This window comes from Leishmania infantum, chromosome 10, assembly GCF_000002875.2.
Source record: "Leishmania infantum JPCM5 genome chromosome 10".
Lineage (NCBI taxonomy): Eukaryota > Euglenozoa > Kinetoplastea > Trypanosomatida > Trypanosomatidae > Leishmania > Leishmania infantum.
Genome location: NC_009394.2, coordinates 88,280 through 206,208, shown reverse-complemented (window position 1 = coordinate 206,208; position 117,929 = coordinate 88,280). Strand labels below are relative to the sequence as shown.

At 60.1% G+C, this 117,929-nt stretch overlaps 24 protein-coding genes across 24 annotated transcripts; all 24 read right to left on the bottom strand.

Annotated features, from left to right (window-relative positions):
• Positions 1-2,668: 2,668 nt before the first annotated feature.
• Positions 2,669-2,920, bottom strand: LINJ_10_0480 (hypothetical protein, unknown function; the record flags this gene model as incomplete). The annotated part of the gene is made up of 1 exon (XM_001463657.1): positions 2,669-2,920. One exon carries the CDS (start codon positions 2,918-2,920, stop codon positions 2,669-2,671), a length of 252 nt encoding a protein of 83 aa, XP_001463694.1.
• Positions 2,921-9,932: 7,012 nt separating this feature from the next.
• On the bottom strand, positions 9,933-10,430 carry LINJ_10_0460 (hypothetical protein, unknown function; the record flags this gene model as incomplete). The annotated part of the gene is made up of 1 exon (XM_001463656.1): positions 9,933-10,430. The coding sequence occupies one exon, from the start codon at positions 10,428-10,430 to the stop codon at positions 9,933-9,935; it is 498 nt and encodes a 165-aa protein (XP_001463693.1).
• Positions 10,431-13,709: 3,279 nt separating this feature from the next.
• Positions 13,710-14,195, bottom strand: LINJ_10_0450 (hypothetical protein, unknown function; the record flags this gene model as incomplete). The annotated part of the gene is made up of 1 exon (XM_001463655.1): positions 13,710-14,195. The coding sequence occupies one exon, from the start codon at positions 14,193-14,195 to the stop codon at positions 13,710-13,712; it is 486 nt and encodes a 161-aa protein (XP_001463692.1).
• Positions 14,196-15,446: 1,251 nt separating this feature from the next.
• Positions 15,447-17,354, bottom strand: LINJ_10_0440 (hypothetical protein; the record flags this gene model as incomplete). Its single annotated transcript, XM_001463654.1, has 1 exon — positions 15,447-17,354. The coding sequence occupies one exon, from the start codon at positions 17,352-17,354 to the stop codon at positions 15,447-15,449; it is 1,908 nt and encodes a 635-aa protein (XP_001463691.1).
• Positions 17,355-19,351: 1,997 nt separating this feature from the next.
• Positions 19,352-21,121, bottom strand: LINJ_10_0430 (dihydroxyacetone kinase 1-like protein; the record flags this gene model as incomplete). The annotated part of the gene is made up of 1 exon (XM_001463653.1): positions 19,352-21,121. One exon carries the CDS (start codon positions 21,119-21,121, stop codon positions 19,352-19,354), a length of 1,770 nt encoding a protein of 589 aa, XP_001463690.1.
• A 2,048-nt stretch (positions 21,122-23,169) lies between these two features.
• Positions 23,170-25,146, bottom strand: FT5 (putative folate/biopterin transporter; the record flags this gene model as incomplete). Its single annotated transcript, XM_001463659.1, has 1 exon — positions 23,170-25,146. One exon carries the CDS (start codon positions 25,144-25,146, stop codon positions 23,170-23,172), a length of 1,977 nt encoding a protein of 658 aa, XP_001463696.1.
• Positions 25,147-27,262: 2,116 nt separating this feature from the next.
• Positions 27,263-29,359, bottom strand: LINJ_10_0410 (putative folate/biopterin transporter; the record flags this gene model as incomplete). The annotated part of the gene is made up of 1 exon (XM_001463658.1): positions 27,263-29,359. The coding sequence occupies one exon, from the start codon at positions 29,357-29,359 to the stop codon at positions 27,263-27,265; it is 2,097 nt and encodes a 698-aa protein (XP_001463695.1).
• Positions 29,360-33,336: 3,977 nt separating this feature from the next.
• FT1 (putative folate/biopterin transporter) lies at positions 33,337-35,451 on the bottom strand (the record flags this gene model as incomplete). The annotated part of the gene is made up of 1 exon (XM_001463652.1): positions 33,337-35,451. The coding sequence occupies one exon, from the start codon at positions 35,449-35,451 to the stop codon at positions 33,337-33,339; it is 2,115 nt and encodes a 704-aa protein (XP_001463689.1).
• Positions 35,452-41,375: 5,924 nt separating this feature from the next.
• LINJ_10_0390 (putative folate/biopterin transporter) lies at positions 41,376-43,478 on the bottom strand (the record flags this gene model as incomplete). Its single annotated transcript, XM_001463651.2, has 1 exon — positions 41,376-43,478. The coding sequence occupies one exon, from the start codon at positions 43,476-43,478 to the stop codon at positions 41,376-41,378; it is 2,103 nt and encodes a 700-aa protein (XP_001463688.2).
• Positions 43,479-47,560: 4,082 nt separating this feature from the next.
• On the bottom strand, positions 47,561-49,621 carry LINJ_10_0380 (putative folate/biopterin transporter; the record flags this gene model as incomplete). The annotated part of the gene is made up of 1 exon (XM_001463650.1): positions 47,561-49,621. One exon carries the CDS (start codon positions 49,619-49,621, stop codon positions 47,561-47,563), a length of 2,061 nt encoding a protein of 686 aa, XP_001463687.1.
• A 4,198-nt stretch (positions 49,622-53,819) lies between these two features.
• ADOMET1 (folate/biopterin transporter, putative) lies at positions 53,820-55,895 on the bottom strand (the record flags this gene model as incomplete). The annotated part of the gene is made up of 1 exon (XM_001463649.1): positions 53,820-55,895. The coding sequence occupies one exon, from the start codon at positions 55,893-55,895 to the stop codon at positions 53,820-53,822; it is 2,076 nt and encodes a 691-aa protein (XP_001463686.1).
• Positions 55,896-60,559: 4,664 nt separating this feature from the next.
• LINJ_10_0360 (putative folate/biopterin transporter) lies at positions 60,560-62,797 on the bottom strand (the record flags this gene model as incomplete). Its single annotated transcript, XM_001463648.1, has 1 exon — positions 60,560-62,797. One exon carries the CDS (start codon positions 62,795-62,797, stop codon positions 60,560-60,562), a length of 2,238 nt encoding a protein of 745 aa, XP_001463685.1.
• A 1,408-nt stretch (positions 62,798-64,205) lies between these two features.
• LINJ_10_0350 (conserved hypothetical protein) lies at positions 64,206-65,513 on the bottom strand (the record flags this gene model as incomplete). Its single annotated transcript, XM_001463647.1, has 1 exon — positions 64,206-65,513. The coding sequence occupies one exon, from the start codon at positions 65,511-65,513 to the stop codon at positions 64,206-64,208; it is 1,308 nt and encodes a 435-aa protein (XP_001463684.1).
• Positions 65,514-67,720: 2,207 nt separating this feature from the next.
• Positions 67,721-73,594, bottom strand: LINJ_10_0340 (conserved hypothetical protein; the record flags this gene model as incomplete). Its single annotated transcript, XM_001463646.2, has 1 exon — positions 67,721-73,594. One exon carries the CDS (start codon positions 73,592-73,594, stop codon positions 67,721-67,723), a length of 5,874 nt encoding a protein of 1,957 aa, XP_001463683.2.
• Positions 73,595-75,275: 1,681 nt separating this feature from the next.
• On the bottom strand, positions 75,276-77,687 carry LINJ_10_0330 (putative protein transport protein Sec23; the record flags this gene model as incomplete). Its single annotated transcript, XM_001463645.1, has 1 exon — positions 75,276-77,687. The coding sequence occupies one exon, from the start codon at positions 77,685-77,687 to the stop codon at positions 75,276-75,278; it is 2,412 nt and encodes an 803-aa protein (XP_001463682.1).
• A 2,720-nt stretch (positions 77,688-80,407) lies between these two features.
• On the bottom strand, positions 80,408-82,705 carry LINJ_10_0320 (conserved hypothetical protein; the record flags this gene model as incomplete). The annotated part of the gene is made up of 1 exon (XM_001463644.1): positions 80,408-82,705. One exon carries the CDS (start codon positions 82,703-82,705, stop codon positions 80,408-80,410), a length of 2,298 nt encoding a protein of 765 aa, XP_001463681.1.
• Positions 82,706-85,960: 3,255 nt separating this feature from the next.
• LINJ_10_0310 (putative isocitrate dehydrogenase [NADP], mitochondrial precursor) lies at positions 85,961-87,268 on the bottom strand (the record flags this gene model as incomplete). Its single annotated transcript, XM_001463643.1, has 1 exon — positions 85,961-87,268. One exon carries the CDS (start codon positions 87,266-87,268, stop codon positions 85,961-85,963), a length of 1,308 nt encoding a protein of 435 aa, XP_001463680.1.
• Positions 87,269-88,395: 1,127 nt separating this feature from the next.
• On the bottom strand, positions 88,396-94,332 carry LINJ_10_0300 (conserved hypothetical protein; the record flags this gene model as incomplete). Its single annotated transcript, XM_001463642.2, has 1 exon — positions 88,396-94,332. The coding sequence occupies one exon, from the start codon at positions 94,330-94,332 to the stop codon at positions 88,396-88,398; it is 5,937 nt and encodes a 1,978-aa protein (XP_001463679.2).
• Positions 94,333-96,433: 2,101 nt separating this feature from the next.
• On the bottom strand, positions 96,434-99,223 carry LINJ_10_0290 (conserved hypothetical protein; the record flags this gene model as incomplete). Its single annotated transcript, XM_001463641.1, has 1 exon — positions 96,434-99,223. One exon carries the CDS (start codon positions 99,221-99,223, stop codon positions 96,434-96,436), a length of 2,790 nt encoding a protein of 929 aa, XP_001463678.1.
• Positions 99,224-101,179: 1,956 nt separating this feature from the next.
• Positions 101,180-101,569, bottom strand: LINJ_10_0280 (conserved hypothetical protein; the record flags this gene model as incomplete). The annotated part of the gene is made up of 1 exon (XM_001463640.1): positions 101,180-101,569. The coding sequence occupies one exon, from the start codon at positions 101,567-101,569 to the stop codon at positions 101,180-101,182; it is 390 nt and encodes a 129-aa protein (XP_001463677.1).
• Positions 101,570-102,347: 778 nt separating this feature from the next.
• On the bottom strand, positions 102,348-103,127 carry LINJ_10_0270 (conserved hypothetical protein; the record flags this gene model as incomplete). The annotated part of the gene is made up of 1 exon (XM_001463639.1): positions 102,348-103,127. One exon carries the CDS (start codon positions 103,125-103,127, stop codon positions 102,348-102,350), a length of 780 nt encoding a protein of 259 aa, XP_001463676.1.
• A 1,134-nt stretch (positions 103,128-104,261) lies between these two features.
• Positions 104,262-106,472, bottom strand: LINJ_10_0260 (conserved hypothetical protein; the record flags this gene model as incomplete). Its single annotated transcript, XM_001463638.1, has 1 exon — positions 104,262-106,472. The coding sequence occupies one exon, from the start codon at positions 106,470-106,472 to the stop codon at positions 104,262-104,264; it is 2,211 nt and encodes a 736-aa protein (XP_001463675.1).
• A 1,937-nt stretch (positions 106,473-108,409) lies between these two features.
• LINJ_10_0250 (conserved hypothetical protein) lies at positions 108,410-109,666 on the bottom strand (the record flags this gene model as incomplete). Its single annotated transcript, XM_001463637.1, has 1 exon — positions 108,410-109,666. The coding sequence occupies one exon, from the start codon at positions 109,664-109,666 to the stop codon at positions 108,410-108,412; it is 1,257 nt and encodes a 418-aa protein (XP_001463674.1).
• A 3,881-nt stretch (positions 109,667-113,547) lies between these two features.
• LINJ_10_0240 (hypothetical protein, unknown function) lies at positions 113,548-115,020 on the bottom strand (the record flags this gene model as incomplete). The annotated part of the gene is made up of 1 exon (XM_001463636.1): positions 113,548-115,020. One exon carries the CDS (start codon positions 115,018-115,020, stop codon positions 113,548-113,550), a length of 1,473 nt encoding a protein of 490 aa, XP_001463673.1.
• Positions 115,021-117,929: the final 2,909 nt, after the last annotated feature.

Sequence of the window (117,929 nt, the reverse complement as noted above, 5' to 3'; positions counted from 1 at the left end):
GAAGCTGCAATGGGCATCCTAGTTCGGTGCATTTAAGTTGCCGTGCATGGGGCTTATAGATTTGTCCGTTGCCTTCGGCCAAGATGCCGACTCACGAGGATAAAAAAAGATGTTTATGCGTGTGTGTGTGGGCGCTCTCTCGGTAACGCTCTCCATATGTGGCGTTCCGCTCCTTATCTCTCCTCCCCCAATGGAGAGCGGCGTAGAAAGGGAGCTCGTGCCTCGCCTCCGTTGCTCACATCTCCAGTGTTGCATAGGGAAACAAGCAGAGGCTCAGTGGATGCGCGCGTGTGGCGGAAGTGGCGGTGAAACGACCGGAGAGACGGTGTAAGGGGGAGGGCCCCGAAGGCATGCATGGCTCACCGCCGCCTCATCGAAACAGGCTGCTGCCCCTCCCTTGAGACCGAAGCTGCGGTATCGATGGGAGAAAGACGATATGCTGCCGGGACGACGAGTCGAAGACTTCAGACGGGGCAGAGAGAAACGCTGGCGCAGCGCCGCCCCTCTGTGGAACGAAAGTTGAGGCGCCGAAGGGGAGATACATAAAGGTACAGGCCAACAAAAACAGAAACGGAGGAAAGAGCGAAGCGAAAACCACACAGGCACCCACGTATACACGCTCACATATACAGATACATGTAAATGCACACAAACATACGCGTATACATCGATGTGCACATACACACCCCCTCCTTCACACACACACACACACACACACACGACCCCGTCATCGAGTAGTGGCTCCGCGCAACCTCAGGCACACTGTGGCGCCATCGCGTGCATGGGTATTTGCGCCGACGTTTTGCGACGTCCTTGACAGAGAAACGCAAAACAGAGGAGAACTAAAACGAGCAGCATCAGAGCGAACGTGCAGTACGCAAGGACGCAGAGACACGTCCTTGTTTCGTGTGTGTGTGTGTGTGTGTGTGCGTAACAGAGAGACGACTCCCGCCCGCCGCGCTCCGCTGCTTCATACATATCTATAGTCTTTCTATTTCCACCAGTGGCCGTGCCAGTCCCTTCCGTGCGTGGCATCACACAGGGGCCCAGCATTCCTTCTTTTTTTGTGGGGAGACCAAGTAGCCTGCAGCCCGCCCTCCGGCACGGTTGCCGACATTTGGTGTCCGCAGACAGGGCGGGGCCTGGCGGTGTGCCGAATAGGCTCGCGGGCATGGTGGCGCTTGGAGCGGGTCACTACAGATCATGCCAGTTATTCGGCGGCAGCATTCCAACACAAGGGCAACGATGCTGCGCTTACGAGACTGCAGGAGATCATCCTCGCCCAGCCCCACAGGGGCACCTATCCGTACTTTGAACTTCCGCAGCAACAGGTAACTGGCAGCGACCGCATGTAGTGCAGATGGTGAGCTGCCTACTAGGGCGCTGGCACTGTGGTGTGCTCCCACGCGCCCGCCAGAGCCGCCGCCCCTGCCTGTGCTTGTTGTGAGGGCGTTCAAGCTTGCGCTGTGTCCGGTATGCTACACGAGGTTCTCGGGCCCTTCGAAGCTCAAGGCACACCTCGCTCTACACTGTGGCGTTGCATTAAGTAACCTGAATACGCCCATCCCGCCCGCGCTGCGTAGGATTCCCTGTCGGGTCTCTTTGGCTGCCCCTCTATGCCCCCATCAGATCGATAAGCTGTGAGTTCTCTGTGCGCAGGCACATGCCTCCGCACGGCCCCCTTCCGCTTGCCAACCCCCCCCCCCTCTGCTAGAGGCGTGCGGATGTAGGAGAGAGTGGAGTGCCCCGTGCCGCCACAGGCTCATGGCAGCGTCCCACTTGTCGAGGCACATGTGGGCAACCCATTCAAACACACACACACACACACACACACAACACACAACACAGGCAACAGGAGCGTCCTGGAACACGCCCCTGGACCGAAAACTGCGAGCACTGCACGCAGACGCTGCCAAGCATGGCTGGTACGGTGTGTCGAATTTCAGACAAATATGCAGAGATGAGAAGAGCCCGAGTGGTGGACAACATGGCGCAAAGACATGCATGCAAATGAGCCCCCAGCTGCACGTGTGCAACATGAGCCGCATCTCCTCCATCCAGCCAGGTGTGGGCTGGTGAGGCACGGATGCCGGAAGCATGACGAGAGCAGCCTCGGGTTGCACTATTCAGTACACCAGACTCCCATGTGGAGAGGCACCACAACATATTATGGGATGCCGTGGCTTGAGGCGACTGAGGCCGAAGCATGGCACAGAGGCAGGGTGTGCAAGGTCTCAGAGGGCCCTGACCTGTAGCTGGCCATGATCCTCCTTGAGCTCATGCGACATGCATCGAGAGACCACCACCCTCTGCTATCCCGCACGACAGACGCCACGGCTTGCTGCCCTCGAATGAAACCCTGGACGCTGCCCGCTGGAATCAAGGTATGCAGTCCACCCAAGCCCGTCTGGCGCGGGCCGTTCAGCACGTATCCGAGGAAGGGACGAGGAAAGGGCGGAAAGAGCCCATTGGACGCATGGCCCCGATGCCACGGCTGGACGCTTCGTCCCACACAACCAGATGACGCAGCTGTGGCGCAGCAGCGGTAGATGCGCTCCGGTGGCGCATGCGTCTTCTTTCTTTCGTTGCTGACTTGGTCGTCGTTGTTTTTTGTGGGAAGGCGTACACTTTTACAGACTACCTTCGTTTTTGTTTGCTTCTTTCCATTTTACTCCGTAAAGTCGGGAAACACCTCCTCGAAGCACTTGCCTATTTTTGCGTGCTTCTCGAAGTGCTGCTCCAGCTCCGGGCGGCGCACCGTGCGGGGGAAGCCCTGAAGGCAAACCTTGCACTGAATGGCGTTCTTGCTCTGCTCGTGCTTCTTCATGTCCTCGGAAGTGTGCTTGACGCCGGCGCTCTGCGCCTTCTTCATCTCGCGCTCACGGCGCTGATTGGCACGACATCCATTTCCAGACGGCATTTTGTTTCGTTCGTTGCAGAGTACGCGCGGAGGAAGAGCTGACAAGATCCTTGCTTGACCGCTTATCGGTTCGCTTTTTGAGAGAAGTGCGTGTGGCAGGCGCTTAGGATGTGAACAGGGTGTGCTGATGTGGCAGTGGCGAAGGCGCGTGCGGCAGAATGAGAAGATGGAGCGAGAGTCGTGCTTGTAAAAGCGAAGCACACTGCAAACAGAAGGTTGATGTGGGGGCCGCAAAAAAAGGAGAAGACTAAGAAACACGGCTTCGGCCGTCTGCCCCAACACGCCCCGAAGAGATGGGAGACGGATGCATTCAGAGAGGCCGTCCGTCCCACAGAGGCACAGACATACATGTGTATGTGTGTGTGTGTGTACGGCGGGAAGAACAGAAACGAGGCGGACGAGGGGGAGGGGGCGAACATGGGATCAACAACAAAAAAAATCGAACAGGCGTGGAACGATCAGCAAAGTAGCCGAAGAGGAGCAGAGGGGGGGGAGTGACGGCGGCGGACGGGACGGGGAGTTCTCGTCTCGCGCTCTGCTGACGCGTCCGCCCCCCCTCAACAGGCACGCAGCGTGCAGCTGACAAGGGAGGTGCCGTCGTGCCCCAACCCCTCTGCCTCCTTCCCCTGACCCGACTTCACAAGCGTATACCTCTGACGCCACCATTCCACTTTCCTTTCCATTTCTCTCTCTTTCTCGAAGTCTTCGAGGTGTGGCAGCAGCCGCCGCAGCGTATCTCTGCGTGTGCGCGTGCGTGCCTGTGTGCCACCAGATACGGGTCTTTACCTGCCCGTTCGTACCACCGCACACACACCTCCTCTCCACCCCCAAGAGAAAGAAATCACACGCGACCACGGTAGATCGCGGTTGCACTCTCAGCACCGACGTAGACTTTCGCCGCTGCACCCTGCCGTACGCTTTCCTAAGAGCAGCTCGGTGACAACTCATCCACTGGTCTGCTGCTCAGGAGCTCCAGCTCCGGCAAGCACTGCTGCAGCTCCTCCTCCAGAGTCGCCTTGACCGCCCCGTACACAGCACGGTGAGTTAGCTAGATCCAGCACCTTCAGCAAGTGGCATCTGCGTATCCACTGCACGCCGCGCATGCTGGTGAAAGGGGCGTGCGGGTGCTCTAGATGCTCAAGACTGCCAATGGCGGAGCCGTCCACCAGCGCCTTACCGCCCAACGCATTCAAGTAGCGGAGTGTCGAATGCAGCCGCGCGAGACTGCAAGGGGTGTCCGACATGCGTGACTGTTGCATCGAGGTTGCGTCACCGCACGCAGCCTCGATGCAACAAGCCAGATGCGCGTCAGACGAGGCTCCTGACGGCGACCGCAGTGGAGAGGGAGACGGAGAGGCGCGCGCCAACCACCCAACCACAGCGGCTGTCGCAGAGCGCACAGCGGTCATCAGCTTCGAGAACGGCGCGTGCCACCGCCGGCTTAGGCCGCCGTGCAGCGCGCTTGTATCACCACAGCGTCGACAACCATTCGATGACCATGGCGATGGTGGGCATAAAGCGTGGTGCTAACCTGCTGCAGTGACGCTTCCCAGCGTGTGGACGGACACGCAGTCATTCAGGTATAACTGCTGCAGCCTCGGCAGGGCACCTAGCGCACGTATGTCCTTGAGAAGGCGTGAGTCGCTCAGTGTGAGCGCTTCTGACCAGGCAGCACGCGCACTTCCGCTGGCGCCGTTTTCGGCGTCACTGTCCGACCCCGGCCCAGCTTCCACCTCTGCCCCCGTTTCTGCGAGGTCGTGTGCAGGACGCGCACGTTCTTCATCGACGCCGCGCTTTCCAGCTCGGTGATGCCTCGCAAATGCCATGTCTGGGGCACCAACCAGGTGAAGAATTGTATTCGCCGCTGACGTCCCTCGCGTCGGCAGTGGTGGTCACAGTGCCACGCAAGACGCGTCGGCGCAGTCCATGACGAGGACGACGATACCGCGAGGGGACTTCTTCGGCGAGCGGGTGGGCTACCCAGCGCACATCTCACGCACTGCTGTGAGTATAATGTACAGAGCGCGAAGCTGGCGCAACGAGCGCAGGGCGGAGATGCCACTGAGATTCGTGTAGTGGATCAGGGAAGGCTCTTCCAGAGCCGTGCAGGTGGCAAGATGCTCGAGATTCTTCACCTGATGGTGATCCGAAGCAAAGAGGTGGCGACACGAGGTCAAGTTGGAGAGAGGAGTCGAGTCGCGTGCGAAGGGACAGTCGATGAGGACAGCCTCGGTCAGGCTACTGAGCTCGGCGACGGCGGCGGCGGCGGCGCGGCTGCGGTTGCAGTGCACCGGCACGTGTGGTGTCCGCGCGGGCCGACTGCTCCTCTTGCGGAGCGGCAACAGAGAGCCGCAGCAGCCAGGCGAGCAGTCCGATGCAGGTAAAGTCTGCGATAGGGCGTGTGCGTCGCTGCATACACGAGAGGTTCAGCTCCTCCAGACATACTGGCCAGTCACGGACGGAGTCGCCGCCGGCGGCCCGCCCCGTCAAGGACGTATCCACGTTAGCAGCGTTGCCCCACCAACCCAGACGTCCCAGCTGATGCAGCCGTGCTGTCTTCAGCTGCCGCAGCGACGAGAGCCGCCGCACGGGGCGCAGATGAAGCAGCGCATAGCAGCCTGAAATGTTCAGTACCTCCAGCGAATCGGCTGGCATGTCTGAGAGCCATCGAAGGTGCTGCAGCTGCCGGCATCCCATCATACTCAGTCGGCGAAGGCACCGCAGTAGTAAAATGCGGCGGCCCACTGTGATAGACCGTCCTCCAAAGAACCCAGATCTGTGCGAAGGCTGAGGTCTAACGTGTGGAGAGGTAGGAGGGGCACCGGAAGCGAGGCGAGTAGCCGCGTTGCCGGGGACGAGGCATCGCCTCGTCGTCGTCTCAGGGGCTCATCTTCGTCGCGCTGCATATCCGCGTCATTTGCATCGTGCCTGCAGCCTGTTGGCACGTGCGCGACGGAGTTAGTCGGTGCGGTGCGGGCCCCAACGTCCTCCAGGCTGCACAGCTCGAGGAGCCAGCGATCACGCCGCTGCTGTGCAAGGCCCCACAGCGGCTGCCCACGGGAAATCAAAGGGTTTTGCAACGAGGCGAAGGCGCTGCCGCCGGTACGGCGGTGACCCAGTGAGCTCAAAACGCTTGGGAGGAAAACGGGAGCGGCGATCCGTTGCTGAGGCCGCAGAGCCCGACCTCCACGACAGCGTGCGGACACCACTGCACGGATGCTGCACTTTTGAGAAGATTCAGCGGTGTTCGTTGTTTTGCAGCGGCCTCACGCCGGCGACGCTGCCGCGGCATCGCGGTGGGGGGGACACGGAGAGGCGAAGCGCGCACGACAGGCACGGCGGCCACGCCAGCGCAGAGGCGCGCTTGCCATCTGAGAGGCCACGCCTCCCAACTGCGGCGTCACTGGCGCCGTCAACCATACGGCATTCTGCGCATTCGCGGTGAAGACGCGACTGCGCTGGTCGCACGCAACTCTCTAGCCACCACAGCAGCGGTCGCAATACCTGCCAGATCGCCGATGTGGGTTCGGTCGTAGCAGCTCCGCGCCTTCCCTGCTCGGCGTTCGCCTGCTTTGTCTCCTCTTCGAGCTCCCTCGCAGCCTCCCTGTAGGCGTGCAGCAGCACTACTATGCTGGATTCAGTGGGCAATACCAACGGTCGCTGCGGCGGACATGTCGTGCCGTCAACCGCCAAGTTGCCGCTTCGCCCTTGGCGAGACGGGATGCACGTTGGCACCCTTGACGACTGGACGCAAAGGGGGCTGAGCAGCATCAGCTCTTCGTTCATTTCCCAACGGCTGCTGTTCTCTCCGTGGAGGTCTTGCGCCTGCGCCACCTGCGAGGAGAAGACGGCGTCCCTGCGAACGCACAGGCCCGGTGGTGGGCCTACAGTCCCGGGGCCTGCCCGCAACGACTACGAGGACGCCGACGATGAGCGAGAGCTGTTTCTTTGGCCGCCGCTGCGGCTACAGGCGCTGCGTGCGTTGCGTCTGCTACTCCGCCCCGCTGGTGCGCCATTCGTGGATAGAGGCCTCAACAACGGGCGGCGCCACACCAGCACACCGCATGCACGGTATCCGGCCGCGCTCTTCTCCGTTGCGAGTCTGGCGAGCGGGTGGGCGGCCGCGAACGCCAGCGGAATCGGGCAAGTCAGCCCTGTGGGTAGCGACGGCTCCGCTGCCGTCCAGGGTGTTGCAGCAGCAGCTGCTACTCCAGTCACTGACCGTGACTCGCCCTCCTGGCGGTACACCGCATGGGAACTGTGTCGCGGGGGTCGAGGCAGGTTGGGGTCCAGGCTGGGGTAGTAGCTGAGAATGAACGTCATGTACGACGCCCTCATGCTTTCTTCAATGCTGGCCTCGTAGTTTTGCTAGCGAGCGACTCTCACAGGAGATTCCCCCACGGCTAGCGGGCCAAAGGAGGCGACGGGGTAGACACCGTGATACGCGCAGACGCCTTCACGGAGACGCCTGCATCGACTGAGGGGCATTCGCCGGCAGTAATGGCCGAGGAAGAAAGGGAGCACGAGCATAAAGTGGCGCACGCGTAGAACACAAAACGCCAAGGTGGCAGCTGATGTACAAGAGGTACGTAAGGATGCACCCCTACACAGAGACACACATGCATGCATGTACTTCCTTTCCGTGCCCGGGGCAAGAGGAGAAGCGGGTGAGAAAGAGAGCTACACCGAGTCCGTTGAGCGAGGCGGCATATTCGTCTCCGTCGATCCGACTTCTAGGAGGGTGGCGCGTGCGGTCGCGCCGCTCACGCCGCTCACGCCAAGGGTCACACCGGCAGGAGCGGAGTGCGTCTTCTTGCAGAGCAGCGATAAGCGGATACGATGTATGTGTGTACTGGCGAGTGTGTGGAGCCGCCTGTGCCTCCACCTTCTGGTCTCACTGGGGGGTGAGCGGGGCCTTCCTCTGGAGGCTAGGACAATGAACATCACGGGAGAGGGAGAGAGAGAAGGGGCCGCCCATGAGGTCCACTACGGTGGCAGGGGCACTTTCGCACAGTGGATGGAAACTGCAAGTGACACTGACAGGTCGAATACACACTGCGCCTCGATTGAACATAGAACTCTCGGTCCTTTCCCCTGATATCGTGGCAGGGTTATGCCTCGAGTGAGGGGCACCACGATCGGCACACAAAGAATAAGAAGATTTCGCGACAAGCAAAGACTCGCGCAGGGACTGTCGCGCACGCACGTGCTCGCTTCAGGAGGAGAGGAGAGGAGACGGCAATGAGGAGAGCGCGCAAGTGGGCGAGAGTTCGGCATCCGGCATCCCATGCCCAGTACGCGCCCTTCCCTCCTCCCTCGTTTCACCATCGAATACACACATACATCTGTAACTGGCGGAGAGGCACCGAGCCGGTTGAAAGTCGCTTATGTGGATGGCAGTTGAAGAAGGCACACGGAAAGGTGTGGGAGGCTTGGAAGGGCGGGGAGGCGAAGAGGAGGAGAGAGAGAGAGCCGGTGAAAGTTTGGTTCGCGGGGCTCAACAAACCAAAGAAAACGTGCACAAAGACGATGCAAGCAGCGGCCGGAGGCCGAGGAGGGGGGAGGGGGCGGCTTGATTCAGTGCAGTGCGTGCACGGATGCAGGAGAAAGCAGGCAGGCAACACCACGCCAAAAGCGGCGTCTGCGCCGCTTCGAAGAGCCGCGAAGTGGAGGTCGAGGCGATCGGCATAATGGGATCCGCTGATGAGGGAAGGCGAGACGGGATAGGGAGTGAGGGGGAGGAGGAGCGGAGGGCGGTGGGGGGGGGGCAAGAAAAGGAATGGACGACCTGCACACATGTAGCCTTGCACATTATCGCAGCGAGGAGGAATCTGGCGGGCTGGTACCACCAAGTAATCATGGAGGCCGCACTCGCTGCATGCTGGCTTTCCTGTTCGTACACACGCCGCTTGCCTGCACATCTCGGAGGGGTGGAGGGGACAACAGACATGACTGCGCCCGCCGTGCCACTTCGTGTTACGGCCCGCTCGGGTCACACGGACACGGGATGTACATGCATATGTGCCCAGACATATCCGGAGCGGAAACTTTGAAGTATGCGTCTGCGGCGTACATTCCTCCGTTGTTTCGCATCCTCCCCATCGCTGCGGAGCCCCACCAAGGGTCCAGGTGCAGGCACGACAGAGAAGAGCATGGAAAGCACGAGGCGTCGCGTCAAGTAAAGCGGCACCAGCTTCGTCATATACATATACACATATATGCATGTATATATGTATATGCATATATGTGTATATGTATATATATATTCATGTGTTCTGCCACGCTCACCCCCAGCTGCTGCCCTCCGCCAAGGTATGACCACCCACGCCTTCCATGACAAGGCATGGTCGAGGCCTCATAGAGGAGCCAAGCGTCATGGCGCACAAGAAGCAGACTAGCAAGACAACACACACACACACACAAATACGGGGCCGGAGGAGGGCGGGGGAGCAAGAGCACCAAAGACGCCAAAGAAAATGAAGAGAAGGACACTGACGAACGAGGGCAAAAGAAAACGCACCCCCTACACACAAGGAAATAGCACAGAGCATGCGTGTGCTGAGGGAATGGCACTAGGGTGCGTGGAGTCGCGAGAAGGGTGGCGTGGTGTGCGTCCCAGTGACAGTGACCCCGAATGAAAGCCAAAGAAAGAAGGGGAAATACACAGGAGGCGACCGCGCGGACAAGGGCACCACACAGCGGCAGCAGCAGCAGCAACGAAGAACCACACAAAAAATGCAGTGCAGAAAAGCGCATGGAGAACCAACAAGGCAACGCGGCCACCGCCACCACCACTCGCCATAACAAAGAAAATGTCGTAAAGACACACGGAGAGAGAAGGAAGAGCAAGACACCGAGTGACTGACAAGCAACGCGAGCATCACCGCAACATACAACATCAACAAAAAAAAAAACGTATCAGGCAGTGACCATGTGCCCGCGTGTGCCGCATCGTGCCATTTCGTTTTTTTTTTCTGGGGGGGGCACAAACACCTCACGCACGCGCGGGAAACTACGAAGCATATGTCTTCACAATGTAACCGACGGTCCGACAAACAGGGCACGGCATTCGCACTGGCCCGTCGAAGTGGGCACGCAGCTTGTTGTCCTCGTAGGCCCGGCCAAGCTGGATAAGACACGGTTCACAGAGGCAGATGTGGCGGCATTGCACAAACATGAAGGACTGGTGGCGCTCGAGGCAGCAGACACATGGGTGACCGCCGTCCGCCTCGCCGGAGAGTGCCACACCGCATCCCTCAGAGAGTGCGTCTGGGCTGTGCGACGGCGCATCCTTTGCCGCTGTTTCCCTCGCCCCGTCAGCGGCGGCAGAGGCAGCAAGGAAAGACGACTTGAACGCCACTGCCGCTCCCGTTTCGACTGCGATGTCGCCGTCTCGCGGTGGGAGGCAGTAGTAGCCCTGGTCACGCTGGGCCTTTTCTTGGGTGTACCAAGAGTAGAGTGCACTAGCGCCTGCGAACACCAAGGCGCCGGCACTGAAGGCCAAGGCCATAGCAGCGCCTATGCTTCTATCACTGCCTCGCTTTCTGCGCGGGTCTTCATTTTCAGCGTTGTTGACATGCCTCCGCCGGCGGTGATCGCTGCTGTCCTCTCGCAGTCGCTGCATAGGCGGTTGTGATAGTTGGCCGAAATAGAGACAACAGGCCCAGAGCCGGAGCGGCGGTATTATGTGGGTCAGCAGGTGGGTTGGGCGTGATGGACAGATCGCGTTTGGGTACTCGAGAATAGCGAAAAAGTCACTGTGTGTGTGTGTGTGCATGCAGTAAACACTTCCGCCGCGCCGCATCGAAGGAGAGAGAGAGAGTACCAAAATCAGAATACATGGGAGACATGGAGGGTGAAGTCGCGCTTTTCAAGTCCGTCAACGCGCACCCGTGGCGTGGCGTTGGTGGCGTTCAAGTTCGAGTGCACAAACACGAGAGGGCCAGGACGCAAGCTCATCGTCCACCGTCGCAGTGAAGCAGACGCCGCACCGATCGCCAATCTACTTCGCACGGCTTCTTCTCTTTCCCCCCTCTTCCCCGTCGCGACAGGGGGCACAGAACACAACCGCCAACAACAGCGAGGCACGAGAGAGGAGGCACCGCCGACGCGTAACGCTTCGCACGGTGAGACTCGATGCACGCTCTCCCCCTCCCCCTGCCATCTCTCTGCCTGTTTGTGTGTGCGTGATGTCTGTCGTGATTGGCTCGGTGTGCTGGTTGCACGAGCGTGTGCGGACGGCAAACACCGGTGACAGGAGGAGAGGTGGAGGGCAGAGAGAGAGAGAGGTCGAAGGCAAGCGGAAGAAAGAGAGAAGAAAGGCACTGACCATGACGATGAAATCAACAGCCACGACTAACGTCCTTTCTGGTGAGCACAGGGATACGAGTTGGCGAGCGTATAACGGGGAGGGGGTCAAAGGAAGGAGGGAGGAGATGCAGCAGCAGCAGCAGCAGTTGCTGCGCCGGCAACAAACGCACATACACACGCACACACGCCAATACGCAGAAGAAGTGTGCACGCCACACCACAACAAAAATGTGCGAGCGAAGGGATGGCGACAACACCAACGACAGCAGGAGACCGGCACAATGCAAGTCCGAGGGAGACAGCAGGGCAGAAGCCTTAAGCGAGGCTTTTCCCCACTGCGTGTGTGCGCAGCGAGCTGATGGAGGTTGCGAGACAGAGGTGAAGAGCGGAGAAATGGCCGTGTGTGTGCATGATTGAGACAGCGTCCAATGATGAGACGTACAAAAACCGCCACGGGAAACACAAAATGGAGTAATAAAGGAAGGACGGCACATCCGCCACCGACGGCAGCAGCTGCGCTTGGGCGCGGGCTGTTTTGCCGACTGCGCCGACCTCGCTGCACAGCGGACGCGACAACCGCATCGGTCCGGCAAACTTACTGCGCAACCTCGTGCCCACGTAGGGCACACAATCCGATGTAAGTCCGGCCTGCATTGTACAGGCACAGATGCAGTCATTCGAAAAGCATGAGTTTGGGGGTACGCTCATAGCAGTACACGCATCGCCCCGCCAATCGCGGTGCACTTCATAGCCAACACGTCGCTGCCCGCGTTTATGAGCTCTTCCTCATCGATTACGAGGACGCCGCGTGGAGGATGGGGGGGGGGGAGGCGGTCGGTTCCAATACCACTGCTCCTCTTTTTTTCGCGGCGGCCTTGTCATCTTTATCCTCGCTTTTTCTCACCGGACGTGCAAGACGACGACGGGCCGTCGTTAGGTTCTGCTCATGGCGGCACGCGGGCTGTCGCCGCCGGAGACAAACTACTCCAAACATCAGCAACGCAGCAGCACCCGTCAAGAAAGCCTTGCGAGCTGCGGCGCCTCCACCGACCGAACGTGATCCTTCTCTTGGTCACCAGATTCAGTACAGCCTGTGCGTGTGTCTCTCTGAGTCTGCGTCCAACACGGTGGGCAGATACATACACACACAGGGACAGGACGGGACAGCGAATGTGTGTAGCCAATGACGAAAAGGAGAAACCTGCGAACCACTGATGCATGTGTGACCCCCGCACCGCAACGAGGAGGGCCCGTAGCGCTCGGCCCGGAAGCCTGCAAGACAGCGCCAACCGAAACAAACAACAAAGAGAGCAAAAAACGTTGAAGCAGCCACACGTCTTCTCAGTTCCGACGTTGTGAAGGATGGACCTCTGTGCGGCGCCCCACCCGATGTGTCGCGTGCTCCCTCCCCTTGTCAAGCCTGTTGAGGTGATATATAGGAGAGGGGCGCGGCCATGAGCCCCGAAAGGAGGCGGCAAGACGTTTAATGAGACGAAGGTCTGCTTTTTTTTTGAAGAGAGAAAGAGCAAGAGGAGGTGCACGGCCCTTCGCGCGGCTGCAGACCGGAGAGCTCGCACTGCACGAGGCTGCACAAATTTTCGACTGCAGTGATGCTCTGACAGCTCACTGCGGTGTGTCCGTATGGGTTTGGTGGGCTGGCCCGTGCCATGCATTCCATGTGGCAGCAGTAGTCGCTACAACATTGGCAGCCGATCTACATGTGCGCGTGCATGAGAAAGTGAACAGCAACTGCAAAACAACAAAAAAAAGGCCGAGAGGCGTGCGAGGAGTGAGATCACACCGAGCCTCCCAGACGGCATCCTGGGCGTCTCGCACCCACCGTCTCCCTCCCGGCAAAGGCGTTCCCCTCTTGGTTCGGGTGCAAAGAAAAAGAACAACAAAATGACGAGCCGCCGGCGAACAGTATCGCATCTTCACGCTAGCCGTTCGGCCCTTCCCTCCCTCTCCCTTTCCTTCTATCCCGTCCGTCCGTCGCTGTGCGCGGGGTCGAACGGCAGGCCGAGGCAGCATACGCGCGCGCGAGGAGAACACTCACACCCGATAAAGAGACGCACGCACGCTCGCCTGCGAAGAGATAAAGAGGGCTCGCGCTGCGTGAGCCGATCATGGCCGACATGAACGCATCGTGTAGTCGCATGTGCGGTGACACATGGGTCGATCCACAGGACGCACGTGCACACAGAGAGAGAGGGAAAGAAGCGCGAGAGTGAGCAGATCATTTGAAGCAACAAAAAAAAGAGGATCATGGAAAACAGTGGCACGGATAAGAGAGAGGAGGAGGAGGAGGAGGAGGATTGACGGGTGCGTTCGCGTCCGGTGTAGTGATGCATGAGCACTGGCAACACACACTACAGAATACGCTCCCCACCCTACCCCCACCGCCGACACGCCGCACCCTGCATCTGTACCTCCCAACTCACCCACGCACGAAGACGCACACTCGCATTGGGATGCCCTTCTATGACGCAAATATCTTCACAATGTAGCTGACCTTGCGACACACAAGGCACGGCATCTTCACCGGGCCATCAAACGCTCCGAACAACACCGTTTCCTCGTAGGTGCGGGCAGCCTGCATGAGACAGGGCTCGCAGAGGCAGATGTGGCGGCACAGCACAAACATGAACCGCTGCCGCCGCTCAAAGCAGCACACGCACATCCCACGGCGACTGCGGCGACCGCTGCTGTACTCATCCTGCCGCCTGAGACCGCCCCCAAACTCCAGGCGTTGCTCCAGCAGATCCTCCTCGATCGCGTTCGCACACGCCGCGGCGCAGTCTTTGGGCGGTGGCAGGCGGTAGTAGCCCGTCTCAGCCTCCTTCGCTTGCCCCCCCTCGCTGCGCTGCGTGTACCACTCGTACAGGAAGCTGCCGCCGAGGAAGACGATGGTGCCGAAGCTGATTGCCAGCGCAACAGCCAGACCACTTCCAGGTGGACACGGCATTCCGGTTCTATGCGCGAGTGGTTCGTTTCCCTTGGCGAGTTCGGTGCGCTGAGATATGAGTGGGTTGGGCAAAGACGATAAGTCGCCAACCCGCGCGAGCGGATCAGATGCGCAGCTGCGCCACGAGTGGTTGCCTGCGCACAAACGACAACAACGAAAAGAAACAAGAAAACATAAAGTGAAGCGCAGACTGACACGATTATAGATGAGTCGTCCGTGTGTATGGGCTGTGTATGGATGCGATGGCGCGCAGGTGAGTCGTGCGTCGGTGATACAGAGACTGCCTGTTAGTCGATGTGCGGCGCGACAAGGACCAGAGGCAGGCAGGGGCGGTATTCTGCGATACGCGTTGTATCACTCGCAGCTGTCAACGTTGGAGCTCGAGAAGGGTCAGAGGACAGGAAGGATGAGATAAAGAGTTGGGAGGGAAGGGGCGAATCGGCGGAAGAGGAAGGACAACACAGGCAATGCCGCTTATTGCGCTGGGGCGTGGGCAGGTCTCCCACTACGCGCCTCGACGTGAGCAGGGCTTACACCGCCTCTGGGTTCTGTTTCGTCAGTAGCCCGTCTCATACATGTGCCGACGTCTTCAGCGTCTGCGAGAACGCCGCTGTGGTGCCCTTATGAAAACGCATCGGGAGGAACACACACACACACACACACACACGCATCCACAGACAGAGAGAGAGAGACGGGTGGGGAGGGGCTTGTGCGACACCTTCTCCACGGTACACCTCGAGCGCTCCAGAAGTGAGAGTCGGCGAAACAACGTCCCTTTCCCTGCCAGCCACCCCAACCCCTCATCCCCGGCAAAAAAAAAGACAAGAAAGAAGAACAGAGAGTGGAGAGGCAAGCGGGACAGAAAAGCAGCAGTAGCCACAACAAGTAGCCCCCTCTTTCAAAAAAAAAAAGAAGACAACGGGCAAGGCAGGAACGCATCGTGACGTTCACGGACGCCTCTGCTCCCCCAAACCGCAACAAGAACAAAGAAAACGGCGGTGCCGCACAGCCACATTTCCGACTTCGGCGAATGCTGCTGCGCTACATGCGGCGTGCTCGTGATCTGTCCAAGAGGGGGAGGAAGCAGTCATAGGAACTAGCGGACGTGCGCCCCACCTTCTCGCACACCGGGTCGTTCGCCGCAAACGTGCTAACAGCAGGCTGCGCGGCCGCCTGGCTGACAGACCACAACCCCGCGCCCAGCAGGCGCGGTTGTCAGCGCCTGCGACACGACGGACACCGGCTGTGCCATCAACTAGCACATCCCGGTGTCATGGCGTCTGTGCTTCCCCTCTCTCGGGTGTAAGACGGAAGATGCACCACCGCGCGAGGGTGTGATGAGCCGGGCACAGCGGGTGCCAGAGCTGCTTCGACCAGAGACGCCGGCTCAGGCTTCAGCGGCGGCACAGAAGCAGCGCCACATAGACCACGAGCTCTATGCCCACTGACCAGAGGGGGCGGTGACTCTGCGATGGTGAGGGCCGGCAGCGACGGCGCCAGCGCGCCTTGGCGTGCGCGTTTCGCTGCGGTGGCATGACGGCGAGACAGGCGCACTGGAGACGGCGCCGACGAGGGCCTAGGAGAAGGGGAACGGCCCGATAGCCACCCGGCCGCCGACAGTCGAGGCGGTAAGAGCGCCAACGGTGATGGCTCGCCCCGCTGTGCCCGGAGGAGCACAATAAACACGTCGGAAGATTGAAACGCCGGGAGGTCACAGAGTCGCATGTTCGCCGTCGCAGAAGAGGTCTCGACACCGCTGATGTCCGATGTCCCCGCGTCGAATACAAGGCCAGTCCGGGCGTACTTCAGCTGCACCTGTGCTCCTCGCAATTTCAGGTACTGAACCACGCGCTGCGCCAGCACGGCCACGCTCGACCGCCGGTCTGCCGTTACCCGCAGCGTGCGGCCGGAGAGCGTGCACACCCGCAGAGCGATAGGGTCTTCACCGTCGCCGTGACTGCTGGTGGCGCGCGGTGCGGAGGCGGCCGTGACAGCTTCCTGGACGGAGAGAGCCAGCGGCGGCTCCCGCCGTGCTTCTCGATTCCTTGCATCGCGTAAGGCCCCTGACAGAGCTGGGGATGGGGCGAAGCAGTCCTTCGTCGATTCGCATACAACGGACAGCCGCCGCGGTGTCGGAGAAGTCAGGAAAGGCAACAGCACCGAGGCCAGAGGCGTTGGTGTATGCCTCGGCGAGTCTCGAGCGATGGAAACTGTCGGCCAGTCTGACGCAGTTACCGGTGCCCCCTGTGCGTCGCACGTGTGTAGCGCCGACGGACTCCACGGGTGTGGTGACGAGCGAGGGGGCGTGCAGCACGCGCCGCTGCAACTGCGGCTGCTCTCCAGCAACCTTGTCTGTCGCAGAGGCGCGCTTCGTGCAGCTGATGATGTCTTGTCGTCGCCCTCCTCGACTCTCTCGGCGGCAGAGTAGCATGCCTGCGCTCGGGTGTCGTGCGCGCACCACACCGGCACCACAGCCGAATGCGAGGATCGCTCGATGCAAGTCGGAGAGCGGAGGACCACGCCAGCAGAGCCTGCATAAGAGGGCAAGAGGGGCTCCGCAGAGGCGACATCAGGAGCGAGAACGGATGCGGCCACCAGCCGGGGAGGTGTGTGTGACCCGTCAGGTACTCCCGAGCCGCGAAGTGCTGCGTCGATGGCGCCATCGTCCGCATTGTCTAGCGGGGGGTTAGGGGCTGTAGACGAACCGGCTAACCACGACATCACCCGCTCCTGGCGCTGTCTGATGACCTGATCGGTGTCGCCACCGAGATGAGTGGCACCCAACACCGTAGTGCCCGTACGTCGTTCGCTGGTGTTCAGTGCCGTCGTAGTCGCAGGTGCCAATGCTACGAGATTGCGGTCCGACGCAGATTGCTGCAGCGCCAGGAGTCGCTCCGGCGTCAAGGGCGGTTGCGATGGTGGCGATGTGGGGGCTGCATCTCCATTGAGGTGAGGAAAGCAGAACAAGTCTGCGTCGTTGCTGCTGCAGGAGAGCATCACTGACGACGGTGATGAGTGCTCTTGACCTTCTGCCTGCGCCGGTGGCGGCGATGTCACTACATCGAGGGGAACAACGGCGCTTCTATTCGCTTTCTTGTGGGGTACCGGTTCCTGAATACCCTCGCCGAGACCGTGAGGTGGAGTGCAGACACGACGCATGACAACACCCCGTCAGACACATTCACACACACAGAGACAAAACAGTGCCGCTGCTGCTGAAATTGTGAAGGCTGCGCGAAAGCAAAGGACTCTATGCACAGACGTTTCGTTTAGTGTGTGTCAAGTCTCTTCTCTAATTCTTGGTGCTGAGTGTGCGCCGCTCTCCGTGCTTGCGCGGGTGTGCGCGTGCCACACATTGTCCAGTGGGACACGCTGGATGAGAGGAAAACAGAAGACAGAAGGAGGGCACGCAGCCAGAGAAAGAGAGAGATGAGGCAGGGAGGGGAGGGGGGAGGGAAGCCCCTGCGGTGTGCTTCCCTTTTCCGCGAACCCCTATCACCGGAAGAACGCATGTTCAAGTGGCAGCTCACAACACAGGTGTCCGGGCGACACAACAGGGAACGGAAGAAACATCGGAGCGTGAGCCTTTGGAGAATGGGGCGAGTGCTGACCCGGACTGCAGTGCAACGTGCAACGCCTCTTCCCTTGAGAGGCGTGACGCCACAGAAGGCATCCTTCGCGCTCTTCTCTTTTCTCTTTTTGTGCCATTCGTTTTTTCTTCCGACGAACCCAATGATAACAGCAGGGGGTGGGGTGACGCGCGCCACGTCCGACTGCAGAGGAGCGGGCTGGGGACGTGGGAGGCACCCACAACCAATGAACACATCTACTGGCGCACGGGAAGCGCCATACCCTTCTTCTTTGGGTGCGCTGTGCCGGCAACCCGCCAAACCCCTCAAGAGGAGGAAGGGTGGATGGGGCCGTCTTTCTCCGTCCCTCCATCTCTCCCTGTGCTCCCGCGCAGGTCCGCACACACTTCGCTTTTGTGCCGCGGAAGCGCCGTCCCTTCATCGTCTTCTGCACCCCGCCCTCTCTGTCTCTGGCATGCGCAGGCCCCAAGACGACCTCATCCCCACCACTACCCTCCCCCCGCAAGCGATGAGGAACGAGGACAGTCTCGAGTACATGAAAGACGCACCCCTCCACACAAAACTCCCTAAACAAAACACAAGGAGCAAGAGGGAGAGGGAGACGAAGCGATGACGTTGCGCAGGCTGCGGCGGCCGCCTACCTTCCTCTCTGAGCAGGGATGTGGGGGGGGTGTGTGCGCGCGAGAAGAGGAACACGTCTTTTAGGAAGCGGGCACGCACGCACACACGCACACACGCACACACACGCACACGCACACACACGCACACGCACACGCACACGCACACACGCACACGCACACACGCACACAGAGTCCCAAAGAGAGAGCGCGCGTTTTCGTTCTCTCTCTATACTCTGTTTATATTGTACCGCGTGCTGGGGGTTGCACACGCCAGCACGCGGGTGGTGATTGGCTGCGGGAGAGGACGGGGGGAGGGTTTAGGGGGAAGGTGTTTCGCAGATATTCGAACGAAGAAAGGACAGGAGTGTGCGTGAAGCGGGGAGATGATCCGGCCGCCCTGAAAGCGTAACCATCAACCACCGACATGTAAACAGGTACACAGACACACAATATGAACAACGGCGAAAACAAAAACGCCAAGAGACAGGACAAGAGCAACGCGACTGTGTACTACGGAGCAGGAGAGGGCCGCATGGCGCAGGAAGATTGAGTAGACACGCAATAACGAAGCTGATGCACGCGAGATAGAAGGGGAGGGGGCCGGCGGTGGACGCGTATTTGGCTCGTCTCCTCGCCGCCCCACCGCCACCCCCACTGTGAGGCCGACAAGGCAGCATAGACGGTGTGGAGGCAGCCGCCACGCCACAAAACAAGAAATCAGAAGACGAGAATGCAAGAGGCGAGGGGAGGAGCGAGACGCGGTGGCGCCGGCGATATACCCAAGTAGAAGTGCCATACACTCCTCCGCGTAACCGATCAGAAGCGAGGGTATGTGAAGGAGAGCAAACATCCCCAAAGACATCTCTACCTCTACATGACGGCAGACTAACAGTCACATAACACTTACAGCATGCGGATCGTACATATACATTGACAGGCTTCCCGATCAGCTGCTCTCCCAGGCAAGCGCCTCGACCCAGGCCACCACGAGCTCCGCGCCCGGGTCCTTCTTGCCGACCTCCTTTCCTTCCATGTAGCGACTGCGGCCGAGCTGGGCGGGAAGCAGCGCCGTCGCGTCGGCGGCCGCCCGCGCCGCTTCGTGGCACGCCTTGAGCAGCTCCGGCATCGTCGCCGCCGCTGCGACGGCCGGGCACACGCGCATGCCTTCCAGCACGTCCACCATCGTGCGATCGCCCTGGCGCGCGCCGCTGAGCTCCTGCACATCGTGGCTTCCGTGCGCAAGTGCCGCGCGCACCGCCTCAACTGCGCCGCCGCTCTTCAGCGCCTGCGCCGCGGCGTTCCCGCCGCCGATGAGCAGCGCACCGTAGAGCGGGCCAGAGGTGCCGGCGAAGGCGTCGGCGACGGCTTTGGAGATGAGCGTGAAGGTCCGCCGCACGTCGGCCTCCCACGGCAGGTAAGGCAGCATTTCCAGCACCGCCATTGCCGAGCGATGCACGCCGCTGCCGAGGTCGCCGTCGCCTACCTCCGCGTCCAGGCCGTTAAAGTAGGTCTCCATCGTCATGAGCTTCTCGAAGACGCGCTGCACGGCGGCGCAGAGGGGGCTGCCGGTCGGCGTGGCTGCCGCGCGCCCTGCTGCCTCCGCCTCTTGCCGTGCCAGCTGCAGCGCAGTGAGCGGCCCCGGAACCGTCGCACCGCTTAACTGCGGCGCGTGGAAGTTCATGAGCGGCTTCTGCAACGCGTTCGTGTTGAGCATAAACTCCAGGTCCCTCTCGTCCTCGACTACGAGCAGCGTCAGCGAGAAGCCGTGCATGTCTAACGATGTCATGTGGCGTCCGCTGTGCACTCCAACAACAGTGAGCTGCGCGGCGGCAAGTTCGCGCAAGGAGTGGTGCGCAAGAGTAGACATCTCCAGGTCCGTTGTCCCACCCAGGTTGTTCACCAGCAAGAGCGCCTTGACACCGGCGTGGATGGCGGTGGTCTTGCCGGGAGCACCTACTTCTCCCTTGCCCATCAGAATCCTGATGAGGAAGTGGACGAGGGACGCCGCGCCTTGGAAGGGGATCTGGAAGAGTCCCTTCTCTCCATGGATACCCAGCCCCACCTCAACCGTTCCGGAGGGCATCACAGACGAGGCCGGGTTGCCCGGCAGCGAGCAGGACGAGAGCGAGGCACCGATGGATCGCATGTTGCGTGAGACGCGGTCAGCGAGCGCCTTCAGCTGCGTCAGCGACAAACCACGCTCCGCAGCAGCGCCGAGAATTTTGTAGAGGAGGCAGCATCCCGCCACACCGCGACGCTTCTGTACATCTTTAGTGCCGAACACCGCATCATCGGCTGCCAGCACCGTTTCGACTTGAATCCCCTCTGCACGGGCTTGGCGGACGGCGTACTCGAAGTTGAGAATGTCGCCAGCGTAGTTTTTGATGATGACGAGGATACCTGGACCATCAGGTCCCTGGAGCTTGGCCAGGTACTCTATGCCGGCGCTCACGTGCGCCGTGGGCGGGGAGGCGAAGACGCTGCCGCATACCGCCGCGCTCAGCCAGCCCTTAGCGACGAACCCAGAGTGAGCCGGTTCGTGGCCGGAGCCGCCGCCACAGAGCAGCAGGACCTTGGTCGGATCTAGGCAACAGGAGACGACAACGTTGGTGTTCTCTATCTTCTTCACACGGTTGTTCAGCTCACAGAGGCCGTCCACAGCAACCGCCACGACGCTGCTGGGCTCATCGATAAACTTCGGCACCACGGCGGACATCTTGCAGGACGGGCTCGCCTGTAAAGACGGGGCTGAGTTCCGTTTCGAAGGTGAGGTGGGGGAGAGGATGACGGGAATCGTGGCGTGAGAGGGACTACCACATATCCTTTCACGAGAGAGACGAGACGAGAGGAGAGGAGAGGAACGCAAGGCCTTTTCCTAGCTTGCAGACACAAAATCGAGGGAACCTGCGAGGGACACAAGGGGAGAACGCCATCTTGGCAACGTGTGTCCGCTTCTCCGTCATACAACGCGAGTTCACTCGTGCCCTCTCCCGCCCCCTCACCACAACGCACCGCCCTGCCACAGACGCAATCACGTGCTGCGAGGCAGCCGTGAACACACGGGTTACAGCACATGCGCCGCCCCCGCTACCTGCGCACGGCTTCTGCTTCACGCGTTGCCCGCACACCGCCTCACAGTGCGCTGCCCTTGTGCCGGTCGCAGCCTCGTGCACCCCTCGGGGTGGCTCACGCCCCCCTCCCCCACACACACCACCAGTAAGCAGTGAGGGCAGGGTGGGGTGCGTTCGAGTTGCTTTAAGGTTTTGATCATAATATGGATGGCGCAAGCGTGCTCAGTAGTGCAGGTCGCTCCGACGCCACGCCACCCAGGACCTCACCGCCGACATCAGCAGCGATGGGCTGCTCTGGCTCTCCCCCCCCAAACACTCAGAGTGGGGGCACTGGACGCTGAGCTACCGCGCGTTTGGGTGGCCGGCTTCATCGGGGCACACACGCACTTAGAGAAAACAAAACAACACCCAAAGGAGAGATGCGTGAGCGGCACTGCCCGTCCCGTTCGCACTCTCACCCGACAAGACAAAAGCCAGCACACACCCACACATGCTCGCAGAGGCCGACGTTTTACGACGCCCATCTCAGTGCGACAGCGAGGGAGCGCAGCGTCGGAGGAGAACACACAGGCACACACACACACACACACACACACCCTTCCCGCCCGAGGGCGATGGACCACTGCGGATCCCTTGGTAGAAGAAAGGAGGGTCAAAACTAAAGACATGTAAGAGAAAAGCTCACGATGCGAGAGACATGCGCCAACGGCACCGCACGAAAATAAAGGCACTCGTCGGAGGGAAGACGAGGTGGGGCGCGCACCAAGAGGAGGGAGAGCAGACAGAGGGCTTTGTCACAGGAAAGTGGAAGTTCGGGGAGAAACAGTGCCGCAGGGACGGACAACACGCAGGCAGCACGCACGTCCACGTCGACCTTAGTTCCTCTCAGCTGCCAAAACACCCGTACACACACACACACATATATATATATATGTATAAAGGCATCCACAGGGAAAAATAAGATGTTAAAGCAGGTTAGGAGCGCCTGGCCATTGCACTCCACCCGTCAGCACATTACAATGCAGGCAGGCAGAGGCCACGTTTTGTGTGCGTGCGTATGCTTGTGCGTGCGTGTTTACGCCATGACGCGCACGATGGGCTCCACGCTGGCATCTCACTGAGTCGAACACACACACACACACACACACACACCTCCCACGCTCCACAGTGGCGTGTGCTCCATAAACATTCACGCGCATTACTGACGTTGGAATGGCAGGGGGTGGAGAAACAAGGAAAGAAAACAGGAGACGAAACGGCAAGGATCGTCTAGAGATGATGCTAAGGAGGGAGGGGGCGCGGTCGGTGTCGAAGGAGGTGATACCGGAATACAGCACAGAAGGAAGCGACTCGACCGGAGCAAGCACAAGCCAAAGAAAAGGGAAGACAGGAGGACAGCGATGCATCCACTTTTTGGCATTGTCGGAGGAGATTGTAGGGGGCGGGGGAGGAGGGAGGGAGAGACGAAGGCAAAGACGGCGATCTGCAAGGCTCACTTTCGCGCACACACAAAATAAGACGCTGTGGTACACCCGCCATCGCTCCTCGCCCTCCTCTCCCTCCCCCGGACACCGTGAACTGCTTCTGCCTTTCAGTTGCTTGCTTTGTTCTTTTTTTTTCTGCTCTTGCCTGCCCACCGGCCCGGCTCCTTCGCACACTCGCTCGCCGTTCGGAAACCGGCGTACCCCACGCCTCACGCGCGCTTCCTCTCTGCTTGCAGGTCTTTCGTTGCTACGTCAGCAGCCTCCACCGACGAGGTGTTCTCTTCGAAGCCGTCCTCAGCCTGCGCCGCGTCCAGAGCGACTTGGTGGCTGACGGCGCTCTTGACCGCTTTACCATCAACGTCGAGGTCATCGCAAATGCGCGCGTTCGGGATCAGCAGAGTAAGCGGAACCACCAGCAGCGGCAGCATGATGTGACCGACGAGCAGAAGCCATGGTACGTTACTGAAGTTGCACGGGGGTGTGGTGGTGATGCTCCAGCCATACTCCATGATGATCGCACCGAGAGACGACGAGGTGGTCTGGCCAAGGTTGGAGAAGCCCGCCATCAGCGCATACACGACACTCTCCGAGCCACGAGGGCACAGGCGAGACAGCAGCACGATCATCGGCATCCAGGCCAGCATGTAGCACACTTGATACACAACAGCATCACCGCAAATGTACATGGCGTGGTCAGGGATGCCGATGTACACGTTCCAGCGCTTCACCATGATGATGTCGAAGACGGAGGCAATGATCTGCACGACAGTCGTGATGCAGAACGTGAGGCGGTAGCTGTGCTTCGAAAAGATGTAGTTGAAGGCTGTCACACCAATAAGACCGCCAATGTTGCCAATGACGGCCGCCACCGTGTTGTAGAAGGTGTAGGTGAAGTGCGGCCCATCAGGCAAGCACTCCGCGTTGGCCAAGTAGAAGCTGTCGAGCGCACCGGGAAGCTGCAGGTACACTGTCATCTGCAGGTATCCAAAGACGTTGGCCTTCGCAATCACCAGCGGCATGGCCCAGAAGGACGTAGCGCAGCAGATGGTCGAGATGACCACACATATGATGAGCAAACCCAGTGTATCCGCGAGTATGGAGCCGCACGTCATGGCCACAACCGAGCACGTCATGACGATGCTGTACACGAAGATCTTCCAGTTGCGGATAATTACCTCCTTGTTCATCTCAAAGAGGCCGAAGAGACAGGGGACGGGATGCGGGACTTCATAGGGCAGGTACTCGTCATCCGCAAGCTCTTCGTCCTCTTCCTCCCCTACGACGAGGGCGTCGCTGCACATCTCCTCCTCGAGAGCCTCACGCTGACGCTGCTCTAACTCCGGCACGCCCTCCTCGTCCGACAAGTGGTTCTCCGGGTGCAAGTTTTTCTTTGTCCCCACAGCTGCACCACTCGGCGCGCCGTTCACTAGGGCGACCACATCGTCTTTCCCGCTTCTGACGTGTCTGCTGTCCTGTGCCGGCAGCAGACCAAGTGCCACGCGCTCCTTCCGCAAATCCTCGTAGAGCAGCGCTGCATCGGCCGCCCGTTCAACGCGGTTCTTGCGCTCCCCGTACCAGTTGAACAGGAAGAAGACGCCGGTGACACATTGCAGAACGGCGGAGATGAAAACGCCCACCTGCTGCTTTCCTTGGTCGGACAGGGGGCCCTGAATCGCGGCCGCAACGATGGCGCCCACCATGATGAACAACCAAATCCAGCTCACCAGCGCCGGTCCGGGCCGTGGGTTGAAGCGCATCAGGCGACTGTAGTGGCCCTCCGACAAGATATCCACGTTGGCCTTGCCGTAGGAGCACAGGAACACAAAGGCGGCGGCAATGTCGGCGGAGGCAGGTCTCGCGGGCAGCAGGCCGTAGAGGAGGGCGAAAACGGCACCACCCAGGCAGGAGACAAACATGTACCAGCGCTTCGTGTAGCCGAGGAAGGCGAAGCCGTCGCAGAGCATCGCGGTGAGGGCCTTGATGGACCACCCCATCGTAGAGATACCCGCCAACCGCTGATACCGCTGACCGTCAATGCCGTAGCGGGACATGAACATGGGCTGCCGCGAGTAGCTGATGAGCTGATCCGCGATGCCCTTGCAGAGGAAGTAGCACATACCGAGGGAGACGACCACCTTGGGACCATAGCCTTCCGCTGCCTCACTGAAGATGGGGACGTGCCGCATCCATGGGCACTTGACGAAGAGTGAGGTCGCCTCAGGGTGGGCTAAGTGCGCCTTCCCGTCGACCGGGCTCTGGAGACCGCCAGTCGTTGCCGGCTTTTGTTGCCGTGCCGCTGCTGCTGCGTCCTGGTCCGGGGCGCGAGGGCTGCCAGGCGTGAAGTCGTCGTGCACGCGTCCATCGCTGGGGGAGTCCATCGCTACAGCACCCGTGCTTGATGGTGGCGGTGATCGGTGATGCCTGCGGTGGTTAGTTAGAAAGTCTTTTAAAAGGCTAACGCGAGGGCTGGAGAGGGAGAGGGAGAGTGAGAGAGACACGTCAACGCACGAGACTCACGACAGGAAGAGAAGCGTGCCTTGCGTTGCGGAGAGAATGAAGATGAACAAAGTCGAATGTGAGGGCAAAAAATAAAACCAAGAAACCAACGAAGGAGCAGCGCGACGAACAGACTAACGGGACGGGCCTGCGGATGCCAACGCGTCAGTGCGGGTATGGGTATGGAAATGGGCATGGTGTGCGTGTGTGTGAGGGGGATGCCGAGAGGAAGATCGAAAGGGGAGAGAGGTGAACAGAAAACACAACAGGGAGAGGGACATCGGGACGAAGCCTTGAGAGGTAGAGGGAGAGGGGGGGGGCAGGGCTACACGCGGGATGGCTACGTGATGTAGGCGAACCACCATTCAGTACTCAACCAGAAGTTTTCGGCGGGATCAGGTAAGACTGCTGGGTGAGAATGTGCTGCCAAACTGCAGCTCCACCCTGGGCACTCTCTCCACGCCAACCACCCCTCTCGTGCTGGCGTACACATTTGAGAGCTTTCTGCCAGGCATTTTTTGGTGCTTCTTACTTTTCGGAAACGGAATTGTATATAATGATGATGCCCCCCGTGTCCGTGTTGGCCTCGGCATCGGCACACATCCAGCACGTTTTGCGTGAGAGGGAGCGGCCCAGAAAAGCAGATCGAGCGACCGAAGGAGATCGGTAGAAGAAGAGGACAGAGAAGGAGGAAGAAAAGGAGAGAGGGGCATCCGAAGAACAGAATAACAGCGGAGGAGCGATGCGCTTAGGTCCTTCTCTGTCTCTATCTCTCGCTCCCGTCCCTTCGTCCTCTCCACCTATGCACCACTTCCTGCTTGCAACATCACGACATCACATGCTTACACACACACACACACACACACACACACACACACACACACACGCACACACACAGACAGCAGGAGCGGAAAAGGACAGCAACGCTCCAAAGGAGAGGTCGTGGCGGCGGTGGTGCGCAGACCGGCTACCTGCGCAGACAATGCAGGCTCACAGGCCACACATCAAACACTCAGAGAGAAAGAGATCGCATTGCCCGCGAGGGTCCACAGTAACGAGCTAACTGAGACGCGACACGCACACACGCACAAGAACGAAGAGAGAGGGGCATCCATGATGGAGATGTGAGAGCACGAAAAGTGAAAAAAAAAAGAGATCGATGATACAACAAACAAAGGCACAAAAATGGCCTCAAGAACTCGTCCGTACGTGCACTCAGCACGCACAAGGCTCAAGCACACCTATGGTGCAGACTTATCCGGTGCGAAAGTGGCACGGCACATGAACCGCAACGATCGGCTGGCGTGCAACGGGCTCTTCTTGTGCCAGGAAGAGCCCGCTTGGTTTCGACTTTGCCTTCGTTAGAAATATAAACCGAAGGAGAAAGGGCGACACCGTGAATGTCCGCCAAAGAAAATGAGGATGAGCATCAAAGACCCCACAGGGTGCCCTTCCCCTTTTACCGCATCACCAGCATAGAGTCCCCTTCTTCGGTCGCCGTCAGTCAACCAGCTCGACGAAATACCGAATAAGGGGCCTCGCGCAGGAACACATTAGTCACCACCGAGCAGAGTGGAGCGACGATCCAACGTAAACAGTACAAACCGCATCTGACACAACACTTCCCCTCTCACCTAATGAGTGTTCGCTTCTCCGTCATACAACACGAGTTCACTCGAGCCCTCTCCCGGCCCCTCACCACAACGCACCGCCCTGCCACAGACGCAATCACGTGCTGCGAGGCAGCCGTGAACACACGGGTTACAGCACATGCGCCGCCCCCGCTACCTGCGCACGGCTTCTGCTTCACGCGTTGCCCTGCACCGCCTCCCCGCGCGCTGCCTCGCGCTCATCCGCCTTGTTCCCATGAAGCGGTTCGGCATTCATCACCGCGTCCGAGTCGGAGCTCGGCAGCGGAGCAGCTGCGACCTGCTTATCCACGGCCTGACGCACCACCTTGCCGTCAATGTCGATATCGTCGCAGATGCGCGCCTTCGGCAGCAGTATTATGCTCAGCGGAATCGCCAGCAGCGGCGTACACATGTTGCACAGGAACAGCAGCAGCGGCAGGTTGTCGTAGTTGCAGCGAGACCCGTCATCCTGCGTCTTGAACACAGGCAGGCCGTACTCCAGAAGGATGGCACCGAGAGACGCCGCGGTGGTCTGGCCAAGGCTCGCGAAGCCCGCCATCAGCGCATACACGACACTCTCCGAGCCACGAGGGCACAGGCGAGACAGCAGCACCACAGGCGGCATAAGGGCGAGCATGTACACGAGCTCACCCACAACAGTATAGCCCCAGATGTACATGGCGTGGTCAGGGATGCCGATGTACAGGTTCCAGCGCTTCACCATGATGATGTCGAACACACCACCCATAACCTGCATGATTGTCGTCACAATGAAGGTGAGGCGGTAGCCATGCTTCGCGAACAGGAAGTTGAACAGCGTCACGGTAATCATACCAACGATAGTGTTGATGACGCCAGCCACCGTGTTGTAGAAGGTGTAGGTGAAGTTGGGCAGGTTGCCGGGGCAGCCGTAGGTGTTCAAGTAGAACGCGTTTAGGGGACCGCTCACACGGATGGAAACAGCCTTATCCAGGTATGCAAACACGTTGGCCTTCGCAATCACCAGCGGCAGGGCCCAGAAGGACGCGGCGCAGCAGATGGTCGACACAACGACGCACGCAACCAGGAGGCCCAGCGTGTCGGCCAGGATGTTGGCACACAGCATCGCGATCACAGCACAGGTCATGACAACGCTGTACACGAAGATCTTCCAGTTCTTCGAAATCACCTCCGTGTTCGCCTCGAACAGCCCGAACAGGCACGGCACCGGCGGCTTGCCGTAGTACACCTCGCCCTCGGCCACCTCTTCGCCGTCGTCATACGCGTCGTCGTAGACGTCCTGCACAAGTTCACCGTTGTCGCGCTGACCATCGTTGAGGGCATCCCGTACGGCACCCTCCACGCCTTCATCCGAGTGCGAGCGCTGCGGGCTCCTCTTCCCCTTCGCCGCACCACCATGCTGCGCACCCGCCGTGCCGTTGTTCACCCCCTCGAGGCCCAGGCGCTCACGCTCCTTGCGCGTCTCCTCCAGAATAAACAGCGCGTCCTCGGAACGCAGCACGCGGTTCTTCTTCTCCCCGTACCAGTTGAACAGGTAGAAGACGCAGGTGATGGCCTGCAGCGCGGCAGACACGAAGATGCTGATCTGCGGCTTCCCGGCATCCGCGAGCGGGCCGTTCATCACAGTCGCGATGAGTGAGCCGGTCATGATCCAGAACCAGATCCAGCTCACCATGGACGGGCCAGGCTTCGGGTTCTGGCGCATCAGTCGACTGTAATGGCCCTGAGACAGGATATCCACGTTGGCCTTGCCCCAGCTCGACAGGAAGATGAAGGCACACGCGACGTTGGCCGACGCCTCCTTCGCCGGAAGGAGGCCGTAGATCAGCGCGAACGCGCCACCGCCGACGCAGGAGATGAACATGTACCAGCGCTTCGTGTAGCCGAGGAAGGCGAAGCCGTCGCAGAGCATCGCTGTGAAGGCCTTGATGGACCACCCCATGGTCGAAATCGAAGACAGGCGCTGGTAGCGGGCCACGTCGATGCCGTAGCGATCAATCATCATGGCGTACGTCTGACCATATAGAATCTGATCCGCGACGCCCTTGCAGAGCAGGTTGCTAGCGCCGAGGGCGACGATGAACTTGAGCCCGTAGCCCTTGACAGCCTCGCCAAACACGGGGACGCGGCGAACCCACGGGCACCTGGCGAACAGGGACGCTGCCTCGGGGTGGATGTACTTGCCGTCATTTCCCGCGGCGGCCGCCTCAGGCACCGCTGCTGCACCCGCGGCGTCCTTCTCGCGCTTGGGAGCGGCCTCCTTGTAGGACATCGTGGTAAGGTGTTGCGGAAGGAGTGTGGCAGATTGCTCCGGATGCAGTTTTTGTGGCGGGGTGCTGTATCGGTGTAGGGATGCGTTGGAGCCTCCAGCATCCTTGTAACAACGATCGCTGGCGGCCGAGAGGAGCGAAAAGCAGAATGGCGGCCGCGCAGGGTGTGCTGAATGTGGGCGGGGGTGACGCCACCGACAGACACAGAGAACCACGCGCTAAAAGAAATGCAGGCAGACGGGAGCTTGAATGCCTGGCATCTGTGCGTCGGATAGCGAAAGGTGCTGAGGCAGAGGGCGGAGAGAATCGGGAGGAGAGACAGCGCCAGTATGCATTCGTGCGTCTGCATGCGTGCCTCCGTGGGAGGCGCCATGGAGAACGCAACGTATGGCGAGAGCAGCCACGCATCGCCCAGGTAAATGGGCAGTTTAGAAAAGGCAGAAGGAGTGCAAACATGAATGGCGCTTGATGAGAGGAGTTTCCGTCGCTGTTGGCATCGAGTAGCGACAATGAGGGCGGAGAAGGAGAGGGGATGGAGGGTGGTGTCTTTGGCATCACTCGTGTGGTACTTGCTTTTGGCACCGTGTGTCCGCTTCTCCGTCATACAACACGAGTTCACTCGTGCCCTCTCCCGCCCCCTCACCACAACGCACCGCCCTGCCACAGACGCAATCACGTGCTGCGAGGCAGCCGTGAACACACGGGTTACAGCACATGCGCCGCCCCCGCTACCTGCGCACGGCTTCTGCTTCACGCGTTGCCCGCACACCGCCTCACAGTGCGCTGCCCTTGTGCCGGTCGCAGCCTCGTGCACCCCTCGGGGTGGCTCACGCCCCCCTCCCCCACACACACCACCAGTAAGCAGTGAGGGCAGGGTGGGGTGCGTTCGAGTTGCTTTAAGGTTTTGATCATAATATGGATGGCGCAAGCGTGCTCAGTAGTGCAGGTCGCTCCGACGCCACGCCACCCAGGACCTCACCGCCGACATCAGCAGCGATGGGCTGCTCTGGCTCTCCCCCCCCCCAAACACTCAGAGTAGGGGCACTGGACGCTGAGCTACCGCGCGTTTGGGTGGCCGGCTTCATCGGGGCACACACGCACTTAGAGAAAACAAAACAACACCCAAAGGAGAGATGCGTGAGCGGCACTGCCCGTCCCGTTCGCACTCTCACCCGACAAGACAAAAGCCAGCACACACCCACACATGCTCGCAGAGGCCGACGTTTTACGACGCCCATCTCAGTGCGACAGCGAGGGAGCGCAGCGTCGGAGGAGAACACACAGGCACACACACATATATATATATATGTACATGGAAGACCTTGCAGAACGTCAGCACCAACATCTATAGAAGGCAGAGATGTCGTACAGTGGAAAGTGAAACCAACAAATCACACACACACACACACACACGCACACACACAGACACACACAAGGCATTGTGTGGGTGGGATTCGCCGTCAGAGGAGGCGCGCAGAAAAGTTACAAGGAATGCGAAGGGGGAAAGGGAGGGGGTGGAGGGAAAGAGCGAAGAAATAAGCGCTGAGACGGAATCGCAGGCGTGACCATCGACACACATACAAACATGCGAAGAGAATTGGAGGAAAAGGGTGAAAGTACCACATGCGGGAGGGAGCGGCGCGTTGGAACGGCAGGAGAGGGAAGAGGTAGGAGGACAGCGAAAGGCGGTTTCGCCGCAATAAGAAGGCAAGACGTAATTTAAAGCAGGAACGATAGGTGCGTGTAGGAAACAAATGACAAACAACGTGTGCCTCAACTCAGCGCGAGGGGCACACACTCAGAGTCAGGGGGGAGGGAGGGCTCACCTACTCAGAAAGGGACAAGCAGGCGGAGCCGACGTCAACGACCGCGAAACACAAGCGCAGAAAGAGAGAACAGCGGAGGAGACCAAGGGCTGGGGTCTCACGGTGACGAGCTGATGCCTATCTTTGGCCACTCCTTCATGAGCCCGGCATTCACGTCTTGCGTTCCCACGGCCTTGCCGCCTACTATGTCGTCTGCTCCCAATGCCCTCGCTGTCTTTCCGCACTTCCCGGTTGAGTCGTTGCATCCAGCTTTCCCAATCCGGGCGAATACCTCGGTTCGGCTTGCGTCCTTGCGCTCTTCGTCCGCCCGCTACGTTGCAGAGTCCGGGTCCTGGATCCGGGAGCAGATGACGCCAAAAAAAAAACGAAGAACTTCAGAGAAGACGAGGGTCGGCACGTTCTCTTGGAGGACAAATACCTGCAATGACTTCTCACAACCCCCATCCCCTACTCCAACCCCAGAGTGGACGTGAAAGAAATGCGGAGGGGGGGGGCGAAGCGAAGGCAAGGAGGCCATCCGCGGACGGCGGGCCGCGCCCATGTGCCGCTTCTTTCCTTCTGGTCACTCTCACACGCTAAATGGCTACACACACAGCGGAGGAAGAATAGGAGAAAATGCTCGCACAGGAGCGCGCCGGCGGCAGCGCGCGTGTGCTGTGTGTCGACGACGGAGGTTCCGAAGGAAAGGGGAGGATGACAGGCCAGTCGCACCATCAACACAAAACGGCGTGCCGGAGGGGGTGGAGGGGAGGGGAGCGAGGCAGCGAGGAAATCGAAGCGACAACACACACAACTTGACGCCCATAGAGAGCGCGCGCTAGAGAACGAGCGGCACACGAAATCATCACCGGAAAAAAAAAGAAGAGGAGAATGTCCTACGTGTGGAGATTGACACTGGTCATTCTTGTCGTGCAGTGTATTCGTTGGGCAGCCAGGCAGCTGCCTGTCATCCTGCTCCACTTGTTTCTTGTTTCTTGCCCCCTCATACGCATGCGAGGCTGGCACAACGGGCCCCCGCATCCCCGTTCCTTTGGGTGAGCGGGCACTGCTTCTAAATAACAACCGCACAAGCGGTCGCCACTCATGCACGCGCACGCGAGGGAGGGAGGGAAAGCGGGAGATGCAGAGTGCCGTCGTGGATCTTGCGTTCGCAGAGGCGCACAAGCGCCGCGGCAAAACGACATGCGACGCTTCGGGGCCGCTGCCCTCGCCACCGCCGGGCAGGTTTCGTCGTGCCCATGCCTTTCCCTTCCTCGCGCATGTTGCCAAGCAGCGGCAAGATGTGCACCACGGCACAAAACTGTTGCACGCGACAACTTCGAAGACGCTCAGGGCATGCGAGACGAAAAGGATATGGAGAGGTGGTGGTGACGCAACGGGGAGATGAAATTTATCGATGCGGATACGAGCTACCATAGCACAGACAGAGAGAGGCACCCGTGATTCCATCCAAGCACGCACACATACATGTATACGCGAAGTAGACATCACAACCACCAACACAAGGCATCAGAGGCCGCGTTAGGGTTCAGAAAGTCGCGTATTCTCACTGATTAGCGTCCTTGCATGCGTTCCCGTGTTGTGTTTCACATATGTGTATTGTGTTTTGTCTTCGCACGTGGCAGACAGAGCCGCGACGACGGAAGGGGGCGCAGACAGGTCAGGCGGGTGCACGACGGGTAACACCACCATCAGACACCCCAGCCAACACGCGCACAGGAGGCTGGGGCCACGGCAAAGTCGGTGGGGGCGAAAAGGTGGTGTCGAAGAGAGAGAGAGAGCTAGCGACGAAGCGGTGTACATCGGCAAATGCAGAAAAACGGCAACACGTCCGCAAAGACAGGCCGCCACGAAAGCCCGTCATCCGCCGCATCGGTCTTCAACTACTCCGCTGAGTCTGAAACGCACCCCTCCGGCCGATCCGCGTCCACTGGCGACTAACCATCAAATGCCGCCCCAACATGCAGCGAAAGGCAAAGGCTGCACTCGGCACCCTCAACGTCGCTGAACACCTATTCATGCAGGAAGAGAGACCAGATGATCCAGAGACGCGCCATCCGTTACCGGATCGATACTCCTTGAAGACATCCATAACCTCCCTTTCAACAACCGTCAAGCGCCACAATACTTCGCACAGCACTCCACAGCGCCAGCTATTTCTCTGAAGCGCCCGCCCGTTTGCCCTGCACCGCCTCCCCGCGCGCTGCCTCGCGCTCATCCGCCTTGTTCCCATGAAGCGGTTCGGCATTCATCACCGCGTCCGAGTCGGAGCTCGGCAGCGGAGCAGCTGCGACCTGCTTATCCACGGCCTGACGCACCACCTTGCCGTCAATGTCGATATCGTCGCAGATGCGCGCCTTCGGAAGCAGTATTATGCTCAGCGGAATCGCCAGCAGCGGCGTGCACATGCTGCACAGGAACAGCAGCAGCGGCAGGTTGTCGTAGTTGCAGCGAGACCCGTCATCCTGCGTCTTGAACACAGGCAGGCCGTACTCCAGAAGGATGGCACCGAGAGACGCCGCGGTGGTTCGGCCAAGGCGGGCGAAGCCCGCCATCAGCGCATACACGACACTCTCCGAGCCACGAGGGCACAGGCGAGACAGCAGCACGATCTGCGGCATAAAGCCAAGCATGTACACGATCTCACCCACAACAGCATCACCCCAGATGTACATGGCGTGGTCAGGGATGCCGATGTACAGGTTCCAGCGCTTCACAATGATGATGTCGAACAGCGCTGCCAGAACTTGCATGATTGTCGTCACAATGAAGGTGAGGCGGTAGCCATGCTTCGCGAACAGGAAGTTGAACAGCGTCACGGTAATCATACCAACGATAGTGTTGATGACGCCAGCCACCGTGTTGTAGAAGGTGTAGGTGAAGTTGGGCAGGTTGCCGGGGCAGCCGTAGGTGTTCAAGTAGAACGCGTTTAGGGGACCGCTCACACGGATGGAAACAGCCTTATCCAGGTATGCAAACACGTTGGCCTTCGCAATCACCAGCGGCAGGGCCCAGAAGGACGCGGCGCAGCAGATGGTCGACACAACGACGCACGCAACCAGGAGGCCCAGCGTGTCGGCCAGGATGTTGGCACACAGCATCGCGATCACAGCACAGGTCATGACAACGCTGTACACGAAGATCTTCCAGTTCTTCGAAATCACCTCCGTGTTCGCCTCGAACAGCCCGAACAGGCACGGCACCGGCGGCTTGCCGTAGTACACCTCGCCCTCGGCCACCTCTTCGCCGTCGTCATACGCGTCGTCGTAGACGTCCTGCACAAGTTCACCGTTGTCGCGCTGACCATCGTTGAGGGCATCCCGTACGGCACCCTCCACGTCCTCATCCGAGTGCGAGCGCTGCGGGCTCCTCTTCCCCTTCGCCGCACCACCATGCTGCGCACCCGCCGTGCCGTTGTTCACCCCCTCGAGGCCCAGGCGCTCACGCTCCTTGCGCGTCTCCTCCAGAATAAACAGCGCGTCCTCGGAACGCAGCACGCGGTTCTTCTTCTCCCCGTACCAGTTGAACAGGTAGAAGACGCAGGTGATGGCCTGCAGCGCGGCAGACACGAAGATGCTGATCTGCGGCTTCCCGGCATCCGCGAGCGGGCCGTTCATCACAGTCGCGATGAGTGAGCCAATCATTATGCAAAACCACATCCAGCTCACCAGTGCCGGCCCAGGCTTCGGGTTCTGGCGCATCAGTCGACTGTAATGGCCCTGAGACAGGATATCCACGTTGGCCTTGCCCCAGCTCGACAGGAAGATGAAGGCACACGCGACGTTGGCCGACGCCTCCTTCGCCGGAAGGAGGCCGTAGATCAGCGCGAACGCGCCACCGCCGACGCAGGAGATGAACATGTACCAGCGCTTCGTGTAGCCGAGGAAGGCGAAGCCGTCGCAGAGCATCGCTGTGAAGGCCTTGATGGACCACCCCATGGTCGAAATCGAAGACAGGCGCTGGTAGCGGGCCACGTCGATGCCGTAGCGATCAATCATCATGGCGTACGTCTGACCATATAGAATCTGATCCGCGACGCCCTTGCAGAGCAGGTTGCTAGCGCCGAGGGCGACGATGAACTTGAGCCCGTAGCCCTTGACAGCCTCGCCAAACACGGGGACGCGGCGAACCCACGGGCACCTGGCGAACAGGGACGCTGCCTCGGGGTGGATGTACTTGCCGTCATTTCCCGCGGCGGCCGCCTCAGGCACCGCTGCTGCACCCGCGGCGTCCTTCTCGCGCTTGGGAGCGGCCTCCTTGTAGGACATGCTGATGGCAATGGAGACCTGTGAGAGGGAGAGGTAGGGGGTTTGTGTTGAAAAGACTTGCACAGCGGTGTGGCTGGTCTTGTGGCAGGAAGAAGTGTGAGTAAAAAAGAAGGCGGAGAGAGAGCGAAAGGCAGGGAATTTTGTCGCGCTTGTGTGTGTGTGTGTGTGTCTTGTCGTGTATGAATGGGTGGTCGGGGCGGGGGTGGGTGGGGATGTAGGGGAGGGGGAGGGGAAGGAGGGAAGGGACAGAGAGGCAAACAACGGAACAACAGAAGAGGAGCGATAAACCCGATCAGACTTCACGGGGGTGGAAAGTGTTGTTTGGACGATTATGATTTCGTTTGTGCTAGTGGATGTATCGTCCTTCCTGCTGGAGTGGCGAGGGCGGGAGAAGAGGTGGTTTTGTGCGGCACCGAGAGAGAGAGAGAAGGCCCCCCCCCCCACCCTCCACACACACACACACACAAAAAAAAAAGAAGACGATGAGGCAGGCAAAGCGAGGCGGAAAATGAAGTGGACTCGCGGGTTGCGTGAGACGGCTGCAAGCGTGTGCAGATGCTCACGCACGGGCGGGCGAGTGGGACGTCGATGCGGCGCGGGGCGGATGTGGAGTGACTGTTGCGAACTTTGGCGGGCTGCAGAGCGGGGCGGGCGTGGCGAAGGGGGAGTGGAGTGGGGCGTGTGGAGCGTCGACGGAGACGAGGCGTTGCGCACCGCCGGCCGGGCGCGCTACCGCACACAGAAGCCCGGGAACGTAGAGTGTCACGGAAGCAGCGCAGCAAGCTTTCGCCGAGTACAAGGCAGAGAGAGAAGGAAAGGCGCTCGGCAGGAACATCTGGTGTAAGAGGATGGCAGACACTGCCTCAGGGAGAGCCTTCGCCTGACGGTGTTCTCTCTCGGCATCGGCTTGCCTTTCCTCCGGCCAACCCATCTTGACATCAAACCTTGGTGCTAGGAGCGAGGCGCTGCAAACAAGGAGCTGCTCGGTGCACGAGCTGAAATCTTAACGTCACGACTTGTGACGGGATATGCCATGAAATTCTTTTTTGTTTGCAGGTGGTCGCCATCACGTCGTTGGGTCAACACCATCACGGGCTGCATAGCTTGTCGCTCAAACACCCTCGAGAAGCAGCGGGAGTTACACACGCGCAACACAACCGAGGCGGAAAACGGAAGAGCCGCGACAGAGAGACGGAGCGTGCCGTGAAGACCCGGCATACTGAAGAGCGCAGACGAACGCACACATACATACGCATACACGCGCAAATACGCTCACGTGCGCACAACACAGGGAGGCGACGGTTCCTCGGGTAGGGCGCCACGCGGTGTTGCTCGCTGAGACGTGCATAAATTTCACTGTTACCGCTCTCTGTTTGTTTCTTCATTCACCGGAACCACCCATACTACTCCATTGGAGTGTTCGAGCTGGGCACCGTCAAGGAGGGAGAGGGCGAGTTACACACAGACACACAGACACACAGGGCTCTGCCACTTCCCCAACTACCACGACCACGGCCCTCTTGGCCACTCAGCCTTCACATGCACACTACGCACATGCTGCAGGTAAGCAAACATACGCGGCGGCGGCTGGAAGGGCAGTCGAGCGCGAGAGTGAGAGCACGCGCAAACAAGCAAAAAGAAAAACATGCGAACACGCGTGTTTTGGGGCGTGTGTGGAGGTGTGTCTCTTTTTTATTCCGCGTGGAGGAGGGAGGGGTGCACCCGCCGTACCGTGTGTGCGCAAACATGCACGAGAAAGAAAAGAAGAAAGTCTTACAACGCAGAAAAAAAAAGACAAAGAAAAGGCATGCGAGATCAAAACGGGAGAAATAAGGCCTGGGAGAGGGGACATCGGTGGCGTGTGCGCGAGCGAGGAGGATGCGCGGCTCGTCTTCGGAAGCAAATCACATCCTTTGGAGTAAGGGGAGAGGAGGAGCCATGCAGCACACAGGTGTGCAGAGTATGCGGAACAGCAACCCAACAAATCTCTCCGCGCCCTCTTTCTCTTCCATTCGTCTTGCCACTGAAACCACAAATGAAAAAAAAAAACAAATACAAAATGAACACACAACACACAAAAAAACCACGTAAAACGAAGGGAGAACAAAAAGAAATCGGGTTCGTTGTGCCTTCTTGTGTGCCTGTGCCGTTGCCGTCCAACTGTGCGCGGTTTCCCCTGCTGCCCTGCGCTGGAAGGAAAACGGCAAGGGGACGGAAAAAAATAAGAGGGCCAAGACACGTGCCATCATGTCGAAGATAGCCGCCGGGCTCAGGGGCACATGAGCCCGTCTAATGTGCCCGGTGCACGCGTATGCGTGGATGTAGAATGGATGGTTCCTTGATCTCTGAGAGAGCAACGATACAGCAACGGTTCCTCGGACTGCCACAAGAGGGTGCCGCTGTTTCTTTCCTTTTCTGTGCTGCTCTTCCGTTTTCGCTTTCAGCTCACGTTTTCGGGGGAGATCACCCGATGAGTCTGCGCGGAAGACGGAAGCTGCGTGGCGGTGCTTCTCGGAAGGCACACGACGAGTGAGGGGGAGGGAGAAGGGAGCCACCACACGCACACACACGCATGCGCATAGAGAAGAGCGCACCTTCGGAGAGATAAGCACGAAAACAAAAAAAAACAATGAAAGACAAACATTGGCGTAGCCCCAAACGATGCCACACGGACCATCACAAGAGGAGTCCAAGAAGGGGTGGCGTCGGAAGAGAGGGGAGGGAGTGTGTGTGTGTGTGTGTGTGGGGAGAAATCTACATGAGAAAAACTCGAACCTAGAAAAAAAAAAGAAAAGCTTCCTTTTCGATCACAGGGTACCCAGTGAAAGAGAGAGAGAGATCGAGGTGTGAGTATGTGTGCGGGAAGGGGTGGGGAAGGACGGGGCGAGGCACAGAACACACACACATACCGCTTTACTTATGTACGTGTGTGTAATGCTTCCTCCTGTGACAAGCGAGCGAGAGGGACAAGGGGGGAGGTAAAGGGGAGGGGGCCTGGGCCAGTGCCCTCCACCAACAGGAGACGACCGCACCACACGCACACAGACACAGACATACACATATATATATATATACATATATATATATAGATGCATGGGCATATATATGCACAGAACAGATACCGAACAAAAAAGGGCGGGAAAGGGAGGGAGGGAGGTGAGGCAAACGGGGGGCCAAAGGAGAAGGGGAGGCGGAGGGGGCAGAGACCATGATGAGACCAAGAACACCAGCGAAAGGGTGGCAACACTCCGAGCAGCAGGAAAATGGGAAAGGACGGAAACGAAAAAAAAGAGAAAAACAGCTACAAGCGAAATAAAAGGGGAGAGGGAAGCATATGAATCACACAACACACATATATGCTTACATACGCACACATGAAAACGCATGTATAGATGTGTTCCCTTTTTATCCATACACATCCACAGCCACAGCCGGAAAAAAAATGTGTGGATAGAGAGTGAGACAGAGAGATGTGCACGGATATTGCAGATGCGCACTTTATCCATCTCACCCTCTTTCTTTTTTCTTCGGTTCTGCGTCCAATCGACGATGCTCGACGGCGCTGACAGTTGTGCGGCGTTCCCTCGAGGCACGATCTCCTTGACAAGGCAACGAAGAATATGAAGAAGGTGCAACAAAACAACATGCACAGTCATGCAGAGGGAATGTGTATCTGAGTCTGTGTGCGCGTGTGTGTGCGAGGCATAAGTATGTCAAGAGAGACCATTGGAAGAGTCTGCAGGACCGCAACGAACACACAGACACACAAAACACACCCACAGACACACAAATGGTGGCGAGACACCAGAAAAAAGGTGCATGAGGAGAGGGAGAAGTATGCGAGGAAGCTTGTAGAGCATTTTTGGCCAGGGATGGGGTGGCGGGTAAAAGGCAAGGAACCGGTGTGCGTGTGCGCGCATGCGTGATTTGGCTTCGGAACATCGAACAAGAAAAGGCGGGAAAACCATAATTTCTAAGAGACGTAGGTGAGGGGGAAACACAAACACAAAATAGACGAGTACAACATGGAGAGAAAGAGTCGAAAACCACAGGAACATTTTTTACGAAACACACTAAGCACTCGGCGGAACCGCAAAAAAAAAAACAAGGAGGTGATGAATGGGTGGGAGACACAACGAAGTAGATCAGCGAGTCGCAATACCACACACGCGCACGCACGTCAAGAAACGATCCGTTGCGCCGGGAATCCGTCCTGAAGAGAAAGAAAACAAGCACGCTGTGGCGTAGATGGCGGCGGAGAGGAGGTGGGAGTCGACAACAAAAACATGACCTGCCACAAAACTCGCTCCGCCCTGCCTGCCCTTTTCATCGTTTCGGGTAGCACGAGCACCTTGTGTCTTTATCGTTTTGAGGGAGGGGGTGGGGGGAGGAGGAGGACAGGCAGTCCGCTCACACACACACAGGCGCGACCTCCTGCTCCAAACGGAAGCCCCTCTTTTTCCTAAGCCTGTGAAAGCAAAAAAAAAAAAACAGCAAAAAAAAACAGTGGAGGGGCCTTGGAACACGAGCCAGTGCCGAAGAAGAATACCTCGCGTGTACGGTTTCAGAAAAGGGAAGAGGTGGCATGGGGGTTTCGATCGACAACGAGCGAGACAACTGTGGTTAGGGCGGTGGAGGGGGATGAGGGGACGGTAGAGAAGCGACAGGTGCAGTGGCGCGCTCTGTATTCTTCTGCACTGACGAAGTAAAAGTCACACACGCACATAAACACACACACACACACACAAAAGAAAACAGTAATCAAGAAAGAGAGAGGGAGGACAAACAAGGAGGCGATAAACGGCTCAGGCCATAAAATAAGGTGCCAACACGCACAGAGCCGAAAGGAAACAATGATTATGGAAGCAGGAAGGGCGGAGGATGGGGGGTGGGGGACAGGGGACGGGGCACGGTCGTGGTGGTGGCGGTGTGGGGAAAAGAAAAAGAACGAAACGACAGCAAACATAGAGAACGAGGGTACAGGGAGGACCACAAAAGAGGCTCGCCCACCACCCCCTCCCCATACACCGAACACCAACACACAAAAAATATGTAACAACACAGAAACATGGGAGAGAGGGAGGGGTGGAAAAGGGAAAAGGGGGAAGGATGTGAGAGGAAAGGAAGAAGCACATGCACATGCACACACACACACACGCACACACATACAATACCCATCTAAATATACAGATACACAAATGGACATTGTGTGCCTGTGTGTACGGGTGTGCTCTGGTGCTTCCTACGTCGTGTGCCGGCTCCTCCGTTCACTGGAGAAAGATTGAAGAAACCGAGAAACAGAAAAGGCATAAAAAAAGAAACAAGAATGGCGTCGGAGATCGACTTTAATGCTGGGCGAGCAAACAAGGAAAGGAGGAGACGGAAAGCTAGAGGGAGGGAGGGGGAAGGGAGGGAGAGGGGGGGGGGCATTATACAAGTAGCGACCGTCATGGTGATCTTCCAAACGGGGGCTTACGGGGTTTATTGGGCTGCCGCGTCGCTTCCTTGATCTCTCTTTGGCTCTCGGGTGCTTCTCTTCGCTTTTCCCTAGGGCTTATGCATGCGCACATGGAGGGAGGAGGGATGAATACGACGTCCTGCATGTTTCGCTGGGTTGGCAGGCACCGTGCAGAAAGCGAGCATACGCACACACACACACACACACACACATTATGATCATAAAAAAAACGAGAAGCAGTGACGCGGAGACAAGAGGGACAACAGGAGGGAGAGGAACAGCAGCGCGTACAGGTCCGACTGCTGCGGTGTGAACACTGCCAAACAAAACCTCCAAAGGCTAAGCGCGTCGGCATCACAACGATGCCATCCAGTGCATGCCGTTGACCACGGGTGAACACTCTGCAGATATAAACTTGAAACGAGCGCTTCATGAGCAGTGGCAGACATAATCCAGCGCTGCGAGCTCACTCCTTTTTATGCGTCTGCGCACGCCCGCTCTGCGTGGCCTTGCGTTCATCCGCCTTGTTCCCATGAAGCGGTTCGGCATTCATCACCGCGTCCGAGTCGGAGCTCGACAGCGGAGCAGCTGCGACCTGCTTATCCACGGCCTGACGCACCACCTTGCCGTCAATGTCGATATCGTCGCAGATGCGCGCCTTCGGCAGCAGTATTATGCTCAGCGGAATCACCAGCAGCGGCGTGCACATGCTGCACAGGAACAGCAGCAGCGGCAGGTTGTCGTAGTTGCAGCGAGACCCGTCATCCTGCGTCTTGAACACAGGCAGGCCGTACTCCATGATGATCGCACCGAGAGACGCCGCGGTGGTTCGGCCAAGGTTGGAGAAGCCCGCCATCAGCGCATACACGACACTCTCCGAGCCACGAGGGCACAGGCGAGACAGCAGCACGATCATCGGCATCCATCCAAGCATGTACACGAGCTCACCCACAACAGCATCACCCCAGATGTACATGGCGTGGTCAGGGATGCCGATGTGCAGGTTCCAGCGCTTCACAATGATGATGTCGAACACACCACCCATAACCTGCATGATTGTCGTCACAATGAAGGTGAGGCGGTAGCCATGCTTCGCGAACAGGAAGTTGAACAGCGTCACGGTAATCATACCAACGACGCTTGCGATCACGCCAGCCACCGTTCCGTAGAAGGTGTAGGTGAAGTTGGGCAGGTTGCCGGGGCAGCCGTAGGTGTTCAGAAAGAACGCGTTTACGGGACTGCTGACACGGATGGAAACAGCCATCTGAAGGTATCCGAAGACGTTGGCCTTCGCAATCACCAGCGGCAGGGCCCAGAAGGACGCGGCGCAGCAGATGGTCGACACAACGACGCACGCAACCAGGAGGCCCAGCGTGTCGGCCAGGATGTTGGCACACAGCATCGCGATCACAGCACAGGTCATGACAACGCTGTACACGAAGATCTTCCAGTTCTTCGAAATCACCTCCGTGTTCGCCTCGAACAGCCCGAACAGGCACGGCACCGGCGGCTTGCCGTAGTACACCTCGCCCTCGGCCACCTCTTCGCCGTCGTCATACGCGTCGTCGTAGACGTCCTGCACAAGTTCACCGTTGTCGCGCTGACCATCGTTGAGGGCATCCCGTACGGCACCCTCCACGTCCTCATCCGAGTGCGAGCGCTGCGGGCTCCTCTTCCCCTTCGCCGCACCACCATGCTGCGCACCCGCCGTGCCGTCGTCCATCAGCTCAGTGCCCAGGCGCTCACGCTCCTTGCGCGTCTCCTCCAGAATAAACAGCGCGTCCTCGGAACGCAGCACGCGGTTCTTCTTCTCCCCGTACCAGTTGAACAGGTAGAAGACGCAGGTGATGGCCTGCAGCGCGGCAGACACGAAGATGCTGATCTGCGGCTTCCCGGCATCCGCGAGCGGGCCGTTCATCACAGTCGCGATGAGTGAGCCGGTCATGATCCAGAACCAGATCCAGCTCACCATGGACGGGCCAGGCTTCGGGTTCTGGCGCATCAGTCGACTGTAATGGCCCTGAGACAGGATATCCACGTTGGCCTTGCCCCAGCACGACAGGAAGATGAAGGCACACGCGACGTTGGCCGACGCCTCCTTCGCCGGAAGGAGGCCGTAGATCAGCGCGAACGCGCCACCGCCGACGCAGGAGATGAACATGTACCAGCGCTTCGTGTAGCCGAGGAAGGCGAAGCCGTCGCAGAGCATCGCTGTGAAGGCCTTGATGGACCACCCCATGGACGAAATCGGAGACAGGCGCTGGTAGCGGGCCACGTCGATGCCGTAGCGATCCATCATCATGGCGTACGTCTGACCGCGCAGAATCTGATCCGCGACGCCCTTGCAGAGCAGGTAGCACCCGCCGAGGGCGATGATGACCTTGGGCCCATAGCCCTCGACAGCCTCGCCAAACACGGGGACGCGGCGAACCCACGGGCACCTGGCGAACAGGGACGCTGCCTCGGGGTGGATGTACTTGCCGTCATTTCCCGCGGCGGCCGCCTCAGGCACCGCTGCTGCACCCGCGGCGTCCTTCTCGCGCTTGGGAGCGGCCTCGTTGTGGGACATGGTTCGACTTCACGGATGCCGTAGGCGGGTGCCGATATAGTCGGCGGAACGAAGGTGAACAGGATGGGGAGTCGGGGGAGGTGGGGTTCCCGCAAGGAGGGGAGATCGAAGGCTCAAGGTAGGCGAGAGAGCCCGAGGCGAATAGAGATGGATGATAAACAGCACAGCGGCACGTAGCACCGACTGGATCGCGCCAAAGCCAGAGATGGAGGGGATGGGGGCGGAGGGCTGAGCTTGTGAACGACACGGAACGGTTCAGGAAGAGAAGGCGGAAGAGAAGAAAAGAAACGTGTGACTGTGTTACTGCTGGAAAGGAACAGGCAGGATTTCGGCGTTCGTGTGTTTAGATGTACGAGAGAGAGAAGATGAGCGGGGGACGGCAGCTTAGCGATCGAGGAAGGGAGCGTGGGGGAGGGCCAGGTTATGCGAGACGTGGGATGGCCGGAAGGTGATGTGAAGACGCCGTTGATGGGTGGCGGGAAAAGAGGGGAGGCCACGCACGAAGAGACGCACACAAGGAGAGAGCGAGTTGATGCCATTGTGGTGAGAAACAACAAAATGGAGTCCGCTCTTGGAGAAGGGAAAGGGACACGGCGGCAAGCACCGTCCATAACACCAGCTAGGAGACAAACAACGAGAGAGAGCGTTCGTACTATCTTGGTTTGTTTCGATGTCTCGCTGAACCATAGCTCAGTGCACGCGTCGTGGCGATGAAGGTGGCGTGGGACGACAGCAGCAACCACGAAAAACGTCCGAAGCTGTCAGAGGGTGGAGCAGGCACATATGAGCAGTGTCGCCATCGAAGCAACGTCGTGCAAGGCTGCGGCTCTTGTTTTGGTGCCGTGGTGGTTCGCTCGTGCCCCCTCTTTTGCTGGCTTTGCCGCTTCGGCGCCGAAGACCCTGCCGGCAGAACAAAACAAAAACATCAACGAGAAGAGAAAAGGCACACACACACACACACGCATGCTTGCATGCATGCCGAACACACAGACACGCCCACGGGTGTGCTTACGTGTGCGTGTGCTTGATGGGAGGCTAACAGGAAATCGAATGGAAACCGTGCGACAAGTGCGCACATAACATCTGCGAAGCGTTGAGAGAGAGAGAGACAACCGACAACACAGGCACCTGCGCACACGCATCGCTTGAAGATGCGGAGGACGAAGGCGAAGACAAAAATTAAAGGAGTATATATGTGTATATACATGCATAGGGTAAACAAACAAAAAAAAACAGGAGCGAGGATCGAAGCACCGGAGCGGAGGGCGACCATGCGAAATGGTGCGCGTGCGTGCGTGCGTGTGTGTGTGTGCGTGAAATGAGAGAAGAGGGGCACCAACCACAACGATAGACACACACACAGGCTCAGACAGACACCATATGTGGGTTCGAGCACGCACGCGCACGAGCACAGCCGAACAAGATGGCGACACAACCTCAAGCACACAAGCCTTGAGGAGCGAAGCCTGTGAGATGAAGGCGACGTGGTGGAACTGCCGTCCCTTCTCACCGCTGCCGGTGCGTGTGCGTGTATGTGGGCAGCCAACACACACACACACATATGTATGTGTACGTTTCTACAAGAGACGGACCGTGGCACAGGGGGGGGGGAGGAGGGGGTTTTGCATAAAAGAGAAGTCATCAAAAAGCCTTCGTTTTTTTTTGTTGTTTGTTTTTCATTTCTGTTGCGCGAAATGCACTGAGCCCGCAGCAGAAAAAAATGTATAGTGAAAAGATATGACGCAGCCGACACTTATATCCCCCCTTCCCCCCGACATGTACAACAGGATAGCGAAGACCCATGGCGCATCTGCTCTTCTTTCCGATTCTTGGGATGGGAGGGAGGGAGGGGAGAGGAGTGGTTGTGCTGTGTAACGCCCCCCTAACCCCACCACCGCACACACACACACACACACGCACACAAACACAGTGCGTTGGGTATTTTCCTTCGATTCGCCTTTTTTGTTTTGCCGGCTCCTTTTCCTGCACTTTACCGGAATCCCACCTGCATCAGGTGCACCCGACAGACGCCATGCACAGATGAAGGAAAGAGTGTGTGTGTGGGGGGGGGTGGGGTAGGGGAGGGGGACAGACACAGCACTCATTGTGTTTTTCCAGCAGAGACAAGGGGGGAGGGAGGCGGAGAAGAGAGGAAAAGGAAAACACGCAGCAGCATGGAGGGGAAAGAAAACGGGAGAGGCAGGAAGAGAGGGAGAGGGAGAATGAGGACGCACACAGATTCACAGAGGAGGCGCCATACACAAGTACACATACCTGCTCATCCATCTTTCTGTACGCACGTATGTGTGTGTGTGCGTGTGTGTGTCTGCACGTGTGCGCAGCGCTCATCCTTGTTTTCGTATTGCTCTTACGGAGAGACGCTCGCGTGCAGAGCGGGCAAGAGGGAGGGGAGGGTAGGGGAAGGAGAGGATGGGGACATACGATATGAAGATGCGACAACGACATCGACGATTACAACGGCAAAATTAAAAAAAAGGGGGACGGAGACGCATGCGAAAGAGTCAGTGGAGGGGATAGAAGGAAGGGAAGTGTGGGGGCGGCGGCGGCGTGCGTTACGGGGAAACGAAGTCATATGCAACATGATGGCAATGATGAGCCAAAGAAAGACAGCACACACGCACACGCACACGCACACATACATACATATACGCACACCACATGAGGACCCATGATGCCCCCGATCGTAAAGCTAGTGGCTCAACGGCGCTTGTCACAGACCCATGCGCTTACAAATTCAGGAGCCAAGCATACAGCCGTACATGCGAATGCCAAGAAAACGATCAGGCACACACACACCATATTGGACGCGCACATGTTTCCATGCAGTTTCTGCTCCATGTCTCCTGACACCACGGCTTCCTTCTTCGCGTTGCGCTCGACTTCTTCCACCCATCGCACAGGCGAGCGTCGCGTTAACGGACGAGGGCGCGTTGTGGAATGGGGAGGAGGAAGGCCGAGCGCCATGGAGTGCCATTGACTGGGGAGCACACAAGGGAGGGACCCACTGCTGAGTCAGAACAGCAGTAAAGCTGCTGCATCTATGCAGGAAAAGGTAAAAGAGGAACGACGAGGGCCACACAAGCACACGTGGAGCCATCATCTCAGAAAAGATAGCAACAACGATAGCAAAGGCGTGTGCTCATGTGGCCATGGTGTTTGTGGAGGAGGAGGGGGAGGGATGGGGGAAAGGGGGGAGGTGTGGGGAGGCGGATGAAGACAGAGGGGAGGGGGAGAAGGCGGGGGGAGTCGAATAGAGACATCACTATGGAGAAAGACGAAGGAAACAAACAATAAAGAAGAAAAGGGGACGAAAAGAGAGAGGAGAGGGAAGACGTGGCACAAAACCGTACACGCACTGCAGGCACAAGGTCACGCAGAGAGAGAGAGGGGAAGGGAGGGGGAGACCCACGCACGCACACTAGGGGCGCAAGGATAGCGCCAGCAGGGATGAAAACAGATAAGGGCCCGAGTAGTTATATATGCGTATAGGCACAACAGCAACACTCGTGCACCCAAGACAGGCACAGCAAGTGACCGGGCGAAACAAACTCGCACGCGTGTCTGTGTGCGTGGGTGATCCATCACAATGAAAAAAAAAAGAGGAGAACTGAAGAATGAATACGTACTTTGGATGCAGACAAGCAAAAACAAACAAACAAAAAACAGATATGGAGCAGCCGCAAGAACGACGCCATTCCGCCTCTTAACGCGTCTCTTCTTTGCCAGCAGCACTCATTCCTCCAGCCAGGCGCGCAGCGAGGGATGGGGTAGAGGGAGGGAGATCGCCAACGAAGGTTCGAGCAGTCAACGAGTACGATTGAGTGGTGCTGTTCTGCCTTTGGGAGGCGTGCATCCCCTCGCATCTGTCTGTCTGTCTTCGTACAGCGCAATGGGGTCCAAGAAAAAAAATGGGGAGGGGGGTGAGTGAGCCACAACAAAAAAACAAAGAAAACAAGTCGCGGCACCTTCTCGACGTGAATGTGCGCGCGTTCCACTACTTCGACATCACCTCTGCATCAGCCTAGCACGAGCGACCAACGCACACTGACGAGATGCTCACCTTACAAGTGGCCCTTTGGCGCAGCAGCCGCGGCCGAAGCCTCCGCGGAGTGCTCCAAGGTGCTGTCCTTGGCTGCGGCCATTACCTTCGCGCGCATCTCATCAGCCTTCTGACGCACCACCTTGCCGTCAATGTCCACATCATCAATGATTCGCGCCATCGGGAGCAAGTACGAAAGTGGAATCACCAGCAGCGGCGTGCAGACGCTGGTCACGAACAGCAGCAGCGGCAGGTTGTCGTAGTTGCATGGGTCGTTATCCGAAAAAATAGGCCAGCCGTACTCCATGATGATCGCAGCGAGGGACGACGAGGTGGTCTGGCCAAGATTCGCGAAGCCCGCCATCAGCGCATACACGACACTCTCCGAGCCACGAGGGCACAGGCGAGACAGCATCACAACCAACGGCATGAAACCAAGCATGTAAACAATCTGTGCTACAACCGCATCACCCCAGATGTACATGGCATGGTCAGGGATGCCGATGCGCTTGTTCCAGCGCTTCACCATGATGATGTCGAACAGCGCTGCCAGAACTTGCATGATTGTCGTCACAATGAAGGTCACCTGATAGTTATGCTTCGCGAACAGGAAGTTGAACAGCGTCACGCCGACCAGCCCTGCGAGGTTGCCAATCACGCCAGCCACCGTGTTGTAGAAGGTGTAGGTGAAGTTGGGGTAATCACCTTGGCATTCATTCGAGTTCAGATAAAAGGCGTACAGTGGACTAGTGGCACGGATGTAGACGGCCATCTGAAGGTAGCAGAACACATTCGCCTTCGCAATCACCAGCGGCAGGGCCCAGAAGGACGTGGCGCAGCAGATGGTCGACACAACGACGCACGCAATCAGGAGGCCCAGCGTGTCGGCCAGGATGTTGCAGCACAGCATCGCGATCACAGCACAGGTCATGACAACGCTGTACACGAAGATCTTCCAGTTCTTCGAAATCACCTCCGTGTTCGCCTCGAACAGCCCGAACAGGCACGGCACCGGCGGCTTGCCGTAGTACACCTCGCCCTCGGCCACCTCTTCGCCGTCGTCATACGCGTCGTCGTAGACGTCCTGCACAAGTTCACCGTTGTCGCGCTGACCATCGTTGAGGGCATCCCGTACGGCACCCTCCACGTCCTCATCCGAGTGCGAGCGCTGCGGGCTCCTCTTCCCCTTCGCCGCACCACCATGCTGCGCACCCGCCGTGCCGTCGTCCATCAGTTCAGTGCCCAGGCGCTCACGCTCCTTGCGCGTCTCCTCCAGAATAAACAGCGCGTCCTCGGAACGCAGCACGCGGTTCTTCTTCTCCCCGTACCAGTTGAACAGGTAGAAGACGCAGGTGATGAGCTGCAGCGCGGCAGACACGAAGATGCTGATCTGCGGCTTCCCGGCATCCGCGAGCGGGCCGTTCATCACAGTCGCGATGATGGCCCCTACCATGATCCAGAACCAGATCCAGCTCACCATGGACGGGCCAGGCTTCGGGTTCTGGCGCATCAGTCGACTGTAATGGCCCTCCGACAGGATATCCACGTTGGCCTTGCCCCACGTCGACAGGAAGATGAAGGCGGCTGCCACATCAGCCGACGCCTCCTTCGCCGGAAGGAGGCCGTAGATCAGCGCGAACGCGCCACCGCCGACGCAGGAGATGAACATGTACCAGCGCTTCGTGTAGCCGAGGAAGGCGAAGCCGTCGCAGAGCATCGCTGTGAAGGCCTTGATGGACCACCCCATGGACGAAATCGGAGACAGGCGCTGGTAGCGGGGAACACTGATGCCGTAGCGATCAATCATCATGGCGTACGTCTGACCGGTAAGAATCTGATCCGCGACGCCCTTGCAGAGCAGGTAGCTCGTACCAAGAGCGACGATGACCTTGGGCCCGTAGCCCTCGACAGCCTCACCAAATATCGGCACCCGTCGCACCCACGGCCACTTAGAGAACAAGGCGGCTGCCTGCGGATGGACGTAGTATTTCTGCGTCACTTGCGACCCTTGCGCGCTGTTCTGCGCCTTCCCGGCGTCGTGGGAGGGCTCATGTGTGCGCGCTTGGTTTTGTGAGCGTGTCATGTGCGCGGGCGCAATGCGCAGCGAGAAGCTCCGATCACCGTGAGCGCTTTTAGGGAGACTGGCAGCAGGGCTGTTGCGCACGGGTGGCGGTATGGCACTGTGTCGAGAACGCCGCCGCACGGAGTTGCAGCAAGGAGGAATGGCGCACGATCAGGGTAGAAAAGCGAACTTGGGGATTCGATCCCAAGTCTCCGAGTGGCGAGAGAGCCTCCGGAAAGGCCTTCAAGAGAGATCGGTTGAGATCGAGAGCGAGGAAAGGAAAAAAAAAACTGTGATGCGCGTGCGCAGACGTGTGTGTGTATGTGCGTCCGTTGGCAGACGTGGCGGTGGTGGCACCGATGATGCAAGGAGGGGCGGATAGGTGAGTGGGCGTCGTCTTCTTACAAGGATAGTGAAGTATCTCGAGCTTCAGTGCATATAGAGGGATACATATAGACATCCAGAGGGGGTGCGAGAAGTCGAACAACCAAGAGCGGTAGTGGGAGAGAAGAGTCGAGAGTAGGAAGCAAACGCAGCGAAAAAAAAAACGGAAGCGTCTCATCTGTGATGTGGCGACCATGAGGCGTTAGGCTCGAGGCTACAGAGAAGATCGCAGCAGCAGCTGAGCGAGGAGAGCAAGGAAAGGCAGAAGAGGGGCGTGGCGCATCCAAGGGCACACGATGCGTGTAAACAGAGCCCTCATGCAGGGATAGATGGGTACATGGCTGACTGATGGACGCACCTACCCAAGAGTGCAAAACGACAGCCCCGACGCCCATCCGTCGATGGGCATCGAGCCACGTGATTTTCCCTTCTAAGCACCCCCCCTCTGCCATGTTCCGTTGTACCCGCAGCCCTTTGGGGCATACCTACACATGTGGTCACTGAGAGATACGTGCGCCGTCTTTTTTATGTTGGTTTGATTGTGTGGTCAGCATACTACGCCGATGGCTCCGACAGGCCCAAGTGCACTGGTGCGCCAACACGTCAAGCACACACGTCCAATGGAAACAACGAGGAAAGCAATGGTATCGGCTGCTTCTGTCGTCGCAACAGCAGCCCCCCCCCCCGACAACCACCATCATCCGGCACATCAGCGCACAAGACGCTCAATATATATATATGTGTGTGTGTCAACCCAGGAGAGGAAAATCAGAGGATTACAGAGAGGCAACCCAAGAAAAAGGAGCATCGCACGAGGGATCCCTGTGGCGAGGAGTTGCCAGTTGGAGGGGTGGTGGATGGAGAGAGGGAGGGGGGCCCGTCAGAGGCGCCAACGCAAGAACAACAGACACGCATGCAGCTGGGTCAACGTGAGCGCGAGGCCGGGTGGTGAGGAGCACCGTAGCCCAATTTCATAGAAGGAGAGGGGAAGAAGGACGTGGGTATACGTGTCTTTGTGCCTTACTTCACATACAAGGGCATCGGCAACACACGAAGAGGAAACAAGCGAAAGGCATCGATGCCAGCATCGCATCACGCGCGCAGTGGCTGCAACGATGTGCATGATATGTGTGCATGCGTGCACACCACCGCACGCACGCATACAACAACCTATCATGCATAGACGTGAGGGCACGCAAGGCCTTACCCATTTCACCACCCACCCCCTCCGAGAAAAAAAAAAGAAAAACAAGAGCGAAAACAGAAAGCACGCACACACACGCACACACAGTGTGCAGGGAAGCAAAAGGGGAGAGAGAACAGTGCAATCAGTGGAGGCCGTACCCATCTCGACCACGTCTTCGGCATTACGGTACACGCACAACCGATTCTACGCACAGAGGCACACACACACACGGGGAGAGGTGGGGGTGGGAAGGAGGAAGTGTCAACACACGCTCACGCTTACACGCAGATGAAAAAACAAAAGGATCAACGGAATGAAAAGATGCGGAGAAGAGCACTGAAAAAAGGGGAAGGGGAAGAGGGGAGGAAGAGGAAGGGGGGGCATATAGAAGATTTGAGTACATGTCTCAGAAGAGAAAGGCACAACATGCAACTTCACCAGCCGTAAAAACAACAAGCGCGTAAGCACGTGTCGATGCCTCGCTGTGTGGGTGCCTGTGTCTATTTGTGTGTGCGTGTGTGTGTGATGCCAGGGTATTCCTGGCAGCACGTGCACCTCGACACACACGCGCACAATAGCTTCGAGCTTCCACGCGAGAAACCTCCGCCACTGCATGGCATGCACACGTGAGAGGGGGTGGGTGAGCGAGGCGAGGAGAGGGTAAACAGGCACGCTGCACTGCCGGTGCGCTCCCCACACAACGACGGCGAGGTACTTGGAAGAGTATGCAAAACTTATAAAAAAAAAGAACATCGGTAGCATTTCATCGTCAACTGTGACAAGAGAAGGCAAAAGTCATATAGACGCACGCACGCATGTCAAAAAAAAAACGGCTTGCGAAGTGTGTCTATGCGTCGTTCGCTTATCGTATCGGTAATCGAGGTCGGAAGGTTTACGGCAGAGCACCACCCTCACGCGATCAACGTGGTTAGAAGTCGTCCTCAACGACACAAGCTCATGAGTGTACGCGCACGGACGCGTATGCTCGCCGTCTGCTTCGTTCGCTTCGCACAGCAAAAAAAAAATAAAAAAAAGAAGATAAGCCCGACCCCCTAAAGAAAAAGGAACACACACACACACAAACACACACAGAAGGGAGGAGGAAGAGGAGGGAAGGCGGTAAGGGAACTGTTTGGATGGGATGGTGTCGCCTCTGTGGGTTCGGAGAGATGGACAGAGAGGGAGGCCAGAAAGCCAATCGAAGGAGCGTCCAAGATCCACCGCCACATCGGCAGAAGCGGGGAGAGGGAGGGTGTGTGTATGTGGGGGGGGCGCAGACAAAAGGCTTGCTCACGGGCACCCATCATCACGAAAGAGGTGTACCGTAGAAAAAGAGAGGGAGACGAGGGAGAGGAGGGCGAAGAAGAAAGACGAAAGCACGAGCCAGCAGAGCAGTGCAAGAGCTAACGCACACAAACAGACACAGAGGGAAGCCACGCGGCAGCAACAACAACGGCAACAAAACAGAAAAAAGAAAAACGATGTAGCCCTCACCTCGGCAACGTCGACAGGTGCACGCACACACACGCACGCACACACACGCACGCACAAAAGGTGAAGAGGACGAAGATTTAACGCCGGAGGCGATGAGCCCAGAGCAACACCTTCACGTGCCAGTGAGACACACCGCGTGCAGGATGTTGAGTGGAAAAGGAGACGAGGGCCACTCGCGCGCAGGCGTGGGGATTTTTGCGGTGGAACATCCTGGTAAAGGCACCAGCGAAACCAACAATAACAAACGACCCCCTTCTTTTGCTTTGGCCGCCCTTTCAGCGTGTTTCCATTTCCCGCCAATACAAACCCCCAACGCCGCTCTGTGCCCCCTCCCTCCCCCTGTCATCGGCCCCACCCCCGTGGTGCGACGGCAATCGCAGGCGCGCGTGCGCCACAGCTAATGCCCCAGCTCCGTCACCTGCGAGCACGGGTCCCTGCCCTCTCAGGGTGCCTCACCGCCGCCTCCCCCTCGAGGTGGCTCAGGCTCCCCCCCACACCAGTGGCCAGTGTGAGGGCCAGGTGAGGTATCTCCGTGTTGCGCGGACACTCTGCCCCACTGTAGAGATGGCACAAGCGTACTCACTGTCACAGGCCCTCCTCCTCTGATGTAACGCCACAGAGGACCTGGACGCCGACATCAGCAGCGATGCATCGCTCTGACCTCCCCTACGCCATAGCCAAACGGGCCCTGGAATACCGCGCGCTGAGGTGTATGCGTGTGGGTGGGGTGAGCGCGCTGGAGCCGGGAATAGCGGGCTGTGGCAATAAAAGTCTTCTTTCAAGCTCCGAAGGTGGGGCCGCCGGGAGAGGGCACGGCGAGGTCAGGCGGCATCGAAAAGGAGCACCGCCATACCGCTTCACCGGGGGAGGGGGCTATGGGCAAAAGGGTGCCTGAAAAGAACGCACGCGTTACGCGCAGGCTGCATACGGATAGCTGAGAGCCACGCGCCACGTCGCGAGCCGATTAGACTTGCGCACATGCGTGCCTGTGTGTGTGTGTGTGTGCCTGCTTACATGCAGAGGTCGTTTTCGACGGCGTCACGAGGAGCGGGCATGATGAAGAAGCTCGGAACCAATACGAGTACACACGCGCGCTCATTTCAGGCGCTGCTGGCTGCCACCACGATGCCCTTTGCAATACCTTCACAATCCGCGCTAGACCTTCTCTCGCGTCGCCTCGTCATCTTGTGCCTTCGTCGCACGGGGGTTCTCAGCCGACGAGGGCGGCGACGGCAAATCGCCTGCCTCGCCCGCCATCAACTCCGCGTCTACCTTCCTGCGCAACGCCTTGCCGTCAATGTCGATATCGTCGCAGATGCGCGCCTTCGGCAGCAGCAGAGTCAGCGGTAGCACGAGCGGAGGCGCACACACATTGCACACAAACAGCAGCCATGCAAGATTCTCCACGCCGCAACGGTAGCCATCGTCCCGCGTCTTGAACACAGGCAGGCCGTACTCCATGATGATCGCACCGAGAGACGCGGAAGTCGAGCGTCCCAGGCTCGCGAAGCCCGCCATCAGCGCATACACGACACTCTCCGAGCCACGAGGGCACAGGCGAGACAGCAGCACAACCATCGGCATATAGCCAAGCATGTAGCACACCTCGCTCACTACAGCCGCACCCCAGATGTACATGGCGTGGTCAGGGATGCCGATGTACAGGTTCCAGCGCTTCACAATCACAATATCCGTCATTCCGCCCAGAACCTGCGCGAACGTGGTCACGCAGAAGGTGAGGCGGTAGCTGCGCTTCGAGAATATGCAGTTGAATGCGGACACGCCAGCTAGCCCTGCGAAGTTGCCGATGACACCCGCGACGGTGTTGTAGAAACTGTAGCTAAAGTTCGGGAAGTTCTCCTCACAGTTGTATGAGTTCAGGTAGAAGGTCATGAGGGGGCTCGCGATGTTGATGTACACCGCCTGCTGGAGGTAGCCAAAGACGTTGGCCTTCGCAATCACCAGCGGCAGGGCCCAGAATGAGGAGCAGCAGCAGATGGTCGACACAAAGACGCACGCAACCAGGAGGCCCAGCGTGTCGGCCAGGATGTTGGCACACAGCATCGCGATCACAGCACAGGTCATGACAACGCTGTACACGAAGATCTTCCAGTTATCTGTGATCACTTCCCTGTTCATTTCGAACAGCCCGAACAGGCACGGCACCGGCGGCTTGCCGTAGTACACCTCCGCTGCCGCGTCGGCATCCGCGTCATCATCGCCTTCGTAAGGTAGCTGCGCCAACTCGCGCGGGACGTGCACATCGTCTCTATTGACTTGTTCGACTGCCACTGCCTCCACATCCTCATCCGAGTGCGAGCGCTGCGGGCTCCTCTTCCCCTTCGCCGCACCACCATGCTGCGGCACCCCGGTGACCGGTTCATCGTGCGCCGGGAGCCTAAAACGGTCACGCTCCTTGCGCGTCTCCTCCAGAATAAACAGCGCGTCCTCGGAACGCAGCACGCGGTTCTTCTTCTCCCCGTACCAGTTGAACAGGTAGAAGACGCAGGTGATGAGCTGCAGCGCGGCAGACACGAAGATGCTGATCTGCGGCTTCCCGGCATCCGCGAGCGGGCCGTTCATCACAGTCGCGATGATGGCCCCTACCATGATCCAGAACCAGATCCAGCTCACCATGGACGGGCCAGGCTTCGGGTTCTGGCGCATCAGTCGACTGTAATGGCCCTCCGACAGGATATCCACGTTGGCCTTGCCCCACGTCGACAGGAAGATGAAGGCGGCTGCCACATCAGCCGACGCCTCCTTCGCCGGAAGGAGGCCGTAGATCAGCGCGAACGCGCCACCGCCGACGCAGGAGATGAACATGTACCAGCGCTTCGTGTAGCCGAGGAAGGCGAAGCCGTCGCAGAGCATCGCTGTGAAGGCCTTGATGGACCACCCCATCGTAGCGATGGTGGAAAGGCGCTGGTAGCGGGCCACGTCGATGCCGTAGCGATCAATCATCATGGCGTACGTCTGACCCGTCAGGATACGATCCGCGACGCCTCTGCAGAGCAGGTTGGTAGCACCAAGAGCGACGATGACCTTGAGCCCGTAGCCCTCGACAGCCTCGCCAAACATCGGCACCCGTCGCACCCACGGCCACTTAGAGAACAAGGCAGCTGCCTCGGGGTGCACAAACCTTTCCGGTTTCACGGCCGCATCATTTCTGTAGGGGTCGGCGCTCATCTCCTCGGGAGAGGCTTGGCCCTCACACTGACCCTTCGCCATTCTGGGCTTCTTTGGAAACAGAAAAGAATAGCAGAAACGAAGGGGCGGGGGTCCAGAACAGGGCGGAGGCGGGAGGGAGAGGAGAAGAGAGAGCCGCAGAGCAACGACGAAGGCCACCACAACCAGAACAGAAAACGGAGCCGTGGAAGGACGAGGGCCGCAAGGGTGGCCGTAAAGGATCGAATGGGCTGTGAGAGGAACGGAAGGGGGTAGACAGAGAGCGACAGAGAGCCGGCCAGGTAATACGGGAGTCACGTAAAGCGTCCTGTTCACAGGGGCGTGCGTGTGCCAGTATTTTGTTGTTGCTGATGATGATGTGTTATGCATCAGTAGCCCGTAGAGGGCAGCGGGCACGTGCGCGTGTGCGTGCGTGTGGTGTCGAAACGGAGAAGAGGAAGAAGACGACACCAATGGAAAGGGGCTGTGGAGCGGGGCAAGCAGACGCCGTAGTGCGCGTAGGCCGCCCACGGAACACATGCGATGTGCGACACTAGCCTGCAGCGTGTGTATGTGTGTGTGTGTGTGTGGAAAGTAACACAGAAAGTTTCAGCTACCCTCGTGGTCTCTGTCGCCCTCACGCCGAACGTTCCCCCACCAGAGAACGGGGTGAAGGTGGAGCGGGGTGGAGCAGCTGCTTGAAACCTGTGGGTTCTTGCCTGGTGATGCTGTGAGCTAGCGCTTTACTTTCGTCTTTCCGGGCAGCACCAGACACACGCACGCTTGTGCACACACACCAACATGCACTACTACGGCACCGATCATTGTCCACGAAGCGAAGCACACCACTAGCCTTGCTCGTAACATATCCAGCGGGGGACTCAGCACGAGCGCAGTTCCATCCACTGTGAAACCAGTCGGCGCGGGGCTTGCTAGCTGCACGTCGTTGCGAGTGGGTTGTCTCTGTATGTGGGTATGTGCACAGCATGGCATGTGTGCCATGGCAAGTATTCCCTTTGCTTTTTGTTGTCCGTTGCGCTGAAATCGCAACGGGCAACCGCCAAAGACGGCGACAGGCAGACAAGCCCTCACAAGAGACGGAACGAGAAGGCGCGCATGCGCACCCCTCGCACGCACGCGCGTATACACACACACATATATATATATATCGTATGTGCACTTCGCGTGAGGACGGCTGCTACGCGAACCACGGGGGGGGGGGCAAATACATCAAACCCCACCGCCACCTGTCACAGCAGCCAAAACATACAAGGCCAAGGACGGGTGTGGGAAGGGCATGTAGCCACCCATCAGCGTACGAGAAGCTGCTTGCGCGTGCATGTTTTTGCCCGCGCATGACCGCGTCCGCGGGCGCGCAACGCTGGAGTGGGAGATGGACGGACAAATGAAAGAGGGGTGTCGGAAGCGGCACGGAGAGCCAATGCAGCGCGTGGAAGGGTAGGGACACCCAGCGAGTTCGGCGCGTGTACACACCGAAAACAACAACACGCAACCATCAAACTTCTCCGGCTTCCATCCCTCCCGCCACCTGTGCAATGCTCACACCGAATCACAAAATACGGGCAACAGCAGTAAATAAAAAACGAAAAGGCGACAACGAGCTCAGACACATACGACCGCATGGCAAATCATTCCCTTTTCCACTTCGAGTACATACGCGAATCTGCAATACGCATGCGCCTTGCGTGACGCTCTCCACGTGAAACAAAACACTGGAAACGGCTGCTCTTCCTTTCTGACGTGTATTCCCCTTTTCTTTCTTTTTTTTTTTGCCGCCATAGAGCACGAGGCCCAACTCTGCCCTACTCTCCCCCCACTCGCGGCGCTGTCAGAGGCACCCGTCGCGTCCACGCGATGGCAGCCGTAGGCAAACACGCTGCGGCTGCTGCCACACCTCAGACATCTGAGCACGGCCTCTGCCTCCAACGCTACCCACTCACTGCCTCGCAGGTTGCCTCACAGCCGCTCCCATCATGCCGGCCACCACCTGGTACCTCCCTCGGAGATCGGGGGAGGAGGGGGGTCACAAGAACCTTGACACCAGGGCTGAGGTGTCTTCACTCATCAGGATGGCTGGAAAGAAACAAAAAGAGAGGCGCGTGTGCGGAACGCCTCACGCCGCGCCGCTCTGCCTGTGTGGACCCCTGTGCGTGGGCCGGGCAGACAAAAGAAAAGCGAGAGGAGCACGATGGAGAGTTGAACGCACGTAAAGAGCCGGCGCACCGCGGACCCACCCAGCAAAATGCCACAAGAGAGGAGAGAGCGGCACCATCGCATGACGACTCCTCACAGACGTCACAGACACGCGAGCGTTCGAAAAGCTTTTCGTTTCATCTAGGCTGCTTCATGTGGGTCCTATCCCGGACCCGTCCACAGATTCGCGCATGCGCGGCCGCAGCCCTCCCAACTTTGCAGGAGTACGACGAACGCCTCATCGCTTGGGACGAAGCGTCCAGCCGTGGCATCGGGGCCATGCGTCCAATGGGCTCTTTCCGCCCTTTCCTCGTCCCTTCCTCGGATACGTGCTGAACGGCCCGCGCCAGACGGGCTTGGGTGGACTGCATACCTTGATTCCAGCGGGCAGCGTCCAGGGTTTCATTCGAGGGCAGCAAGCCGTGGCGTCTGTCGTGCGGGATAGCAGAGGGTGGTGGTCTCTCGATGCATGTCGCATGAGCTCAAGGAGGATCATGGCCAGCTACAGGTCAGGGCCCTCTGAGACCTTGCACACCCTGCCTCTGTGCCATGCTTCGGCCTCAGTCGCCTCAAGCCACGGCATCCCATAATATGTTGTGGTGCCTCTCCACATGGGAGTCTGGTGTACTGAATAGTGCAACCCGAGGCTGCTCTCGTCATGCTTCCGGCATCCGTGCCTCACCAGCCCACACCTGGCTGGATGGAGGAGATGCGGCTCATGTTGCACACGTGCAGCTGGGGGCTCATTTGCATGCATGTCTTTGCGCCATGTTGTCCACCACTCGGGCTCTTCTCATCTCTGCATATTTGTCTGAAATTCGACACACCGTACCAGCCATGCTTGGCAGCGTCTGCGTGCAGTGCTCGCAGTTTTCGGTCCAGGGGCGTGTTCCAGGACGCTCCTGTTGCCTGTGTTGTGTGTTGTGTGTGTGTTTGAATGGGTTGCCCACATGTGCCTCGACAAGTGGGACGCTGCCATGAGCCTGTGGCGGCACGGGGCACTCCACTCTCTCCTACATCCGCACGCCTCTAGCAGAAGGGGGGGTTGGCAAGCGGAAGGGGCTCGCGGGCAGACACGCACCTGCACACAAGACACTGGGGCAACGAACAAAGAAAAAAAATGAAGACAAGGCTGGCGCCGGCCTGTGGGCGTGTGCTGAAGAAGGGGCCGCGGTGATCGCCGCGGGCATGTCATGAACGGCGCACATTCGATTTTTTGTTGTGTGTGGGGGGGGGGAGGAGGGAGGCGTAGTCGTGACAACGACGGTCTTTGTGCCAGCAGGAAGGGTGTTTGTTGCGCAAGTGTGCCACGCTCGTGACAAACCCTCGCGAGCGGACCAGCACGCGAAGAACGGCACACCGACCTGCAGACATGCAAAGTCTCGAAGACAACGCTTTCGAATACTCAGGACAACGGCACGCGCACACGCACACACACACAGACATATAAAGAAAGAGAGACTCCGAAAAGGCGCACAGCGTAGAAGGGAGAGAGGGTGGAGGGGCATATGCAACACCCTCCACACGTACTCAAAACACGGAACAGACGACAGAGAAAGCGGAGAAATGGGCGACAAGGAGCGTGAAAGAGGGGGTGAGGGAGGGGACGGGAGAAGAAGGGAGGTAGTTGGAGATAGGAGAGGGCAGGTGGGGAAGAAAAGCATGCCAAGACACGCAGAAGAGGAAGTGGTTAACGAAAAAAAAAGTGTTCAAGAAGAGAGAGAAGTTGGGGTGGGAGCGGGTGTGGCGGAGCCGTAGTGATCGCGGTGGGGATATCGCCAGGTGCAAGGGCAAGAGAGAAAGAGAGTGTGAGGGTGGGGGATAGGGGCTGTGCCGGCGGGGGGCATACAGGCGCTTGCGCGGCTTCTTTATTTTGTTCTCCTTGTTCATCCGTCGCACATCAAGGAAAAAGCGAGAAGAAGGTGAGCGAGCCCTCTCTCCTTTCGATGCACCGGCGCGCACACACACACACACACACACACACACACGCGCGCGCACGCACATGTACACTACTTCTCTCGCACCCTTCCTCCCTTTTGTAGGGGCCCTCTGCAGCCACTGCCGCGCTTCCCTTTTCCTGCTCTCTTCACCGCCTCGTCCAGAACAAAGGAAGAAGACGAAAGAAACGAAAAAAAAAACGAAGGGCGCGATATCACGCAGAGCAGCGGCACCAGCGGAGGAGCGCCGCAGGAAAAGGGAAGCACGGCAAGAGAGGCAGAGAGCTTGTGCGTCTTCAAACGTCCCTGTGAACAGCAGTTAGCAAGGGCGATAGGCATCACGTGCAACGAACCAAAGGGCAAGGAAAAGGGAAAAGGGAAAGGGGAAAGCGACGCCTATATGAAAGCGGTATGTTGGCACGGAGGCCGCAGACGAAGAGGAATATGCGAGGAGCACACACGCAAGAAAAAGAAAACAGAGAAGAGCAGCGCGCCTGCTCTTCCTGGTTGCATTGGCCCGTGTCGCCGCTCCCTCCCCCTCTACATGTCCGCGTGCTCGAAGGAGGAATGCGCTGCTCATTTCACGACCCTCCGTACAGCACCATTGACATCGGTAAGCTGATGGGGATCTGAGGCCCGAGCGTCCGTCAGGTGAGCATCCGGTGCATTGGCGTTGCTGTTGAAGCAGTCCTTGTCAGTTGAGATGCGCTGCTCCGACAGCCCCACCCTCACGAGCTCCGCCCTCAGCGGCGCGTGAATTGCATGGCCATTCACGTTGATGTCGTCGCAGATGCGGGAGCGGGGCAGCAGAAGGAACGACAGCGGCACAATGAGCAGCGGGCAGCACAGATGCCCCGTGACCACGAGCCAGCGCACGTTGCTAAAATCGCACGGAACCGAGTTTGTATCCAATGGCCAGCGCGTCTCCATCAGCAACGAGCCGACAGCCGTGGACACGGTCTGGCCAAAGTTGGATAAGCCAGACATCAGTGCGTATACCATGCTCTCCGAGCCACGAGGGCACAGGCGCGACATCAAGATTGTGCACGGCATGGTGCTAAGCATGCTGCAAATATTGTAGATGATTGCATCACCGCACAGATACATGGCGTGGTCAGGGATGCCCATGTAGACATTCCAGCGCTCCACCATGATGATGTCGAAGATGCTGGCCACCGCCATGAGGGAGACGGTGATGCACATGGTGACCTGGTAGCTCATCTTTGAGAAGATGTTGGTGAAGAGGACGATGCCAACAACGCCGCCGATGTTCGAGATGACGGCACTGATGGTATTGTAGAAAACGTACGAGAAGTGCGGACCGCCAGGAACGCAGGAAGCGTCCGCGAGGTAGAAGCTGTCCAGTGCACCAGGCAGTTGCAGGTACAGCAACGAGTTCAGGTAGAAGAAAACCTGTGCCTTGGCGATGACCGGCGGAAGAGCGAAAAAGGCGAAGGCGCAGCACACAATGGAGATAGCGATGCTCATATACATCAGCTCCCACGCTGTACCGAGGATCGTCACGCACACCAGTGTCACCACGCTGCAAGTCATTACGGTGCTGTAGAGTACGGCGCGCCAGTTGTACTGCACCACCTCAGTGTTGATCTCGAAGACACCAAACAGACATGAGGGGATGCGCAAGTCCTCCCCCACTGTCTCGTCATTATCGCTCTCCTCTGCCGCCACCACGTCGCTCCTGAGTGCGGAAACACGCTGCTGCTCGTGAGTGCCTTTGACACCATCGCAGGTCGAGAGGTCGAGCATATCATCGTCGAGAGCCAAGAAGCTTCGTTGGAGCTGATGCGTGTGCTTTCCCAGAGTCTGGGGAGGCGGTGATGAATTCTGCCCCTCCAGGTGGAGGTCCTCGCCAAGGGCGGCTGCCTTGACGTCCAAGGAGGGCGAGTTCAACCGGGTCTTCGCACAGGCCTTCGCAAGCGCAGCCTTGGCGTCACGGAGGTCCTGCAGCCGCTCCGCCCGGTTTGTCTTTTCGCCATACCAGTTGAACACAAAGAGGATGCCCGCCACAAACTGCAGGGCAGCCGAGATCATCACGCCCACGTGCACCTTGCCACTCTCCGACAGCGGGCCCTGCATCACGGACGCGATCAGGGCGCCCGTAAAGATGGACAACCAAACGCAGCTCACAAGCGCTGGTCCAGGACGTGGGTTACGGCGCATTAGGCGGCTGTAGTGGCCCTCCGACAGTATGTCCACGCTCGACTTGCCAAGGGTGGTCAGGAAGATGAAGACGGCGGCAGGGGCGCCGGACGACGGCTGTGCAGGCAGCAGTGCATAGCCCAGGCTGAAACCAGCACCCATAACGCACGAGAGTAGCATGTACCACCGCTTCGTGTACCCCATGAACGCAAACGTGTCCGTAAGGGCGGCGATGAAGGCCTTCACAGACCATCCTGCTCCCCAGACGGCAGCGAGGCGTTGATACCGCGTGGCGTCGAGGCCGTAGCGCCTCATGAGCATTGGCTGGCGCGAGAAGCCGATCATCTGGTCCGCCACTCCTTTACAGAGGAAGTAGGCGAGGCATACCGAGGCAATCAGCCTGGGCCCGTAGCCCTCCAAGGCGTCGCCAATCACGGGAACCAGACGCACCCACGGGCACGCGGCGAACAGCGATTCTGCCTGCGGATGAACGATCGCCCCGTCAGCCTTGGTGCGGTGGCTGCCCTGCGTGATCGGCGGCTTCTGCTCGCCAGAAACCATCGGCCCAGGCACGCCCGAGCAGAGTGAGCCCACCTCCGCTGCGCCGTCACCGCCGTCTTTCTCGCGGCCGGCGCTCCCGTGGAATTCAGCCATCGTCGCTGGTGAGAGGGAGTTGAGCTTGGTCGATAGGAAGTGGACAGAGTAAAGCAGACAACGAAGGCACAACTATGGAAGTCCGCACTCACAAAGAGCGTTGCCCGGCTGATGGCAGGCGGGGAGGGTAAGCGCGACCAACGCAGCCCGCGGGGATTTTTGATGCGTGCTGCGTCACGGAGTGCCTGCTCGGTGAGAAAAGTGCTGCTCTACTCGCCTTATCTGTGGACGTGCGCGTGGAGCGTGCAGACAGGGTGCAGTCGTCGAGTGCATGGGACGATGCGAAGAAAAGAAGACGTATAGGCAGAGTGTCGGGCGCTCGTGGCACACAAAGGGTGGGAGAGAAGGCATGAGGCATCACACTCGCCGACAGCGACCGAGCCCCAGCGTGAGGGGGAGGGGGGGGCAGCGTGCAAGCACGAAGGATGACCCATAAAACGAGAAGCGTACCATCAACGCGTATCGCTATGCGAGCCCCTCTTCGACCTTGTCAGACCCAGACATGTATCTCCGGTTCGTACCGGTTGTGTGCCTCACAGTAGATCTTGGCGGAGGGGGTCGGGCGGAAAGGATGCGGACACACAGAGGCACAGAGAAAAAAGAAAATCACGGGACGGTGCGGGGGCGGGAGGGGCAGAGAGATGTGGCGACGCCACATAATCGTACTTAAGGCAGAGGAATAACGACAGAGCGAAAAACAGAAGAGCATACACACACACACACAGACACAAGCTCAGACAGACTGACAGAGAGAGAGCTGCAGGTGGTGGAAAAGACACATATGGGTATTCTGGCACGACTAACAACAGCGAGCAGAGACAACAGAAAAGAGAACGCCTGCTGGCTACTGTGGGAGCAACCTGCACCGCCCTCCCCCTCTCTCCTCATCCATTGAACCTCCCACTCCAACCCAAAGAGGATTGAAGGTGTGGAAGAAGGCAGCTGATTGTGGACAGCCGGCACACGCTCTTTTCGGTTCGTTTTGTGTGTTTGGTGTCTGTGTGTGTGTGTGTGTGTGTGTGTGCGTGCTTTCCTTCGTGGCGCCCCCCTCCCTCCCTCTCTCCCTCCCTCCCCGCACACATCACTCGCCTGCAGTTGTGAGTTGGCTCTCCGGCTGCTCTCTTGGGCTGTGGGCCAACGCATGTTTCTTTTTCGAGGCAGCGCAAGAGAGAAACGACAGCTGCGGCTCTTTCTCTGCCGCTGGTTGTCAGCGTATCGCTGCTGCCGGGCGAGGCTCGTGACGGGGTAGTGGTGGTGGTGTGGGAGGAGGGAGGGGGCGCCGAGACACGTCTGCACTTCGGAGGAGGAGGGTAGTCTACTGCAGAGGTGCGGGGAGCTGGGCGATGCAGACTTGGAGAGAAAGGGTGCAACGGCAAAGGCTCTAGAGGACGTGAAGCTGGCCCTGCAGTTACTCCCATACGTGCCCGGGGACAGCTGTGTTGACACCGCTGCGCTTGTCGCGCTCATGCGTGGACCACCCCTCTGCGGTCGGCGGCGGCGGCGGCGGTGGATTGGCTGCCTTGGGTGAGCAAGCCTTGGAGTGGAGGGCGGCCATGGCAGAGCGGCGGCTGCTGAGCAGCTGCTGCTGGGCTTTACTCAGAGAACGCATGCGCAGTGCGCACTGCACCTCGAGAGCTAGTACTGCACTAAGCACCTCCTCAGCTGGTAGCGCAGATGGCACTCTTGGCCCGCCCGGCGGCTGGGATGGACGGCTGACCGGCACATTGCGGAGGCATGTCGCTACAGTCCTCAGCAGTTCAACGTCGTCTGGCGCCGTTGCCGTTGGGCTCGGCGTCGATGCCGTCATCTCGACGAGCATACGCATTATAAGTCGAAGACTGCCAACGAGTTCCTCGGCGGCACGACAGTTCTGCGACGAAGCCATTCGTGAAGTTTGCGTGCTCGCCGGCTCTCTCGAATCCGGGGCCTCAGAGGTCAAGTAGGCAGCGCTGCAGAGACGTCGCAAGAGGCCTGGCTTCACGGCGGCAGAGGACGTGGTTGCCGAGTTCTGATGGTATGCTGGCATCATGGTCTCGTTCGCCAAGGCAATCCACTCCATGTCCGCAGGGCCCACCGTCACCTCTTCCGTTGGCAACGCGTCGCTGTCGGTGGTGGCCGGAACGTAGAGGCAGTCAAAGGGCAGCCGCGCCGCCGCGGGGGAGTGCGGCGGATTGGGTGCGGCGGTGTCCGTGTCACCTGCAGCGCTCGTCACTTCCTTGTCGTAGACTACCAGTAAAACAAACCCCGTAGCCGTCGAAGGCAAAATCGAGGTGTTGCGCAGCTGCTGCTGGACACAGTTAGCGATCGCCGCGATGCTGTCCGCACCGGCCATCGCCTCGCCCTTGGCCTTCTTGACAGCACCTCCGACCGACAACCGGGAGCCGTCTCTGTCATCACCACCGCTCTGGTGCCGCGTGCTCGTCCACCGTGAGCCGGCACAGACGACGTAGCACCCCACCACGTCCATCTCAGGCATCACAGCGCTGAGCTGCTCGCGGTGCTTCTGGGCCGCCGGCCAGTCAGTCTTGTCGCGGAGTACGTTTTGAAGAAAAGCGGCATCCCCGGATGGCGCCACGGCCACCGCCACACCGTCGGTCGACTGCAACCGTAGCGGGAGCTCGAAGGAGGCGCAGAGCGTCGTGGTGATGCCTCGGCCTCCGCTCTCCGCGCCGCACGTGCTGGTGTCGGCAGGGCCGGACGCTTTCGTGGTCCCCATCAGCAAACCTGCAGTGGACAGAAAAGCTGGGGCAGGGCGTGAGGCGGTGGCGGCATCCGGCGCACTGCCCTGCTTTTGCGGCGGCCGCTGTTGCTGAGGCTGCAGACCTACGCGGGTCACATGATCCACGATGCTGAGAAGGACCAACGGATGCACCGTGACAGCGGCCGGCATCTCGTTGCGAGTACCTTTTTATTATTGTTGTACGCCCTTCGCCACTGATGGTGGTGGTGGAGGGGGGAAGGGGGGCTATGGGTGTTCACGGGTGATGCCCAGCGCCGCTTGTCCCGTCGCGCTCGAAGGGTCTCTCTGCGTGCGTGCGTGCGAGCGGGAGAAGCACCGCGTGGGCCGGAGGGGGGGGGTGGAGGGCGAGCAGGTAAACTGCAGAACAAAAAAGTCGAAGCGAGGGAGCGATAACATATGCAAAATTTGCGTATCACGACTTCTCTTGATGTACCTAATACGTGCACGCATGCATCTGCGCCAAGACCCCCGGCACGGGCGCCGGTACGGTCGGCAGACAACGCCCAACACACGTGCATTGATTGGTGAGAGACACAGGCACAGTTGCGGAGACAGCGGGTACAGCCCCACTGAACAACGGACGAGCGGCGGTGGAAGCGCAAACTACCCCTCCTCCCTCTCACCACCAACACCGCTACCACCACGAAGAAACAAAAGAGAATCCGCTCAGGATGTACAAGACCGCAAGCCGGAGTGGGACTAGGAGGCTGTAGGGCCGGTGGAGGCGCACAGCCTACAAAATCAGAAGCACGGCGGCTTGAGACCCACAACGGTTGAGTGCCCCTCTTCCCTCTCCTCCCATTTCTGTCTACACGGACATCTGAAGCAAGTGCTTCCTGGTGCATAGGCGCACGCCGACAACAACAGCAACGCATACACATCAGCAAGCCGCAGAGAGTAGCACGCGCATGGGCCCACATGGAGATGCGGTCCTTGCGGGGAAGGAAGGAGGAGGGGCTCGCAAGCGAGCCGGGTGCCTGCCGTCGCGAGAGGTGTGAGGGGTATTCGTGCGTCCGTTGCACTTGTCAGCGCCGCCACGGCTGTTGCCGCCCATACTGGAAAAGCTGTCCATCTCGTCCTCTTCTCCGCCACCGATGGGACCGCTGTCACTCACGTCGCCCCTCTCGCCATCACTCTTGGTGACAGCACACACACACACACACACCTGCAGCGCTGCGGCTGCCTCGCGTGTGCCGGACGCCCTCTGCCCTCCCCCCGCCCAGTTTCCTCATACCCGTCGGCAACGATGTCTTTCACCTTGTTGATGGAGAAGGGCGGCAACCGCGGCTGTGAGGTGGGTGTCTGAGCCCCAAAGAGCAGGGCGGCCGCCGATGTCTCCGAGTGCGACGCGCGCACAAGCCAGCGGCGGACATTGCGACAGCAGAGCCTCGGGCTGCGCCGTTGGAGTTGCGCGCTGCTCTGCCCCGTCGGGTGCAGTCGTCGCCGTAGGGGGATGCTGCGGGCACAGTGGACACGATGGGCGCATCCGCTGCTCCCTCTCCCTTGCCGATTCGCGGGGCATGCAACGCCTCCTTATCGCCGCCGCGAAGCAGAGAATATGCGACACGCAGGTGCACGCCTTTTCCATCTCCTCAGCACACCGGCTCTGTGAGAAGCATGATTGCGTTGGTGGGCCTCAGAGATGTATTTATGTGCGTGTGCGACGTCGCCTACGGCAGTGAGAGGAGAAAGGGCGAGAAGTGGAAGACCCAACGAGCAGGTTCTGCGAAGAAGAGACGCAGAAGGGGCGGGAGTGGGGGGGGGGGATGATCTACAGCGACGCAATAACAGAATCGCCAAGAGAAGAGAGATGAGGACGGAACAGTGTTCGCGGCCGTGGTGCGGTGAAGAGGAGCGTGGAAGAAGCGAAGCGGCAGAGATGTCGAAGAGGTGGCCCTTCCCCCCTCTCGCTAAATCCCACGCACACAGACACAGAGAGAGCAAGAGGTATGCGCCGTGCAGCTGCGTGAACTTGCGCGTCACGCGTATGCAGCACATGACCGAGTGCTCAGCGCACGCGCTTCGTTTCCGATGAGGGACAGAGAACAGAATCGGCACCGAGACGGGAGGGGAGGCGTGCCATGAAAATGGCTGCGGCCCTCCCGCTCCAGCCAACACGCACACGCACCTTGCACACGCGCACGGTATCACAGATAGGACTTCGACCACCCGCTGTGCGCGCTTCAACCGATCGGGGTGGAGGCCGCCGGCGGGCACACGATAACCTTTTCCACGTACTCGAAAAGAAGCCGCTCCAGCCACGTTGTGCCATCGATCCGAACCTGCCACATCGACGTGGTGGCAGCGGCCAGGCATTGCTGTTCTTTCGGCGGGCGTCTCAGGGATGTGGTGGACTGACGTTTGTCTGTGTGCCGCTTGACATCGGCATCTTCGTCTATCACAGGAAGCCACTCAACGATAGCGCTGGAAACGGTGTCGCCGTCGTCGTCGAAGTCATCGGTGCAGCAGGAGTTGCTGACGCTGGTGCTAGAGCTGCTCGTGCCGTTGCCACGCACGCGTTTCGCCTTTGCTTTCTGTGCCCAAGGAGACGGCATTTTCGAACGCGCAGCGGCCATGAGCGCGGGTGATTTTCGGCTCGTGTCCGCCGTCGGAGGTGGCACGACCCTGTCACCGCGTGGACTCGAAGGTGCCGACGGCGTTTTCCAGTGGGGCCCGTCCCTCGCGCCACGAGCACTGCCAACCTCGTCGAATCCACTGCCTGGCCAGTACATCATACCCTCCGCCACGGCAGCGCTAGAGGCGGGCAGCGTCGTGCCCGCTGGGCGTGCCCGCTCCGTCACCACCAACCGTGGCCGCCGCCACACCTCCGAGGCACCCTCCATGAAGACGGCGTGGCTGCCACGCCGCGTCAGCACTGTCGTTATCCACGGGTTTGCCTGCAGAAGCGAAAAGGGAAGCGTCGACGTCGGGGCGACGGGGTCATCGCTAGCATGCACGAGCAGCGTTGGAACGCGGATGCGCTGAATGAGGGCTGCGTGCTGAGCCGAGCGCACCCGCAACTCCACTAACGCCGCAGCTTGCGAGGAGAGCGCCGGCAACCGCGAAGGTGGCGGGTATGGTATGGGCTGCTGCGGCTGTGGCAGCGGCGTCGATGCGGAAAACGACGGCTGCGGCAAGCTGTGCTGTGGATCATAGCGCGACACCGACGGCTTCACTGACCTTTCGGGGGCGCACAACGCTGCTTCCTTCAAGGAAGGTAGCACATTCGGAGACGCGGCGCTGCACCCTTTACCCTCTGCGCCTACCATACACAAGTTGCCGGCGCCACCGTCGGCTGAGGCGGCAACCAGAGCCGATGGCGCCGGCGTCGCGTCGAAGCTGCAGAACGCCTCACTGGCGGGCTGTTCGCTCGCGAAGGACGGCGCCGCGCCTTTGTCATCGGAATCGCGGCGACTTGTTACACCGGGGTGCAACAAGCTTGGCCTCATCGTAGCCGCGCCAACAAGGAGGGCGCCCTCCCCATCTGCGGTACTGGCTTCCTTGGCGTGGTTTACAAGGCCGCTGCGCTTGTCTCTGTTGCAGGCAGAGGCAACGCCTCGGGTTGCGGCTGCCGTTTGCGGGGTTCCTACAGCACCGCTTCCAGGCAGGCGGGCCACCTGCCTAGCCGTCGGGGACAGCACCTGCAGCGTACAGGAGGCCACTACATCTTCGGTAGACATGTGCGAGCAGGCGCGCCGCAGCGGGTTGCCGACGAAGGAAGACGATGCAGCAGCGAGGGAGCCGCTCGCTGAGAACCGCTCCCCTTCCCCTTCCGCCCATGCGGTGGAGAGAAAGCGTCGCCGGCCACTGCAGTCGAGCAGCGTCGGAGGGTCGAGGGAAAGAGGTGGGGGCAGATCATTCGCCGTCGCGTTTGCTGCCTCGAGACGCTGCTGCTGCTGGGCCTCCGCCATCATCGCGGACTTCGCCAGCTCCTCCCAGTCGGTGACGCTCTCGAGGCGCGGCATGTCCCACAGCGCCGACGACTCCCGCACGAGATCCTGGTGCATGATCAACGGCGATCCGTAGCTGTAGTGGTGACTAAAAGAAAGCGTCTGCGTCTGGTCATGCGACGGCGGCGAATCTTGGTCGACAGTCAACGACGACAGCACACAGTCGCTTCTACCAGGAGGGGTGGCGGTTGGTGCAGCAAGTGCATTGGCCTCTCCTAAAGCGTCGCTCACAGCTGCCGCATCACTGAACGACGCCATCAGAGGCATCGAGGCGACCAAATCCGGTGGTGAGATGACGCGCACGAGCTTAGAGAAAGGCGCTGTACTAAGGGCGTGCTGCCGCAGCGCATTCGTCGTCGAGCCCGGCACGGAAGCTGCACGCGCGGAGGCAGGTGAGGGTGACAGCGAGTGCGACTGCCAGAGCGTCGGTTGCGAGTGGTACTGTGCTGCTGCTGCTGCCGCGCGCGTGATGCACGGCTCGACATCGCCTTCCGTCGCTCTCGACGTGAGGGCAGATAAGGTGCCGGCGCCCATGGAGGAGATACAGTCGAGGAAGGAACCTCGTTGCGCCGATCGGGACTGCTGCTGCTGCCGCTGGTGGGTCCACGTGATGGTGGCTCTGTCCAGACCGCGCTGTGCCCGGTTCACCTCCTCGCGAGCCTCACGAAAAACATGGAGAATGTGATAGAAGGAGATGTCAGGCATTGGCGCGGGGCCCGCCTGCGACGACAGCGCGCCAGCTCGCTTGTGGGTCATGTACTGGGGTTGCCTTGGCGCGTGCATATCTGCGTAGTGGAGCTCTCCCGTTGTTCGTAGAATCCTCGCGTTGCCCACAGCAGCCAGCCCGTTGCCCTGCCACTGCTCCTGATGCTGCCGGTGGGCGAGCAGTGCATCGGCGATGAGCTGCATCCGTGTCAGCAGGACAAGCAGTCGCGCCGGACCGGTGGTGAGGCTCGACAGGATGCGCGGCATGCGCGACGCAGCCTGCAGCCTCGCCGTCAACAGTGGGGACGAGCCGGCAGGATCGACTGCGGTGTTCAAGGCCCCGCCGCTGCTCGCAGTGCTGGTGCCCACATGCGCCACACCTCGAGTTGATCTTGCCGACGATGACGTGGCCAGCGTGGGCCGCTGAAGCGCCAGCCCCTCTGCACGCTGCTGCGGGAGAAGCTGAAAGGCGGACGAGAGCGTATGCGAGATGCACACAAGGCCGTCAAGACGCGCCGGGGACTGCTCACCAGAGCCGCCGCCATTCTCGTCCTCGGTGCTGCGGCCGCTGCCTGTCGACGTCTGCGGCTGCTGCTGTGTGATGGCTAGCTCCAAAAGCGGGCTCGCCGCTTCCGACCAGCCCACCGCCACAATGTACACCGCCCGTCGTGGACGCGGGTCAGCGGACGCCTTAGCAGCGGCGTCTGGCGACGGCGCGTGACCACACAGATCGAGGCGAGCCGAACGACCGGCCGCGGTAGATGCGCAAGGCACTGGGGGGTTTGTTGCGGGCGGCGTGCACGACTCCAGGTTGCTCCGCAGCCGCTCAACAATGTTCCGCAAGTCCTTCAGCGTCAGCGGAGGCATTGAGACGTCGTCGGTGCACTCCGGCGACGTCGCAGGAACTCGAAGCTCTACAACAGGCACAGCCGCGTACCACTGCGTGGCGGGCCTGGTGGCAGGCCGTGTAGCCGACGGCAGCGATGACGAAGTTGCCGGCGGCGACGGTTGGTCGTTGACCTCCGCCCCGCTGCCACGAATGCTTCCGTCTTTGCTGCTGCTGGTACTAAGCATCACAGGCTTGTATGCCTTCTCCGCGCCTGCCGCGGAGATCTGCGCGGCATTTTCTCTATCCGTCGAGTCGTCGCGATTCTGTGTCGCATTCCTCGTCATTGCCGTGCCATGCGAACCGGGAAGCAAAATGCGGTCGGCCGCTGCATCGTCTGTGGCGAACGATGACTGCCACGCACCAGCGAGGGTCAGCAGCTGACACACACAACTGAGACGCGTTACGGTGTGCTGGTACAGCCCGCTCCCTTGCAGGAGAGAAGGGCATAGCAGTAGCACCACCACCGGTGCAGGAGGCGGCGGCTGCACTGCCGATGTGGTGGACGGATCATCAGCTGGAGCAGCGGACCAGGTCGGCGGCCGGCGGCCATGCAGCCAGTACACCCCCACCGACTTCCGGCACGCCGGGGCAGGTGCCGAGGCGGGGAATGCGGGATGAGGCAAGGATGCTGCGTGACCCTGTGACCGTGCCGCTCCAGCGGCCTTCGCGCTTGACGTCTTCGGCTTCGAAAAAGCATGCGGTGCAGGATCGATGCTGCTTCCAGCGTGGGCCGTTGCCGCGGCAGACGATACCGTCGTCGTCGCCGCCGCCGCGTTGTTGTGCAGTGGCTCGAAGATGTGGCGCGTGTCCGTGGTGTAGCGATCAATACGAGCTTGCACAGCACTCTCGAAACGGCGGAAAGGATGCCAGACACCGCCGCCACCAGCAGCGTTGTGCGAGGTTGGCGATGCGCTCATGCACGCCGAGTAGTGGAGCGGTGCCGTCGCACCAGGTGGGCCCATGATCGCGTAAAAGAGGCTGCGCAGTACACGGAAGCACAAGAGAAGCGGCCCAAGAAGAAAGACGCCGGCGTCTTGCCATGATCCGCGCACCGGCCAGGAAGGTAGTGGGGGGGCGCGGGTGCCATGCTGACGCAGGCGTTGATGCTCGGGCGACGCAGCCGTTGCCGGAGGTGTGGTAATGCTACCCGGCTCACCTAACGCCTCTGTTTGCGCCGCAGACGATGCCGTCAGCGTTCCCCAACCTCTGCACCACAGCAGCTCCGCCGCAATGCGCAGTAGCGGGCCCACTAGCGCTAACAACAGCTGCGCGCGGGCGTGAACAGCATACCAAGGCGGCAAAAATCCGTACTGGCCTCGAAAGGGCGATGACGCTTTCTCCATCACGCTTCCGCGGGCGGCCGATTGTGGTATGGGGGAGTAGAAGATGACGGTGCACCACACCGGCACCGTGGCACGCATGCGCTCTCGAGCCGCAGCGACACACGCCGGTGCGGACGAGGTCCGAGCTGCGGCTCTTCGTGAAACAGCCCTACACTGTCGGTGACCCAACTTAGCGAAAAAGCCTTCCGCCTCGGCGATGCCAACGCGCTTGCGCGCCGCCGCGAGACGATCCTGCTGCTGCTGTTCTTGAGCGGAGACCAACACGCTCACCGCCAGGCCATCGAAGAACGCGTCCGTCACGCATGGTTGCTGATATCCGATATCCACGGCATCGCGTGCAGTGGCGCTCAGAAACCCGTTGAAGCTGGTGCAAGCAGCGTCCTCTTCGTCAACGCCACCGCCGTGCGGGCGTTGGTGAGAGACTTGCTGCAACTGAAGGGGCTGAGACCGCTGCATGGGGCTGCTGTGGAGGCTGATAGGAATCAGTTCGCCACCTGAGGTGCCGTCGCACCAACCAGACACCTCTGCGATGGACAAAGAGAGGGGGCGATTTAGGGTGGTCGCAACTGGCGTGGCGCCCACTGTGTAGTTGGACCACGACCCCACGGAGCCGTTCATGTCGTCATCTCCACCAATGCCATCGTATCGGCTTTGCGGAAGCGCCGCCTGCGGGTGACCATAGAAGTTGGGCAAGAGCGACTGGTGCTGTTTCTTCTGACGCAGCTGCGGCGTTTCAGGGGAGTGCGCGGCTGAGGAAGGGTTCACGGAACGCAGCACCTGTGGCGACCACCACGACGACGACACGGTTGGTATGTGAAGAGATCGAATGCGGCTCACACACTTACGCGAGAGAATGCAGCGGTTATCTTCCACTTCCCGCGTGCTGATGTCCAGCGGCGGTCCGCCTGTGCCCACCGGTACGATGTTCGCGCTCTCACCATAGTTCGACTTGTCGCGCTCCTCCGCCTTCTGGTATTTATAGGCTGCGGATAGCACCGGCTGCACCTGCGCCTCTCCGCGGCGCCCCAGCCACGCGCTCGGTGCGTCATGCCGTTCCACAAGATAGTAAGAGGGCAGGAACAGCAGCATCTCCACCGCGAAGAGCAGCGTGGTGCGGCAGGCGTAGTAGACGCACAGGAGTGCGTAGGTGAGGGAGCTGCTGACGGACATGACGCTGATGAACGCAGACGCGGGCGTGAGCGGGAGGCACGAGCGAGCGAACCACAAAAACAAACAAGCAAAAAGCAAGCAGATGAGTTTTCCGTTGGCGGCGGGGGGCGGCGGGCGGGGGGGGTGGATGAGGTAGAGCAAGCAGGTTGTGAAAGGTAGAGCACGTGATGATCGCTTTGGGCGCCTCTTTATGTTTGTGTGTGCGTGTTTTGACTTGGGGGGGAGGAGAGCCACTGATAAGAGCCTCGTTTGCCGTTGTCGTGGCTCGAGGCGTGCGTCTCGCGGCTGGGGTGCTTCGCCTTGTTCCTCACCCCCGAGTACGATACCGTTGTATGTGCAGACAGGCGGTTCTGATGCTAAGGCGCGGGGGCATGCACGCACGCGCAGATGCGATACGGTACGAGAGAATGAGAAGAGAGGGAGGGAGGGAAGGGGGAGGGGGCGAGGACGAGGAAGCGGTGGTGGAGGAGGGGGTTTCAGTGCTTAAGCTACGAGGTGACGCATGACCGATCTGTTTGCTGCCGCCCCACGGAAGGCAGCGTGTGTGTCTGTGTCTCTGTGTATGTGTGTGCTTATGGAGGAGGCGAGCGCGCACAGCTTGCGGTCTGTCAGATATTTACCGGCGTATTACTCAGCCGCGCACACGCACACGCGCACACCCTCACGTGCGCTCCAGCGGCGAGGCATCGTGCCCTTATCGTGGTGCATGCACACGCCAACTCTGATCTTGACTATTGCGTCCCTCCATGTACACACATACCCTTATGTGGCCGTTTGCGCATAGATCGATTGGGCACACCACTCGTGAAGCGCTTGATTGGCACACGCACGCCAGCACTCACGCACGCAAGGAAAAGTGCGCGTGCGTGCGGCTTGCGCTGCATTTCCTCTTGGGTTCCGTTCGGTTGTAGGTGGGAGTGAGAGGGGTGGAGGGACGGTCTCAGACCGTACTCGAGGTCCCTTTCCCTCTCGTCTTCCCACTCGGAAGCGCGGAGGGACGGGGCGGGGGAGCACACTGACGCAGACACACACACACACACACACACACACACACACACACACCGCTGCACGAAAACACAGCCCACCGGGTGTCAGGGAGGAGGGCGCAGACACAATAGAAAACAAACGAAAATGCTCAAAGAACACACCCCCGCACGCACATACAACGGGGATGGTGTGACACAGACAGTCATTCACTCCCGCGACTAACACAGCATGGGCAATCCAAAACGAAGGGAGGCCATGTAGCCTCTACTCCCCTCTCACATACACAGACACACCGCCCCATCTCCGCCACCCGGCGCACAGACATGCCAACAAACAACGAAAAGAAATCACAAGACGTTGAGGGAGATGACAACACAAGATCACACACACACACACTCACATGCACACACGCGAGCAACAGAAATGAGAACAACACAAACGAAAAGAAAAGCAGGCGAGCACGTGACCGGCGCCGACGACGCTCACACAAGGATACACCTCTCGGCAGCCCTGTCAGGGTCATGAGCTGAATGCCATGGAGGGAGAGAGAAACAGCTGGAGGGGCGAGAGAGAGACCAAGATGCGATGAGGAGGGGGGGGACACATATGGCGCACGGCAAGATCGACGGTGCCATGCGTCATCGACGAAGAGAGAGCGAAAATAAAGGTGGCGCGACATGGCAGCAGCTGCGCGCTACGCTTCCTCCTTGCCGTCGGAGGTCACTACTGCCTTCTTGAGCGAGGTCATGAACGTCATGATAGAGGCATCATCTGTGTAGATGACGTCGGCCTGCTCCACCGCCCCGTTGGGGCCGGCGCCGTACTGCATGCCCGAGTTGTGGTAGTTGGTGGCCGGGTTCACGCGCGTCTTTACGTGGCGCGCCTCGGAGCCGTCGGCGTCCGTGCGCGAGAAGCGCGGGTACGGGTAGCGGCTCGACAAGATCATCTGCGCGTCACGCTCCGCCGCCTCCAGCAGCTCGGCAAAGTTGGCGTACTCGGGGTTCTCGTGGTAGGCTGCCTCGATCCACTGGTAGATGATGCTGCCCCACATGATATGGACGTTAAAGTAGGCATCCATCAGCACAATGTTGTCGTGACGCAGGCTGCTGCTGTCGAGCTGCATGGGCGTCGCGAACGGGCTCGCCAAGTCGTACGAGTCCAGCGTGGGCTGGATCATGAGCACGCAATTGTCGACGGATTCGCGCAGCAGCCAGTGGCGCTTGAACGTCGTCTCATCAGGCGAGATGTTGAGCACCATGAAGTACTCGGAGCGGCGCAGGTTGTACATGAAGGATGGGAAGAGGGAGAGGCACGGGTCGAGGCGCAACGTGTTCGGTTGACCAGGGGAGAAGGTGGAGTAGCGCCGCACGAAGCGCACCAGCAGCGTGTCCAGCCATCGCTTGGCGTCATCCCACTTGCCCGGATGCTTCTCGAGTATGCTCACCGCCATGCGCGCCACGATCGTCGCCGCACACGTCTGATCAAAGGCGGCAGCCTTCGTGTAGTAGTCCGGCGGCGCTGTCGGCGGGGCGACGGGCTGCACGACGCTCGTCACGCGCACCCGCTGCTCGCCGCGCGGCGTGGTGTAGCGCGTGACGAACTGGATGAAGCGCTTCTCATGCGCGCTCTCTGCGCCACTCTGCTGGCTGCTGGCGGTGGCTGTGTCAAACAGGAATGAAAGCGTCATTCCCTTGTCGAGGTAGCTGACGCACCAGCGCGTCGTGCCACCAGCGCCCACCTCCAGTGGTGAGGTGAGCCGCGTAGGCCCGCGCTTGTTCGCCTCCACGTCCACGTTGCACGGACCGAGCGCACCGCGCAGCAGCGTGCCGACGGACGTGTTCACCTCCATGTGCACAGCGAATCCGCAGTGAGCTCTGTGGTCCTCACTGCTGTAGCTGCCGTCGACACCCGAAGAGGACATGCCTTCCTGCGCTGCCGCCAAGGCGCGCTCTGTGCCGGCCCGCAAATCGCAGCGCTGCCAGTAACGCTTCAGCGACTCCAGAAACATGATGTCAGTCGTCTCATCCTCGACGATGAGCGTGCCACCGGTGTTGTCGATGCAGCGGCGCATCTCCATGACACCAACTTGGTCAAGGGACTGAGCGAAGACGTCGAGGCACGTGTTCGCGGCTATCATCCGCGGCTCGAGCGCGTTGTAGAAGTTAAAGGCTGCCTCGTAGTAGGGTGTATCGCCCTCAATGATGTCGCGATGGAAGCGCATCATGTCCGCCTTGTCGGTGCTGACGACGGCGCCGGGGCCGCGCGTGCACGGGCCGCCGGTGAAGAGGAGAATCTTACCCATCTTCACATTACCCCCGGGCGCTGTAGCGGCTTTTACGTGCTTTCCGTATAGTACGTACTGCTGCTGCGCTGTCATCTGTGGTGGCGCGAGGGCCTCCATCAGGTACGTGGCCGCCTCCACCGCCGTCGACGTGGCCCGCAGCGGCCGCTTGGATGACGGCACGGCGGCGCCGTCCTCCTCGAGCTCCTCGATCAACGAGGTGAGCGCCGCCTCCACATCGCACAGCGGCGCCAGCAGCCGCCCCCGCACGGGATGATTTTCCGAGACCTGAAGCATGCTCTGCAGCGAATCGGGCGGGTTCGCCGTGTTGCCGCGGAGAAGGTAGCACTTGCTGATCGCCACGCCAGAGCTGGCGCCCAGCTCCCACACAGAGACAGTGGCGCCGAAGGAGATGAGGCCTACGAGGGCGTTGCGCGGCAGATACTGCAGGGACTCCAGCAGGCTCGTGCGCAACGACGCCATCTCGCCGGAAGGGATGCACGTGTCGACGACGAAGATGAAGGCAGGCGCTGGCTGCGGCTGAGGTGGCGCCACCACGGGCGTCGGCGGGTTTGCGAGCACAAACTCGACCGTCTCGTACATCAGCGCCGGGTGCTGCTCCGTGATGGCGGTGTTGCTCTGGAAAGAGTTGCGGCGCTTGCAGGATACGCACACCCAGTACTTGCCCATCTCGCGCTGGCTGTGCATGCTGCAAAAGGCGCCGCAGTTTGCACAGCACAGCTCGTCAATGGCTGCGCCCAGAACGAGGTGACTGGGCTCAATGAGGTGCAGCGGTGTGTACATGCAGCTCATCGGGATCACCATCTCTGGCATTGCCAGCGTCGCCGCGGAGGGGTTTTCCTTCGTCTTCGCCTTCGATGTCGTCGGGTAGCACGACCAGGTCCACCGCAGACCGTTGTCGTCGGTGGTGTTGAGGACCGCGGGCGCCGGTGCCGCAGCAGCCGCTGGTGTGCTGTTCGCCTGGCACGCATTGGCATTGCCGTAGTATCCGCCTTGAGGCGGCTGCGGTGGGTAGTAGGGCTGTTGCGCTGGCTGCGTTGACTGAGGGTCGTACGCGTTCATGGCTGTCACACCAGCGTAGCTTCCGTTGCTAACACCAGCGGCAACGCCACCGTTGTTTGTGGCGGCCGCTGTGACCCCTTGCGCGTAGCCATCGTATCCGACTTGGAAGCTGCTGGCGGTTGTGGTCGCTGCGCCGCCTCCGTAGTAGCCTTGCGACGGCGACGACGTCGGTGCAGCGGTGGCAACGCCACTATGGTACTCGCCGAGGCCCTGATAGGTGTTACTCCACGAACCGGCCGACGTCGCCTGTGCGACACCGTAGGCTCCAACTTGCTGTGCCTGTTGCTGCTGAGGCTGAGCCTGTGCACCGTACCCGCTGCCGACACCTCCGGCAGGTGCCGCAGCCGCACCGCCGTAGTAGTTTGCACTGCTGCCATACGCGCCCCCTTGCGGGGTGCCTTGGCTGTAGTAGGTGTTGTATCCCTGGTTCATGGCCTGTGCTGTTTCACAGACGGCTTGACTGTCCCGTGTCTGTGGCCCCTCTGCCTCCACCTTAAAAGAGGCGGCCCAGCAGTGCGTCTGTGCTTGTGAGTGTGCGGGTGCTGATGTGTGTGCTTGTGTGTGCCCACTCCGAAGGCGAGGGAGCGATATCCTGCGGATGCGACTGGCTTATAGTGGTGGCCGATGCACACTTGCGACAGCCGGCTCCTGTTGCTGCGGGCGCACGGACACAACCGCACGCAAACGCCCAGTGGAATGCGGTGGTGACTCCCACCTCCCAGGAAGCGCTGGAGGGAAGAGCGTTCCGCACACGAGATGAGGACCGCCCACACTGAGCTGCGATGTGTGTGTGAGGATGGGGAGGGGGAGGAGGAGGAGGAGGGAGGAGGCAAAGGCGAAAGAAAAGAAGGAAGACGTAAAAGCGAAGTCGCAGACCCGGTCGTGTGCACCGAGCGACGGGCAGGGAGAGGCTACGGAGTGAGAGTCGTGGCGGATCACGCAGCGCTTGGGCGGAGGAGGGAGGGGGTGAGGGACAATGGATGGAGAAGCGAGTTCACAGATGAGAGAAGAGGGTGCCTGCAAGTTTAGAGGGACAACGGCGTGTTGCAGAGGAGGAGGAGGAGGGCGATACCAAGACGCTCAAAAGACGTATGCGTGAGTGGTCGTGCATGCATCTATGTGGAGGTGAGCACGTTCGACTGTGCGTGCATATACGTACACACACACATATATATATGTATGCGTGTGTGTGTGTCTACAACGGCGTGGAGAAGAGGGAAGAGATAGTGGTGGCGGTGATGTTGGGAGGCAGTGAGGGAGAGGGGGCCGGAGGAAGGGGCTCAACACTCAAACAAACACACAAGACAGATGACAAAGAATGAATACGGCGGAAGCGAGGAAGAAGCACGCGGAAACTCAAAACCAGATTGGCGTCAACTCATCCACAACAAGAAAAAGGAAGCGCGAAATTACCAGACCACTGATACGGCGACGGCTGTGCTACAGCGCGAGGGAGGAGAGGCGGTAGCGGGATGGCGAGAGCGAGAGAGAGCGAGTGATATGGATGGCACGGATAGGCGCGTCACGCCGTAGCACGGCGGACGTATGAGGAGACTGCAGCGAGAGAAACGATGCGGAAAGATGCATAGGGCACATCAATGGGGGTTTCGAGCGCGACATGCATCCTCGCACGCTGCCTTAGGTTGGTGGAGAGGGCACGGACACACAAACGAAAAGGGGTGGGAGGCGTGCACGAGCCTCGCGCGACCCCCCCCCCCGGCGCACCGATACAACGGCAAACCCCCGTACGCACATGAGCGCGGAGCCGCAACGGGGAGAGAGAGGGAGAAGAGCAAAGACACGGGACAGCGCCGCTTGATACGTTTGACGGCATCCTCTTCATAATCTTCTCTCGGCGATGTGGAGGCACGAAAGTTGGTGCTGGATGCGCTGCGTGGCGTCGCTCAGAGTTTTGCTTTTTGTTTTCGTCTGTTCCATGCGCATGCGTGCGCGCGCTCCGTCGTCGGTTCGTCTTCGTTTGGGTGTAGAGAAGAATGCGAGAACAATGTGTGCCAGCCTAGCGAAACAAGCAAGCATGGCGGGGAAGAACATGAGCGAACAAAAAACCGTCACAAAGCCGCTACACACACACACACGCGAAGAAATGTGTGTGCAGTGCAGGGAGGGGACGAGGCAGGGTAACATGCATACAGCACACCTCCCATGGCCTCCTAATATCCCCCTCTCCTCCCTCGCCGGCCGGCAAGGAAGGGCGCGGCACGTCACCACCGCGAGCGAGCGAGAACGACGAATACATACGCACACAACAGAAAAAAAAAGCTAATACGAGAAGGAGAAGTAAGAGCCAGAGAGGCGGCGAAACGGATGTCGCTCTTCAACAGCAACGACTCTATGCGGATCACCATGAAGTCCGTCACACACACACACACACACACACACGGGCACACAGTGTGGACAGTCAACGAGACGGGCTCGGTACACGGTCTCGCCAAGCTGACGCGTTACACGCGGTCTTGCGTTGCATATCGCAAGAGGTCATCGCCAGAGGTGATCACAATAACGTCCTGCGCCACATTGTCGCCGGCGCTAGGGCCACGCTTGTCACTGCCGCTTGGCAACACCTCGCCACCGCCGTACTCGATCACCTGCGCCAGCTTCGCACGGATGCTTGGGTGCTCAACAGTCAGAAGGAAACGCTGGCACTTCAGCGGCGGTGGAAAGATGCGCAGACCGCCCTCCTCGAGCTCGTCTAGCCAGAAGCCACTTTGCTGGCTGTTGTACACGTATTCGGGTGAGACAAGCCACTTGCCCGACACCACCCCGCAGAGAGCCTTGACGCTACGCGGCGTCCCGCGCAGCACAACGTGAGTCGTGCTGCTTGGCGGCGGCTCGTCGAGGTCACTCGCCAGCGCCGCGGCATCGTCACCGACCGCGGCTATTGCGCTGACCAGCCGCTGAGGTTCATGGTCTTTCAGACCTGTAAAGATGAAGCGGCGCGGCAGCATGGCGCCACGCTTCGGATTCACAGGCGACGGTGACCGCGTCGGGCCACCGGAAGCAATGGAAGAGGTACCACTTCGCGTGTTGGGCACCGCCGTCGGGGCAGCTGCGGTGCGGTGCGGAGCCGGAGGAAGACGACCCGCTGCACGCTGCATGAGCGGCGGTCGCGTGGACGGAGCTTGTTGCACGTGCTGCTGCGGGTGCAGTTGATGATGTTTGGTCACCGCCTCGGACACCGTGTACATGCCAGCGCTGGAGGGCGGCGGCGTACAACTGCCCGTGAGAGAGCGGTCCGCCGTCCACGCCGTGCTCACCACAGGCGTGGGGCTCTCGATCTTTAGCGACGCTGTCCCGGGCAAGCGCTGCTGCGAGCGGATTCGGTTCTCCGCCATCGACCCGGCGAGGCGCTCAGCGTTTGTGCGGCTCGGCGTGCGCGGGGTGCGCCGCTTGCGTGCGCTGCGTGACTGAGTGCGCGGGTCGACGAGCGCGGTGGACGCCTTGCCCACCGGCGTGGGGGTGGTGATGTACGCGGGAGACGTCTCCGCCTTGGTCGCCACAACGCCCCTCCGTCCTTCTACGGCACGATCAGCGCTGCCCTGCAGATGAGATGTGTCCAACGCAGTGCGCTTCATTGGCGGACGTTGGTGGGTTGCTTCTCCGTATCGCGCCTCACCAGGCTCTTGTGCGCCAGTCGCGACGCCGGCACCGTCAACAAAGTCCTCCTCGTCATTCTGGCGGTCACGCTTCAGAGCACTGTTGTACTTGGCCGTCGCGCCCGACCCGTGGCCGAGCGTCGAAGAGTGCCGCGCGTTCACTGATGTCTGACTTGGCGCTAGCCCGGGGTGAGTGCCGTGCTCGTTGGGGTTGGAGCTTGCCTGTACGCCTGCCAACCCCTTTGCGCTTCCCGTCCCATCATCGGCGCCGGTGTTGTTCTCCTTTTCCAACTGCTGAGCGTGAAACTTCTTCGCCGCCACGACGGCCTCGTACTTGGCCGCCGACACCATCAGCTGGCGGGATTTGAGCAGCTGGCGCAGCGCCTCCTCTTGCACCTCGTCTTTGCGGTGAATCACGGCGTTGTAGGCGTGTCGTGTTTCCTCCATCTCTAGCGCATGCCGATCCTTCGTGGCCTGTAGCTCGTCCTTCTGCCGCTGCACCACATCGGACAGCTGATCCACCCGTTGCGTGGTGCGCTGCAGTTCCTTTTCTAGCTCTGCAATGCGTCGCTGCGCCTCCGTCAGCCTGTTGGCCGTGGCCATCAGCTGCTCATCAGGAGCCGTGGCGGGGCGATGCTCGTGCGGCGTCGAGAGAAGCGAGGAGCGGCGCGGCGCAAGCCGTGAGGCCGCAGCCACCACTTGAGGCGCTGCGCGGGATCCTGTTGCGACGAAGGTTGGCGTCGGCGAAGATGCGCCGCCGGTGGCGGCGTTGTGACCACTGACGGTGGTGCGCGCACCGACCCTGTCGTCACCATAGAAAGAGTGCGCCTCCTGCGTCAACGACGACGCAGACAGGGAGGTCGCGCTGTGGCCGGTGCCATCACTGCTGTGCAGCTTACGCCTGGTTGTGGGCCGGTGATGACCGTAATCAGCGTCAGTACCATATTCGCTGCGCGGTGGTCGCACACACTGCTGTGCACCTCTCTCAGGTCCGTTGGTCTCCACGCTGCCGAGGCCTCCACCGTTGCTGCTGCCGGAGATACGCGGAGGATTGGCGCGCAGCAGAGAGATCATGTGCTGCATGCTCTCCAGAACCTCTGGGTTCTCCGTGAGCTGGCGCACCAGCTCCTGGGCGTTGGTGCTCATGGCGGGGCTGAGCAGGATTGGTACAGCACTAAAGGTGGCAGTGACCGTCTCCTCTAGTTTGCCCGCGACCCTTTATACGTATCTTGAGATTCTATCTATGTGTGCTGAGGCAGGCAAAGGAACGATGCTTTATGAAGGCACTCTTCGCTGAGTGTGCAGGTATGTGCGGCGGTGCAAGTAAGGAAAGGAGCTGGGGCGACTGCTTCCTTTGTCGGTGGTGGTGGTGGTGCGTGTGCGAGCACCACGTTGGCGTCGTCACTAACGTACTTTAAAGGAGTGCGCAAGGGAGAGCGTGGGGGTAACTGATTTCTGCTTTCCTCGGTCAACGCCTCACAACTACACACGCGCGTCGGCGTGGAGAGCAAGGCACGCGGCGAGGGCACACTCTCTGTATGATCGAATCTACGCGCCGTCGAGATGGCTTTCGCTCCCGTCTCGTGTCGGTGCTCAGTACCGCTCTCTCTCTCTTGCTCTTCCTCCTCCTCGGTCAGTCTGTCTGTCTTTCTCGCCCTTCCTTGTAAGGTCGGGGGAGGGAAGGGGGGAGGTGATATGGTGTGTGGTGTGAAGGGGAGAGTGTGTGTGGGGGAGGGGGGCGTCAACCGATTGGGCGCTGCCAACAGCAGCGGTGCGTGCGCTGTGTGTGTGTGTGTCAGCCGGGCGGGTGTGCTCATGCAGCGCACTCCGCGCGCGTTTGCCCACGAGCCCGTTAACGGCAGAGGATGCAGGACGTGAGTCCAAGTGAAAGAGGTAGGAGGGCGTGGGGAAGTGGGGCAGCCCATGGCCACAGTCATCACTTCAACGGGAGCAGCAATAACAACACCGGTAGGCAGCGAAGAAGCGCCAATGGGGCGGCAGCAGTGCTACTGGCAGTTTACCCAGTGTACGGTCCACCACTGATGTCAGGACATCACTGTACGCCGTCGATGCCCCCTCACACGTCCCCAGCTGAGGCGTCTGCTGCGCTGCTCACACATCCACTACCAGAAGCGACCACTGCTACGTGCGATGACATCTGATGCCCTGCTTATCACTTCTCTCGTTTTCTTTGCTTCGCTTCTTGATGCGCCTTCATCGACAACGACGGACATTCACGTCGGCGACAGCACAGCGCTGGTGTGTGGCTTGTGCACAGGTGTGGGGAGGGGAGCTAGACCAACGGGGGGAGCCTGGCCATCGCAGTGCCACTTCGACCCTCTGCCGTGACTCCGAATCCGTTGCCCTACCTGCTCCTCTGGCGACATGCGTGGGTGTGTCTCGCCTTCACAGATGATCCGCCCAGCCCACCCCCACCACCAAGGCATCGCCTTCATGCCACCTCTCCCGTATTCCTTCCCTGTCATCCCGCTCTCGAGGCATCTGTGAAGGCAGCGAGGTCATTCGTGCTGTCTTCCATCCGTGCGGCTACACGCGGCGAGGGGGGGCAATGACCCACCATCGGCTCTACAGCAACCGCAGAACCAGTGTGGCTAGGGGATGAGTTTGCCGGTTCGGCGATGAAGGGAGGGGGAGCAGTGCCGCCCCGCCGTCTTCCTCCTGCCCTGCTTCTGCACACCCGGGCTGACATACCGTCCGTGTGCCGACATGATGAAGTATGTGTCGGCCGGGTGTGTTCTCGTCGTGCGCATCGTATGCGCATGATCAAGACAGCCAAGCTGACTAAGTGCCTGCCCGTGTGCACGTGCAACACAGCTGCATCAGCATGCACTCTAGCAGAAGAAAATGCAGCTCCGTGGCGTGTCGTCTTCCCGCGTGGCAAGCTTCCGCCCCTGTGAGCAATTTCATCATCGCCTTCTCTTTGTACGGCCGATCATCGGGCCACCCGACGGGCAGCCCTGTCTTCCGAGTTTTTTGAAATTTCTTGCGGCTTGTGCTGCTCCTCGGCGCGGAGAGGGCTGCCAGGATCTTCGGCCGGCTAGTGCCTCTGCTGCCTAGTCCGCCCTTCACCTCTCACGCAGTGCAAGACGGCGTCTGAATTCGCCTGCTGCCGGACTTGGTGCACCCAGCATGCTTGACAGCGGTGGTCTCTGTCAGGGTGGTGACTGGTGAAGCGATGAGCCTAAAACACTCGTTCCGTTGAGCTGGCGCATCGTCTGCAGAAAGAGGGGGGGAGAGAGAGGGTGCAGGGAGCGAGAGGGGCGTGCGTGTGCGTTGCAGCTGCCATGCTGTGCGAGCAGAGGGGAGGATAGACCCAAGAGGCCATGCAGGCAAGGAGGGGGTGGATTGCTGGATCATGAGAACGCGCACATCGCGGCCCTGTCTCTGGACCCTAAGAAAAAGACAGTGAGGTGTTTCTGGACGGCGGCCACTTGCTCAGTCTGTAAAAAAAAGCTCCGCAGCGTGTATGAGCGATCTCGGCTTTCTCACGTCCTCGCCGGCGGAGATTTGAAACACACAAGAGGGAGCGCCACGAATTCATGGGGTGCTGGCCACTCCCCACCACCCTCCCCGCGCCGCCGCCGACAAACTGTTACCAGCATTGAGGTGCGCCGTTCGCATACATCTCATCCGCACACACACGCAAGCAACGGGAAACGTCAATACTTCAATGGAAAATACGTTAGTGGGAAAGATATAGATAGCTTATGTATACACACTAGGCGCAGCTGTTCTTCGTCGTTGCCTTCGCTGCGACGGCTACGACGCTCTTTTCTTTGGTGTGCTGTATAGTTGATGGTGACCTCAATGGTGAGGGGCGGGCCCACACCTCATCGGCAGGATCCTCATCTGGCACCGCCTACGGCTTGAAGCTAGTCAGCTCCCGCCTCCTCGACTCCCGCCTCCTCGACTCCCGCCGCTACCGCCTCTCGCTCTCCGCTTACAGCCACTGTCCCGCTGTCTCTGACTGCTTGCGGGATGTGTCCACGAGCCAGCAGCGGAGAACGGCGTTAGGGCACGGAAAACGGACGTTGATGGCCGTACCACAGGTGACGGTGGCGGTGCTGGTGCCGCGGAGAAGGCACAGACGGCGAGGGCGAGCTTGAAAGAGCGGGGCTGGCCACACGCACCGTTTTGGGCGCCTGCGAAGCGCACAGGCGCACACCATACCGGCACAGGGGCGGACGAGAAGGTGGTCGCAGCCGTCCTGAATGCTACGAGACACACACCAAAATGCACGCACACGCACGCACACGCACAGGAGAAGACATGCGCCGACGGAACAGCGCGGCGCTGGCAAGCGCGCCTCCCCGCACACGTATTTCCTCACGTCCGCAGGGTCTCCTTGCTAGCGCTTTCGTCCGTCACTGTGCCGCCTCTTTACGCGCTCATCGCCTTCTTCAGGGCTGCATCGACGCTGTCGAGGAACTGCTCCGTCGTCTCGTAATGTTCACGCTTGACGCCGCTGGAGCCGTAGACGCAGAGGGCCAGGTCCTTCGTCATGTGGCCATCCTCAATCGCCTTGACGACCACCCTCTCCAGCGTCTCCGAGAACTTGACGAGGTCGCTGTTGCCGTCAAGCTTGCCACGATGGGCGAGACCGCGCGTCCAGGCGTAGATGGAGGCGACGGAGTTCGTGCTCGTCTCCTTGCCCTGCTGATGCTGGCGGTAGTGACGCGTCACCGTGCCGTGGGCGGCCTCGGCCTCGATTGTCTTGCCATCCGGGCACATCAGCACAGATGTCATGAGGCCCAGCGAGCCGAAGCCTTGCGCCACGATGTCGCTCTGCACGTCGCCATCGTAGTTCTTGCACGCCCACACGAAGCCGCCCTCGCCCTTGATCATCTGCGCCACCTGGTCATCGATGAGGCGGTGGTTGTACGTGATGCCGGCCTTCTCGAAGTCGGCCTTGTACTGCTCGTCATACATGCGCTGGAAGGTCTGCAGGAACATGCCATCGTACTTCTTCAGGATGGTGTTCTTCGTCGTCAAAACCAGTGGGTACTTGCGCATCAACGCGTACTGGAAGCAGCTCTTCGCAAAGCCCTCAATGCTCTCCTTCGTGTTGTACATGGCCAGCCCGACACCCTCGCCCTTGAAGTCGTATACATCCAGCGTTGTCGGCGCGCTGCCGTCGGCGGGTGTGTGCACGAGCTGCAGCTTGCCGGGCTTCAAAACAGCATCCGTCGCCTTGTACTGGTCGCCGAAGGCGTGGCGGCCGACCACGATGGGATTGTGCCACTGAGGGACGATACGTGGGATGTTGGAGACGATGATCGGCTCACGGAACACCGTGCCGCCAAGGATGTTCCGGATGGTACCGTTTGGGCTCTTCCACATCTTCTTCAGGTTGAACTCCTTCACGCGGGCCTCATCGGGGGTGATGGTGGCGCACTTGATGCCAACGTTGCACTTCTTGATCGCTTCGGCGGCTTCAACCGTGACCTTGTCGTTCGTCGCGTCACGGTTAGTCACGCTGAGGTCAAAGTAGTTGATCGGGACATCCACGTAGGGCAGGATCAGCTTTTCCTTGATGAACGACCAGATAATGCGCGTCATCTCGTCGCCGTCCATGTCTACCACCTCATTCTTTACCTTGATGCGCTTGTCCAGGTAGACGTTGGTGCTGGAGAAGGAGCGTGCGGCGACGAGCGAGCTCGCCGAAGCAGCCGAAACACGGCGGAACATTTCGCGCGGATCGGAACAGCAAGCAAGGGAAGGCCGCAAGAAGGACAATGAGGACGTCAGCGACTCGAGCGCGTATTCCTAATGGGAGGCTGTGCGTGGACGAGGGCGGCGGGAGAAGGCGCAATGTCAGGTGTTCTCTCTCAAGTATATAACAATAAGAAAAGGTACTAGAAAAGACGTACAAGGAAGGCGCAAAACACAAGCAGAGAGAGGGAGGGCGAGGCGGTATGGGTATGTGTTTGGGCGCTAAATCGGGAGTGTGTCGAGGGCAGGTCAGGTGTGGAGGTGTTTGTGTGTGTGGAGAAGGAGGGTGACTGCCGGTGCTCGATTGTAGGGCACACACACACACGCATCCATCACCCCCGATGCATGCGCGTGTGAAGTGGCGGAAAGGCGGGAAGAAAGGAAGAGAGAGAGCGGCAGTGTCACAGAAGGGGTAGAGACCTATGAGAAGAAGCCATGCTTAAGAAGACGGAGCAGCACTGCCCCCCCCCCCCCACCCCCACACGCACACGCACACCTCTTGGGTGTCGGTGGCATCGATGCGTGTTTCTTAGGGTCTTTGCTGTTTTTTTTTTTGTGAACTGGCCTTCTCGCTGTTTCCTTGCTCGGCTCCATGGATGTGTTGACCCGATTCACGTGCCCGTGAGGCCTCTACGTCGCATTCCCCTTCTCCTCGCACTACATGCACGTGTAACAGCCACGCATCGCGCAGAGCGGTGAAGGGCAGACAGACAGACACAGAGAGCGTGGGGTCGGGAACAGCAGAAAAAGACAACGGTGTGGCAGCGCGAGGGAGACCGAAGCGCACACGCTCGCGCACCTAACCCAAGGCTACCGAGCACCACAGAAACGGGAAAGCACGGAACAGACTCGGTATCTGGGGGGAGGGAGCCATACGGCAACATACGACAGAAGCGAAGAAAAACAGAGAGAGACCAGCTGACGTCTCTGTGCTGTACATCGAAGCTTGTGTGGATGGGCTGTGCGATGGGGAGGGTAGGGGGAAGGGGGACGAAGAAGAGAATGACGGCGATGCACCTTGTTGCACGCGTGCACAACCATACACGTATACCCCATGCGCCTACACTCTTCCGCGCGCTTGCGGCCACGTCACCCATCCCTGTTCAAGAGGAGCTGCCCTTCGCGGGCCCCAGCGTCTCTGCAAGGGGGTTCAAGTCTTTCTCGTCAAAAACGAAAGACTCGTAGTTCGACTCACTGACTTCGCCTTCCCCAGCCGTTCTTAGGTCGGTCTCCGAAGAGGGCGCAGCGTCGGCGTCGACGGCGCTCGCGCTGGCCAGAGCCCGCTTCGTCAAAGGCGGCGCCGGTGAGCACGGCTGTGCTATCGCAGCCCCGCCGCTCCGCCCCGAGTGCACAGGATAAGCACGACCTCGCGTCGTCGGAAGCGCCCCGCGGCTTCCGGCGGTGGTGGCTTCCATGGCGGCGGGAACTGTGGCGACAGACGGGTCACACATGGACACGCTGAGCATTGCCTGTAGTCGCTGCGCAGCAAGGGCAGCGGGCGTGGAGTAGGTGGAGGCACCAGCCGGAAAGCTGCGGCCGCGACTCAGTGACTGTGGCATCGCCGACGTCATACACGCGCGCTGACGCCCCTCAACCTTGGCAAGCGGGGAGCAGTCGTAGCGGGGCATGAAGAGGGCCATGTTCTGCGGCTGATGAGAGCCAGTGGTCTGCTGCTGCAGGAGCGACGAGGCATACCCCTCAGGGACTCCGTACACCCACGCAGTCAAATCCGGCAGCGGCACCGGCGAAGGCAGTTGGCGGCCTAGCGGGTCGTAGCGGTCGCTGCCAGCCGCGCCGGTCTTCCCCGATGACGCTGGCCATGTCGAGAGTGGCAAGCAGTACGGATCCCCGTTGGCGTAGGTGGTGAACGGCATTGGCACAACGCGGCCGGCAGAGCGCATCAGCGCTTCTCGGTACGCCAGCACCTGCTCGGTAAGGCTAGCGGCGGCGTGGAGAGGTTCGGTGGCGCCTGAGTAGTCGCACGCGCCACCGGGGGCCATGCGCCCGTACGCGTTCAGACTTAGGACATCGCGTGGCGACAAGTATCCCACGCCTGCCATCAGCGCGGTGTTGCCGCCGTGGCCGGCGAGACCGTCGCGGCCCTGCTGCGCACGAGACAACAAATGCTGGCGCAGGGGAGGAAGGCGCACCGTCGACGGGGTAGCCCGCCCAGTGCTGCGAGCGGGCCGCTGATGCGACGCATAAGGACCAAGGGTGAACAACGCTTCCTCTTCAGCAGAAGAGTGTGCGTAGCCCTCGTCCTCGTCCTCCTGGCCCAACGCACCACTGCCAGGGGCAGCCCCGGCACCGCCGATATTGCCCGACTTACTGCTGCCTGCCGTGCTTGACCCCGGCTGCGCGGTGCGGCGACTGAGCTCAATGCCGACGCTGCCGCCGTGCGGGCCGCCACCGACGATGATCTGATCAGGACGCGCGCGGCGGCGCAGAATGTTGTGCACCCGCTTTGCAGCCTCCATCCCGTACCAGGCCGCGCTTCCAGCCTTTACCTCGAAGCCGAGACGGTCGGGGTCGACGGAGGGCAACGAGGCGCGGCCATCGGCACCGCGCGCACCGGCAGTGCCAAACTTGGGCTCCAGGCGGCCGCTACCGTCCGTTTTGCCAGCGCAGCGCTCCTTGTGCAACTCGAACCGCATCATGAGTTCCCACATGCGCTGCTGCTTCGCCGCCTGCAGGTACTCCAGCTCTCGCCGGATACTGCGCATCGCCTCCGTGTTCGAGTCTCCGCCAAGCACGCCCGCTCCGCCGTATTCACCATCGTCGAGGTAGATCTCCTCGAGCAGGGCTGCGGCCTTGTCGTCGTCACCATGGGCATCCTGCTGTCGACGCTTGCTAAAAAGTGCCGCCAGCTCGTGGGCAACCGTGAGGCCCACATCGGCGTTGTCGCCTCCAGTCGCAGCCAAGGCGCTGATGCCGCTCGCGTCGCTCGGCACCAACAGCATCGGCGGGGCGTCCGTCAGGTGAAACAGGTCCTCTGCCTCAGACGACGGCGACTCAGCGGGCCCGGGCACAGGTGAACCCTGGCTTGAGTGAGCGTTGCGAGCGGCTCGCTCTCGCGCAGCGCAGAAGGCCGCGTAGTGCCCAATGGTCCGGGCATCCTCAAGGTCAGCACCACCGTCCGTGGTAGGGGTAGCGCTGCGGCCACCACCACTCCTGCCGCGGCGCGCCAGGATCAGCGCTGTAAGCAGCTCGCTAGGTGCTGCGCCCGCAGTCGGAAGTGGCGCGGGGTCAGAGGATTCCGTACCGTCCTTCTTGCTTGGAAGCAGAGAGTGCCGCCACTCCCGCCACCGCAGCTCATCGACGACGCACCCAAGAACTGCTGCATCCACGGCGGTTAAGAGCACCGGCGAGGTGCACGGCGGACCGGTTCCGCTGCAGGCCTCAGCGAAGGCCGCACCGTCATCCTCGCGATCCAGCAAGTGTTGCACTCGTTGCAGCCCCTTCGTGAGCGTGCGTAGCGCTTGCGTCATCGTAGGGGCAATGAGCTCCAGCAGCGCCATTACCTCGCGATGCTGCGCGTGCGCGGCACCCGCCTGAGCCGACATTAGATCCACCAGCGCCTCGCTCGCCGAGACAGACGACTCCCTCGAGACGTCATTCGAGATTCCGCTGGCGCTGCCGCGGTGGCCCGGCAACGGCAAACTCAGAGCGGACTCCACCGCCGCCATGTGCACCGGATGAATGTAGTGTTGCTGGTAGGCGCGAAGGATGAACTCGTACAGCCGCTGTTGCGCGGCACTGTGCACTCCTTCGGAGATGTAGATGCTCCCTAGCTGACCCTGATAGCTGGCCACGTCATCTGGCTGGATCGGCAGCGCCTCCAGAGCTTCCTCAACAGTGAACCCAGCCGAGCCGCGAAGAGGCAGAAGCGATTCCGACTCATCCGGGGAGCCGCTGGACCTCTTGTCGGCTGCCTTGGCCACGAATCGGCGCTGCGACGCTGCCGGTTTTGGCTGCGTCGGTGAGACTGCGGACTGCCTACCTTTCTTGGAGTCGCGCTTCTTGCTGGCGCGGGCCGGGGGTGAGGCGTGGTGGCGGCTGATGCTTCCACTGCTGGTGGTGGATATGCTCATAGCAGCTCCGCTGCCCTTCGGCGTCAGTGCGCGCAACATCGTGGCATACACGTCCGCGACGTCACGCATGCTCGCATCCACGTCCGCCAGCAGCACCAGCTGGTCGGTGGTCGCGGACACCGTTGAGGAGTGCGGGTTATGTAGGGTGTGGTCGTAAGCGGCGGCCGAGCCGGACATGGATGCGCCAATGCACAGCGTGGACGGCACGAGCGCCGTGTTCGCTGCACTGAAAAGCTGCGCGCTATTCACGTCACACCAGGGGCGGAACTGCTGCTCAATGGCCAGCTCCGCCTGCACGGCCTCGAGGTACTCTTGAATTGGCCCGCAGGTGTCGACCGTTTCCTGCACGCGAGCCTTGGCTGCCTGGTAAACGGAGAACAGCTGCTGCTCCGGTGGGGTGTCCGCAACGGCAGGCGTTGCTGCGGGCGCGAACTCTGGCAGGTGCCTTGGCGAGTCCATCATGCTCTGTTCCACACGTTGGAGCTCGCTGGACACGTACGCGATGCGCAAACCGTACGCCGCGTACTCCCGCGCGATGTTCGCAGCCGTGGATCGCACGTTGGGGTCCGTCACCGCACCGAGCGGGACCATATTCGTATCATCGCTAGCACCGAGAGCTGCACCGCTGTCCGTCGCATCGGGTTCTGGCGTCGGCGTGACGCGCAGAGAGATGAGAGGCGGCGTCGCTGCCGCCGAGGATGAGGCTCGCTCCGCGAGCGTTGCGTCGTACTGGTCTGGGCCCAGGTTTCTCAGCGTGAATTGCAGACGCATCCACGCAGCGCGCTGCTCACGCTGGGCACAGGAGAGCTCCTCCTGCAGCAGCGCTGTGTATGCACTGGTGGAGGGCTTCTGCAGTTTCAGCGCCACCCGGGCAAGTTGCATCTTGCATGTCTGGACGAGAGCAGCGAGCTGCCGTCGGTGCGTGCGCTGGAGAGAGGTCACGGCGTCGTGCACGGCGGCCTCGGTGCGTCGCGCTGCGACCTCCTCCATATCCATCTTCTGGGTGCTGTCACTGTCGGCGTCTTCAGCCGCATCGAGGCCTCCCTTGGTCGCGTCCTTCGACGGCGCCACACCACCACCACCACCACCAGTCGCCCCCTTCTTGCCGGCCGGCACGAGCTCTACCCCGAAGCGAGACTTGGCTGCCTTCTTGCCCTTGGTGCGCGCCTGCCGCGCCCTGCGACCCGAAGCGGTGCCGCGCGCGCTTGCGAAAGCGTCGCCTTCCTCGTCTGCACTGAAGCTGCTGCTTCCGTGTTCGTGGTCCGCCTCGTCTGAGCCGCCGGACACGCCAGAGGTAGACCTGGTGCTGCGCCCGGCACCCTTCTTCCGGCCCTTCAAACCTTCTCGGCTGAAAGTGGTGTGCAGCAGCTGATCCATCTGCCGCAGCTCCTCCAGATGCCGGATGCGCACCTTCTGCGCCTCCATCACTTCCAGCGCAGACTGCAAGCGGCTCGCCATGCGCGCCTGCAAACCCTCACAGCCCTCCGCCTCCGCCCGGCTGCTACCGGGGCGGGTGTCGTCCAGGCGCCCCTGCAGCTGCTGAAGCTCAAGTTGGAGAGAGTGAATTACCTGGTTCACCGCCTCGCGCTCTCTGCGCTGCTTCTGGCCCGCGGCCGCTTGGCCGGCGGTATCGTTGGCGGCGGCGATCACCTCCTGACGGTGAAGCTGCAGCTGATCGAGCGAGACGTTGGCATCAGAGTCCAGCGCCGCCATTTGCTCCGCCTCCTGTACAGTGACCTTCGTGAGAAACGCGGAATATGCAGTCGGGCTCGGCGTCTGAGTCGGACTCCTTGGGCCTCCCGACGCGCTGCTACCGCGGGAGCGCCGGCTCAAGCCGCCACCCCGGCCCCCGCCACGCCGACGGGGAGACGGGGGGCCGCCGCTGGGCCGCCCACCTCTCAGCAGGGCCACAATCCGGCCGTTCGCCGCCTCCAGCCGCTCCTTGAGGATGAAGATCTGCTGCTGCTTGCTAAGGTGAATCATCGAGCCGCTTTCGGAAAGCTCTGATATCTGGTTCGCGTTGGAGCCGTCGCCGCTCGCGCTAGGGGCTCCGCGCTGGTGCCGTCGGAGGACGGCCACAGTGCGCTGCAGCCGCTCCACCTCCGCTTGCATGGCGTCGATGTAGGCCTGCTTGCCTTCGTTCTCGGCAAGCAAGCGTCCCAGTTCCGTTTCTAGTGCCCCTTGCAGGAGACGCTGCTGGTGTTTTAGCGCGTCCTCATTGTTGTCTGCGTCACACTCCAAGTCCTCGGCGCCGCTGACCTGACAGTGACGACGACGGTGTAACTGCCGTGCACCCGTCGGCTGCGCCATCACGCTCGAAAAGACGTCTCTTTTCGTGGAGAAGCTCGAAAGGGGCTCATGCGTTGCGCACTGCTGTGCCGGCAAGCGAACGCCGAAGTGCGCCACGCTCGTTGGGCGTTTGCGCAGCCGCGGCACGCCCGTGACCAGAATCGACTCATTGACACTCTGCGCGAGGTCGGCGTCGGACTCGCCAGAGCCGCCGCGGCTGGAGTGACTGGCTCCGCTGCCGTGACGCTTGGCCGGAGCCTCGACCTCAGCGGCGGTTCCCTGCTGCTGCAGCAGATGCCGAGTAGCCGCGCCGTACCGTTGGGCTCCGCCCTGCGTGGAGAGCGACTGCGCTCCTAGCAGCTCCAGCACCCCGGTGTCGTCGATCCGGTCATCCCAGATGAGGCGCTGAAGGGCGGCCGTGTCCAGCCCGCCGAGCAGCACGCTGCGCAGGCTCATGTAGTTGCCCACCGCCGCCTTCGAGCGTACGTCGTTGCGCCACCGTCCCGCCGATGACACAAACTCGTTCGTGAAGAAGTCAACAAGCAGATGGTCCATGTTGTGCGCCAGCACAAGGTCGTAGCCGACCGCGTAGGCATCCTCCATCGTCATTTGATGCGTCGGCGTTATGACGCAGCCGGCGCCCTGCATCGACGCAGTCATCGTTCCGGCTTCATTGGGAAGCAGCAGCACGAGCAGCATCTCCAGCCCGTGCTCCTGGTCAACGAAGCGCACGTGGCGGGCAATATCGCCAAGGTCCTCATGGGTGAAGGTGTCGACGAGAACCAAACGCGGCAGCGTGTCGGGCGGCGGCGACGGCAGCGCACTCTCAGCGTCATCCTCGACGGCCGCCTCATCCAGCTCCTCCTCCTCTTCCTCCCCCGCTACTTCTGCTGCACGGCTGTCGGAGGCACCTCTGTCCTTGGGGTGTCGCGGGGCAGCACTAACCCCCCTGCCCACGCGCGCTCCATCTATGGACACACCAGCGCTGTTTTCTGCTGTGGGCTTGACGCCAGACAACCTCTCCAGCTCCGCCTGTGCCCTCCGCTTCAGCGCAGCACGCCCGCGCCCGTGCGCGTAGCGGCTCTGCCCGGATGGCGGCGGCGCACGACGGCGCACGCGGTAGCCGTGCCTTGCCGTGTCGATCACATAGTCCTGCAAGATGGCGGTGGCCTCCGTGAGCGTCTGCGCCTGCGTCACGCGCCAGCGGTACATGCGCAGCTGAGAGGCCATCACGGAGAGCGACAGCGGGTTCGCGGAGAGCACCAACGCGTGTGCGGACTCGGTGCGCTCGTGAATGCGGTGCTGGAACTGGTAATACGCCTCGCTCTGCCGCTTCTGAGCACGGCGGGAGGCGGGACCGATCTGCGGCAGCCCATCGTACAGCACGTACTGCGTCACCTCCTCATCGCTGCGTGGCAAAGGCAGCGTCGATGTGGCTGCTGACGATGAGAAGGCGCCTCCGCTCACTGCAGCCTTCGCCGCTTGAAGGCCAACACTAACTGATGGGCTTGTGGGGGAAGGTGGAGCAGGGCCGCGGGCAACAGCACCATCGCTGCCGTGAACGGCCAAGTCCTTGCCGCCCCTCGATGCCGCCCCGCTGCCCAAGGAAGTGATCGCTGGCAGGGGCAACGGGCTTCCTGCAGCGGTCTTCTCCACGCGTGACGAGGGAGCGTATGCTTTGCCCATATTAGCCGTGGCGCCATCGCTGCTGTTAGCGATGGTGGCGGCCGGTGGTGCAGCCCACCCACGCGGTGGACGACTCCCCAGCATGGCACACAGCCCGTCGTTGATCAGGATAGGGAAGAAGTGCCGTGGAGAGGGGGGGGACACGGGGGCGAGGCAAGGGCAAACCCGTCAGCCGACGCACGTCTGCGGGAGAACGGAAACGGCGCGAAACAAAACGACAACGAGAGAGAAGAACAAAAAAAAATATGTACACAGACGTGCCGAGAGTGTGATGAGGTGCGGGTGCGTGTGTGTGCGTGTGACGAGCTCCAAAAGCTGTGCGGGGGCGGGGAGGGAGGGGGGGGTGTCGTCGCGACACTTGTTTTTCGCCTCGCCTGGTCTTGTCTGTGAGCGTGCAGATGCGCGCTACCTTTTCCGCTTCCGTGCAAGTATGCTTGCCTGGCCGTATACTACCTCTGCATACGTCTCTGGAGAGAGGGCGGCGGCGGTAGCGCACACCGTCGGGAAGGGGGAGAGGCAGAGCGGGATAGCGGATAGAGAAGATGATGAACAAGGAAGGAGGACATGAAGCGAAGGCTCGGCTGATAGTGGTGGTGGTCCGAAACGGATAGCGAGGGTAAGGGGAGGGGAGACATGACAACACATACTCAAACATATGCGTCCGTCGCCGGCCTCCGTGACCTGCACGCCGTGATCGAGAACGCGAGGAGCAGCAGCGCAACCAGCATTCACGGAAGGGCATGAATGCAAGGGGGTTTTTGGTTTNGATTTGGNNNAACCCTTTTTCCCCCTTGGTTCAACGCGGCAGATGAGGCGCCGCGTCACGCTTGCACCGCCACCACCGACTCTGTGTTGCCGCTGTTTTATGAGTATGTTCTCGTGTGCAGACGTGCGCCCTCACCACCTCGCTGAGGGAGAAGATAGGCCGTCGCACGCCTCACGAGGTAGAAAACAAAAAGAGAGGGTGGCGGACACGGGGGGAGCGAGGCAGGGGGATACGCTCCACAGAGCGCTTCGGATGCCCCCTCACACGCACACGCGCACGAAACGCTGGTCTTCCTCAGAAGGCGGCGGCTTACTGCTGCTGGCAGGCGAGAGGTGTGTGCACCACCATGGCAGCCTCCCTATCAAGAGAATGCGGCACCGCAGCCGTCGCCAGCGCGCTCGTATTCTGCAGCGGTATGTTATCCACGGCAGCGCCCGCTGCTGACATGCGCGGCAGTGCGCTCACGCTGCTCCCGTCGGTCAGCTTGGTCAGCTCCTCCGGGCGCGGACCAGGTGCACTGCTGTCCTTCACGAATGCAAAGCATGTGCCCTGCGCTCGCGAGAAGTGGTTTCCTCCGGCCTCCCCATCGCAGCGGCCCGTCAGCACGACGATGAGTGTCTCATCCGGGCAGGCTTCGATGATGCGCAGCACACGTCGGTTCGTGTCATGCACCCTGCGGAACTGCGCTACCGTGTGCGCAGAGCCCGTGTCACGGCTGCCGCCGTGCCCAGCGTACGCCGCTCTCTCGGCGGTCTCGCTCTCCTCTTCCGCTGCCACCGCAGCAGAGGCCGTGGGTGGCTGTGCGGGCGGCAGAACGACATCCACCTTCGCCTGGGCCAGCTGAACCCAGAACAGAGAGAAGTTCGGCCTCTGTGTCGTGGCCGTCTCGCCATCCGTGTCGTTGGCAGCGACTGCGGCTTCACGGGCCTGCTGACTCGCGCGGCGCTGCAGCGCACGGACGGCTTTGCGCATCCCGTCCTCGTCATGGCGCACGGGGACGGCATCAATACGAGCTGAGCTTGCTGAGGACGATCGAGGCGCACCTGACACCGTGCCACCGCTCGCCCCGGCCTGAGTCGCAGAGGCGGCGTCGCACTTCTGCGGGGCGGGGAGGAGGGAGGTCAGCGTCACGGCATCGTCGAATAGATGAAGCTGAACATCGAATCCCGCCTCTGTCGTCTTTTCCGGCCCCTCCCCCGCGCGCACACCATCGGCGGCGCTGCCAGCCGCTTCGGTGATGAGGCCCAAGACGCTCACCCGCGCTCGCATGCCGAAAGACGGGCCGTTGATGAGCTTCAGCTGCGTCAACTCAGCGCTTACCAAGGCATCAATGGCACTGTCGTGCGAGCCGTGCTGTATGCGCCGCTGAAGGTAACGCTGGGCGAGAAAACGTAAGGCGTTCTTGTAGGGCAGTCCCGCCGGATGCGGGAACAACCACGTTGTGTCGAGCACGTAGCAGTTAGGGATGCATTTGCATGCCTTGAAGTCGTTCTCAAGGCTGTGACCGACCACGAAGGTCTGTGAGTCGACAATGCGCTGTAGTGCGTGCTGACAGTCCGCGAGGGTGGTAGACACGGGCGCGAGCGTCGCCGCGTCAATGCCGCTGAAGCGAGTCCGGTAGTCTGTAATGCGTTGACGTGGCTTGACGAGCAGGTCCAGCACAACGTTGCCGGTCAGCACATCGATCAGCGTCGCTCGAGCTAGCGCACTCTCACCGCCCTCGACCTCCACCATCTCGCAGTCAAGCGCGACAACCTTCACCGATGGCGTTGCCGATGCGGTGCCGTCTGCCGTTGCCGTCGTGGAAGGCGCTGCGAAGCTCACCCAGACATCCTGCTCCCCTCTCTCCTCGTTTCCCTTCGGCAGAGCCGTTTCCTTGTCGTCTTCCTCCGCGCTGCCGCCATCTGCGCGCACGGCGGCCGTCGACTCTTGCGGAGGCGAAACAGTGAAGCCCAACTCCTGCATCTCGACCGTGTGCTCCGGGAGGTGCAAGGCGTACCGCTGAAGAAGGGTCCGATTCTGCCAGAGGTGCTGATGCTGCTGGAAGGCGTCCGATGCGATGATGGGCGAGTCCGCTGCCGGTGCCGACGCGGCCTTTGGCGATCTCTCCGCGGAGGCTGCGCCGTCGCCGGCACCCGAGCCCGTTGCGTGTACCTGCATTGCCTGCTGGAACATGCTGCCGACGCCACGGGCACCCTTGACGGCAGGACTCGTGAGGTGGAGATCCGCCACGCCCCTGTCCCCGTCCTCACCCCCGCAGCTGCGGTTTGGGCGCCAGCGATTCGACGCTGAGGACGAGGCGGCCGAAGAGGGCCCCGGTCGGCGCGGCGCGTCGTTGCGCCACCACAGGTCCTTTTCCAGCTCGTTGCGGGTGCTCGGGATCGAGAGAGGGCAGTACTGCACACCGCCAGCACCGCCCGTTCCACGACCTGGACGCGCCCAGCAGCGGCCCTCTCGCACCGGGCCCAACATGGCGCTGCAAAGCGCCGTGTTCCAGTGCGCCGCCGGGCCATCGCCCGCCGCGTTCGCTGCCGGCGCGGCGCTCGCCGCAGCGTGACCGGTGGCGTTGCCCATCGCGTCCGTCGAGTGCGACGGCGCGGCTTGCTCTCGAGGAGCGCCCCCGCGCTCTACCTCACCGCGCGCTCGCGGAAGGCCAACGCCGGTGCAGAGCATCTCATCATACGACCAGCCATTCACATAAATGACAACGGTGTTGCGCACCTTCGACTTGTTTTTAATAAAGAAAATGCGCGGCGACTCGATGATCGGGACTGGCGCCGGCACGCTCCAGAGAATGAGGTTGGCGATGTCGCGTGGGGCAAGCGCAGAGCGCTGAGCGCGGTCTTGCTCGAGCTGGAACTGCAGTTCCACCTCAGAGAATCGCTGCTGCAGAAGACTTGGCGCGGCAGGGGCGCCGTGCAGCAGGTGGGGCTGGCACAGTTGCGGTAACTGCGGCGGCAGCCTCGCCGCCTCCCTCGCCGCATCCTCGTCCTGCCGTGCCTTCTTGTGTCTCCTCTTCTTCTTCACGTTTATTGTGAGCGCTGATGAGGTGGCGCCGGCGATGGTGGGGGTTGCCGGCGGAGACGACGCACGGCGCATGCCGCTGTTCCTGGCACGTTTGCTACTGCGGCTTCTCGCAGAGGAAGACGTGGAGGATGAGGAGCGTGCACGACGCGCCACGTGTGCCCCCTCGCCGTCGAGCGCTGAGGCGGACGTGTCTTGAACGGAAGAAGAAGGCATTCTACCACAACTCAACAGCCGTTGTCGCTTGTGCCCTTGACGCGAAGGTCGATGGTGCACGCACCTTGCCGACTCGTGTATGCGTCCGTGTGAGAGTAGTTATCGTCAGTGCACACAGACACAGACGCCCACGCACACGCACAGGCGCTGCTTATGTCGATTTGCGGGTAAGGGGGGGGGGAACGTCCCGTTAGCTGGGGTTTACGGAGATGAACCGCGATGAAAACAAATATCGGACGCACGCGCTACGTGACGGGAGTCGTGCAGAATGGATAGCGGCACGCACAGCCGCGCACGCACAGGGGCAGAGCTTCACACGTCTTCGCGGTCTTTGCAGAAGGAGAGCGAGAGGTGGGGTGGGGGAAGGGGGTTAAGGAAGAAGAGAAGCCGCCGAGGTGGTGGGGCGTGAGGAGAGAGAGGCAGAGGGGGTGCTCCGTTTGTGTCACCGCGAGTCTACGGCACGCGAGGAACCATGGGCAGATGTATGCTTGGCTGGGATAAGGGGGCAGGCATGTGGGTGTGTGGGTATGGTCGTGAGGGCAAGCGGCGCGGGTGCCCAAGTGAGTGACTCGGTGGAGAACAACGCGAGTGAGAAGGACATGCCGGTGAAACAATGAAGATCAACATACACATATACACAACAACCGGCCCCACACATCAGCACACATGCATACATGGGGCAAAAGGGCCATCCCCGCTACGGTCGTTGCTGCTGCTCGTGCGCATTTCACCGTGGGCGTCGCGGGCATTGCAGAGCGGGCACACAGCGTACCTCGCTTCCTGTCGTTGTGTTGCGTTCCGCCGCCACCCCCGTTGGCTCGTTTTGCTTGTGTGCGTGTGTGTTTCTGCTGCTGATTCGAATAGAAGAGAGACACATGGAAGAAGGGAAATGAAAGGCAATGGGGTGGGGTGGCGGGGGAGCGAGTGCGAGTAACCGCGCGCAGACCTATATATGTACATACGCATGCAATCGGAGACAAGGGTGCCAGCGAAGTCTGGAAAAGAGCTCCTGCAGCGGCGGCGCCGCAACGGCATCGAGTAAACGGAAGAGGGGGCCGATGGAGTTCACAATAGCCACCAGGAGTTCGGCAGAGCCGCCTCAACCTCCTCCCTCCCCCCGCCACTCTCAACGTTCTACAGGCACCACATCGACTCCTACAAAAAAAAATAATAATAACGGAGACACATTCAGCGCGTTCATGCTCTCTCTCTCGCACACCCATGCACATACACACACCGCATGTACATCCACAGGCGCGCGCACAAACTACTACAGTTCACTGGGACGGCATGGACGCTGTTGGAGAGAGGGGGAGGGAGGGGGAGAGGGAGGGGGCAACTTCGCGATTCTCCGCACGAGGAACGCTACGTAACGGAAACAACGCGGTAATCATACGCTTCCTCGGCGCAAGAGCAAACATGCAGAAGAAAAACAAAACGCATAACTCGAAAGACACATGGAAAGCGATGAAAGAAGGGAGGAAGGAATGAAGGGCGATGCCCCGGTGAAACAACGAATCGACTGTTCGAGCGAGATCATGGCGTAGCGAAGACATCTGTGTGTGTGTGTGTGGCGCATGACGGGCGCTCGAGAAGGAAGAAGAGGGAAAAAAAGAGAGAGAAAGCAACGTACCGGGACGCACGCAGGAAACCATATTCAGGAAGGCAGGATGGCTAGAACGACCCTACCGCGGTGTTTCCATGACGACCCCTCCGCTCCTCATACGGACGCCGCGGACCCTCACACTGAATCCGAAAGCTCCTCGTTCAACACCGCTGCCGCCGCTCAGACAGGCCACACACAGCTGCCCCTTTCTAGGCATACAGTAAGCACCCGGCAATAACGTTGAGAATGGCGACGACGAAGAGGTACGCGCCCACCACCCAGCCACCGATGCCATTGCCGAGGATCACCCCGCCCATGAACACGTACAGGAAGGCGCGGCCGATCGGGGAGACAAGGAAACGGGCGAAGACGGCCAGCATCGTGTAGTTCAACAAACCCGACTCCGCTGAAGGGATGATGATCGAAAACGTGAGCAGGTAGAGGAGCGCGGCGAAGGAGCGGATACTGTAGTACTGGTGCATTATGAAGAGGAAGAGCACATAGGTGCCACAGCCGAAGGCGCCAAGAATGCCCAGGATCTTCAGGGTGAAGGGAATCGGGGGGCTGTGGAGAAGATCGTCAAAATTGGGGCGCGACATTGCGCTTCCCTTTGCCGCTGCTGCGCTTGCGTGTACGTATGGGCGTCCGGCGACGAGGAACGACCAAGAAGATGTGCAACACGAGCCGGATGGTGTTGCGCCTAAGAGATACCGCGTCCTCTTGCGCGTCGTCTCCGAGCTCGCGTACGCAAGATGGAATGGGATGGGATGGGATGGGATGCTGGGTAAGGGAAGATGAGGGTAGGATGGGTTCCTCGAAGGTTATGATGCCGCCGCGGTCGCTGTAAGTGTGTGCTGGGCAGGTGACGAGAGAGGGAGGCAGAAAAGAAAAACCGCAGCGGAAAACCGGCTAGAGAGGGGAGAGAGGCTTGAGGAGGGTGCAACGGGGGCACGGCAGCGACAGCGGTTTGCCTGGGCGAGGAAAAGCCCCACGGAGCCAAGGCACACACACACACACACACACACGCATGCACGCATAGACGCACACCATGAGTGTTGTATGGGTATGCAAAGGCGTCATGCCGTTCTGTTCGCATCCAAGTGGCTCTTCTTGGTGCGTCAACGTGATGACGACGCACCCAGAAAAGGCACAGGAATGTATTTTGAAAGTGCGCCAGAACACTCTCTTGCAAACGATGGAGGAAGGAGAGGGACGAGCGTTCCTGCGGCGCGGAGCGAGACGAAGGGTGGCACAGGGAGAGTACGAGCGAAACGGTGGGCAATCTCGTGTGGAATGCACTCCGCACTATGGCGGAGGGAGGACAGACAGAAGCAAGCGAACCCCGACGCGGAATGTGCGGGTCATCATCCTTTTTTGTTAACTGTCACGCACTCCCATGGAACTACCTGCTCCATCGCTGCCGCTGTTGGGGCTGCGCAACGGTGACCCGATGGCGCTGCGCCAACTGCGCGGCCCATCCTTCACCTCCTGCAGTGGCGCTGTGCGTAGCGCCTCCCGGCGCGCAAGATGCGCCGCCACCTCCTCACCGAGCAGCTCTTCCACAGCGGTCTGTCGCACAATGCCGTCCACGATGCGGCGTTGCTGCCACTTGCTCTTCCGAAGCATGTTGTACTGATCGTTCAGGAACGCCGCCACGCGCGCCTCGCGCTTGCTGAGGCCTCGGAAGGATGGTGAGTAGAGATAAACCGTGATGGCGGTCCCCTCCCACGTGACATGCGGGTACTTGTCGCTGCCGTAGCAGAAGGCCCACACCCGGCCCATGAAAAGGTAAGCCTCGCGGAACGTTTCGAAATGAAAGGTGCGCATGATGGCCTCCTCGCCCATGCGCGCGAGCCTCGGCATCGGCGGCTCCGCGGCAGAGGCCGAGGTCGACGACGACGACTGCGCGTCACCCACGAGATCACCGTCAGCCACATCCTCGTACACAGGCCGCCAGTGCTTGACAGATTTCAAGAAGTCCTCCACTTCGTCCTCGCGCATGCGTCGCTCGTGTCGGGCGTAGCTGCCGCCGTGCTGCGGGTTGGAGTTGTGAAACACGTTGAAGCCGTAGTCGCCCTTCTGCGCCCGCTGTGTGGTGAGGGTATTCTCGAACATGGCAGCGGAGGAGACGGTAGAGAAGGACGAGCGTTGCCGCATTCGAGGTAGAAAACTGCGGCGCGACCGCTGCAGCGCCATCGCTGCGCGAGTGCCACGCAGCAGCCCAGCGAGCATCACGACTTGGGAGGCGTATGCGTGTACCTTTGTGCTCGCGTGTCTGTGGGTGGGAAGTGTGGGCGGGTGTGCGCTACGGGGTAGTGATGGTTAAGCAGGCAAGGGCGCGCGCACCACAAGAGACAAGGCCTGGTGTGCGGAGCGGGCGCGAGAGCGTGGAGTGGCCGAGGGAGACGATGTTCACTGGAGAGCAAGCGACAGAGATCGTGCGAGGAACTTAAGGGTTTCTGTCCTACAGAAACATCATGTCCGTCGTCTCCTGCGTGCTCCTGGGCAGGGGGGGGGGCGGGCGGAAGGAGAGGGACACATTCGTGTCCGGCGTGCCTATCTCCTCGTGCTAGCAGTTCACCATCCCTCCCCTCCAGTCACACCTCTGCAGCCCTACAGATGCAAGCTGCGCGGATGTGAGTGGGAGGGGAGGGGAGGATAAAGAGGCGGATGCATTTGTTTCCATTCCGCCAGGCCGCTGCCGTTGAAAGCAAGTGCCCACACCGCCACACATCCGCCTTGCGTCGCTGCCTTCCTCTCATTCCGGGCGGGTGGTGGCGGTGGTGCTGAGGGGTCGTTGCATCGCTCTTCCCATTCGCTTGGCGAAGAAGATAATAATAATATATAAGGGAGAGCGCCTGCTTGGCCCCTGATGAGCACACAGCTTCGCGGACGTTGTTGCCTGAGGGGCCTGTTGCATGGGCGGCATGACCAGCACACACACTTCACATGGCAAAGAACAGCGGCCACAACACAGACGGTACAGAGAACAGGCAAGAGGCACAGAGAAGGCAGAAAGAGAGACGTTGCGGCACAATCGTACGGGTACGTGCACACATGCACACACATGCACATACACCCACCAGCTCGTGAGACGATAAAAGAGCAGCATTATCGAGTCCATCACCACCGTTCGCAATCGTCGCTGTGCCTGGGACGGCCACGAGCTCACTGATGTTCCGACGTGACTGGGCAGCGCCCGTGCATGTGTGCCCTGCCGGCGTCGAAGGTGAGAAGAGAGACGATAAGACTGGCATAACAAGGACAGCGAGCGAAACAGTAGGGAAAACATCACGACGAGGACGAGGCAACGCGGTCCCTCTGCTGCAGCAACAACGCACGCAGCTCCTCATAGGCGTTCCTGGCGCTGAAGCCGTCGGCCTGCTTTGTGTTAGCCCCTGTCCCGCTGTTGGGCCCGGGCACCATATGCGCGGCCTTCAAGATAGCCAGCCGCTCCGCCAGCAGCACGGCTTCCCACCGCTGCAGATGGCGAACGAGCTCATAGCGGCTGCGATGGCGGTGCGCCGAGTCGACGCTACTTCGGATGTCGGTGCCACTGCTGGGCGTGGCTGCGGCTACGGTGCCGTTGCTCGCTGGCTGGCGCACAGGCGTGCGCCAGGACCCGGATGGCGCCAGGGCTCTGTCACTGGAATGAGAAGGGCTGGCAGCTGCGCTCTGACGCGTCGGCGTAGTCAAACTGGATGCAGACGCCGAGCCAGCCCGAGCAGGGGTCAAGTCGCCGCCCGCCAACGTGCTGGCGGGCGAGGGCCGCTGCAGTTTGCGCAGCTCCTCGTCGGCGCTCGCGTCGAGCAGCATGTCCATTTCGGCATCCTCGCGACTGCCCACATAGTACTGCAGCGTCTCGTACGACCGCTCCTTCAGCAGTGCGTTCAGCCGCGTCAGTTGCTCGCCGTAGCCGGCTCTTTGTGCCGTCGCGTCGCTCTTCTCCAGTCGTCTTGCTGTGTCGGACAGAACAGTGTGGATGACGTCCACCTGTCCGCGCAGCTGGTGGTGAGTACGTCGCAGCTGCGCCGCCATACCCTGCCAGTCCTTGAGTCGCTGTTGGGACTGGAGAAAGCGTTGGAGATGCATGTGCCCTTCATTCAGCAGCTGGCGGCGGTAGTTCGTGGTGCGGGCGCCGATCTCGGAGAGTCGGTGGCGCAGCGCCTCCAGGGTCTGTTGATGCAGAGGCGGCTGCGCGGTGCTGCTCGAGCCACCACTAGGGTTCCGACCGGACAGAGTACCTGGGTGGTTGCCGGCGCTATCCTCCTGATTCGCTGCTGCCACTGTCGCTGGCACCGTATTCGGAGGTGCCGCAGCGGCAACGTCGACAGGATCTTCGCTGCTGAGAGAGCGTGACGACGATGAGGGTGCCGGGAGCGGGTGCGAGGAAGCAGAACTGAGGTAAGACGGTGGGGAGAGCGACGGCACATGCGGCCTCGGCGACGTGGAAGGCGGCCCCTCTGCTCTGCCCGCTGGTTCACCTGTGCTGCACGCGGCCGCCGGTTGCTCATTGAGCATCGCAGCACACTCCGCCCACGCCATGTCGAATGCGGCCTCCTCGGCTGCATACATGGCTGCCTCCTCGCTCAGCAGCAGTGTCTCCTCGTTCTTGCGGGACTCGGCCTCCTGATGGCGGGCCACGACCAACTCTTCGGTCGTCTGCAGCGCTTCGTACTCCTTGTCCAACTGCTCTTTGTCAGCTAGCAGGCGTGCGTGTCGCTGCTCCATCTCCACCCGCTGCCTGGACATGTCCTGTGTCTTTGTTTGAATCGCTGATATGTAGCGGAGAGAGAGCGCCTTCTTCTTATCGTAGTCTGCACGGCGCGCCGCCCGCGCGGCGGCAGAAAAGGGTTGCTGGGTCGCTGAAGCGTCGCCATCCTCACTGACGGCCTCGTCGCCCGCCTGCTGCGGTTTTGGGGTCGCCTCTGCGCTCCTCGCAGGGGTCGCAGCGCCATTGTCACCCGCGGCGGCAGCGGAATCGAGAGGCACGTAGCCCTGGCCCTGAGGGGACGACGCGTAGGATGGAGCTTGCGCGGCAGACGATGCCGCAGCAGCTCCTTTGCCTTTCCGCCTCTCCACTGCGGCCGCTGCTCCGCTAACGGCGTCCGCCTTCTCTCCATCCACAATGGCGGAGGCGCCCATCGTGCGCTCCTCCAACACGCGCCGCACTTGCAGCACGTTGTTTTGTACCTGCTCCGTCTCTCGCGCCACCGCCTGTGTGTGCAGGGCCAGTGCCTCCAGCATCTTCTGTAGTACGAGCACCTCGCGTGTGCCGGAGCGTGACGGGTAGTTGAAGGTGTTGGCAACAAAACGCTTCGTCTTTGCCACAAGTGGCAGCCGCTCCACGTAGCGCGCGAATTGCGCACGCCGATGCGACGGGAACTGGAGGCCGTCCACCCCGCACACGTCGTAGAGCCACTTGTCGAGCACAATCGCATTCTCCTCCGAGAAGGGCGCGACGGCGGCTGCGGGGCCTGTGACGCCTGTCAGCGACGTCATGGATGCAGCGGACAAGCAAAAGACCGAGCTTGTGTTGTGGGGGAAGCGTCAATGGTGAGACAGACCCTGCGCACGCACCATCCGTGCAGAGGTCTGCTCATGCGCTGGAGACGCGCGCTCTACTCGAGTCTTCTGTAGGGCAGAGAAAGAAAAAGGTAGGCGAGTGGGGAGGCGGAGAAGAACAGGCAACCGGCAGACGGCAAGGCACACCCTTCCCAAGCGCGCGCATGAGCAGCGAAAGAGAGGGAGGGGAGGCGGTGATGCAACGCTACCGACGTGCCGCCTTGATGGGAGCGGGGAGAGATGAGCGACTCAAAGTAGCGAGTGTAGGTGTGCGCGCGGGGGGGGGGGGGCGGCGGAGGGCCAAGAAAGAAGCGTGGCGGAAAGAAAGAGAAGGAGAGAGAGAGAGCCCAAGGTGGAGTCTGGCAGCCAGAACGCGTGTGGGTCTTGGTTTGTACTGGTATGGGCAGGCGCGTGCGCGGGGGAAGGGTGTATTCAAGAATAAGGCAACCCAGCAGGTGCAGTTCTCTTGCCTAGGCAACAGAGACAGTGTGCTGTACACACAGAGGAAGACCACGACAAAAGCCATGCTACCACGCGCGCACGGGTGCTTGCCCTCTCTTTCACTGACGCCGAGCACGCAGAGAACGATGAAGCGCGAGCGTCCGTGGAGGTGCCTGCGCGGCTGTGTGTCTCGGCACACAACACACAGAGCCATGCCCTGCGTGAGATCGCATCTTACGTGGACTGCCGTGTGCCGCACAAGAAAAGCACAGCGCGTCGTCGTCGTATTCTTTTTTGGTTGGGTGGGTGGGTGAGGGTTTTGAATAATGCCAACACAGGGAAGAAGAAGAAGAGAAGCGGCGCATGTGGCGTCCGTCGATGGCTCCTCGAGCAGCCGGATGCTTCCCCTTGTTGGCGAGCTTGTTTGGTCCGTTGTCTGGCCCTTTCGTGTGTTTTCGTTCGGTCTTCAAACATGACGTAGGGAGTTCTCCCTCCCTCCCTTCTCGCGGCTCGCTTGTTCCTGCTCCTCCACTCCCCCTCGCTACTCAGGGATGCCGTGGTGCGACTCCCGCGTGTGTGCGGCTGCGCCTAGGGCCCCGCTCCGCTGCCCCTCCTCCTCCTCCTCATGCTGTTGCGACACCGCCACGAGCAAGAGGCGGGTACCACAAGCACACGCGCACGCTAAGCCAGCTTCTTGCACACGCCAGCATACACAGACTCTCCAAACGAAAAATAAGGGTTGGGATGGGTAGATGGGGGGAGGGGAGGGGAGGGGGGAAGGACATGCAGCAACGAGGATACACAGCACACAAGAGGAGGAGGAAGAGGAAGAGCCTCATCTGTGAAGCTGGTGAGAAGTCGAGAGATGCTACAAGCAGCGAAGAGATAACGGCCACTGTAAAAAAAAAAACTTACAAAATATACAAAATATAACAACCCATCAGCGCCAGAGAAATGACCACACACGCACACACACGCGCGCGCCGCCGATTACGCGCATGCACCCAACCGGCTGCACGCACGCATGTGGGGTATGATGACGTCTACACGCCTTGGCATATGTTTTCGCCTGCACTTGAATCGTTATCGTTTTTTTTTTTTCGCTCTTTGCACCTTCGCCTCTCCGTCTCCGTTTGCCTGCATGTGGAGCAGAGCGCAGAGGAGGCCCGCAGGGCCGGGGCTGATGCAAGAGGGGGAGGGGGGGGGTGGAAGTGGGAGGGGGGAGAGGCCACACGAGGAAAAGCCGCACAGATGTGCGTGTCTGTGGCAAAGCGCGTCAACGGTGCAGCGCCTTCATCGCCATTCACGCCGTCATCCACCGCGGAGCCACTCACGGATTTCTCCGCGCGCGCACCGGCACGCTGCATCGCCCTTCCCCTTGCCCTTTTCTTTTTGTTGTTGCTGTACCTCCTGCTTGTGCCCTCACCGCCGCCTTACCCCTTGATCACGAGGTAGATGAGGTTCGCCGTTGTGATGCACCAGGCAGAGATGATCATACCCAGGCCGTCTGTGATGACGAAGCCCTTGAAGTTCACCCGCTGCTCGATGGTGTCGAGCGGGGCACCGTAGATGGCAGTGCTCGGCGGCACCACGCCCGAGGGGCAGAACGTCTTGTATCGAGCGGCGATCGTGATCGCCGAGCATACCAGCAGTAAGATCCAGGAGACCGCACCGAAGCCCACCGTGACCCACTTGCACGGGCGGCTATATACGGCCGCAACGGAGAACAGGAACGTGAAAAAGAGGAACGCGTCGCTGATGATGGAAAAGACGGCACCAGCGCGCATATGCAGAGTGAACTGTGGACAGTGGTAGGAGCTCAGCGGCCAGTTCTCCGACAGGCCCTCATTGCGGTGGTAGATCTCGACGCCCCAGTAAGTGATCTTTAGCGACGTCTTCCTGTCGTAGTGCTCCCACATGTTCTGCGCCGTTCCCACAGTCGCGATCGTCAGCACGCAGCCGCTGATGAAGGAGCTCATGAGGGCGGAGCTGTGGTACTTGGTGCGATGCAGCTCCGACAGGCTGAGGCTTTCGCTCATCCAACGCGCCAGGGCGATGATGCCGAAAAGCATCAGGGTGAAGGAGATGAAGACAAGGCCGAAGCCGGCGTCAAGGCGGTTGATTCCAGCCGCGTATACCTGATCACCGGCGCAGTTGTGCTTGTGGTACTGGTTCACAATAAGCGCCCAGTCCGTCAGCGAAACCATCACTGTCAAGAAGCCGAATAACATCATCACACCAAGGTGGCCGCGGCCCATCATCTGCAGGGCACCGGCGACGAGGCTACCAAGACTCAGCAGGCATCCAACGATCGTGAACGCCTCCATCGCCTGAAACAACTGGCGTTTGTGGTCACACTCAATCTTGCTCCACGGCGTCCCGTTCACATCCTTCCATACCGTCCACTTTCGGCCCTGGCCGTCTTTCAGCCACGGCACTGGGAGCGACGCAGCCAGCATGAAGATGAAGCTCACGGACGAGAAGAGGATCCATGAGATCATCACGCACTTGCCCGAGTGCTCCTCTGGCACCGCGCGCAGGTCCACGCCGGCCGCCTCCTCCAGCGCCTTCGCGTCAGCCTGCGAAGAGGTTAGGCTCACGTTGTTGAGATCAGGGTTGAAGTGCTCAATCGGCTGCTGGTCCACCAGCTCCGTCTCCGCGCGGTCCTCCCTGTGGTAGCTGGCCGCCATCTCGGGAGAAGGGATGTGTAGCTGTGCTCGGTTGTGCGAGTAGGGAGGGTGCGCTCTGGAAGTGACTCCTGCAGGGCGAGAGAGGGTTGGGGGTTTGGGGGGGAGGGGGGGGGAAGCGGCTGACAAACCTCAGCCTCTTCCGTTACGCAAACTCAAACAGGTCTGATAGAATGCGCCGAGGCGAACATCCGACCCAGCGGCTGCACCGATCGCCGCTTTGGAAAGGGGAGCGGAGGGGGCCGATATCGCCTCCGTGGCTGCTGCTTGTTTATCTGGAGTGATGCAACGTATTCACCGGTGGGGTGCGCGTTGCGGGAGGAGGAGAGGGGGGGGGCGGAACAACCGTTACTGCTCCTTCCACTGTGTGCATACACGCGTGCGTGAGAGACGAACATGGGCCGCGGATGAGACACAGATGGACGTAGCAGATAGGAAGAGTGTGGAGGGGGAGGAGGGGGGTGAGGGTTTGGCGCAAGCTTGCACACGTAGCCGTAACGGAAGGTGGACGAAACGGATAGAGCAAGGTCACGACGCTCGATGGAGGGCGCCGGTGGTGAACGCTAAGCGTAAGTTCCACGCGCCCGAGACAGCGGCGTCGGGTGCCTCACTCACGCTACTCACCGTTGACTTTCTCAGAGAGCAAGTGCAGTCCTCAGCCGGGGAGGGGTCGGCCGGAGTGCACCTCGGAGGGCGAGGGTAGGAGAGAGAGAGGGGAGGGGGGGGTACCTGTACACGACGCGCCCACGCGTGTGTGGTGGCGCCTGACTGCAAAACGGGCGAGGGGTCGAGGGGGCTCGGCCGCAGTCGAAGCGAGGCAGTTACGGAAACAACGGCGAAGTGTTCCGTTTTTTTTTTGCCCTCCCTTTCGCGCCCACATTATGCGCCCCTCGTCCCCATCGGCCCCGTCGCCGTGACGGTTGGCGGTGCCGCGGTGGATGCCGCTTCCTCCTGTTTCCTTACTTGCTTCCTGCTCATTCGCATGTTTCTCCTTTGGGGGGATTTTGCTTAGCGCTCTATCCCTCGTTGTTGTGCTGCGTGTGGAAGGAGAAGAGGATGGAAGAGGGGGGGTGAGAGGCATTGAGGGGATGATGGCGTCAACAGCGAGGGGCGCGCGCAGACATAGACAGACATATGCGCACCAAAGAGAGAAGGAAAACAGAGCAATCACCAGGCTGCGAGACATAGTGGCGGGAAGAATGAACGGGACGCACACACGCGCACTCACACCACATCCCCGCTAAGGGACAACGCGAGAGCCACAAATAGACACAACAACGACTCCTCGTTATACAGAGAACAACGAATAGACACCGAGGGGGAGAGGGAAAGAGAGACAGACACAGACACATTCTACGGCGCTCCTCACATCACCTGCTGAGCGGCACGCTCCTTCCCTCTCCCTCGCAAAACACTCGCACGCACACACGTGCGCACAGTTGACCAGCCTGAGAAGCGAATCGACAGAGGCAGGTAAAGAAAAAAAATAAAAAGTGGTGAAGCACAGGGGGCTTCAAGCCCCCCGCTCCCTCATACGTGTGCGTGAAAAGACGGGCACACACACATAAACGCGTATGCGCTTAGGCATTATAAAGCGGGTCAACATCACCTCGTTCCCTCGCACAAACGCCCCTCTCCAAAAAAAAAAACACAGAGAGACGCATATGAATGTCAAGAGATGGGAGGGCACGGAGAAGAACCGAACCGCAGAGAGAAGAGGTGGCTGTGTTGGTGGTGGGGGTGGGGGGAGTGGTGGGTATGATGCGAGACCTGCCTCTGGCGAAGGAGGAGAGAGCAGGTGATAGAGGTGGGCAAGAGATACCCCGCTCTCCCTCGAGCGGTGACGATGTTGTCGAATGCGACCTCGCATCTGAGAAACCCTGTCTGTCCCCTCCGCTGGGGTTGCTCACTCACGCCTGCGTTTCGGCCCCCTTCGTCTTCCTCCAGAGTCGCTCCCCCCTCATCACCATCACCACCACCGTTAGCGCCGTCCTTCAAGCTCTCCACCTCTCTCGCTCTTCCTCTGCTGCCTCTCGTCGGTTTATGTGGTGTGGTTGTCCCTGAGCGCACACACACACACGAACGCCCTTTCACTTTATTCGGCCCTTCGTGCACTTGGCTGCCTCGACCTCGCGCCGCAGGGGAAGATGCAAGGAGATGGGAGAGTGTATGCAGCCCTCCAATGCACCTGGGAGACACGCGCAGGCACGCACTTGCGTACGTCGGCACCACCGCCGGTGCTGCATGAGAAGGTCGGGCACGATGCACACGCAAACACACACACACACACACACAGAGGCAGGAGGAGCTGAAGAGAGGGACAGAGAAAAAAGAACAAACAAAAAAAAGGGGGAGCGAGGGCGGAGTGTGCAGGTGTGCGGGGTATGCGAGTGTGGGAGAAGCAGTGGGGTGCTTCAAGGAACAGAAAAAAGAAGATAAAGTCGACGGGAGAAGGCGGCGCGGCGGACAAAGAGCGTCCCCACGCCCGCACAGGCGCACACACCTTCCGGCACACGCAGAGACTCGCGTGCACAGCTGCTCATCAAGGTAAAATGAGGAGACAACGCAATAAAAGCTCGTAATAAATATGGGAACAGTGCAAACTACGAAAACAACAACAAAGGAAGTGCGATGGAGGGGCGCCAAGCACACGGACCCCCGCCCCCTCGACACACACTGAGGGAGGCACAGAGACGCACGCGCAGACACGAGAGCGGCTGGTTGCAAAGGCCAGCTCGGTGGAGAGAAGAGGGGTGGGGGGATGGCGGTTGTGTGCAGAGCCGCGCACAAGTACACAGAGAATGCGGGCGAGGAAAAGCGTAGGAAGTGCGCGAGATGCTGGTATCAGTAGAAAGAGGCAAGTGGCACTGATAGCTGCCGCCATCTCGCCGGTCCCTCGGTGACTCGGGTTATCAATGATAAACAATGAGCATAGTACACGGAAGACAACAACGGCAACGCACAAACAGAAAGAACGGTACGGAAAGGCCCACACGCATGCACATGCACATGTACACACATACATGTGTGTGTGTATATATATATACATACATACATATATGCACATCTGCATGTGTACGTGCGCACAGAGAGATAGAGAGAGACCGCTAGCAAGATCGGCAAAGGCCGGAAAAAAAGAGGGGAGGGGACGAGGAGGCTGAGAGAAAAGGGGAGTGCAAGGAAAGAACGAATGCAACGCCGGCTCGTGCCGTGCGAAAGAGGTTCCACGTGGGGGCGTTTGCGGATGCATAGATGCAACGCGAGAGGCGGCGCACAGCACACCGTTCACGTCTGACCTCTCTCGCTATTCCGCCACCGCTCTGCCAGCCCCCTCCCGGCTCCCACGCGCCTGCCAACTGCGCACGTCTCTTGCATCTCTGCGAAACCACGAAGCAGCACACGCCCCTCCCCCGATCTTACCCTGCCCTCACAGACATCGGCGCGCAGACGAACAAGCAACCAAAGCGAAAGGGGGTGGGGGAGCATGGAAAACAAACGGTGGGGCCCAGCACGCCCTGCACCTGTAGCCAAGATGAAGAGGGAAGGGGAAGGGGCGGGGGGGGGCTCACGCATCCACTGTGTATCGCGCAGTGATGGCTGCCAACGCCACGGCTGCGGCAGCGATGGCTCGGCGGCGCTGCCTTTTAGTTGTTCTTCTTGTCACAAGCAGAGAAACAAGTATTAGCGTTCGTACAGGCGGCGGTGCGGTGCCGAAGCGCGCGAGGCCGATGCGCCGCTGCCCACGCTGCTATCACATCCGAGGTCTTTTTTTTTTCGTCCGGAGGGTGAGGGGAAGGGGGACTTGTTGGATGTGCGTGCGTGAGTCTGCGTGGAAGAGGAGCGGCATCATAACAGAAGCACGTCGACACCACACACGCACAGCCTTAGATGTCCCACAGGACGGTGTTGAAGATGAGAGCCACAGTGCTGATGGCCCAGCCTCCCACAATCAGACCGAAACCCTCACGCAGGCTGTAGCCACTGAAGTTGATCTGCGCATTCTGGATGCCGGACGGGATGCCGTTGTACCCCATGTCCGTCCAGGACGACTGGCCGCTCGGCGTGACACCGGTGCACAGGCGGCCGTTCCACGTCACGAGTAGTGTGATCCACGCAGTGAGAGCGAAGATGCAGGAGGCGTAGCCGAACACGATGGAGATCTTGATGTACTGCGATTTGTAGCACGCGCCTGTGCCGAGGACGACGGCGAAGAAGAGCCAGATGATGCTCATGATCATTAAGGCCGCCGCGGCCTTCATGCGGTGGGTGATGGCGGGGCACTTGTACGCGCCGCGGCTCAGGAAGGTGGACAGCCGCGTCTTACGGTCGTAGATACGCACGTGCCACAGTGAGACAGACGCCTCGACCTGCGGAAACGCCTTGCCCCACATGGTGTAGGCCTGGCCCACAGAGTACAAGAATATCGTGGCGACGCCGACCGCCACGTATATGAAGCGCACCGCACGTGTCTTTCCGCTATTAATCGAGCGCGTCCAGTACTTGACGAAGTGTACGCCGAGTACGGTGAGGGCGGCTATGTGCGTCACCCACCCAATCAGCGTCAGCGCGACGCCGGTGTCGAGGTGAGCCACGCCGCCGGCAAAGGTGCCCTTGCCGCAGCGGAAGGAGTGGTAGAGCGCCACCACGAGCGCCCACGAGACGAGCGAGAAGGAAAAGCTGTAGAAGCTGAGGATAAAGGAGGCGCCCATGTGCCCCTTGTTCACGCACAGCAGCACGCCGCTGATCATGGCGCCAAGCGAGGCAAACGTGGCCAACACGGACATGGCAGCCGCGGCCTGCCAGAACTGCATCTCGTACGAGCAATCGTGGATGTCGCTCACCTTGAGGTCCGGCTGGCCGCCGCCTGTCGCGCGCCACACGCCGTACTTGCGGCCCGACTCGCTGCGCATCCACGGGATCGGGCAGGAGCTCGTGAAGTGAAAGACAAACGCTACCGCGCTCAGCGCCGTGTAGACGACGCAGAACACAAGCCCAACGCCGCCCTCTGGCTGCGTCCTGAGCTCGCTGATCTTTTCCGCCTCTACACCATCCTGGATGAACTCGGCCTCGTCGTCGCTCGAGTACCAATCCGGCCGAGGTAGCCTCGTCTCCAGCGCGGCGATGGCACGGCGCTCACGCTCCTCTTCCACGACAGCCTGGCGCTTCAACAGTTCCTTCTTCCTTGCAGCGCGTTCCTTGCGGCTGACGGACTTGTCATGCTCCAGCTCGAGCACCTCGCTGTCAAAGTCACGCCTCAAGTCGTCGTCCGTCACAGGGGCACTGATGCGGTTGGTCGCTACACCCTCCTCCTGAGGAAACCACTTGGGCAACTCAGATTGGCGTGCACGGTACGACATGGTTATAGCGCCCTCGAAGAGTCTGAGTCACCGTACACACACATAGGTTGTCCTAAGGCCGCAACAGAAGAGGGAACGCGAACGGCAAAGAAGGTGCAGTGCGGTGCGATGGGCGAGGCGGGCGGTTCAACAATGAATACCAACAGGGGCGCGCGCAAGACCAATCTGTGTCTGTGTGCGTGTGTGTGTGTGTGTGTCTGTGTGCTAGGGACTCCACTATCTCTCGCACGCACGAACGCACAGGCAGCAGACACGAACGCGTGTGCACGCTACAACGAAACTAAACAACAGCAATGACAACAAAAAAAGTAATAAGCGGCGCGCGTAAACACGTACACCAGCGTTAAGAAGAAAAGAGAATCCAACGAGAAGGGAGCCGCCCAAACACGCCACAGCAATGACGGTGCTTGTGCAGGAGTGTGTGAGGGGCGCAGTGAAAGGAAGAGGGGGGAGAGGGCTGGCGTGTACGAATTTTTGTACTCGGTGCAGTCCGTGGCTGCGCGGACTCTCGTGGCCGTGACCACAGACTCAGTGACACCGACACACGGACTCACGCCACACAAACGCAAGAAATAAGAACGAAAGCTGCTTGGCGAGTGAGGCCCGCGCACTTGCCCGAGATCAGAAGCGAGACCGCACAAGAGAGATGGAGGCAGGCGAGTAGGATGAGATGGAAGAGGCGGCACGAGAGACGCCGAGACACTTGCCTGCGGATGAGGACAACGGCAATCCAACAACCAAAAAAAAAAGTTAGCGTATGTGCGGCTGAGAGAGAAGGGGATAAATATATATCTACATATATGCGTATGTATATATATATATGTGTGTGTGTGTGTATGCGAATTGGTCGCTCTGTGTAGCGAGCGGGCGGGGGAGGGGCGCACGGAAAGGTGACGTGAATGGCGAGTACAGTCCGCCGTGCACGCGACAGCGACAGAGGAAGAGGTCGGCGGAAGAGCGCCGATACAAATACGCACACACGCCCACAAACGACAGCGAAGACAAAGAAGTACAATGAACGGAAAAGGAGAGATGAGACGCAACCGCTCCGAGTGCGTGTCTACGCGCACGCCAGTTCGGTCCGCGTGATGGTGATGGTGGCCGTCACTCCCTTTTCGGAGGAGGATAGAGAAGAGTATGGTAAGGTCGGAGGTCTTCTTGAAACCAGCAATGCTTGAGAGGAGGGGGAGTCTTGTCGCGGTATTCTTCGGCACGCGGCGGGGGTGAGAGAAGTGTGTGGAAAGCGGACGAGTGGTCCTTGGGCGCGCAGGGGAGTGGATGTGTATGCGTGTAGATTCGCGTAAGGGCCTGGAGAGGCTTTAAAATGGGGAAAAAAGAGGGAAGGCGCTGGAGCGGTTTCCTGGAGGCGCGCGCAGTGTTGGTGATAGCGGTGAAGAGGGGGTGGTGGACAGTGGACGAGGGTATGAAGCTCGAAGCCGCTCAGACGAAAGCGAACGGTAAAACGCGAGAAGTGAGGCGTGTGGGGACGGGTGAGAAAGATGGACCGCTTAGCTGAGGAAGCAGGTGCTGCAGAAAAAAAAAGCGTGTGCGCTTCAGAGAGTGCGAGAGGTGTTGGGGGTGAAAGGTGCGCTTCTGCGTTCCAACTCTGCTGGCAAGGGCTGTCAATGCCGTTCTTTTATGCAGCTTACACCCTCGCGTGTGTGGTATCGACAAATTCGATGCCAGTGAGCGGAAGGCGCGCATATATCTGATGCGAGGCGTCGTCTGCCGCCATCATTGACGGCACCAGCGCACGCTAAAGCCTCACCATCTTCATGACGCGAGAAAGCGCGAGCGCACAAGATGCACCGTGCTTTTACATGCTTCTCCTACGGCCTTTCCTCTTTGTCTGCACGTGGAGGTCGACGTCACGTGACACATCTCTACGAATTCAGATCGCCTCTCGTCGGTCGCCCACCACGCACCGTGGTTCGAATACGCTGGTAGGACGGGTGGGGGAATTGCGCGACGAATGTGAGCAAGGCAGCAACAACAATAAAAACACGACTGAAACAAGTAAACAAGCGAGCGCCACGACTGGGAAACGGAAAACCAGATGCGATGTGCAAGAGAGAGAGAGGCATCGCACAGAGGAGACCCCACACACGCACGCGCACGCGCACACGCCACTGCCGAGGCTGTGAGACACAGATTCACAACACGAAAAGAGCAGCGTGAACTGAACAAAGGAAGAAGCCGCCAGCACCTACACGGTGCACCATTCCGCCGATGAGTCAGGGTTGACAACGAGAGAAAACAACGGGAATGACATACGCGGAAACATACAAGCGTTGCTGCGTCAGCAGCAGAAGTGGGCAGCTCGTGGACGAGGACGAGGAGGGGGGAGATGAGGCGTTTGACCGGCGTCTAAAATCCCACCGATAGTGAGCCCATGACGGAGTGAAGTGAGGATGAGGGATGCTACGGCGGGCAGATGAAGAAATGCTGTTGGTGAAGAATGGTGAGGCTTGTATATATATATATGTGTGTGTGTGGGGGGGGGGGAGGGGTGGTGCCCATAAGAAGACACGAAAGGGTGGTTGCGTTGCATACGGATGCATGCACACGAGGCACGGCGACCACATCGTCCTCCTTCTTCCCATTCACCTGTCTGTGAGCGCTCGCTACTTTGCATGCGGCGAACAGCACAAGGCATATAGGGCTACAGCACACGCACACACACGCATACACACACAAACCTACCTACACACGCACACACACGCGCACATATATGTATATGTACGTATATTTAAGGAAGGAGAGAGAGAAATGGACGGGAATGAGCGCCAACGACTGAAAGACATCCACCACGTAAAAGGGCAAGACGGCACCGACACAAACCAACACCTCTACACACACACACACACCGAAACCTCCACAGACAACGCCGTAAAGGCCGATACAACGTC